The sequence below is a fragment of the Aythya ferina genome, assembly GCF_964211825.1.
Source record: "Aythya ferina genome assembly, chromosome: 2".
In the NCBI taxonomy this organism is placed as follows: Eukaryota; Metazoa; Chordata; class Aves; order Anseriformes; family Anatidae; genus Aythya; species Aythya ferina.
In genome coordinates this window covers 135,146,473-135,290,651 of record NC_140297.1, presented here as the reverse complement: position 1 = coordinate 135,290,651, position 144,179 = coordinate 135,146,473, and the positions used below count along the sequence as shown (strand labels likewise).

The 144,179-nt window shown below is 39.6% G+C and overlaps 3 protein-coding genes and 2 long non-coding RNA genes across 11 annotated transcripts; 3 read left to right on the top strand and 2 right to left on the bottom strand.

Moving 5' to 3' along the window:
• Positions 1-1,038: 1,038 nt before the first annotated feature.
• Positions 1,039-24,274, top strand: PIP4P2 (phosphatidylinositol-4,5-bisphosphate 4-phosphatase 2). Of its 2 annotated transcripts, none has more exons than XM_084507593.1 (7): positions 1,039-1,212; positions 6,839-6,987; positions 8,415-8,521; positions 10,007-10,130; positions 15,731-15,783; positions 21,485-21,575; positions 22,700-24,274. In XM_084507593.1, the coding sequence occupies exons 1-7, from the start codon at positions 1,107-1,109 to the stop codon at positions 22,841-22,843; spliced, it is 774 nt and encodes a 257-aa protein (XP_084363719.1). In that variant the 5' UTR covers positions 1,039-1,106; the 3' UTR covers positions 22,844-24,274. The 2 variants fall into 2 exon arrangements, with proteins under 2 accessions (XP_084363719.1, XP_084363720.1); XM_084507594.1 differs by having other exon boundaries at positions 1,045-1,212; positions 6,842-6,987.
• Positions 24,275-37,593: 13,319 nt separating this feature from the next.
• On the top strand, positions 37,594-51,897 carry LOC311430755 (uncharacterized protein C8orf88). Of its 3 annotated transcripts, none has more exons than XM_084507591.1 (7): positions 37,594-37,860; positions 39,162-39,247; positions 40,312-40,404; positions 41,197-41,273; positions 45,493-45,577; positions 48,307-48,413; positions 51,630-51,897. In XM_084507591.1, the coding sequence occupies exons 3-7, from the start codon at positions 40,326-40,328 to the stop codon at positions 51,666-51,668; spliced, it is 387 nt and encodes a 128-aa protein (XP_084363717.1). In that variant the 5' UTR covers positions 37,594-37,860; positions 39,162-39,247; positions 40,312-40,325; the 3' UTR covers positions 51,669-51,897. The 3 variants fall into 3 exon arrangements, with proteins under 3 accessions (XP_084363717.1, XP_084363716.1, XP_084363718.1); XM_084507590.1 differs by having other exon boundaries at positions 37,594-37,996; XM_084507592.1 differs by lacking the exon at positions 37,594-37,860 and adding an exon at positions 38,027-38,117.
• Positions 51,898-55,543: 3,646 nt separating this feature from the next.
• Positions 55,544-115,763, bottom strand: NECAB1 (N-terminal EF-hand calcium binding protein 1). 4 transcript variants are annotated; one of them, XM_084507589.1, is made up of 13 exons: positions 115,642-115,763; positions 111,995-112,019; positions 102,034-102,142; positions 87,372-87,397; positions 84,428-84,525; positions 68,485-68,651; positions 66,466-66,578; positions 65,071-65,147; positions 62,514-62,567; positions 61,225-61,337; positions 59,030-59,107; positions 57,905-57,996; positions 55,544-55,925 (listed from the first exon to the last, which is right to left on the bottom strand). In XM_084507589.1, exons 1-13 carry the CDS (start codon positions 115,681-115,683, stop codon positions 55,897-55,899), a joined length of 1,023 nt encoding a protein of 340 aa, XP_084363715.1. In that variant the 5' UTR covers positions 115,684-115,763; the 3' UTR covers positions 55,544-55,896. The 4 variants fall into 4 exon arrangements, with proteins under 4 accessions (XP_084363715.1, XP_084363713.1, XP_084363712.1 ...); XM_084507587.1 differs by having other exon boundaries at positions 68,515-68,651; positions 115,642-115,741; XM_084507586.1 differs by lacking the exon at positions 111,995-112,019 and having other exon boundaries at positions 115,638-115,739.
• LOC311430754 lies at positions 80,607-81,247 on the top strand. The gene is made up of 2 exons (XR_014689016.1): positions 80,607-80,752; positions 81,002-81,247. It is a non-coding gene; the product is annotated as an uncharacterized lncRNA (long non-coding RNA).
• Positions 115,764-122,143: 6,380 nt separating the features above from the next.
• Positions 122,144-124,796, bottom strand: LOC311431991. The gene is made up of 2 exons (XR_014689759.1): positions 124,592-124,796; positions 122,144-122,514 (listed from the first exon to the last, which is right to left on the bottom strand). It is a non-coding gene; the product is annotated as an uncharacterized lncRNA (long non-coding RNA).
• Between the last annotated feature and the right edge of the window lie 19,383 nt (positions 124,797-144,179).

The following is a 144,179-nucleotide window of genomic DNA, read 5'->3' as shown; positions in this document are numbered from 1 at the left end:
TAAAATATATTATTAAAAAATGAGCAGCTACCGAAATCTCAGGCCACAGTCTCATCTGATAAAGGTTTCCAGTTGTGACTCATTACCCAATTCTTACGAAAACATCTCAGTGCTTTCCGTATAACACATTTCAAGAAGTGCATTGGCTTTGGGTAACCGCACGGTTGGGATGTGGGGTGCCACTTGGCAGCCAGTCTGATTTTGTACAAAGTGGCCTCTTATCTCCTGGTGTTATCACAGCCTGGCAATCTCTGACCTCTGGACAATGGATTGACGTGACACACGGGTGAAAAATATCTGTCTTAGCTCAATACGGGCTGAAAAAATCATTGGGAAAGGCTATCCCCTGTTCGGTGCCCGAGACTTCCAGATGGTGCCTGAGCAGGCTTTCAGGCAGAAGGAAATGAAGTCCTTATGTCCTCAGAGAGCTCAGTGACACCAAGGAGCTCCTGCTCGGTTGAGCAGCCGGTTTTTTAACACGCAGATTTATCTCCTCGCGTTTCAAGAGGCTTTAGAGGTTGCCACAGTGGTCACCCCTCAGCGGGCAGCCCCTCAGCGAGGCCCCCTCAGGCTCCTGCTCATAGCCAAGCCACTGGTAGCATTTCCCCAGCCTTCTCTGATATTGGTACCCAAAAATAATCACAACGTTTAAAATAAAAACTCAAAAGCAGGTTTCGGTGTTTTTTTTTTTTTAATTTTTTTTTTTTTTAATTTTTTAAAGGTTGTTACGCTTCTCCTCCCGACGCCTAGGAAGCTCAAGCTGAGCAGGAGCTCAGCCCTCCCCCACCTTCCTTCTCGGGGATACCGGGCCGGGGGCAGCCCCCAGCCCCTCTGGGGACAACCGGGGTCGGGGTGGGGGTCCCCGGGGACCCTCCTGGGACCCTGCCGGTGCTGAGAAGAGCCGAGCGGCCCAGCCCGGCCGGCAGCGAGGGGGCCGGGCGGAGGCAGGGCCGCCTGCCCCAGCCCCCGCCTCTCTCCTCCCCGCGGCCCGTTCATCCCAGCCCCTTCCTCTGCGCTGCTTCTCCTCCTCCTCCTCCTCCTCCTCCTTCTTCCCCGGCCCGGCCGCCCGCACGCCGGCAGCGGGGAGGGCCGTGCCCGCCGCAGCCATGGCTGCCGAGGGGGTGGACGAGCGCTCCCCGCTGCTCTCGGCGCCCAGCTCCGGCAATGTCACCCCCACCGCGCCGCCCTACCTGCCGGACACCAGCCCCCGAGGTAAGGCGGGGACGGCCCCGGGGACACGGCCTGGGTGGGTTGGTGGCAGGGGTGGAGGGGGACCGGGGTCGGGTCCCCCCCATTTTGGCCCCGAGCCCCCCGCAGTGCCCTGGGGGAGGTGGGGGACCCCCGCTCAGTAACGCCGTGTGGGCCGGGTAGGCCGTGGGCTGAGCCGGATTGGGTTCCCTAAAAAAAAATAATTAAAAAAAAAAAAAAAAAAGCAATAATAAACGCTTACAGTCGCAGAGCAGGTCCGGACCAGTCTGCCTCATAACCACCTCGCAGGTCGGAGCTTGCGAGGTAATTGTGGGACTTTGGTTTTCCCTTTAATTAGGAGCTGGATTAAGTCAAAGATGCTTAGTGCGGAGTGCCTGGATTCAGCAGGGCGAGCTGCAGGGCGCTGACTGGGGGAGGCACGGCATTAAGGCGTCCAGGCAGGGCAAATACAGCACCCAAATCGCTGTTTCATCCCTGGCCATCGTCTGAGTGCTTCAGCAGATGGGTTTGTGCCCTGGCAGCCGGGTACGGTGGGAAGGTAGCCCACTGCAGCGTGGTGGTCCATGCCCACGATCACTGGGATGTCCTTGCAAACTCGTTTCAAGGCCATAGTTGGTTGGGGCTTTATTCTTAAACAGATCCAGCTATCATAGCTACGAATCTGCAACCTGGACTTAAAATGATGTGGTATTAACTTTCTTCTGCAGACTTACAGAAATCATCTTGTTGATCGATGTTGAATGTTTAGCAAACAGGTGAAAATTCTTACCTATGAAGCTTAATGTGACTTGTAAGCCTTCAGTTTTAATATATGTTTTTATCCACTTAAACGTTTCACAGCAGAAATCAAGGAAAACAAAGCTGACACTGAAGACTGAATAAGATTAGTGTAGCTTTACTGGCCTTTGAAATGTAAGATTACAGTCCTGCTGTCACTGGCTCCAGTGTGTTGGCTATTTCTCAAGGGTTTTTATATAATTGTATAGATCTATTGCATATGTATGTAACTAGAATGCTACAAGTGAGCACGTATGCTTTTTTGAATAATATTTAAACAAGTGGCCAGCTAGGCCTCTTTGGCTTGATATGAACATGTACTTCAGTTAGTGCTGTGACTGGTTAACTTACATTTGCACAAAGAAGTGCCAAACTGCAAAAATAATTAAAAAAAAAAACAAAACTCTCTTGTTTTTCAATGAAGTTGTGTAGGATTGCCATCATCCCTGAAGTTTTGTAGTTTAAAAATTCCAGACATCCACTGTAGTTTGAAGTCTCCTTACTCAATGTTTTTGTTCTTAGAATCCTTGTTACTTTTGTATACGTTTCAATCTATTAAAAAAAAAAAAGCCTTTATATACTTGAAAAGTGCTGAAAACGTATCAGATCAGTGACTCATGTTTAAACTTGGGTTTAAATGTGTGACCTAGGAATAAACTGGACCCCACGTGCACGTTTTGGTTAGTACCCCTGCCCTGCTGTGTCTGTAACTGCTGTTAACTAATTTGGCAGCAGTGGCTGGGTGTGGTACTTGAGATAAGCGGCTTGTTCTCAGCGAGGAGGGCCTGTAAAGCTTTCTTTAAATACCAAACTTGGAGTAAGTTTAGAATCTCTGGTTTAATCAGTTCACAAGCAACTGGACCTAGTACCACTTGATATATGTATGTACACAAATACGTACACACGTTCCACTTTATAAAACTTGAAGAAAAACATCTGCAAAGCAAAATTTTGCAAAGGGGTCACTTGGACCAAGTAGCCCTAGTTCCCTTGCTTTATACTTGCATGCACTAGTTACCCGTAGAGAAAGAAGGTCCATAGGTGAGCCAGCTAAAGAGCCTTCTTAGCTAACAGGCAGTCTTTATCTCTTTTCCTAGCACAAGCAGGGTGAAGAAGCATCCTCATGGGGAAATAGTTTGTTTTTAAAGCCTGTCTGCAGTGCTTCCTTTCTTGACACTACCAGAACATCATGGAGCTTGAGAGGTAGAGGAAGGAGGAAGAAGCCCTCAGTGCCCAAAACCACCACCTGAATGTACGCTAATAGATTTATCCCCATACTTGTAATTATCTGCTGTGCCCAATATGTAATCCTGAGCTTTAAATTAGAGAGCCTGTGGTTTCATAGTAGTCTCCTCTTCCCTCGTAGGGCTGAGCTGAGACCCAGCTGACCCTTTTCAGCGTAAGCTGGTGGGTGGTTGGGCGCTTGAGTCCTGGACATGGCCTGTTCCTGCCCATGGCAGCAAGAAAGAAAAAATCTTTTAGATGTGGGAACAGGGTTTAAGAAACTTTTCACGTGGACAAAGGCAGGGACCATCAGCTCTGCATCCTGTAGTAGAGTAATTATTATGTTACTCAGCTTTTTTTTTTTTTTTCCCCAGTTGTCTTGATTTTTTCAGGCTTTTTCAGTCCTTAACTACCAGTCCCTGACATAGGTCACTAACTTTTTACCTCCACCCCCTCCCAAGTCAGCATAAAGCATCTGTATTTAAAAAACAACCCCTCCAAAAACAACAAACTCACTTCTATTTGACCAAGGTAAGCTGCAAGCAGTTCCTAGTGGCTTCTGCCTTTTGGAATATCAAAAGAGGAAAGTGCCCAAGTACTGGAATCTTCTAAGGATGAATATGCGTTTTCTTCCATTGCATCTCTCTGTCCTGTGAGGGTGATGGGAGAATTGTAAGTTAGAGTAGGCTGTACTGCATGGCAGGGCGCTCTGCTACTCGTGCTGATCTAATTGCTGTTGGTTTATTATTTTTTTTAGAAGAAAAAAATGGTAACATAGCAATAAACTAGAATGTCAGTAGCAGAATACTGACATTCAGTATCTCATTAGATGCATTCTGAAACACCAGCATATATGTGAAATTTGTCTACCAACCATTCACATCCAGCATAGCGGACCTTCATGAACTGTTCCTTTAGATGTTAGCCTGTAATTTAAGCTGCCAAAGAGGAGAAAAAACAGAGACAAAAGTCATACCAAGTACATATGTTAATATGATTTGAAAGTGGCTAGCATTTTTATTAAGGGATAATGAGCAGAAAGCTGAGACAAGACAGTTCCTTTGTTTTCCTTTTTAGCTTCCTCCCCCCCCCACACACACACTGTATTTCTCTTTACACTAGCACTTTGCTATTTCTCTTTTATGAGCTTTTCCAAGTGCAAGTCTTTAAACACGAAGGTTGCAGTGCCAAGATACCTCCAGCTTTCTGCTCTGTAGCAAATGTTACTTGCTGCAGCACCACCCTGAAAAGCAGCCATTATTTGCTTGCTATTGTAAATCTGCTGAGACAGCAGGACAGGAGTGAAGAGGCTGCTTACCTGGAAGCCAAGCAGCTCCAGTATGAGGCTGGAAAAGTGGTTGTCTCGGTGCTTGCACGCGTTATCTGACCAACTTCCAAAATCCAAAGAGTTGTTGCTTACAAAGAGGGTATAGAATCTTGCAAATACCTGGAAGAGTATAGTTGCAGATTCTTAAAGTATTCCAGGATCACAGAAAGCTGGAAGGCTTGGGGATATTCCTTTTTTTTCCCTCCACTTTCTAGTACCCTTGTTTGCCTCTTACCTCTGCCCCGCTGCCAGGAGTTGAAAACTACCTCACTGTAAATGGAGAGAGCCAAGCAAAGAAGGTCTGCAACCTGTTTGTTGCTTTACAGGAGTGACCTGGCAGCTGGGACTGAACTGTAATTTCTTGACAGAGTTTGGAGAAGGTGCCTTTTCCTTGTTTTGTCTCCTTTTTTATTGTAGCCAGGGAGCATACCAGTTGCTGGCTGCAGAAGCAGTCAGGGAGCCTGCTTATGGCTAACAAGCCCCTTGCAGCAACCTTAACTTGAAGACTTACAGCTAAGATGCTGCTCTTCCGGTTGTCTAAATTTCAGAACTGTTTTCTGCATTTCTTATAATGTAAGGGGCTTGAGATTGTTTCTGGTTGGCAAAGTATGTTTGCTTTATTTTATAGGTTGATATTTTTTGTTGTTGTTATTTTGCTTTTGTGTTTTGTTTTCCTGTTTTTGTGTTTTGTGCCTTGCTATATCTTTTTCCCTGTATGTGGCAGTCTCGTACTGAAAATCCACTATCACGGTATTGCAAAATAAAGCTGCTCTTAAAATTTTTCAACTGTGTGCTGTAATTTCCCAGAAACAGAAAAGAAATCAGAAGAACATTCTGTTACCTGATATTTCTTTAAGGATGCTGGGTTCTGCAGCCACGATATCAAAGCTGAAGGTGTGAAGTTCCCTATCTCAAGTTGTGGAGCATCAGTCTGTGCGATTACATCAGGATTGCATTGCTGCATATAAGTGAATTTTGTGTCTCATCTGAAGTAATTCAAGCATGCTGGATGCTATTCTGAGATCCTCGAGATGTCCACCTGTCTCTGGCAAGAGTTAAAATGAAGTGCTGGGCTGGATTGTTTGTGGACCAAGTAGCAAAGAGAGCATGGAACAATGAAGATGCTGTAAAGCTTTGTGATGGTGTTTTGGATCTTAAGGACAGATGGAATCTCTTAAATCCATTCAGTTTGCAACAATGATGTTAAAATAGAGTCCAGGAGGGATGTGTGCCTCCTTACAGGCTTAAATTTAATGCTTGGGCTTGTCAGTTGTGATAGTAGCCTGTGATTTACCTCCACTTCAGCAGATACTGCTTTGTTTATAAGCTGAAAGACAGCTAATCTCTCATTACTTCTGTGAAGACTTCAATGGCTGGTTGGATGTAATCCTGAAATAATTTATTGATGTCCAAGGCTACAGGGAATTACAAATTAATATTCAAAAAAAGTTAACTATGAACTACTAAATATGCCTGTTCCATATTTGTTTACCTGAAGAACCCTGAACTTGATGAAATAAAACCTGTTACATGCCAAATAACCGTGGTAGTAGGCTTGTGAGAGTTTGTTATGTGGAATTGTTTTCATTCCAAGGATTCTTAAACCGAGAAGGATCCTGAGCTTTTTCTCCCTGGTTTGTTGTGGGCTCGGGAGCTGAAATTGGCTCTTCCACAGGAACACAAGGCTTCTGTGTTCTCTGTTGTGTTACTCTGTTTTAAGTGACTAAAAACCCCCTTGTGCATTCATACTTTGGCTTTTGGTCAACAAAACTATCTGGAGCCCTTGAAAGCAGAAGCTCTTAAGGTTCAGTTTATCTATTTTCAAGGTGTTCTTTTGTTGGACCTCAAAAAAAGGAGCATTTCCCATCCAGGAGATGGCCTGGTCTCTTGTAGGATATGCTATGTATGCCCTCACCTTTTCTTTTTTAAATGCTGGGAGTCCACTGTTAATTATGCCAAGTATACACCGAGTGTTAAGCTAGTTGGGGCTAAATACCTTGATCTTTTCGTTTCCATATTTTTTCCTCTTTAACAGGACTCTTATTTTTACCCATCTGTGATGATTTATGGTGGTTTTGTGTTACTGATACGCTTTATGTAGAGCTGTGAGTGATGTACTGTTACACAGAATTTGGGGAAAGTAAACATATTTGTCTGATGTTTATACTAATCGATGGCTTCCATGTTTTTTTTCCCTTTAATTCATTTTTTCCTTGAGGCTGTGGCTGTTAGAGACCGTATTTGCCATCTGTTTTAGGATCCCGTTTGATTTTTCACCTGAGATTTCGTGATCTCTTGCAGCAGAGCTTCCACCTCCATATACTGCCATTGCAAGTCCAGACGCCAGTGGTGTTCCTGTAATTAACTGCCGCGTGTGCCAGTCGCTAATCAATTTGGATGGCAAGCTACACCAACATGTGGTTAAGTGCACAGTGTGCAATGAAGCTACGGTAAAAAAAATGATTTTGAGCATTTTCTTTCTGTGGAGGGAAGCGGTGGGAAGCTGAACAGTGTCACTCGTAGAATTCACATCCTCACCTACAAAGGGTGAGCCTCAGGCTGACATCCCTGCTGATGCCCTGTCAGTGCAACCCACTGCTAGTGTAACTAGGGTGCAAGTTCAAGGGTTGCTGGTATAACTAGCAGCTAGAACAAACCTTCACATGCTGTCTGACCACCTCAGCAGGGTGTCATTCAGAGGCAGGGGACAAAAAGCAAAGGTTTTGTTTAAGTAATTACTCCTCCATAAGGAAGGGTAAAATGTTTTCTGAAATGGTTTTTAGTGGGATGAAGACTTCAATTATTTTTAGACTGGAAGAAACAAAGTAACTAACCCACACTTTTCCCTGGATTTGTGTTTTCTTCCTGAAGTTCTACTCGGTCAATTTGTTAGCATGCTAACAAACCACTATACAACAATTTTGAAACATAGAAATTAGAGGTTCTGCTCCACTTACTGTAGTGATCACAGGCCTTTTTGCTCCTCCTTCTCTTTTCTTAACGCTTTTGAGCTTCTGCCTCTATTTTTTTTTTTTTCCTATCTGGTTTTAGTTTGGGGATCTGATACTGAGGCACTCCGGAGCTACTGGGGGCATTTGCTTGCAAAATGCTGGATTATATTTATTTTAGAAAAAGCACTTTAAATTATACCCAGAAAAAAAAAAGACGCCTTAAATCTGTAGGAAAACTTTTTTTTTCCACTTTTAAAAGCAAGAGTAGAGAACCTGCCAGTAATACTCACTCTCCCTGCCAATATATAATGTTGCAGGCCACAGTATTGTCCATGTTTTGAGACTTGTGATTTTCAGTATGAAAGAGATCCAGAAACTCGACTGCCAGGTTTGAAGAAGATGAGTTCAATATACTTCAAAATAATATGACAGTTCAGCTAAGTCTGCATATTCTGTTAGCAACTGAGAGCCAGACTTTTGATCCTTTCACTTTTAAATAAAGCCATTAAACCAGGCAAAGAGGATTTCTGGATATGTTGATGTTACTTTTTAAAAAAAACACAACAACATACCACTACTTCAGTTCATTTCTCTTTTTTAAATATGAGCTTAAGACTTGTGTTCTTTATTGCTAAAATACGAATGCTTTTTTCCATTAGTTTGCGGAATTTCTTTTTACTGGAAATGTCCTTGTGTGGAATTTTCACTTCTTCCTCTTTTGGGGGGGAGGGAGGTAGAGGAAACTTTTGATTTTTTTTCTTGACTCACAAGTTTCCATCTATAAGAGGAACTGTATTCTGTTAAGAATAAACTGCTAAGAAGATCTTGTCAGTCTTAAGTTGTTCTGTTTTCTCGTACTTTTGAGAGGAAGAAAGTGAATTGCTGTGACTTCTCATGTGTGTTCTGTGCTTTTTTTTTTTGTTTAGCCAATCAAAAACCCTCCTTCAGGGAAGAAGTATGTTAGATGTCAGTGTAATTGTCTTCTTATCTGTAAGGATACCTCTCGGAAGATAGGCTGTCCAAGACCAAACTGGTAAGAGTAACATCCATAATTTCCTGAAAAATTAATTATTGCAAATGCACAGGTTGCTCACTTTGTCTAATTCAGAGTGGGGATTTCAGAATGAAACAGGAAAGGAAGTAGTAGGTTGGCTTCAGTCCTGCCCTCTTTTCTGTTACACTGAGCTTTCAATCTCTTCTTAGCCCTCAACTTTAATTTACATATTTTTTAGAACAGAAACGAGTGTGATTTCCATAGTGGGCATTCTTACTGTTGAGCTTACAGTGTTAAAGATCCCACTGAGGTAGGAGTGTTTCTTTTTCAAATGTTGCAGCCCAAATAGGAGAAACTGAAATGAAAGCTGGGTCTGCAGATACTTGAATAGAGACTACCACACTGAGTGCCCTAGTTACCAGTCTGTTGTCTCTTCTGGTTTTGAATCATAGTTTGAAACCTGGGGGGTGAGGGGGAGGATTTTTTTTTTATTATTATTTCTTTTGATTACTATGGTATTAGGGAAAACCAATAACATTGGGAATCTTTTTGTAGAGGGAGAAGTGTTCATGGGAAACTTCGGTCATAATACATCATACATGTGGTAAACAGGTTGAAGCAGAAGGTCTCCAATTTTATTAAAATACTTCTTGAAAGACTGCATCTCAGCAGTTTTCCTAAGATAGCCTATGTATTTGTCTTATTAAAAGACGAGTAAAATTGGAGTAGTTTGAAGCAAAGAGTTGGGGGGTATGCTGTAAATGGAAGGCTCTAGTCTGAAGGGAGGCCGTCCAGCCTATGATGTTGGTTGCATAAGAGTAGGTAAGATGTAGTACAAGTTAAATAATACTTTCATTTTTCCCCCCCTTTTTTTTTTTTTCACGGTAGGAAGTCTGATCCTTGTTTTGCTTTTTGTTTCTTAATGTGGGTACTGTCATTTTGGATGACAAATTGTGTAATTAAGTTGGAAATGCGCTGAACATAAAAGCAAATGCTTACGAACTAATTTTTTCCTTCAGGTGAAATAATTGTGTATAGTCAAAATAGGGTGTTTTTCCTCTAATTCACTCAATTTGAACAGTGTTTTTACCTGCTGATGTTGACTTGTTTATCAGTAGTGTGGGTAGAAGCAGAATCTGACTTGGGAAGAAGAGTTAGATTATGAAAGAGCAGGGACTCTTTCAACATGTTTCACATAGGCATGTACATTCCATTTCACAGGCTTGCTCAGCCTAGTTATTAAGACTTCTTTTTCCTGAGGAGTGTTTCTACCATCATATGACAAGTCTTTGATCTGTACAGGGTTCTGGCTTGTGTAGCTGATAGTGAAAGAATGTTTTTGAAATTGAATGAAGACACCTTAGAGAAAAAACAAAATGTGGTCCATAATCTCTTTAAAAAAACCAAAACACTATTGTAGCTTAAAAGTATAACATATTTGGTAGTGACTGTCTGAACTAATTGCTTCAGTGCATCATCCTTTTGCCTGCTTAATTACGTGTACATTTAATGTTCTTAACACAGTAGACGCATCATTACTCTTGGTCCAGTAATGCTGATCCCAGAAGAGCAGCCAGCTCAGCCTGCCTTGCCAGTTCAACCAGATGGAACTAGAGTGGTGTGTGGGCACTGTGGAAATACATTCCTTGTAAGTAAAGCACCAGATTATCCTCACCAAAACATGGTATTGCTCAGGCTATTGTAAGCACTTCTAAGAACGTATTGTCTCACTCTGTGGCATCTTTGAGGAACTAAAGCTTCTTCTGTGCTCATATTGCTGTGGATATCTAGTCTGTATTGGTTAATCTTTGCATTTCAAGAAAATGTGTATTGGTTTTCCTGTGCATGCATGGGTAAAGCCCAAAGTCACTGTTTCCACTCAGTGGTACAAGAGTTGACAGTGCTGGAAGAGGAAGTTACACTTATTGGGTTCTGTTTGGATTCTCAATGATGGCTATGTTCTGCTGTGGCTAAGATGGCATAGTTTCTGCCTTTTCTGCATGGGACCCTGAACTCTGTTGATTATAGATAGTACTAAACCATTAATCTGTCTGTCAGTTGTCAATGATGTGGAGATTATGGCTTATATCCAAGCCTGAAAGTTTCTCCTGCTCTTGTAGTGGAAGGATGCAGAATACTCTTTTGTTGCAAAGGCATTTTTTTCTTTTATATGAATAAGGGTCTGCTGTACTTGAATTTTGAGTTGGGAACAGTCTCTGCGATGCATTAAGTAAGGTTTAACTTTATTACCTAGCAGTGCTGAAATGTGTGTCAGTTTTCTTTGTTATGGGAAATGGCTAAGATCAGTGATACAGCTGAATGACCTGTATTTATCACTGGAGTGTTGTGCTCCTGAAACAAAGGACTGTAAGATATGTAAGGGCCAGAGAATACTCGAGTGCGTTTCATGAAAGGAAAAGGGAAGCTTAGAAGGTGGCACTGCATGTTGTACTGTATTAGCAGAGAGGGAAAGTGATAGGTTCTGTAATGGAATAGCCGTGTTCCTTCAAATCCTTGCATCAGGCTTATGGTTCAGTGGGGTGTGTAGTAACGGCTTAATTACTATGATAGGTGAAGAATGCAAGGAGCAAGAGATGGCTCTTAGTTTTTTTTTAAAGGGGAAATAAGAATTTGGTTGGGAATTTACAAGTAATGTAGTATGGGATAAACCATTAGATGCTTGAGAAATTCTTTCTAGAAACATATATATTTAATCCTATTATAAGCCCTACTGAAGAAGTCTATAGTTAGAGATAGCTGGAGTGGGTTTTCTGTTTGCTTTTATTTCTTTTAAATGCAAATCTGCATGTGAACTTATTTTTAATATTATATTATTACTAATTAACGTTACTAACAGAAAATTACTGGACCTGTGGAAGAGAGGCTTTTTTTTTTTTTTTGAAGGTATTTTTTTTAAGGTATTTTTTTTTGAAGGTATTTTTTTTATTACCACCTTAGGTACTTGCATAAACACTGTAGTCTGATACAAAGTCGTAATTTTATTTTGTAATGTAGTTATATTGTTTAGCAGTGTTTTAAAACTGCATAGGCAAAAGTAATGCTGTAAAAGAGTTATGGTATTAAATTTTATTTTGTTAACAGGAAAAAAAAAATCTCCATGGTTTAATCGTGTTTTTTTTTTTTGTTGTTTTTTTTTAATTAGTCAGAGTCACTGAAGTAAAAATCTCATTAGTAAGTTGCTGGCCTAACTTTGGATGCTCTCATAAGCATGGGGTTTTTATTTTAGCCCCATTTTCTTTCTCTGCAGAGAGACCAAGTAAACTTGGTAGTTTACACCTTGAACTACTTTAGGTGAAATTCTTCTGTGAACAGTTAGGATAGCATAAGGAAAAAAAAAAAAAAAAAAAACACAAGAGGCTAGTATTGTGCATAACTACCAGATTAGGCCTTAAAAAGCTAAGGTCTCTGATTGGGAATTTGTGCATGTGACTTCAGATCTGATGGTTGCTTTAATGAACTGCATAACTTTGAAATTCATAGTCCTACCTGCCAGTAAGACTGGTTTACACAGTGTTTTAAAAAGAAGCCCTCAAAATCATTAAAAATACGAGGCTTGTGTTCTCTTACGAGAAGCATGAAATAAACCTTTTTACTTTATACGGCTTTCCCACTTTTCTTTGCTTCAGTCTTTTTCTGTTACTAAGTTTAAGGTTCTACAAATGAACATTTTTCATTAGGAAAAATCAAATTAGTTGGGGTTGGGAGTGAGCGGGGAAGCAAAACATAGTAGCAGTGCTTTAGGAAACCTGGAAATTTGAGTTTTGTGAGGGTATATCTGTACGTTGGCATCTCTACACTGTAAAGCAAATACGTAACACTAGATGCACCTCTCAGCAACTCCATAAGGTACCTCCTTTGATTCACTTGGCAGTAAGATCATTAAAATTGTATTTATATATATTATAAAAACTTTCTGTATAAAGAGAGAAATGTTATATATGTATATAATTTTAATATAAACTTTCTATGTATATAAACTTTATATATAAATGTAGTAGACAGGCAAAGCTAGAATGCCTGGGATGAGAAAGGCAAATTGCCAGTTGCTTTTTCTGTGCTCTCTTGTAAGAGTATCAACTTACCACCTTTCAAAGAGGTTATTTTTGTTATTAAAAAAAAAGCATAATTATGGGCTGCTCCCTCATACCACGTGCATACTGTTCATTTTAGCTTATTAAAAGCACGCTATGCAGTTTCTCAACTGGGAAAATATATTAACACTGAAGTGATGGTGTAGCTGAACTATGATAGTTGCATTTTGTTCACCAGATTTTTTTTTTCTTGGATAACCTGATAGGAGCCTTATTTGTGTTAAAGTTTCCACTGTTTCTGGCAGATTTCAAAGTTGGACGTGTAGATAAAGTGGTAGAATAGAAATGGAGGGCAAGACAAGAGTTTAACCATTGTGCTAAATCTCAGTTTGATCTGGTTTGGGCGTTTCTGAGAGCTTGTGGACTTGTTCTGTGGCTGAGTTATTGCTCCTGCCAGCAGTAAGTCACTCCCTGCATCCCTCTGCCAGGGGCTCTGCTGCTGATTTATAGCCATCAGGGGGCTGAGCTGCATTTGGAAATGGTGGCAGGTGGGAGTGGGGGGCCTGTCCCCCCATCCGCCTGTGACCTTTCTGCTTCCAGAGACCCTTGAAGGTCGGAGCAGGCTGCATAAGGCACAGGCTGGGGGATAAGCACTGTGCTCTGTCAATTTGGTTTGGTAAAACTAATCAAATACAAAAATAGTCTGAAATAATTTAATTACCAAAAAAAAAAAATAGAAAAAAATTAAATGTTTTAATGTTTTAAAGAATTTAAATTTGCATAAGTATCTTGCTTTCCTAAGGGAATCTTGGGGTGGCACTGGAGTTGAGTGAGGTGCTTTTTTGACAGAAACACCTGTATGTGCTTATATAGCTGTGTAAGTCAATTAAAAAGCCACACTCACTCACTTTGTCATGTACTGAATGCATTGAGAACTAATCCAGGCTCAGAAGGTAAAAAGTTTTTTAATATTCTTGTAATTCTTCCACCTGATGTCTCTCATTTTTATCCCCAGTTGAAATGTGTAAGAGATCTCTATAATTGTCTCCTAATTGGCAATTTGGGTAATCATTTATTGTGTTTCAGTTGGAGGGGGAGCAGTTTATATTGCTAATTTTCATGTATCTAAACTCAAGTTTTATTAACACCATGAAACAGTGTTAGGTACTCCTAAGCACTCGGACATGTCCATTAAAATACCAGCTATAAGTGTAACTTAAGCTACTTGTAAACACACCAAAACTCCAAGAATTAAGACACGTTTAAATGACCTTTCCTTACTCTGATAATGTGATCTGAATTCTTGTAGTTTGAATGTTGACACGTTTTTTGTTCTTTCTATGAGTATGTCCTGTGTGTGCAGAAAGCATCATAAAAGTTAGTGCTTCTGGTACTTCCAGGTAAATTGAAAGGAAAACAGAATATAAATGCTTTTGAAGCTCAAATGCATTTGAGTCTATATCCATTAATGATTATGGTTAATAATTACTACGGAATCTTAAATAAAACCATAGAAAGATCATTAATGAATAACTTTGGAAATACAGTTGCCTACTCTGGAATAAAACAGTAAACAGAAGTGAAGTTGAATTACAGGTATGCAAAATGAAAGCCCTGGATTTAGACTGGCTTCTATTTCTGGAACTGCAGTTTAAGTAGCTGAAAAACCATCGCTGAAGAGGCCTGGTGCTATCTCTGGTGCTGACCACTGCACGTTACCCACTGTCACTGAGGACACCTAAGGGAAATGAGAGTAGTTTTTGCCATGGATGCATGTAAACAATCAACTTCTCCCACATTCCTGCCAGAGGAATTAGCTTTAATGCTCATAAGATGAGATGCTCAGGTGGGAGCAGAACTACAGAACCTTTCATTTTATCCTTTTAAGGGATCAAACCGAACTGTGTTAAATCAGTTTGGCTGAGTCCTTGCCTTGTCCAGAACCAGGGGGAAAATCAGTGGAGAATTTTCCCCATTAGAAGTAATTAAAACTGAGGGATAGAGGCAGGAAAATGTACAGTAAGCATTATGAACCAGATCCTTGCTCACAGAAAAACCTACTGGTACCAGTTAGGCATTATAGGCTACATCCTCTGTTTGCTTGCAGAGAAGATTGTAAATTTGTTCTCGGTGCTGTGCTGTAGCCAGGTCCCATGTTCTCTGGGGCCTGTGTGTATGGGCTCTGATTTTGATTTGTGTTTGTAGCAGTTAAAATAATACGATTTGCTTCAGTGGACTGACTCCTGATTTCTCACAGAGATAAGGAGGATCTGAATGGAGGCTTCAGTATCCTGGGCAATAGCTTCTAGGTGCTAGCAATTTGCAGTGTGACTCTTGCATGAATTATGAGGGGAGGGGAGAATTATGCTTAACAAGGGAACTGTGCTAACTACCTCCAGTTGGGAAAGGCAGCAGGGAAGAGCTGTAATTACACTATAAATATTTACAGAGTGAAGAGGGATGGTATCCTCTTGTTCGAGGCAAACATCTTTGAAATGGCTGCTTAATACTCAAACTACCACAAAGTACAGTGTAAGAAATATTGCTGGTTTTGAACAGGTACATGACTGCATCCTTTGGTGGGCGTAGTGCTAGGTGTTACTTCTGCTAAGGCTGTTCCCAGGGAGACTTTAGTTTGTGCATGGAAGGCTGTGACTGTACGATGCATGGATTTATGTATCACCTTTTAAAGATGTTATCTTAAGTAGTCAATAGCATTCTTAATTTCATTTGTGTAAAACTTATATTTTAGAAAATAAGTGTCCTTGTTCTTTAATCTTTCAATGTTTAACTCAGTCTTCCCAAGTGATGCAATGGTTGGGGAAAGATGGGAAAATGAATCTATCGGTAATTATGCCAAAGAAAACACATTTATTTTGATTCAGGGTATGATCGTAGACTTGGAAGAGAAAAAAAACTGTATTAATATTTTGTTGCCCATACTGTGCCTGTGGTTGAAACCACATTACGTCAAGTGAATCTTGTAATGCTAAGACGAGTCATGGGAAATTTTCACATGGAAATCGTAATCCTGCGTTGCCACTGACAAAAGGGCACCCCATTTACGGAGGAAAGCAAGAAACAAGTCAAAGAAAGCCTGAGAAGCAAAAATGTTTTCACAGTGACGTTTAGCATGAAGTAAAACAAACATTTTCTCAGGCCAGTTTTTCAACCTTTTTATTTTTTCTTTTTACAGTGGATGGAACTGAGGTTTAACACGCTAGCAAAATGCCCGCACTGCAAAAAAATGTAAGTTTTCCGAAAGCAAGGTTGCACAGTCTATCTTTAAAATAAGTTGCCAGTTTCTTCCATAGAAGTCGTTGGAGTAAAGTCTGTTTGTCATGCTGATTATTTTTGCCATGTTCATACGAATTTCAAGGCTCAACAGCATGTTACATTCACATGAATTTTCCACTGTATGTATGAGTCGGTAACTTCTGACAAATCCAACCTGCGTTTATTAAAGTGCTCTGGTTGACTTGTCAGAGGTAAAAAATAAGCTGCTAACAATAGACAGAAATGGGTTGCTAAAATTAACGGAGGCTAGGATTTCTTCGTCTTGTCTTTTTTTCTTTCATCCTTGAAATTTTCCTGCTTCATGCAGTTAATCAGGTAACGCGTTTAAAAGTAGAATTTGAATTGTCTTATTGTGAATGACTGAAAGGAAATAAGCTTGTCTTAATTTCAAAGAGGCTTTACTGATTTCATAAACTCAACGACTACCTTACGTTAAGCATCTTATTAAGTTTGTGAGTTTAATATTTATAAACTGGAATAACTCGTCTACTTTTTTTGCTATTACTTCAGTAAGAGGGAAGTATTCCTTGTGAGTGAAAAATTAGAAGATGAGAGCTATAAAATGGCCTGGTTTTATTTGGCTTTTGTTTTCTTCGTTTTTTTTTTTGTTTTTGTTTTTTTTTCTGAAGATTTGTTTTGCCATTTTTAGGAGAGGATGGCATTGGATTGGTATATATGGATTATTAGGTTGAAATAGTGTTGATCTTAAATGTTACAGTACCAATATTAAATTTGTATGGAATGTCAACCATAGTGTGTGGAATACAACTTAAAGATCTTACTTCAGAGGCTTCCTTATCCTGCCGATTTATTTACAAACTTGCCTTCCTTTGATAGGGAAGTCCAAGTTCCAGTTAAAGGAGCAAATATATTGGGAACAGAGAACTGCAGTTGTGTTAAAGGGAAACTAGCAGGTCCCTTAGGAAACAGGAGGCTTAGAATAAATGTACTTCAGCTGTTGGCATAGCTCGGACTTCAGAAGTGATAAAAATCTTTTAGCAGAGTATTTGATAGCGAAGTCTTCGTAGTGGTATGTGTGACCTCAGGGGTGTAAGTGATTGGGTATGGAACAGTGCATGTGTTTGAGTTTGCTGAGGTCAAATAAACTCAGGCTCTTGATGAGATATTACTTTGCAGGTTTTTTGTTTGTTTTTACTGGCTGCAGTCACATTCAGTTTTTTCCTTTTCAGGGCTGGGGGAAGGGCTGATACTTTGTAGGGTTTGTTTGTTTGTTTTTGAACTAGTTGCAGTTAATGTTTTATTTTTTTTATCACTTAACACTTGACAGTTAACCTCATGCCATCTTTCTTTCTAGACTGTCCTTAAGTACAGAATAATTAATTTGCTGTTTAACGTTTGGGGCTGTTGCTGTTGGGAAGTTTTTTTTTTTTTTCCTCTTCCCAAAAGTTACACCATGTGATCTCTTGGCCTGCCTGCTGTTGATTTATATTACTTGGATTTTAAAAGATAGCTGGAGTCAAAGATCCCTTAGCATTTTGTCTTCAAAGTGCAAAGCATGTTGTGTGTATGTAATAAAACTGGACTATCTCTGCAGTGCAGCCTGGGAAAGTGACAGCGTAAGCAGCAGCTGAGTTGCAGAATACAAAACAGATTTTAACAAATCACCTTTTCTATCCATGAACTGAGGATGCAAATCATTAAATACTGTAATTTAACTTTGAATGGATTGCTTGGTCTCTTCCCGCCTTTGCGATGTGATGGCCAGGAGCTCTGCACTTCCAGCAGCATAAACACTTCTAATGCATGGATTTAGGGCACAGCGTAGGTGAGGCAGAACTTTGAGCCATGGTGATGGAATAAACAACCGCAGTGACCTGCTGCTTTCTCTCAGCCCTTTGTCCAAGGTCACTGTATCTGTAGCCAGGTACACAGAAGGGAACCTGGGGTGTTGCCAACTAGTGCAAAACTTTCTTCATTAGTAGCTGACGGGTCAGGTGCAAAAGTGCTTGTTTCTTCTGTTGAACCAGTTGTGGATTGTCACTTAAAACAAGGATAGTATAGATTGAAACAAAAGGCACCTCAAATACTGCAACAGTAAGGCTTCCAAGAAGGTATCTGTTGAGAATGAAATTCTCAAATACTCTTTGTGACTTTTTCCACAAATTTACACTGCAGTGAATCTCTGCAAATGGCTTTTGAAAAAGGAAAAAAAATAAAGAGAAAAAAAATTGTTAGGAAATGTAGGAAATGAGCTGTAATGCAGGTTATAATCACTTTTTTGTTAACCGACCAAATCTTTTTGGAGATGGATTACAAAGCTGCTGATGCCAATGTGGGTGAGGTGTTTGTGGAAGTCATGGCAACATGCACATTACCTACTGCATCAGGACAAACAAAGGTAGTTCCTGAGGAAGTTGTTGCCATAGGTTTTTATTTTATCATATAGACGATGACCAGAGAGCAGGGTGCTAAAGTGTTTCTTTCACTGTTGTAGTGTTGTGTGTTTCAAAATACCCGTTGTTTTGTCAGCCTGTTCTCCCACCTCCCCACAGAAAATGAACCCATATTGATTTTGCTATCATTTTGCCTCCATAAAACCTGCAGGACCTTTAAGCAAGAGAGGGGTTGGGATTCTGGCATTATTGCAGCCTCTAGTTCCAGCAGTGCTTTTCACCTTCAAAATACTGGCATTTTGATTTTGCCTCTTAAAAACACTCCTAAAGGCACATCTGAAATCGTGGTAATAACTCCTATTACTTGGAACATAAAGAGGCCCTCTGTTCTTTTCTGGGCCACTCCTTTAATAGACTCGGTCCCTTGTGGTTTTCTGCTTGTTACCACCTGATGCTTAATTGGCTTTGGTGTCTCCTGTACCTGCTACTGCTGCCTGAAGATCTGCAGGTGCCTCTGCTTCCTGAGCAGTAGCTTTTGTAAGACAGGATTCTAGATTAACAGAATGGTTTGGGTTGGAAGGGACCTTAAAGCCCACCCAGTTCCAGCCCCCTGCCATGGGCAGGGACACTTCCCACCAGACCAAGTTGCCCAAAGCCCCATCCAGCCTGGCCTTGAGCACCTCCAGGGATGGGGCATCCACAGCTTCTCTGGACAGGTGGACTGCTGCCTTCTTGATGGTTTTGTGGTGTCTTCACCCTCTTTAGTCACACAATGAAAACAGCTTCTGCTATTGAAAAATGTTGTTTTGACCCTAGTTCTGTTATTTCTGAAGGTGACTGTCAAACTTAGTGCAGTTTGTAGGTTTTGGGATATGGTTCAGCTTTCTGTATTAAAATTAGATCGTATGATTGTGTGTCTAATTTGAGGTAGGTAGAATGAAACTTTAATACTTAGAGTGGCCCAGTGACTAGTATCACTGAAAACTAAATTCCTAATTTATCAGGATTGCTAAATATTCCCATGTTTATTATGTGATGTTAGAAATGTAATATTTGTACTTCAACTTTCGGTAGGAGGGAAAAAATGCAGTTAAAATTAAATGAAGACTTTTTACTTTTCTTCCATCATTTGAGGACATTTCTCCCTCACCTTTTTTTTTATGGGTAGTAGGGGGCAAAGCTTGAGAGAAATATGGATGGAGAATAAACATGGCGCCTTCACTACTATGATTACAAAAACAGGATCATAAGTCAGACAGCTCTGAAAGTGAAGGTTTCTCTCCTAGAATGAACTTTCCCTGTGAAATATGGAGTGCAGTAAATATCATGCATGTTTTAGGTGTGTTAACCATGATGTTTCTACCAGCTTGCTGGCTAGTTACTACAGATTTTAAATTATCCAGCTCCATAATGGAAATAACTTTGAGCATTGAGCTGGCAAGTTCTGCAGGAGGAAGGAACCTACAACCAATTTGGCAAGCTCAGTGCTCATCAACTCAATTTTTAGACACTTGACTCCCTTTTACACAGCTTCTGGTTGGTTTTATTTTCCTTCAGCAGCTTGGAATCAGACAACACATTCCTCCTCTAGAATGGCTGTGGAAGTATTTAAGGAGGTTTGGGGGAACTGTGTGTGTATGTCTGTGTTAAGATTTGTCTCTTGCTGATAGTGACCATTAACCAGTGATCAGGGTGAGGGAATTTCCACTTGGGGAAATAGCAATACCTATGTGCAACCCTTGCCTTACAAGATGAAGCTCAACCTGTGTGCACTAGTTCGAGTTTTTTCCCTATTTTTTTTTTCTTTTTTTTTTTTTTTTTCCCTGGGGCATTTTAGAAATTCCTTGTAGAGGAATAAAATTGGAGTAAAGCTGCTTAAGTCACTCTATTTGAAGGCTTTCTAAGGTGAATGCTTTAAAAAATGCTAGTCACATGCAAAGCATATGAGGCCTTACTATGTGGTTAAGTAATTGGAGCCAGAAATTTGGTCAGTCATATGATGGATGCGCTACTTTAGTCCAGCAGGGCTTTCTTCTGTTATATGTTTATCTCAAATATGTTGAACCATCATGAGATGAAAATGACTTTCTCTTGCATCTTTGAACACAGTACAAGAATCCCAGTATTTCCAAAGGCATGCCAATCTCCCAGAGTGGGAGCAAGTACTTTAATGATGATGATATACTTCAGGTTGCTTTGAAACTACCTCAAAGACAGATCATAAATGTTACATGAAAGCATCTCAATCTGTTTGGCTTCTTCAGTTCTCTGTATTTCAAGGGAATCAAGTAATATTCCTCATTACTGTAGCTATATGTGATTGGAAATGCTTGACCAATAATCCTTAAGTCAACCAATGCTGAGCTTCTAGCCAAAACTTTCTAACCTGTAGTGAAGAATCTAACATTTTATTAGCATTTTATATTCAATTTAGCTGAAGCACTATAATAGTTTGTTTAATGCAGTAGGCAGAGACTGCTGTCTCTCTTGGAGTTTGTAGCCTAGATGATGAGTGACAGAACTTCCCAAGGATTTATTTAACTTGGTTGCCAGCAGTGGTTTGCACAGCTAATTTAGCTTGCAGCAGAACTAAAAGAAAATTGGTAAGCAAAAATATCTTGTCAGATTTTTACAGTTACTACAACTGACTTAAATGTCTAAGGAATTCCTCGTGCTGAAAAGTTTTTGTCATGTTTCTGACTAAAACAGTTGGGGGGGAGGTTGTTTTGTCTGTGTGTTCATTTTTGCTCTTCAAGAAATGGGGTAGTGTTTAGCCAATTCACAATACTGAGTGAAATATTCCAGTAAATAAATTGTGCAGGTTGTTATTGTTCAGACGTTTAGGGGCAGCAGAACTGATTTCCTGGTGCTTAGATGCAGTGGATATTAGAGATGTGTATTGATGTATTAAAAGACTAAAAAGTGTCTTACAACCTACACTGAAGCTTCAAAGCAAATTTAAGGGTTTTGCAATCCAAAGACTACTCAAGATTCTTACCTGGGTGCACTGTGAATCCTGGATGTGGATGCATACAAACCATAGGTGTGTTACTACTCTTTGTTGCAAGTATCTAGATATTGAGATTTTTTTCTTTTGTGCATCTTCATTTATTGTGCTTCTTTAAACAAATGTAGACTGTCCTTCACTGTTTGATAAAATTGTAGAATTGCCCTTCAATTCCATAAACTCAAAATGGTGTATACGTATTGCCATTCTCTCCCCTCCTCCCCTCCTTTTAGACTGAAGATACTTTTGTGTGGTTCTCTTTGAATTTAATGTGCCATTTATTTTCTAACAGTTCTTCTGTTGGAAGTGCGCTGCCTCGGAGACGTTGCTGTGCATATATTACAATTGGCATGATATGCATCTTCATTGGAGTTGGATTAACTGTGAGTGATGTACTGCTTTATGCTTGCAATGGTGCAGAGGAGCTCCCTGGATTTGAGCAAGACCTCTTAAATTTGTGTATTTTTGTCATCTCTGTTAAAACCATGGACTTAATCATCTGAGTTAGCTAGAGAAATGAAATGTTCCTAAAAGATCTTCACTCACTTGGAGATTATTTTCCTCCTGGTGTTAAATTGGACTTTTCATCTTTCTATGAAAAATAATTTTACTTCTTTTTAGAAATACCAGAACATCTTGATCTCACTAGGGCTCTTAAAGCTTCTAGGTTTCCAGAAATACATATTGCTGCATAGCCAGGAATATAAGTCTCACTGCAGTGGAGGGGAGTGAGCCTCCAAAAGAGTTAGAACTTGTACAAATTATAAAGGAAAATACATGTTTCTAAGGAGTAAAACCAGATAATAAGCTATTTACAAGTAACTTACAAATAAAAGTAACAAATTGTATTTACAATATAAATATTTACAGAAGACTCATGCTGCTATTATTCTATTATTTAGAAAACTGTCTGGCTTGCTTCATGCTGAAGTATCTAGTAGTGATTATTAGAGCCACCTTTTTACCCCGTAGTCACAAAAATAAATATTGGGAAATGCCATTAGTTGGATTCATGTGTGATTCTCTCTATACCTCTAACTTGTGTTACAACCTGATAACTTATGTGTGTGAGCGTAAATGAGTTTTGAAGGATTTTTCCATTTTTTTTCCTACTAAAAACAGTTACAGCCAGAAATAAATATTTTTTTTTTTTTGACAACCTTACTGAATTTGGTCAAAATGTTTCCTCATGAGGTATGCCCAAGAGGCTTGGCTTATGCAGTCTCCATCCTTGGAAATTTCTGGGACCCAACCAAATTAGAACCCTGAGCAATTTGGCTGACCCTGCTTTGATCAAGAAGTTGGACTAGAGACCTCTTGATGTCCCTTCCAAGCTCATGATCACAATCCAATTTTATGACCATAAAATTGAGCTAATAAAATATTTGATTGATCCTTAACAAAGTGAAAAAGATGCTGAAATACTTTTTAATACTGTTTCTTCCCTGAAGAGCAGGTAGTGCTGTTTCACACTGTTTATTTTTCTTTTTTTTTTTTTTTTTTTCAGGTTGGTACGCAAGATTTCGCCAGGAGATATCATGCAACGTATGTTTCTTGGGCTATTGCTTATCTCTTAGGTTTAATCTGCCTCATCCGAGCCTGCTACTGGGGAGCCATAAAAGTCAGTTATCCAGAGCACAGTTTTGCATAGAGAAATTGTTAGGTTATAGCAGATGAGCATCTAGTAATTCTGGATATTACATCTTGGACACTTTTAAATCTTTCCTGTAAGGATTCCATTCTGTTCAAAGTAGTTCTAAGACTGGGGGTCTCTAAGAACAAATGTTCATTGCACTACATAATATGCAACTAGTTTGTTTTGCTGCTAGATTCCCTAGCTCTGAATACTAAAGCTGTGTTTACATGTTCATAACTCTGTCTTTATAGGTGTTGAATTTTATTTCAACAGACAGTATTAAGTTTTACATTTCCTTTGTTATGTTAAAATCAGTCTGCCATTTTTCTAGATGATCAGTAAGAATTCAAAAGCGAGAGTGTTTATAAGTGTTTCTACAGTAGCTTCACATTTGTACTTAACGTTTTAACTAAAATTACATTAAAGTGGCTTGCTTTAAAACCTAAGCAATAAGCATTTTGCTTGAACTGCTTACTGTATCTTTTGCCTAAGATCATAGTGACCTTATTCAGGAAATGAAAGTTACGAGTGTACTTCAAAAGACTGTGACACTGTTGCTAGAGTGACATTTGTAAACACTGTATGCTTTGAGATTTTCAGGTAAAGAGATGCTCTTTTGGTAGTCCAATTAAATTTCCACTTATCCAGGATTGGATTTCAGTTAGGATAAAAGCTTTCTTCTCAAGGATCCTGGGATTTTGGTGGGTTTTTGTTTTTATGTTTTAACTGGCAAATCCTAAAAGCCATGCTCGGATTATGGAACTCCAGTTACTTGTGCAAGTTCCTTTACAGGGTCTAAGGGAAGCATTTCATATGACTTGTTTAGAAATACTCCAGCGTCATGTAGGTGACTATAAGGCGGTGATGGGTTGCCTCTTACTTTCCTTTGATCATGTCAGATTTTCCCTCTTTGGGAGAGTTATGCACGGGTCACTGCAAAGGGAGACACTGTAAATTCACATCTACTGCTGTAGTAAGAAAATGAGCATTACTTGGATCATTCCAAAGTAATTCAAAGTACATCTAGTCAATTTAGCACTGACTTAATAAGAGAATACGGAAACAGAAAGCTTTTTCTAATGATGTATTCACAAAGGATTGAGGGACCAGTTCTTGCACTGCTCATCTTTACAGTTTTAAACAAGTTTTTGCTAAATTCAGAAGGAATGTCCTGAGTAATTTAGACTGTAGTAATTTAGATAATGGGGTTGGATGAGTAAATTAATGTGGATGTTTCAGGGATACATGTAATTTAAATTATCTGTGTTTCTCCAAGGACAAAATGCTATTCAGATATGGATTTTGGAGCACAATAAATGTAAATGATCAAACTGTAAATGATCTGTCTTTGTATGATGCTAAATGTATAAAAGCAGTAGCTCAGGATTACATTGTACCTTTTACAAATAAACTAATAAAGAAATAAAGATTATTATTCAAACTTAATATATCTTGTTATTTATAAACAAAAACACAGAAGTGGAAGAATTCATTAATGATGTGTAGAAACAACATAGATATTGTGCAACAGGAGTGAGCTTTGCCTTTTTTCCAAATGGCAGCTTCAGGAACATGAACAAGCTGCTGTTTTCCTCATGGTTTTGGTAGAATTTGGAGAAAATAAATAAGGGATGAGACCACTGTTGAGGTTAGTAAGGTTCTCCTTAGTCAATGGCGTATTGAGGGGAATATGGTAATGTACTCTGTGGATTACTGTGCTCCCTTGCATCTTAAATCTTTGAATACTTTTTTTCTGGTTGTATTTCAAAATACTGTACGCTACATCCTGAAAAAAAGTAGATCAGGGTTGTACAGAAAATCACACAGAAAATCATCCACTGTTCTTGTAACTTAAGAGGTTAAAAAAAAAAAAAAAGCTGGCTATAATGTTAGATCAATGAATCATTTTTTTTTTTTCCCCCTCTGTTAACCTGTGCTTTATTTCCTAGCTCATACTTCTCCTTTTTCTTCTCATTCACTTGAGTGGAAGGGAATATATATGGACAGCATAATTTATTTGTGCTATTGTCTTGATGCAGACAAAGTATCTACTACAGTTTCCTTTTGCAGAGTAAGCTGCTGTAGTTATTTCTATAAAAATATAAAATGTTGTCATTACATTTCAGCCACTTTCTGGTACAGAAAAGTCATGATTTTAAAACACAAAGTTAATATAGAAATCAAAGGCACTTGAATCTATTCCAGTTCCTGGTAACTTGTAAGCAGGCTTGTTTGCAGGCAGTCCTTGTCTTCTGTGCCAGATTACATCTCAGTCCATTAAACCTTCCTCTAAGCTTTAAACTTAAAGAATCCTGTCCTGTCCTTCCGGAAAAAGTTCAAGGTTTGTTTTTAATCACCAGTTTATTTTGTTGACTCTTATTGGTCTCTTCTGTGATGGTATTATTTTGTATTGGGTAGGGAAATTGGCTTTCTGAACACAATGAAGGGCTCCTGTGCTTTCAGGTTTTATCTTTCCCCTTTTTGTTACTCTCCTTCCCACCCAAGAATTTTTATACAAACTGATTAAAAACTTATAGACCTTAAAAAACGTATTTTCTAATTATGAACACACTATGACCATCTCAGTGGTTTTGTTTGAGTCCCTCATCAATGGTGAGATATCTTACTTTAAAAATAAAGACTAGAAGATAGCATTTCTGAAAGCATTTCAGGTTTTTTTTTTTTTTTGATTATCAGGAGATCTTTGACATCAGTAGCACGTTGAAAGGAGATAAAGGTTTCAAATCAGCCAGATAAGAAATTCATTCTGAAGTGCTTAGATAAGGTGCTGAAACAACCTTGGAGCCATTATTGTTGGAAACTGGGTGATGTGCAATATTTAATTTTTTTTTGGTCTTTCAAAGAGTGTATGTCTTCACACACAGAGGGCAAGACAAGGCAGCAGCTTACTATCAAATGTTAGAAAATCCCTGTAACTAACTATATGGACTTGAAAAAATAAATACTTGAGTAGCAGCAAAGATGAGTTGTCGTGTTAGATCAAGCTAACTGCCTTTCAAGGCAGGGCAAAAATATTGCACTGAATGCAGCATGCTCCCTAATCATCAGCAAGGCTTCTAAAAATATTTGTGAAATGTTCTTCTAAGCCAGCTTATGAAGCACAGCAGTAAAATTATTCAAAATTATGAAACTGGGGGGAGGTAGTTGGCATGTATTTGCCACTTAGAAATACTTAATGCTCTTGTATAGTTTGTGTGTTCCTCACATAATGGGTTTCGTTTTTAGCTGATGATAAAAAGCTGATGCAAACTGAAAGCAAGTTGACCAGTTGGATTCAAAGTCAAATTCTTAAATTGAGGGAAAAATGCAAATAAAATCCATTGCAAAATTCCGTAGCAAGGAAGGAATGCTTTCTAAAATGCTTTCACCAGCATGACAGTGGGCTGGGAGCACTGAGTAGGTGATGAAACTCATTTCTGCTTCTCTGCTGTATTACAAAAGCCCTGGCTGAATCGCTGTCTCCAGTTTGGGATGGTGCACTTCAAGTAAGATAACAACTGATTGCTTCTAATATGGAAAATTGAAAAGGATAACCAGTCTTCTCTGTCTTCTCATGCTTTTGGCAAGGGAACATTCAAATAAAGACAAGGCTGCAACACATAACCAGGAGATAAAAAGTGGACATGGCAAAGACATGACATAGATTGCAAAAGAGTCTTAAGTTAGACTAGAAACTTGGGCAAAACTGTAAGAAAAGTTAAAATGCTGTTGTGAGGCAGCCATGAAGCTATAACAGTGCCCATTATGAATGGGATATTAATGTGCATAGTTGTGCCAGGAGAGGAAAAGTCACACCTCTCATAGCTTTGTTCCCCATCATGGTGGTTCTAAGGTACTTCTGGTAGCTTCTGATGCCTAAAACACTGACTTAAAAGTTTTTAAGCAATCATTAGAATAATTTATAGATGCATTAAAGATTATTGGAGATTATTATTATTTTTTTTAAATTAGGCCATCATGAAAACAAGGCACTTTTGACCAAGACCTTCAGATCTGGAACCAAGTTCCAGAAGAGCGGATTGATGCAGTGCCATCCTTGCTATGTACCAACCTGGACAGTCTTTTCTTCTGTGAAGGTCTCTTTATTGTATTATTGCTCTAACACTGAAACAATATTTTCCCCTTAGATCATACCAGGAATTAAATAAAAAGCAGCAAAACAAAGCCCAAACACCTTTTTATTAATGCATGAAATCTTTCTTTCCCAGGGTTGTTGAAAGTCACTGAGGATTTCATTTTCTGATTTTTGCATGTGAAGAATGTGGAGATAAGAGAATGACAAATGATGACTGTTTGATTTGCATTAACCTTTTTTTTTTTTTTTTTTTTTTTTTTTTTTTTTTTTTTCCCCTCAAAAAAAAATGTGAAACATCAAATTTACTTCACTGGTTTGCATTTTTGGCCAAAAAATTAGAGATTGACTTTATTTGCTCATCAGTACTCTGTCATAACATCTAAAATCCTTTCTTATTTCAAGCTTAGAAGAATTACAGTATCCAAAACAAGAGCTTCACAGAAGAGAGCTGCAGCTCAGTGCCTGAGCTGGAGGGCAGGCCAGTGAAGGGCTGTTTGCCTTGTGGCCTGGGGAATCAACCTGCATCATCTAGGGGGACAGTGGTGGGGGTGTGACTGTGAACTACAAAGGGCAAGGCTATAGGAAAGAAAATGTGAGTTTGTATTGAAAGCAAACTCAATTGGTTCACTCACTTGTGGAGCAAACTGTTTGCTTTTCTGAGATTTTAAATATTTCAGTTAACCCAGCCTGTCTCTCTGCTTATTTTCTTTGTGTGATTTTGGTTCATGATGGCAGGGTCTGAGGTTTCTCTTTAAAAAAAATAAAAAATGAAGAAATAGATCAGCGTTGAAGAAATGAGAATTGTTCTTTTATTTGCAATAGAAAACTTCAATCATGGCATTTGGTATGCTGTGTAATTTTTCAAATCTGGATGCTCATTAAGCCATGTCAATACCAAGGATTCTTTTCTTTCTAATAAAGTTAAAATATGCATTTGTCTTAGCCAGGTCAGATTAAACTGTCCCCATTCCTTAGCCCTTCACTGGTGTCTGTCCCCGTACCGTGGCTCAGCAGCAGTGCTGTACTGTCAGAGGGCTGTCAGCAATTGCACTTTAAGAACATCACTGGAGGAAAAAGCTTAGTAGAAAATACCTTTAACACCACCTCGATTCAGATTGCTTTCAGTGATTTTGTTGGCGCGGTTGACGTGCAGCTGATTGCTTGAAGATGAAGGAACAAAAGGCTGGAGGTCACGAAGGAGAGGGGAGAGAGGAACTTAAGCCAATTGAAATTGCTTGCAAGATTTTGTTATGGTTATTTGAGCCACCACGAAAGAATATCTAGACTCAGTTCCTTACAGCTTTAATCACAAAGGGGCTTTTTTGGGGGGAACAATGAAGCTATTTGTTAGCCTGATTAGCTCGCAGCTTGTCGTGTTACACTTCACTGGAAGCTTGAAAGGTTTGCTAGGGAGGTATCCCTCTGTCACTGTCTGCTTTTTGTTCATCTGTAGGCATTCTCTGTTGGCTGCTTTTGGAAAATAAAACAAAAAAAAAGGACATTTGAGCTAAACAGTTCCTTGATCTGGGCCTGCACAGATGTTTTTAGGGTTCCTTTTTAACAGATTATTAGCAAGAAGTGCATTCAGCTAAATCTCGCGAACAAACGTAGCAGCTCTGACGGCGTACTGGGTAGGAAATTGCTGATCTGGATGATGCATCAGATGTCGTTGCAATGATTTAGTAAAATGTTTATCCAATGGCTTTATTAAGAACACTAGCTATAAACAATGGCTAAAGGACAAAACTGGATGAGAAGCATGGGTTCATAAGGACAGTTGGATATTATGGTTTTATTCAATAAAAGTGCATCTCTTTTTATGGAGAAACAACAATTTATTTCAGAATAAATATAATAATAGCTCTTTGTATGGCTTTCTATTAATTTGTAATGAAATGATTGACATTCCAGCTTGCTTAAAGTTGAGTATGTTTCTTAATGTTAAAAAAAAATAATGGGGGAGGGACGGAGGATTGGGGTTAGAAAAACACCTCAGAGGGCATGCTGTTTATTTGCCTTGGACTATTTACTAGGAAAAATGATGTGGCTGATGGATTTTCAAGACTGACTGGAGTAGAAGCTCTATGAGAAAGAAGTTGCTACTAGGCTCAGGGGTCCTGGCCTGAAGACATGCAGCACGTTACCTTCGTAGTAAGGCCAGGCTGAATTTGTAGTATTTCCAAAGCAACATCTTTAAACTTTCTCTGCTATTTAATGAAGTCTCTTACACATGTAATGTCCTTCTAGCTATGTTTTCAAACCTTTATTAAGGAAATTAATGTAGATACCTAAATAGAAAATTAGCAGAGAATTTGATTTTATGCTCTTTGCCCCCCCAAATTTTCCTATTTAATATTAATTTGAGTTCTTATTATTTTTGTAATGAGATTTTCATGGTTTTTTTTTTTTTTTTTTTTTTTGGTTTGTTTTTTTTTGGTATCATTTTCAATTTTATATCTGTAACTGATACTACTGTATGTAAAATCTGCCAGTCTCAAACTCTTGAAATACTTAGAATTTTTGTCTAATTAAGGAATTTCTTTATTCAAAGACGTAAAATATAAAGCACCTTGAAGGAATGAATCTCAAATAAAATTTCTATCGAATATCAATCAGAACAGTATCATGTACCTCCTGAGAAGCTCTGCAAGCTTGGAGCCTCTTACCCTGAGCAGGCTGCATGGCAAGGCACCCTAAACACCCCCCAGGTGAGCCAACAGAGAGTGTGCAGGTTTTCCAGAGGGGTCTGGGTCTGTGTTTCATTGGAAAGGCAATCACCGTAGGAGCCTTCCCTTCAGAAATCTGAGTTTGCTAAACTGGCATTCTCTGAATTTTTTCCCTGTCAAGAAATCACTCAGCCAGCCCTAATCTGTGCTGAAGAGGGCTGTAAGAGCCTGCAGTGCTGTTTGCAGTTTGTGTACCTTTGTTATTTAGGGAGGCAGAAGATGGTCCTGTACCCCTTAACACAAATGCACACTACTGTTATTTTGATGGGAAGGCCAATGAACTGGAAAGTGTGCTTTATAAAATTACATTTAGCTTTTTTTTTTTTTTTTTTTCTCTAAGATTTACCTGTCTTTTATTTCAGATTTGATGCTTGTAATGTCAAACATTAACCTTTTAGATGAAGAAAAATAAAATCCATCACAGGTGTCTGTCTCAGGCATATTTCCAGTGCAGTTTCAGTTTAAATAGTGCAGGTTTTTCCAGGAATGTGAGCAGGGGAAAAAAAACACTATTTGTTTATGCTTTATAACAACAGAGCCAGAAAATTCCAGCTATCCCTACCCGATATGTTGACACACTTTCACAAGATTAGTTGGCATTCTGTCCAGCATGTTTTCAACTCTCCTGAGAACGTGTGCTGAAATATGGCTGAGTTACAAGACTCTGAAAAATTTCCCTTGTGTGTTCTCAGTAGATACTTGTTAGAAGATGTCAGCTGAAATCTCAGGAAATGTGTTTTATACTGGACAACTCCTGCTTCCTCTGAATCGATCAAATCAGTACCTTCATTCCAGACATACAAGAAATACAAATGGCTTTCCCTAACTCCTCCTCCTCCCATACCTGAGAGAAGAAAAAGATTGCCTCCTCCAGTGCTGTGGACTATTTCATTGGCTACGAGAAGGAAGAAAAGTAAAAAGGAGAGTGAGAATGAAGAAGTAGCCTGGATGAGGATAGGGATACAAAAGCAGATGCAGGAAGCACAATTTGTGAGAGTCAGGCCAAGGAATAGGACTAGAGGAAATCACACTATGGAAAATGAAGAAGTAATACTTGATAATGTTGTTGATAACATTAATTTCTGCTTAAACCATGCCTTATGCAGGTTGCTCCTTTTCTGTGTGTTGGATGCCTTTTGGCATAGCATCTAGTCTGTGGAGGGTTGCAGCATCTCTGAGAAGTTTTAGTACTCCCAATCCCTATCCACCTGACTTCAAAGCCAAGGATGAGGATGGGGAGACCCTGGGCCACAAGCTGGGCTTTAATCTTTGCAACTGCTGCTGTCTGCATCTGTCTACCTGGCGTCAGCTATCAGGAGCTGGAACACCTGCAGAAGCAAGAGCCCTCTCTGAGATTCAAGTGTACTCATGATCCCCACACATTCCCTCCATCAGCACCATGTTATGTGACCGAGGGACTTTGGAACTCCAAGCAGAAGTGCCCTGAGCTTGACGGTGCCCGAGGACCTCCTATGTGTCCCAAGAGAGAGGGGAGCCAATATAAATTTTGGAGTTGAACCCATCACCCAAGGGCCAAAACAACTGAGGAACAAGAGCTACAAGAGCAATCTTAGTTTTGCATTTTTTTAATTATAATTGATTAAATGCCACTTCACAAAACCAATTCTATGCAATGCTATATTTAGATTGTCTAAATTGGACGCTTGGATAGAGCTAAGCACAATTGTTAAAAATGCATGTATGGTAAATGAAAAATCAAAGTGTGCTCTGAAATGGCTTAGATTTTGCCCAGAGATCTGGCGCACAGCAAAAAATAACCCACAACCCATAGGGTTCTCATCGCTGCAATGCATTAATCTCTTCCTAAGTTTGTGTGCTATCAGCCTTCTTCACTAGCCCCAGTAAGGTTAATGAAATGCACCCTGTAAGCATCACTATTTATGTACTGTTATAGAGGGCTAGCACAAGAACTGTCCCCAAATCCATTGATTTTATTCTGATTAGAAAAACACTAGAGTGATCTTATTAATGTATTGCAGATTACATCTTATTACATCTTATTAATGTAGTGCAGATGCTGCAGATTTCCAGAAAAAAAAAAAAAAATATATATATATATATATATATATAAATAAAATAAAATAACGAGAATCTGCGTTTCTATTCAAAATACTTGCAGTTTTGTTTAAAATGCCCTTTCACCAGTAAGGGAACTGGCATACAATAGGTTTCACTGACTGGTAGGCTTTCAGCAAATCAACATGGTTTGTGACTGTTAGCAAAAAGAAGACACAAACATTACATATGGGCTTTCCTTCCCAATTAGAAAGAATATAATGTAGCAGCTGCCATTTACAGTAAAGCCTCAGATGTACAAGCACACTGTGATTTATTTTGAAAAGGCAGAAATGGCCCAGTCATGAGACACGACATAGTTCTGGTATTGTGCTTATAGGAGGAAGCTTAACAAGAATGCTTTTACCACATTACCAAAGTAAAAAATGAAAATAAAAATAAAAATATTTTTTCTTCATCTTTGTTTTGAAGTAAAATGCAGAAAATATAATTGTTAAATATATAGTGATTTTTAAACCAACTTCATAAAACCAGAACAAAAAATACTGTGCAGCCCCTTCTCCTTCAAGTTACATTACAGATGGTCTGGAGCTAAAGCAAAAGTTCATGCAATTTAGTGCAATTGGCTTGAAGAAAAAAAAATATTTAAAGAGATCCAAACTGAAAGCTTGGCATATATCTCATTTTGGGAGGGAGCAAATGAAAGCTTTCTAATCCCTAGTTTTCTACCTGACGCATTACAGAAAGAATATTGCCACCTCTAATTCAGGCTTTGTCAAGTGAACTGCTGCATTTCCCTGGGCTTTCAGTGTTAAGAAGACAGAGCAGGTTAGGAGTGGAGGGTTTTTATGTCATGCTTCACTGGCTATGGATAAAGCAGTCTGCTGTCACGCACAGACCTAAGACTGGTGCTGTGGCGTGTGTGCCACTGCCCGTTCCTAAGCCAAAGATCCCGGCTGCCCCACACCCAGCCAGCAGTGCAGTGATAAGAGCAGGAACTTCAGCCCCGACAGCCAACACATTACCACAGAGCAGTTTGTAATCCTGTTATGCCCAAAATAGCTCACATTTTTTTTAATGCAGCATTAAGTGTATTGGACTGTTGCAAACGCTGATTTGATTTTTGAGAGCAGGCAAAGGAAGAAGATGATAAAATTTACAATTTAAATCTCTGAGTGTATGCTCAGAGAACAGCCTGGTTAACAAATGGTATTTCCTCCTTAGAGATGAGAACTTGATCTGACTTTTTATGTTTTCTTCTCATTTTTAGTGCAATGAGTCTAAAATCCTTCTGATTGTGCCAGTTAGGGGACCACAAAAATACCGTGCTCATTCTCAGTAATGTCAAAGACTTCCGCTGTTCGTTTTGCAGACAGAGAACTTTTTCCAATTTACACGCTAAACAGACTTGGGTATTCAAAAAAACAAATTATCTTTGATTCTTGTGGTGGTGGTAGGGCTTCAGTTCCAGAGTAAAGTTTCTAGGCACTATTTTTACTTTTTTTGTGTGTGTGTGATTTTGATTAAACCTGTTTTGTTGAGGGCATCAACAATGATTTTGTTTCGTGCCTGCTCCTGTTCCCTATTTGTATTTGCTGTTTGGTGACCTCTGCCTTTCCCTCACCTTTGTCAGCGTTTCAGAAGAGCACAGTAAGATACAGGATAAAACCCAGGCAAGGAAAACAACTTGGCCAGATCAACTTGCTGTCCGAAGTTATGTTACCAGCCAAAATTTGATGGGTCCACTGCTATGATGAAGTGGCAAGCTGAGGTGATTGAGTGTAAGTAAATGACAAATGTATAGGAGCATAAATATCACAGTTTCTGTCTTCTATTAGCTGGGTAATCTCCAGTAGGGAACGCCAAGCCCCACAAAGCATTCATTTTCCCTTGATGAACCCCAGTACTGTTTCAGTTTTAGGCAACACACAGTCTCACCCCTTTCTTTGTCCTTGCCCTGCTTCCAGAGGGAATTGGAGGCATGAATTGGGAAGAGGCTGCAGGGTGCTGCAGTAGTTCTCACTGTCCTTTTCCAAGATTAGCACGTATCTGCTGGATATTACACAATGCATGAGCCATTCTGGAGTACAAATACAGGTGCAAAGACAGAAGGACTGGAAAGCACTTCTGCTGTACAGTGCTTTTAAAAACCTAATACACGTGTACATAGAAGAACACAGAACCAGAGACGACATTACATAATGCAGAAGATCAGTAAGTGCTAAGTTACACTCTGGCTGCTGTCTGGTAGTTTGTCATTGCTGTCAGATACACGCTACCACCTAGAAAAACAGAAGGAACTGTCTTAGGACAGATACTAAACTAAAAGCTATAGAAATATTAATCTCTTATAAGTAGATTAAAACTTGAATGGCAATACAGGTAAGAAACTTTCTTCTATTTCATTATAAAACAGTCCTACCTTGCATTTAGGAAAAGCTAAAAGAGGTCAGAATTCTTCCATTCCAATATTTGGTAATTTCCATTTAGCCATTTTACAAAAAATATATTTCAGGATGACAAAGCAAATTTGATTTCCAGGGGTGTATGGCAATATATTAATTTTCATTAATGTTATTCTTACCCTCATAAATATATACACTTACTGAATGCATAACAGTTATGTTGGAATTGTACTGCCTATTTGGCATGTAAAGTAAAATTGTCAACAATTTTGATAACTACTTTTCCCATCTGTGACATAAACAGATTATCATTATCTCAGTCCTGAGAAACATGAATGAATAGTTTTAATGTGGATTAATTTTCATTCATGCATTCATTTATTCATTCTTAGTTGAATATTTTTAGGACCACAAATCTTTCCTACCTTTTCTTCTGCTTTTGTTAATGCAAAATATGAAATAGGCAAACAATAGATATCTTGATATTTTCTTCTTGTCTGTGGATGTCCTCCTTCATACACAAAGGTAGTTAAGCTGGCAAGAGCAGTATAGCAGTTTTCCATCTCTAGGATCAACAATCCCATGACATCTTCCACATTATCCAATGCAATTTTACCAAAATAAAGCTCTGCATCTTAGATGTACTCTCCACATGCTAGATCCTTCAAAAGAGGTAAAGGTTAGCATCCCAAATCCAAAAGAGCAACTCAGAGAAGTGCTCAGCACTTGTGCTGGTGTGGCAGCAGCCCCTTATGCTCATGTAAAACCCGTGACATAACAGATCCTACTGGTTCCATTGGCATTTCTGCCTTCTAATCCTCCTGCCAGTAGCTTCTGGGATCTCCTCTGTGAAGCTGGAAGTGCAGGTGATTCTCAGAGCCTACAAAATAAGGTCAGCTGAAATTACGATGTTCAGTGTCTACAGTCATTGAGAATACTCAGTTCATACAGCTCTGAGGGCACCGTTCAGTTTAGGTTCTGTAATTTAGGTTCTGTAACACTGAAAATAATGTTTTTTCCTTTGTGCTGAATTTACTTTGAAAGTGGCTTTAGAAATAAAAATCTCACCCGAACAAGTAATGCTAAATAAATCATAGTTACATATGCAAAAAAACTGATTGCACTTGGCTGCACAACTGATTGACAAATTACACTGAAAATGTCTTTTTAAACTTGCAGCTACAAGTCTGCCTCCAGGCTAGTCTTTTCACTTAAGCACACAGACATTACTTTGCTACTACCTGCCATCCATTTGGAAACTAAAATCACGTAAATTACAATTACATGCTCACTTAGACGTGCAATTGCTCATTTTTACATGTGCAATATGGATATTGTCTTTCATAAATATTTTATGTTTTCTTGAACTGTATCTACTAGAGCCAGTAAGTGCGACTGTGTGATCTGCAGACTTCACGAGCACAAATGTTAAAAAAATAAATAATAATCTATTAGTTCACCAAGTTGAAGCTATATTTTTCTTTATATGTGAATTATGCTCACACCAATGCAAGCTTTATTTTTTCTACTTTGCTATATATAATTAATTTCTCACGAATAAATCTGTCATTGTTTCTTCAAATTAATCACTGTGTATATCGGATATTTGAGAGCACAGTGGATAATCAACATGTAATATAAGAACATAACATCAAAGGAAGTAGAAATTTCTACTAGGGTGGAACCAGCACCAGGAAAACTGGGAGGGACAAAGTGGAAAAAGAAAACATTCACTTATGTTTTCAGTTGCCACAGTCAGGAGCAGGATGCTCTCTAAGCACAGGCAAAGTATGACAGCGGGTTGCTGGGCTCTACAAAATGGCTGTGGTCCAGTGCTCCCTCTCTGCCTATGGCAGAATGCAGGAAAGCTGGTCACACTGCTACTGCTGGTACTGCCAAGTCACGGGTGGCAGCATGTGAGGTGATAACTGTTCCTGCTGGGATGGTCAGTGCCTCAAAACAGCCATTACCAGCCCTAATATTCCCATCTTCCCAGCAGGACCAGGAGCAACAAGCTTTCAAAATAGCTGGCGCACACAACTTCTTTCCACTTCATGCCCTATTTCTGCTCCTGCCAGTTCTCCTTCCATTATACACTGACAGCAGCAGCACAGCCTACAGCCCCTGTGAAATATACACGTAAGGTCTTTACTGTTTAATTTGTCCTTAGTGTATTTAACCCTGCAAAAATACTAGAAGGCTATATGAGACTACATCACTCACTGTCTGTGTATCATTTTGATACATCAGCCACATGAAAAATTGTGCTGAATTGTGGAAACCTGTTTTGCAGTGCTTGACACACTTCTTACAAAAGCACAACAGCCCTATGAGAAACTGTACCTTCATCTTTGTTGCCTCATTGATTTTTTTGTCAGGAGCTGTTCTGGAGTAGCAGGAGATATTTAATATTTATTTGTACATACATATTAGTAATTAGTGCTGATTTAGGTAAGGGAGATGGTTGACATGAGTAAAGAAGTAACTGTTTTACATGATAATCTTGGGAGAATAGATGACATGAGTCAGAAGAAACATGTCTGAGTGTAATACACTTGGAAGAAATGACTTCAAGTCATATCAAAATGGCAGCAAGTGGGTTAGCATTAGTGTAAGAATGATGGTGCACTGTGCACCAGGAAACGAGCTGGAAGATGGTGTGTTATGAGACAAGGCTCCAAGAACACATCTTTATCTATCAGCCTCTACTTCAGGGACAGTATCCAATTCCGCATACCTGATTTCAGAAAAACAAAATTCAGAGGTTGCAGCAAAGAAAAACCAAGATGCTTGGTGAAACAAACAAGTCTTTATATATAAAAACTAAGATTTTAAGTATTAACAATGGATATTAGTAATTGAATGACTAATTTAATTTATTGAAATGCCTATATATACCTATATATACCTATATATCTGCCATATATGTAATGAAGTGTTACCTATTCTGAATCTCTGGAGTCAGTAAATGTTATGTTATATATATATATATATGTAATATATAATATACATATATAAATATAAATTTATATTTATATAAAATAATATATATATAATATATGTATTTTTTATATATAAATAATATATATATTTATATATATATAAATTTTTATATATATAATATATATATGTGTATATATATGCATTGAAAAAAAAAAGGATTTTTAATTAAGATCGTGTACTTAAGTAACAAATAAGGTGACTACCTGGAAAGGAAAAAATTAACAACAGTGAATTTTAGCTGCCTCCTTGGTAGTTAGGCCTTATTCACTGTTGCCGTTGACCACATACGGCAACAAAAATATATTTAAATTTCAAAACCCTGCAGGACAGCGTCACTTGTGTGCCTGAGAAGCTGGTGGCAGCTCCCTGGTGCCCTGTACCTGTGTGAGGGTCCGGTGCCTTTGGGCAGGTTGGCACGGGCAATTTCCAGGCTTACAAAACACCTGCCTGCTTTCTCCAGCCTCTGGATTTTGCTTTTCTGTCTGGATGGCTGTAGTTAGGGAGGATGAGTCACTCATTTCCTCCTTATTTCTACTGTTAACCTGTAATACCTGAAGAATGAGAACTTCATTTTGTAGGGGGGATGAGTGACTCGAGGAGCAAACAGACTGCGTTTCTGAACGAGTGGGAGACCCCATTAGCTGCCAGCACACCGAGGCAGCACCATATGAAGAAACCCTTTCTGTTCAGCCGCATCCAGACTCCAACTGACCCCAAACCTTGCTTTTTATGGTCACCACGGCAACCTGGCCAGAAGCCGGGGGGGTATACACACGCCCCACTCCCTGCCACCGGGGGCCGGAGCTCTGCCCTCCGACCGGCCTCGGGCCACCGTTCAACGGCTGGCGGCGACCCCACAGCCGGCTGTGGGAGCACCGTAGGGCCGGGGGCGCTGCCTGAGGCGAGGGGCGAGGGGAACTGCTCCGGGGGGCGGCCACAGCCCGGCTGGGCATCCCCAGGGGGCCCGCGGCCCGAAGGGGAGCCGGGGATTGGGGATGGCGGCTGGGCTGGGGCAGGCTGAGGTGGTGCTGGGGACAGCGTGGGTCCTGGGGGGCTGTGGGGTCAGGCTGAAACAGGGAGTCCCTCGGGGCAAGGTGGGGTGGTCTCTGTTCTGTACTTGTGTGCCCACCTCGGGGCTTGGGGATTTTTTTATAAGATTTTTATTAGTGCTCTTTTATGGAAGCATTGAGCCATGCTGGCCCTGTGGGGGACATGTTTGTGAGCTGGTTGCTGAGAATGCCCAGCTTCTTCCAATGCTCAAAAAGTAATCGTACAGAAATCCTCCTAGACCTTGCTGCTTTTGCAGAGGGCTTCCTTCATGATGGGCCTTCATCTCTGGAGATGAAAAAAAGGAAATAACTTGGGAGAAGCGATGTGGGCTTCTCTTGTCAAGGGGAAGGCCTGGGGCTGCAGCAGGCGCCCCAGTGGCAATAGCCTCTCCTGAAGGCAGTTTGTTTCTTAGCTATTAGAGCTGATTTCTCACCACTTTTCTTGATTTTACTAGGACGTTATATTGGGAGGATAATTACTAGGATATTGTATAAATCCAGATCACGCTAGATTATTTGTTGAGAGCTCATCTAGCCTCCTCCTACTGAAAGGTCTTAAAAAGGAGGATGTGGAACTATTTCAATATCTTAATGGATTTCACCCTTTCCCAAACATACTTCTCATATATGTTTTTTCTTCTTCTGCCTGTTTTGGGAGTATGTGGCTTCCTAGACATTGTTCCCTCCGAAATCTGGGAGCGGAGATGAGGGGGAGAAGGAGAATTGTGTTGTTTTGTCATCACTACAAGTCATCTTGTTTCTAACTACAGGAGAGAGCTGAAAAAAATACAGGTCTCCTTCACTGGAGAAGTTACCCAGTCTCTTACACATTTTTTGCTGTTCTGAAAAAGTGTGTGCATGTCATTTACAACCAGGATATGGAGGAAAGCTTGTATTTTTTTCATCTTGTGATGCAACAAACAGTACTGTATTGCTTTATGTGGAAATGTAGTCTCTAGTATAAATGTAGTTTAAATAAGCATTCCTAATCTGGATGAAATGAAATTTATCTTCCAGGTCAGTAGTCTCAGTTCATTCACCTGCAAGAATTTTCCTTGTTGCTTTGACTACAGCTTTCAAGCCCTTCTTTTTAAGTTGAGAAGGTAGGGAAAACAGGGAATCAGATCTGGTTTTTTTTTTTTTTTTTTTTTTTTTTTTTTTTTTTTTTTCCTCTTGTTTCAGTTTAATTGTTTTAATTCAGACAGTAACTGACAGTTGGTTTGCTAGATCTGGATGCGTTCAAATTGTGTATGTTGGAAAACTTACTTGAAAATAATAAAAGATCAATGTTCAAAAGATTGTAATGTACTAAATAAACAATTATTATTTTTTTTTTATAGTGCAGAGACCATATGAAATGAGAGGGAATACTGACTGATTCATATTTTAAATAACCTAACTTTTACTTTCTGTTCCATATCAGAATCCGATAATATCTTTATAGTTTCCCTTCTTGAACTTTATCATTTCCTTTGAATCTTTTTTTCTTGTTTTTGCAATTCTTTGTGTTATAAAGTCTTTTTGGAAGAAAATGTATTTCAGTACTGTTAATTAGTATATGTGCTATTATGTATATGTGCTGGTTGTTGTTTTAGTGGCAAGGAGAAGGACTAAACACTAGTTAAGAGTAGCCATTTATTTACAATGGCAAACCTCGGCGGCTTTTGGTGTTTCTATAGCAGCTAAATTGAGTAGGAAGATGCAAATCTGTATTAATTTAACTAAACCAGACAGTAAAAAACAATTATGGAAGTACACATATGTACATATAAGGAACATACAGCCAGCAGACTGTAAAGGGTAGACCAATATTAATTAATTTACCCCCGTTTTGATTAAGTTAACTGTTAGAAAATGCCTGTGTTTCCATTGTGTGTCCCCATCTTCTGACATACCTACAAAAAGTCTTATTGAGAAGCAGCTATGGCAGCTCAGTTGGAGGGAAAAATGAGGGAAATGTCTGATTATGTCTTTGCAAGTTTTATCCAGTGCATTTTGTTATCTAAGAAAGGTTCTGTTAGGGCTTGCTTTTCTTTCCTGCCTGATTACTTAATAAATAGTATATGCTCTTGTCACACGTGACTAACAAATGGTAGACTGCTCTTCTCTCTTAACATCCATATGTGAAGCTGAATGCTTTGTGTTGATTTCTGCTGCTTTTTTAAAGTGTGGCACTTCAAAATGCTAAAGGGAGCTAAAAAGTTTGTTGGTAAATCCCTTCAGCCAGCACGACCTGTGCGTCATTTGCCTTCAAAACAAGGTGAGTAACTCACAAAGCCAAAACTCTTATTTAAAGAAATAAGAATGGTGTGTAAGGTTTATTGTCTTTTTTATTATTATATTTATTTATTTATTTTACTGCTTTGTTCACAATACAGTGATGCATAACTGTTGTGCTCTGTGTTGGTCTCACTACATCACCTCTGTGATAAAATCTGATTTTAAACTACATCAGGTTTATGCAGAACTCTTCTTGGTGTTACTTCTATAGTTTGGCATCTGAATTTATAGCATACTTCAGGAAGCTCAATCAGTCTTACCTATTAGATTTAGATTTCTTGAGTTAGTTGACTCCTGTTGAAAACATTAAATATGCGTAAGTTAACAAATGGATTATTTAGTTCTATTGCAAATACAAAGTACTGCACCATACCATTGTTATCAGGCCTTCATAAAAGTTTTTTTTCTTATGTCTGACAAAGACCACACAGTATTTATATAAGATGTATGTATTATATATTTTTTAAAAATTATCTGTTTATGCCTCTTTGATATTACGTATTACAGCTGTTATTAAGTTAGAAATCTTTGGTAGCTAGAGAAACAATGCCAGCATCGCTGATGTGGACAGAAGCTAAGTGGCATCATAAACTTTTACTTCAATTTCATGGAAGAAATGGAAAGTTCTATGATGACATTCATGGAACTTTTAACATGTGAATAGATGCCTGTAAAATCTCCTTGCAGTTGGATTTCATCCTGCTTGCAGGTATCATAGAGTGGAGTCTAGTTACAATATTTTTATCTTAATGTTTTCTTTTGTCTTCACCAGCATCAACAATTACTTTCGAGTTTCAGACTGAGTTACCTAGCAACAGTCAAGTATGTTTGCAGAGTAAGGTTGACTGGGTGAGTACTGAGTAAATACTAAATGATGAAGTTAATGAAAGAGTGTGTTCTGGAGTGCCATAAATTGGAGGTCAGCTAATCCTTTATGTTAGCAAATGAAAGGTAGGGGGTATTTCCCCAACTAGCAATGTCCTTGAATCTGTATGTTATAAAACAGAAGCATTAGAAGTGTTTAAAAAGAACTGAAACTTTGAAGAGTTCCTCAATATTTGTGTAGTACCTAAAAAATACATCTTATGAATTACTTATTTTTGAAAGTCTGTGTGGCTTTTGTTTCATCTTCACTGAATTTAAGAGAGCTCTTTTAAAGTACACAGAGTCAGTCTTTCTTCAGTCTGTGTAAAGAATAATACCAGAAATGTATGTACATATGAGTTAGCACAGGCAGAAATTAATTTGAGGCAGCAAACTCAGAAAACTAGGTATTTAAATTGTGTGTGTGTGTTCTGAGTTCAGTTTCATTGGCTGTGCCGGACTGGGCTACAAATGGGGCTTAGCATTCAAAAAATGAAAGAGCTCTAGTGCTTTACTGCCCCCAGATACTTGGTTTTAGGTATGGTACAAAATGTCTTTCATACATGAAATTGGTTGTAGCTGTTTGCTGCAAACTGAAGTTTGTAGTATTACAACTGCAGTGCTTAATGCTCTGTAGTCTGAATTTGATTTTCTGTTGATACTGCTTTGACTGTCTCTCAGAGCATACTAGAAGTGTTGAATTATTTTGTTTTATTTATTTTATTTATTTTTTGTAGGGCCTGTTCCTTCATCTTTTGTTTGAGTAACAGTTTAATTATCCTATTGTCCTTTTATGTATTGTGTGAAGCTTCTGGAAGATGCCTTTGGCTTTCTTTTTTCTTTACTTTTTTTGGGGGTGTGTGTGTTAAACTCAAGGTGTTGGCAGACAATTTTACAAACTCTAGAATTACTACAGCTACATATTTATCTTTGATCACAGGGAGGAAGACGAACCGTTACACTTGTCTCTTGAGCAATGTGGCTGTAGGAGAACAAACATTTAGAATAGTCCTGGGGTCAGCAATGCTGTAGTACTGAATTTCAGTTGATCAGTGTTTGGCTTCATGTAGCTACATACTGCATTTCTTTGATGATGATAGAGGTTTTTTTGTTCTTTAATTTTAACTTTTTTCTCCAGCATAAGATTCTGAGAAGGCTTTTAAATAATGCTCACTGTCAGCTGTTTTGTAGGTACTTCCAAATACCAGCTGATAAATAAGTACCCAGTGAACTTGTTGATTTTAGTTGACAGGCTAAGCTTAGCTTAGAGGCTGGCATAGCAGCTTCACAGAATGGTTTTCTTAGAAAGGACTATGCAGTAGCCAGTTCTGAAGATACCAAGACTCTGATGACCGAAGACTCTTGATGACATCAAGAATCTGATGACCCATGAAAACATGATGGCATGCAAATTGGTGTCTTGCCAAATATTCTCCTGTGTTTTAAAAAACATCAGTGGACATTTGAGAAGGCTGTGTGCTGTTATGCATTTGCTTTTTGTCTGTTGATATGGTGAGATATGGTTCCCATTCCTAGAGCAAGATACATATTTCACTTCAAGAACCTGTTCTTCAAAATTATAATTCTATTAAAGGTGGTTTAAATCTTACTGCCTTTTTGGCAGGATAGTAATAGTGCTCTGTCTGTGCAATCATAAATCTTTAATTTTCCTTATCCCTTTTCATCCTTCCCCCAATGCGTTTCCTTTTACACAAGATAAAGGAGCACACTGCAAGGTACCAAACAGGAATATGTTGACGTAACACTTCATATTACTAAATGGTCTTAAGTAGTACTGACCTTTTAAATATCAGAGAATAAATATTCAAGTTGGAATAGATTAGGATACAGGAAAATTAGTTTAGCTTTGGAAGGCTTGGTGAAAGATGAAGTAAAAAATAAAGCAAATTGTATTTGCCACTAACATTGATAGATTTTAGAAAAATAAGCTGTAGAAATAAAAATAAGCCAGCTCTGACAAATGAGGTACCTAAAGCAGTGAAGGAACTAGGAAGAATATGGCAACAAGCTGCTTTACTCAGGGGTATTTAATGTGGACACTTAAATCTGTTTAGATACCTACCAGGAAAAAATAAAATAAAAAAACCCACAACACATCATTATTGCACATCAGAAGGTATAACATTAACTCTGAGTAATCTAAAGAACAGTGAATTACAGTCTTAAAGCTGCCATCCAAGGAACCTATTATTGTCTAAGTTCTAGAAATGTAGAGAATATGTACTGTTAATAATGAGTACAGTGACAGTGCTTGTGTAGAAGGTATTAGCCTTGATTCTAGGCAATTTCCAGTCAGTTTTCTAGTACAGGAGGCATTTTAGTAATAAGACTGCAGCGATTTTTCTGTTTCATGTGGATGAATGGAATCAAACTGTTCTGTAGTCAGTTTTTGAGTAGTCAGAACAGGTAACTGTGAACGAAACGATTTACATTTGTTAAATTTAACAAAAAAATTAGTTGAGAGATGTAGCCTGTGGAAAATTTCCAGGTATTCATGTGCCACAATGCAAGTAATGTAGAAGTTTGGGCCTTCTCTACAGGTGCTGCTTGCAACAAATACTAGCTGTGAAACTACTTTTTGCTTTTGTAGTTTTACCAGACAAACTGATACTCAGTGGGTGGAAGTGTCTGAGCATCCGGATGGGGCTTCTCCTGGGTCTTGTACAGTGAATAAAACAAAGAATTATTTTTATTCCTTTATGGCATGCAAAGAATTTTCAAAGAAAAGATCTGGAGAGTGTTGAGTCGGCTACCTCATATCTTTTGGAGGGAGAGAGAAAGGCTTGAAAAGCCTCCGACAGTCAATATCAGTTCTAACTTGCTACTCCTTAAATACCATTTTAAAATGATGCTGAGCTTCAGAAAGACATGCACTGCTCAAAGGGGATTCTTTATAGATAAGTTCCATTCTTCGTAGTTTTATTTCAGATGAGAATATGTTTGGGAGTGTTCTTGTGAGTGATAGTCAAATATTTAAGTTTTGGGTTGAAAACCAAAAATACTATAAATTATATATATTTTATACATACATATATATATGTATATATATATATAATATATATATTTATATAAATATATATAAACTATAAACCCAAAAATACCATATAATTATATATAGATATATATATAATATTATATATAATCTTGATATTATAAAGCAGTTGGCAGAGTTAGGAGTGTGGTGCAGGAAGAAATACAAATCTGTTGTGGTGACATCTCACACATTGATGTTAATTATGCATGCCTGTTTCTTGTATTAACGCGTTCTTTGAGAATGTATTAATACTCTTTCCTTTATTGTACTTGGGAAGGTTTCCCTTTTTAATATCTAAGACTCACCAAGACTGGTTGAACATTACAAAGCAGTTAGAATTAGCAGTATGTCTCTCTATTAACTGAATCATCTGAAATTCTTCAATGTTTCAGATATGTTTTTTTTTTCTTCCCCAGAATATTTAGACAAATCAGTGTGTCAACCACAGAAGTGGAAGTATGAGCAGAGTGGTGATAAGCTGATATTCTAGAAATATTTTGCCATTTCACAATTCCTACTCTCTGACTGCACTGTGGTCAGCTCACCACAAAAGCTAGGTAGAGCAGTTAAGATACAAATGTTGACTGCTGTCTCTGCCCAGAAAATGAGCTTTGCTTTTGACAAATGTAGGTGTTGGAGAGAACGTGAAAGAATGCGTGTCCTTATTTGTGTGTAACCAATAGTAACAAATGTCCTACAGGTTCACAGGAAACCTCTCAGACATTTTGCATTAACTCTATTCCTATTTACAGTTCTTTTCTGTGTATGGACAAGACCGTCATCTTTCATCCATCAGCTGTTATTAATAACTACAGTTCTGACTGTGGTTTAATTTGTGCAAGCCTGTTTCCATAAAGAGGATTGTTATGAAATTATGAAAAGTAAAACAAAAACAACAAAAAACCCAACCTTGAATCCTCTTTCTTTTTTTTTTTTTTTTCATGTTCACAGAAAGTGTAAAAGGTCTAAGATCTTGGCAGCTGGTAAAAGAAAAAAATTAGAATGCTAAAACTCTGCTATAACTTCTTTCAACTAAGAAACCCAGAAACATATATCCTCATTTTAATAACTTCAACAACAAGTTTCATAACATGTTTGTCAAATATATTAAAAAAAAAAGTTTACATAACTTTTTCTTTCCCGTTTTAGTTATCTGAAATGACTGAAATGAAGATCTTAACTCAAAACACGATGCCTTGTCAACCAAACCAGCATGAATTAGAGACAAAAAAAGGTAAAATATTGCAAGCAGATTTGTATTTTCTGGGTGGAAGACAAAGGAAATTTGCTGCATATTATTTTTTTCTGATTTGAGAGTTTGTCTTCCTTCTATACCACAATATGCGAATGTTATGAAACTTGACTGTTTTTCATGCGACATTCCAAAGTGTAAAAGTTGGCCATAACTGAGGTGGGAAACCTCCATTGGTAGACTTGGCTTGTATATAAAGATGTGTCTGGGCAATGTTTTGGGAGTTCCTGTCTTGTAAAAATTGAGCATAAACATTTTTTCATGCAAGTCCTGGTTTTGTATAAGTTGCTTCTGTGTGTGGAAGTACAGGCTTGATTTGCATCCTCTGATCTGTTGCAGGGGGTCAGTCCTCTGCTGTCCTCAACAATCTTTAAGATTAAGATGGCATGCAAGTAATTTAAGAATTTAAGACTTTGGCTTCTTCCTGCTCTTACTACAGTGCTTCTGAAGTACTAATATTCTGATGGCTAGAAACCACTTACTTTCTTCCATGATTTAGTCCCATCGAGTTTGTTCTTTTGTCAACACTGTCCTTAAGGTTTGTTCCTCTTGCTTTCAGTGAGACTCTTTTCTTTCTGTACTGCTTGTCACTCAGTAGTCATAAAACATACTTTTTTTTTTCTTTTTTTTTTCTTGGTCATGGTTTGGTAGGATAAAGCCAAATGTTTACTTTTTTGTTCTTTAAGGTATGTTCTCAGATTCCAAAATTATTTTCACAGCTGTCCTCTGCACCATTTTGCTGTTTAATTCTTCATTCTTAAACATACCACAGGAACTGAGATCGTGATCCATATCAGGTCATCAATTCACTGAGATAATTTTTTCTCTGAATGTATGCACATAAACAGGCATCTAAATTCTTCATTTGTAATCTACAGTCCTTCAACCTGAAGACGTCACTTGTTCTGTTGTTCTTAATACTCAAGAATTGAAAGAATTATGTTCAATTTCACCAAGTCTTTCCTGTTTTTCCTCAGTCTGAGTTTATTGTCATCCAGGTTCTTGAACCGTAATTCTCCGCTGATGTGTGTTACTGACTTTAAGGTAAGGTTATTTATTTCGATCCTGGTAAATAAAATTACCTGCTCTTTTGGTCTAACTTGAATCGTAGAATCATAAAATCATAGGTTATCCCAAGTTGGAAGCAATCCACCAGGATCATTGAGCCCAACTCCTAGCTCCACACAGCACCACCCAAAAATCAGACCATGTGTCTGAGAGTGTTGTCCAAATGTTTCTTGAGCTTGGAGCTGTGACCACGTCCCTGGGGAGCCTGTCGCAGTGCCCGACCCCCCTCTGGGTGCAGACCCTTTCCCTAACCCCCAGCCTGACCCTCCCCTGTCCCAGCCCCATGCCGTTCCCTCGGGTCCTGTCGCTGTCCCCAGAGAGCAGAGCTCAGCGCCTGCCCCTCCGCCCTCCTTGTGAGGAAGCTGTGGGCCACCATGAGGCCTCCCCTCAGCCTGCTCTGCTCTGGGCTGAGCAAACCAAGGGACCTCAGCTACTCCTTGCAAATCTTCCCCTCCTGACCTTTCACCATATTTGTAGTCCTCCTTTGGATGCTCTTTAATAGCTTTATATTCTTCTTATAATGTGGTACCCAAGACTGTACAGTTCTGTGCTGGACTTGGCGATCTCTGTCTGATGGTGTGAGCTTTCTGATCTCATTGATTTTCCTTGCGTGTAGAGACCATTCTGTTTTACAAGATTTTAATTTGTTTCTCCTCAGATCCTGGTCTTTGTAAGTCATCACTTTTTCAATCTTTTGTTAATTGTTGTCATCCATTACTTCAGAGTAACACAATTTTAGAGGTCCACTTTTTCAGCTACTGCCTATAAATGTCTCCTTATTTCTTTTTTCTTTTTTTTTCCCCCTCTCCTGCATCACAGTGTGTAATTTCCACTGCAACTCATTTTTTATGGAGTTTTACATTTTTAGCTGTACCTATAGCTGTCACCTAGGATAAGAAGTAAAGTTTGTCCCTTCCTTGCCTCATTCCTTTCTCCTTCCTTCTGCTCTTTTTAAAGAGTATCTGCTTAAAGTATGAACCATGGGTAGATATATCTGAGGCTGTGCTAGAGATAGTGGTACAAACTTGAGTTCTAACATGCTCATTCTAAGCAAATCCCTTAACTGTTGTTGAGTCTGTAAAACTCTCAGAACTATTTCACTGGTACAAATTTGTTTGCCAGTTTATGTATGGCAGATTTCATATTTTTTTTTTAATTGTTGAAAGACAACCAAGTAAAAGCTCCAAGAAGAGAGTGACTTGGGTCTTGTTACCTGTCTCACAGAAACGTGGCACTTTGGCGTAGGTTACAAAGAGACATACATGTCTCTTTGAGAGACATGTCTTCTAGGGCTTAAAAACCAACTTGCGGTTATAATGAGAACAAGCTATAGGGAGTCTGTCTGTAGCATAAAATTGGATTCACTTTTTTGTGTTCCTTTGTATTAAAGCAACAAACCTTTATTAGCTTGGAATAGTTCTCCTGATTAACTAAGTCAGTTTAATAGAATTAAGAGCAAGATGCTCCGTAATTTACTACAAACATCCAATGTAAGACTTAAATTAATATTGCTTTTAATACTGATTTTTACATACATACATACAGCATTTCCATCCTTTTAATGAGAAGCCAGATCAGTTCTCTGAATTCCAAACTCGAGTGCATTAAATGTCAACATTGAACTTAATTGTGTGTATTCACAGAAAGGATCAAATACAGCAGAGATTTCCTTCTGGAGTTGTCAAGTGTTTCACTCTCTCAGAAGAAGCCAGAGTTTCTGCCTGATCATCCAATTGTACTTGAAAAACCGGTAAGTGTGTTTTTCCTGTTAAGTTATGAAAAAACAGTCATGGAGGTTTTCACTAGCCATTTCTTATCTTGTTAAGTCTTACTGTTTGCAAGGTCTGCTTTTAAACTTCTTACTCTGCTTTGTGTTGTATATGCGTAAGCCTCACCTGCATATGCCAGTTTATCATACAGATGGAAATAACTGAGTTCTCTGATTCTACTCTGCTGCAAATTGGGATGTAAATTATAAACCATTATTAGCCAGGATTTTGTTATGTAACAGCATGAAGTGTATCACTTAGCTATCGTTCCTGGTGTCTTCAGCACAAACTATGGGTAGATGAACAGGACACCAAAGTGACGTGGTAATAAGCATTTATGACCTTCTGTAAAAATGTTTTTTATTATCCTGTTTTTTATTATTTTGATGTGCTGTTTTAATAGAAAACTCTTTTCAACTTGTAGCTATGCAGAAATATTAATACTGCCTTTCTTTAGTTGGTCCTTTTATTCTCTGTCTTCTGAAACAGACAAGTCATTTCTTCAGATCATGGTTTCTGGTGGTCTCCATGTACAACTACGTTAAGACTTTCAGGTGTCAAGTCAGTTGCTATTGCAGCTATGTTTTGTCTTTTTTTTTCCTTCTTTTGCCTGACATAGCACATACCAGTAATTGTTCTCCTTGTAAAGTATTTTATTTTTTGTGGGTGTTTGATGTTGTTGTACAGTTTTCCTAGGTACATTGTATACAGTGTCGCTAGTCCGGGTCAGAATTTTCTTTTTCCCTTCAATTTCAATTTCATTTAAGGAAGTGGTCTTGGCATTAAATCTTGTGAGAATTCCTGTTGTCATATACTGAAATAAAAATTTTGTGGTATGCATGTGCCCTGCACAGCTAGTCACTTTCTATTAAAAACTTTGACGTACTTGGGGATGTGAAGTTTTTCTATATGGGAATCCAGGTATAAGAACCTGAATAGAACAGAAGCTGAATCCTATCCAAGGAATGCCTTTACTCTGCCTGTTGTGAGTTAAACATCAGTTGGCAGCAAAACATCACAGCTGCTTGCTCACTGCTCCCCAGTGAAATGGGAAGGGCAAAAGAATTGGAAGGGAAAAAGTGAGAAAATTCGTGGGTTGAGATAAAGGCAGTTTGTTATGTAAAGCCAAAGCTGTGAGCACAAACAAAACAAAATATTTATTCACTACTTCCCATCAGTAGGCAGATGTTTAGCTATTTCTAGAAAGGGTTTCTTCACGCATAATGGCTATTTAGGAAGACAGATGCCATCGCTCTGAATGTGTCTGTTCATGTACCTGTCCCCACCTCCCACCAGCTTTGCTGAATGTGACATCATGTGGTAGGGAATATCCCTTGGGCCAGGTTGGGGCTGTTATCCAGGATGAGGCAGGCCTCTGCCAACTTCTTGTGCACCCTCAGCATACTTGTGGGGTGGCAGGTTGAGAAACAGAGGGCTGTGATGGTGTGTAAGCATTGCTCAGCAATAGCTTTAACAACCACAAATCCAAACCAGCACTGTACCAGCTACTGTGAAGAAAATTGACTCTCTCCCAGCCAAAACCAGTACATCTGTCAACTAATAGATCCTACTTTCAGGCCTCAGAGGTTACTGTGAAAAGGTGCATGTTTAACTTTAAAAATAAGGAGTAATAAAGTACATTTCAAAATCAGAAGAAAAAAATAAGCATTTTATGTGACAGGCAAAGACCTGCATTATTTCCTCTTCTGCGTTGACTGCTTCTATTGGAAAACAGTGATAAGACTTAAATGAAATATAAAATTGATTTTTCAGCATGGAAATAGAAGAGACTTTGGTCTGATTAGTGTGTGGGAATCATTGGTGTGTAGGTCCCCTTAAAATAGTGACACTGAGTAAGCAATTTTTCTATCCAAGTGGGGATTTATCTCAAATAAGAATGTTCAGAGCCCAATATCCCATAAACGGATTGCGCCTGTTAAAGATTTTTCGTAGTGCTTCTTAAAATGTATGAATGGGAGAAAAGCATTTCATACTTCCCGATCATGTAATCTGAGAAAGTACCTGGAATTGAAGAAGTAAAGATAAATTCAAAACTATTTTAGCCAGTAAAGTGAAGGAATTTAGTCAGTGATTTCAGGCTCCTTCTCATGCAAAGGTGTGAAAGCTGTGTCTCCCTTTAGATCTTACAGAATGTCTAAGTCTAAATATATGTGTTTTTAAGTTCCCATTAGTTTAAAAAAAATAATTCTTACTCATAGCATTTGTGATTTCTAGAAGAATGGGAGAGACACAGACTGATTTTAATGACATCCTGTAAAGGAGTGCACTGCAAGACAATTTACTTGAACTGAACAGTAAATGGTGTTCAATTATTTCATTATCCATCCTCGGCCCTCTTCACTTGAGTTTCCTTCATGCAGCAGACCCTGTAATTACATGCGAAAATTCCCTAGTGTTAAATGATCCCATAGCACTCATTTTTCTACTTAGAAACCAGAGAGATTGATGAGATGCATGTATAAATTAAATAAATGATGTTTAAAAGGGGCAGAAGGAGCCCTCCAAATACCTGATGAGAAACATGCAATACTGCAGCACATCAGTAGCTTGTATTTCAGGAGCAGGCGGCTATCAAGAGTTTGCTGAATTGAATAGTTAAATAGCTTTTACCCATTTTAAAACTTTTGGTTGTGAGGTCATGACTGAAGTATATACCCATATATAAGTGAAAGCCATAATTTCCGATGGAGGAAGCTTCCTAGAATGACTTTTACAAGGGAGATGTGTTGTTACAATTAGTTACCTGTGGGTTACGTTTGTCCCTAAAGGCACTGTCTTTTTTTGAGAGAGGGGATCAGCCCTACATGTACATAACTCAGCATCAGCTGTACTGACGTAACTGTGTTGACAAATTATGCCAGGAAGATTTCAGATCAAGTCTCCACTGCTAATGGAAGTAGAACAGTTTGAATACCCCACCCCTGGAAGTGTTCATGGCCAGGCTGGATGGGGCCTTGGGCAACCTCATCAAGGTGTTTCTGCCCATGGCAGGGGAGTTGGAATTAGGTGATCTTTAAGATCATTTCCAATCTAAGCCATTCTATGAATTAATCTGAAAAATATCAAGTTGTTAAATGTATATGGAGTAGAAAAGGCTTATAAAAGTAGACTTGTGGAAACTTGGTTGAAATGATCTCTTATTGCTGAACTAACTTGAGGGTTTGTTTGTCTTGCAGGAATACAGCAACCCTTTTGTTGACATATGCAAGAAGTGACAGGTAGTTTGGAAGATGAGAAATCCGTCAGTGAAGGAGCTACATATAATGTAGAAATTCAGGATTCTTAAAGGTGCCTAGAGATGAAAACAGGACCTTACAAAATCTGTGGAAATGCCTGTTTCTATCTATAATTTCCAGAATGCTCTAAAAGGCAAACTACTTTGTAGTACCTGAAATGGTCATACAGTTGCAGTGAAAATAAATTATTTTACACTTTGGTGTGACAGATTTTTTTCTTCTGCATTTGTGTTATATAGTTATATGGTTTGTCTGACTATAAACTTTAAACCAATACTTGACTGAGGCTTCTTGCTTGCTCCTGACTTCCTTTCTTATCAGTAATAATGGAACAACAAATACTGCATCAAATCTCAAATGTGTTAGGATATGCAGTCTTCTTTTTTTCTTTTTTCTTTTATCTTTTTTCCTTTTTGTCAGAACTTCAGTTGCTTTCTCTCTTCACTTGAAATCTCTCTGTTGACAGAGGAGATTCCTTAATATTCTGTGGATGCACACAGTCTTTCAAGGTATGGAGTACCTTGTTGCTAACAGTTTCCCTAAAATGAGAACTGTTCTTACCACAGGTCAGAACACAGGAACTAGCTAAGCACTGTGTTTCTTGAAGCTCATTGTAAATAATTGCCCAGTGTTCTTGACTTTTCAAAGAGGAAGCAATGGGCAGCATTGAGGAACAAGACAGGTTTTCATCACTTGTGTCAGTAAAGTGTATACCAGAACATAGCAGATGCTGTAATTTATTTTTGTTCAATTAGAACAGTATTTAAAAGTGATAGCACTAGTTTATTTCTTTACAGTACCCTTCAGTTAACAAGCACCAATAATTGTTCTTTTGTGCAAATGTAGTCATCTTCGAAACCTGCATTCAGACCTGCAGTAACATACTTTGGGTGGTGAAAGCAATTTTTAAACCTCTGTGGCAAATAGAAGCTAAATCAGGTTATGTTGAATAGTGACTGCAACAGTGCAGAAGACTTTCAAGTTGACTTTGATAGACCCTTGATTTTTTCCTAGAAGTATGGAATTATGGTAATAAACTAGTCATCTTTTTTTTTTTTTTTTAATATATATAATATATATTTAGCAGTAACTGTTCAATTAAAATAAGCTTGCAAGTATGTTCTGTTTGTATACTGTTTGCAAGTGTGCTGGTTTAATACCAGCAGGTAGCTGAGCTCCACCACACTGCTCTCACTCCACCTCTGCAAAAGGACAAGGGTAGGAAATAGGATGAAAAAAAGCGCGTGCGTTGAGATAAGGGCAGGGAGATGACTCACCAGTTATTGTCACAGGCAAAACAGCATAGGAAGATTAATGTAATTTACTATGTATTGATAACAGACTAGAACAGTGAGAAGTAAAAGCAAATTCAAAACAACTTCCCCCCATTCACCCCCTTCTACGACCACCCCACAAGTGAGCGGCGCAGGGGAATGGGGGAATGGGGCTGTGGTCAGTCCCTGATGCTTCATCTCTGCTGCTCCTTCACGGTCCCTCTCTGCCCCTGCTCCATGTGGGGTCCCTCCCACAGGATGCCGTCCTTCCCAAACTGAGCCTGCAAGGGCTGCCCACAGGCAGCAGCTCTTCAAGCACTGCTCCCACACGGCTCCGTCCCACGGGGTCCATCCATCCCCCCAGAGCAAACTGCTCCAGCACGGGTCCCCCACAGGCAGCAGCTCCCTGTCCCCCACAGACCCCTGCTCCTGCGTGGGCTCCTCTCCATGGGCTGCAGCTCCAGCCAGGGGCCTCCTCCTGCGGGGGCTCTCCATGGGCCGCAGCCTCCTCCAGGCCACATCCACCTGCTCCACCGTGGTTTTGGAGCCGTCTGGAGCTGGCTCTGATCTGACATGGGGCAGCTGCTGGGCTCTGCTCACAGAGGCCACCCCTGCAGCCCCCCCGCTACCAAAACCTATCAGGTAAACCTGATAGGGTAAGTAATGTTACAAAGAATGTTTGTTTGTTTATTTTTAATCACTGGTAGTCTCTTATAGTCCTGTGGGTCTTTTCCCCCAGTATGCATCGAAGGTAGTTTCTGTCTGTTGCTCTCTCAAAACTCTCAAATGACATAACTTTTCAAACTTGTTCTTGTGAATGATTCATTTAAGGGTTTGTTTGCTAGCAAGCAAATGAAGACTTTCTATTAGGAGGACTTGTGGCCCACTCAAGTGTCTTTCTCTCCTCCAGCACCTGTTTGACACGAAGTTCTAAGGAGATAATTTCTTACAACTGAAAAGTAAAAACATGACAAGCCTGAGTGTACCATGTCAGTTTTCACTTAACAAATGAGCCTGCATCACTGTATTTCCTTTCTTGCTAGATCAGTAGTGACAAGAAACCATGCAGTACACTAGGCTGACATCATGGCATGGTAAATAAATCAGCCAGACCTTCAGGAAAATGAGTAGTTTTAATTTTACTTTGCTACAGAGGAGAAAGATTTAAACTCATCAGTGATCTGTCATCAGAGTGATCTGTCATTTTGGAGAGTAATATGGCTATCGGAGTGCCTTTTCAGGATAAGCAAATTTGCTGGATCACGCAGTATCTCTGTACATAACATTGTCTGTGTCATTAAAGGAACAAGTGATGGAAAAGAAAGCTGCAGCTGATACTAATTCAGTATGGGAAAGTTTTGGACTCAGAAACATTTACTTTTGCTGAGATGCTGTAAGAAGATTTAAAGCTGAAATTTGGATCAAATGCACGCACTTAAATTTAGGTGTGTAGCCATCACTCTCTGACACCCATGTTTGCTCAGAGAACTGGTCTGCATTGACTTTGTTGCTCAAGGGTTTGATTCAGTTGCCTAAAGGCAACTATGCCTTGTGAGCCATGTAGGATAGCTGAAGGAGCACCATGGGGCTGGTGTATATGACACACAGCCTATAGGAAACTTGAGTCCTTCTCAGCTAGGAGCTGGAGGCAAGGCGGGATGCCCAACCTCACCTGCACTACATGCTTTTGTTTAGGCAATTATTTTTAACTTAGAACACCACTGATAAGATGCCTTGGTTACATGCAAGTACCTAAATGTGACACCTTTCTGAATTTTGGGCTCAGTCCAGTCCACAGCTTCTGGATTACAGAACCATAGTGCAATGAAGATTGCCTCTTTTTAGTCTAAATTTCTGAGTTTTAATTACGTGTGTCAGCGTGATATCTGAGGTGAAATAAAAATGGAGAAACACTACAGGGAAGAAGATATTTTATTGAATGTGACTTTCGAGTTATTTTTGGGTACTGTTTGTAACCAGGGACTGCTAGGTGAGTGGAGAGTGGTATTTTAGTGTGTAGAGCTTGCCAACCTGTCACAGAGGTGTGAGATTGGCACCTGAGCAGTACACACACCACCCAGCCCAGGAACAAAAACCAAGAAGTGACAGGTACAAAGAGACAACAGCAAGTCTTGTTAGGGAAGAAAACATTTCTGCTTCCAGGATTGTGGTTGTGTGTGCTGTAGTAGAAGTTTCTCTAATGACTTCTCAGTGCAGTGCCAGTGTTAGGAGCTGATCTAACAGAAGGATTTGCAGAATGCTCAAGACATTGGGTCAAAGCACATCAGCTGTGAAACATTAGATCTGCAGATTCAAAGCAGCTAGGCAGACAGGCACACATTTCCTCTTGTGAGGAAGGGGAGAGGGCAGGGGCAATAGGGGCTGTGAAAAGAAAATGACATTGCCTTGTTTTTTGTCTTGGGCAGAAAATTTCCTGAATGAATGTATTAACAAAAAAAAGTTGTCCCAACATTTATTCTCTTAATTAATGACTTACAGATTCCCTGAAGCATCAGGCATTTGTGAAAATATGTGTTCATGTTTATGCCTGTTTCTTCTGTAAAAGGAAAAAACAACAGCTTTAAGTAACCATTGTTTATTAATACAAGACTAAAAGTATTCACAAATACTTGGTCACGCCAATCAAGATGCACTTTTCTGTGATAGCTTGTCTGGACTAAATGTACACCATAAACAATTTAGCATAGTTGTCTTATTTAAGTTTTTACAATGCATTATTTCACTGAACTAGCCACAGCAATAGAAGGCAATAAACATGTTATTTTCCACATTTTAAAATGGAAAAGATCGCATCCATAATATTGAGCAGTATCACATGAAGTATCTCTAACCTAGCACACCTGTATACTGCTGAATTGGTGTTATTGTAATGAAAAACACAACACGACTGACGTTACTTGGAGCCACAGCTTCTAGTTGTTGTTGAGGACCCACCACGATGCTGAAAAGAGAGAAGAATTCATTTATTTATTTCCATAAGCAGTGTTTCTTTTTCTACCTCAAGTAAAAATCCTAAATAAAGTAGCTGTAATGTATATGTCACTGCTGGTTAAAGAAATGTTCATTATATATGCAACTCTATGATAGCTGTATACTTAAGAACAAAACTTCTCCATACAGAGGAAGAGTAGATTGGCCTGAAGCAACTTCATCAATTAACAGGTGTGCAGATGATTATAATAGGTCATGGTTCCTATTAACTGACAGTAAATAAATTTGCTTTAGGATCTAACAGTCCTGAAAGCACACGTCTTCCTGAGTCATTCTTAGCCAGGTAAGCATTCATTAGGATTAATCAGAGGAGTACAGACTTGGGTTGTAGCTTTTGTTGAGTCAGATTTGGATTGTCATGTAGAACTGAGTCAGTTCTTACTTACCAAGATGCATGAAAAGGTGTGTTGCATCTGAGCTACAGTAAATCTGTTTGGAGAATAGAGCCTATCTATGTACTCATTGAACAGGTTGTTTTGTTTTTTCTTCCTGATTTTACAATGATACCAGTTTACTGTGTCTAAAACTCTTCCATAAAACCCACCTGTAGCATTGCAGCCAGTATTTGTTGCTTCACAAGCACATGCTGACTGTCACATACAAATATGATTTGTATATCTTATGTATGGAAAATACTTCCCCCCCAGAAAAAACCCACACCACCACCACCACCAAACAAACAAGCAAAAATATCCTATAGATATCCACAGAGACATCTACATTATCTATAATCTACAAAGCTGTGAAAACAGCTGTGAGCACATCACTCTGCGCTGCGCCACCCCGTAAGGAGCCAAGGTTGGGAGATGGAGTTTCTATGGCAACTGGCAGGATGCAGAGCTGGGGACCGAAATCCTTCTTAGCAGGCAGGGGGGATGCTCTTTTGAATCCAGTTTCAGACACCTCTGTATTTAGTCATTTATAAATGATGCATACATTTTATTTTGTATTAATTGGATTTTCCCTTTTGCTAAGCAAACCACTCCTGGTCATACCCAGTCTGGCTCTTGGACACAAAGATGTGGTAAAGTGCTGCATTTTTTCCTATAGCCAAGTTTCTCTTAAATCCAGTAATTTCCCACTAAGACATAAGATTTGAAGGGATTCTTGGTTCATTAAGTGCAATCCCTTGCTACTGCAGGAACCCCTGACATATAATTGCAGGCTCATGAATTCTGAAAATTTCTTGGCATTTTTAAATTGTATATATATAAAGGTAACCTTAGGTATTGGACTAGATACTTATTTTTATTTTTAATTATGTGGATTTTTATTATTTTTAATTTAGGCTGTAGTCAGACATATTGGAAATCAGGGCCCTGCAGTGTGTCTCTTAGCTATCATCTCTCTGAAAAGGAAGATGCTGTATGCTCACTCGTTTGCATTGGAAATAATAATCTCAAATCTTTAACACCCTGCTTTTCCAAATTAGTTTTTTTCTTTGTTTGTTTTGTTCTGTTTTTCTCACCACTTTATGATAGCAGGAAAGATGTACAGTAAATTGGTTAGTAAGTATCAATTATTAACAACTAAGGCTCCCTTCTATCATTGTAAATACGATTAAACTGAGTCTTTATCAAGAGACATTTTTTTGCCTGAAAATCTTGAATGGGGTCTATTTACTATTCACCAATAGTATTGCATATTCTAGATATTTTCTTAAATAGAATGTGCAATTGTAATACCTTGCACTGTATGAAATAAAACATTGTGGGTTTCGTTCATGCTGATGCATTTTATGTCTCTCTGCTTAAAATAAATAATAATAATAAAAAAAAAACATTTGAGTCCCTTTCTCTTGCATATTTTACAAAATAGAGCCAACTAAGGGTGGTATTATGCAGTAGACATGCACAAGGAACACACTAGTATAACAGAACTCTTCATATACAATAAATAAAATATTGTGGGAAAAAAAAAGATATTTACCAGGGACTAGCATTGTTGTAATGAGCTCTGGAGTTTCCAAGAAGTCCACGTTACTTCTCTGGAATGTCTTGCTGTAATTTGTTTGAAGGTGGCTAAATCATTGTAAAAATGAGAATATACCAAATTTGAATGGACTAAATATATTTATGTGCATCAGATTTGTTACAATTCATGCCCTAAGATAGATTTTGTGTTCCAAAAGTTAGACAGTGATGACAGTGGGAGAGGAGATCACGTTATATGCAATGAAAGAACATGTCATTCTTGCATGTTCTGTTAAAAACGCATTTTTTTTCTGCACTGTTAACTGTTACTCTGATGTTCACCTCTTGGTTTTGACCCAGTATAGCAGTCCTTATTCCAAATGTGTTGACCTGTATTACTTCAGTCTTTCTGACAGTAACCTTACCTGTCTTGAACTGGGGCTGTGCTCAGAAGGGAAGATACTAAAGCTTCTCCATCTGGTTTCAGAACAGGGCAGATTTAGGACCTTAGGGTTGGTTTTTATTTTGATTTTTTTAATATTAGTTATGGAAAATCTTTTTGTCTCCACTCATTTTCTTAGCTATCTGCCTGCTGCAGGCTAGAAATCAGCTGGTAAGATTTTAGATTACCACAACTTAATCCTTCAGTCCCTAAGACACATTTTGAGAATCTGTCTGATTAGATTTTGTGCTGTGGGTTTGGGAGACCTGGGCAGAGGTCCTAATGATTGCTCATATGCTCACATGTGTTGCAGGGTGGTGATGCACCTCCTCACTCCTTCGTTGGCCCCTATTGCATCCCATGTTATCACGACTGAACTATGCTGAAGTTGTTTCCCCACTCATCTCTGATCAGCTACTACCCATCTGATGCTGTACCTTTCTCTATTCACTTTCAGACTTTTTCTGTCTGGAACTGGCTGTGTCTCTGCTGATTTTATCTATGACCTTCAGTATAATAGAAATTGAAGTGGTTTCTCTCTTTTTTTTTTTTTTTTTTTCTCCTGAAGTGTTGTATATTCAGCAAGAGATTGATTGGCAGTAGTTAATTCATATTCAGTTCTTTTACGCAATTGCTCTCTAACCTTCAAAACCTTCCCTCTCCCTCTAAACCAAACAAAACAAAACCCACACAACTTACCTATTCCAGGCATTGCTGTTCTCCCAGAACTCATAAACAATGAAGCGGGAATCATTTGGAAGTTTCTGTATGGAAACACTAGGAAATGGAGGGCAGAACGAATTGAGTCAAGTGTAACAGAGCTACTGCATGTATGCATCTTTTCCCACATGCCCCAAGAGTATGAATCAAATACAGGAATTTTTGAAAGAAAACTACAACAAAACAACAATTGAACACTTCATGAATTTTGAGAAGAAAGCTGCAAATTATCTGAGCTTTTTTTTTTTTAAAAAAAAACACAAACAAAAAAACAAACAAAACAACCAACATGAGATTTTAAAGGGTAGTTTCATGGCTTTTTATTTATTAACTTTAAAACTAGTAACTTTAATGATGGACTCATTTATGAAGCTCATTTTTCATATTGCTCCATTAGTGTCATTTATCCAAAGCAATGCCAATCAGTAATACAGAAAATTAATCAGACAACTGTGGTTCAAAGCAAATCAACTAATATAGCCCATTGCATGTAGAGAACAGCTCAAGGAGGTTTAGAGAGTGACTTGTGCACCTTCACTGAGGATTTACTTTGTGAAGTTTGCCCTGTTCTGTGAGGGGTACCCTAGGTGCCATGGAAGCAAATAGCAGCAGAGAATAAAGACAGGTAGATGTCTATGGAAGATAAACTATGAAAATAATAACTTTTGCTATTATTTACTTGTTTTTATGTTATTCAGGTTATTTATCATGAGTAAAAGGTGACCCATGAAATACTTCTCATCCTCTACACAGAATCATCCTGCTTATTATCCTGAACATATCAGCTTTATTACATGTAGGGTAGTTATGCATTTGGGTACTCAACGTGGTGTTTAGATGTATAGCACAAAAAACATATATATGTATTTCTCCGAGTACCCGAGATTTCTCTGATCTTGCTACTGATGTGCTTGAAAACTGGTCTCTGATTATGTTTAACACCATAATATGTAATGAATTTATAGGAATGACTAGATTTTTCCTGCTATATGCAAAAGTACATTGTAAAATATCAAAAATTATCAAGAACTGTTGGGAAAAAAAAAAAATCATGTCAAAAGCATAAACTCAAAACCAACCAGTAGGTGGCATTGCAGACTTACCAAATGCGTGTAAACTTCGGAAGGAAACTAAGTTTTTGCCATCGTTTATTAAGTTGTATTCTGAAGTGGTGTAAGCTCTCTCCCTGACAGGTCTGCATCACTGCAGCGTTTTGTTGGATGTTCATTTTCAGAAGGATGGGGAGTGTCGATCATTGTTCTTTCAGCTAACTTTTCTTTTTCTGGTTTGTGTGAACACTACTGATACGATCATCGTAAGTGTGATGATCTCGTAGCAGTAAGACGCACAAATTAGGGATCTGGCATGCAGCCACTGAAGCCTTTGAATATATAGGAACCATATTGTGTACACACTATAAAAATATCTATTTCATCGTGGTCTACATAGTCATAGTGGTACACATAGTGGAAATGCGTATGTTAGTAGCTTTCTCAAGTCTGTTAAATTTAGAAATTCAGTACAGTGGTGAGTCACTGAAACTTATTCTTAACTCAGTTCTAATGTTTTCGTTCATTCTAAAAGGAACAAAGCAAAAATGCATTTTGTTTTAATGAAAATTTTGCTTTTTAATTTTTTTTTTTCATTCTTTATTATGAATGATATTTTATTTTTAATGACACCTTAAGGGAAAGATATTCAAAGCTTCCAAGCAAAGAAGTGGCAAACAAGTTGCTACATTGCTCGCTTACCAGGTGAGCAGAAATGCTGGATGGCAAATACAGTTTTCTATACAGTAAAGCTGAAACCCTAGGAGCTTCCAGAAGCTGTGAACTGGCAACCTGCAGAGCCTTTAAAAATTTTGTAGTATCTTTGGGATATCCTGTATGGCTTTGGCGGGGGGCTTGTACACAGAAGCGGAATTTTTTTCACAGCAAGATTCAATGTTTTTGAACATTGATTTTGTGCTTCTGATGAAAGTTCACACATCTGCTTCAACATCCCTTTCTGATTTTTGGTGTCTTTGAAAAGTTCTGTCTTAATACACATGCATAACCAGCCAGGAAAGAAGATACTACAGGTTCTTCATTAATAATCCATCTCTGCTTAGAGGTTATTCAAGAAAATAGATTATATTCCTGTGTTTGGCCCCAGGAGAGTAGAATTGTACTTACTGCAAGCAGCCGCCCTGAGCAGAAGCAGACTCCACGTACTGCTTCAGAGCAAGACGAAATTCCTCGATTTCCTCTTCTACCACTGACATTTGACGTTGAACAATCATTATGTGCTGGTGCAAAAATAAAGTAATAAATAACATAGATAAATAACATATGTATATCTATGTATATTGCCATATCATTCTATGAACTCCTTATACTTTAAACTGAGAAAAGTCTACTACAAAACAACAGAAAATGAAATTATCGAAGAAAACCCTCAGAAGTTCCTTTTAAGTTTGCAGTCCCTGTTTTAGACCTAAAATAGAGAAGCAGAATTGCTTGTGGGATTGGCAGTACAGAAGACCTATTTATTCTGAATAATTGTGATTATTATTTAGCTGTCGTAAGTAGTTTACACACCGATTCAACCACTGAAGCTTGTCAACTTTACTAATGAAGTATATAAAGAAAGTCCATGTGCTTCCTAATTAGCACATCTTGACCTTTTGCACACATTTTGACTCATTTCTGCTTTGATTTTCAATACTGTTGTCTCACGGATTTTACAAGCAATCTGTCTAGCAATATTGTATAATCTCTTTTGGGTCTGAAATTTCAAAAATATTCAAATACATTAGCGCTCCTATATTCAGGGCGTTGAACCTAACAAAATGCAAATCAAATGCATTTGAAAAAATATCCAAAATAGATGATCCATAAAATTCCTTATTTTATCACAGAGTTACAAAGTTGTGGGGTCTCCTCCTTGGAGACCTTTAGAAGCCGCGTGGACATGATGCTGGGCACCCTGCTCTGGGTGTCCCTGCTTGGGCCCAGGTGGCACCAGGTGGCTCCAGAGGGCCCTGCCAGACTCCGCCATCCTGGGATTTTATGTTTATTGCTTTATGCTTGATGCTCTCCCATCTTTCTTGATAAGGTTTCCTATGGCAGATTTGGCAGGAAGGGAGACTGTACTATATTTGAAGTATCTATGTAGTATTAGATGATCAGGAGCAGAGAAGCTTAAATCTCATAGACTCTTTTGCCAAATCTGGTAAATCTTGCTAATGATGCCTTTTTCCTTTTTACAGAAGCTGAGTTTTTGTCTGATTGTATCCTCTGAAAATAATATAAAAAATAGTATAAGATTTTTGCATGGGTATTTTAAATTTTATTCTGTTGCCTCTTACACAATGTATTCTGCTAACTAAAATGAATTCTTTTTTTAACAGAGATAAGGTGAGATTGTCATGTCAATACCTAGCATTGAAAATCAAACATTTATTATCTTGAAGAACACTTACAGATCTTGCATTTTCTTCCAAAACTTCTTCTTCAAATGGCTCAAGCTTTAAGTCCTTACAGGCAAATAAAAAGAAAGAAAAAAAAAGTGTAAGTTCAATGCTGCAATACTACAGATGTATTCTAGTCCTAGCTTTTAACAAACTATTCCAATACTTAGCTTCTGTTATATATCCAGAAATTATAATTAAATTTCTTCTCTATCAGCTGTAAGCCAAACACAAGCGTTGCTGAATCTTGTCTGTTTCAGTGGTTAAGTTCAACCCAGGCTGTTTGTAAAGTTATTTTTATTTTTATTATTATTATTTTTTATAATGCTGAGCAGGTACCTTTTCATTTGTAGCTAATCCCCTTGTTCATAAGCGTACGTTGGACTTCAGAGAAGAGAGATGTGACATGGAGAGGAGCAAGGATGGTAATTCGAAATAAACTCTCAGCTCCTATTATATCATCAGAAAACTTTATACAGATGAAACTTCTTTAGGTATGTTGTTTATAAGTAACTACTTTCTAGCATGGAAAACACATTCACAATGCTTCAGGTGAGATTTCTGATCTGATACCCTAGCCTCTGAGGACAGACGGAGCAGCAGCAAACAGATGCCTTAGTGAGGAAGCAGCGTGCTGGCTGAACACACAACTGGGTGCGTGCTCCATGAGTCAGTGATTCATGCAAACACCATCCAGCACTGCACACAAAATTAACATTTTTGTACTAGGAACTCACAGTACTTGCTAACCCAGCGACATATGGATGTTCTAGTGCCTGAACCCCACACACAACTATTTGCAATAGCAGCTGGAGCAAAAATCAGTGCTAGTGATGCTTCGCTTCTTCTTGCAAACATTTCTTGTGTCACAAAGATTAAAAAAAATGAGCCTACAGCCGAGTGAGGATTGATTTATCTCAGGTAGCAGGCATTTTGCCAGCACAAATCCCCTGCTGGCTGCAAAGCCACCGAGAGGTGGGTGGGTGGAATTAAGATGGACACAGGGACTCCAGCAGCGGCAGCCACACATGAGCTGCTGTGCAGCTGTACCCTTCCTGCAGGCCTTGCATAGAACATCAAGGAGTGATGGGGAATTTTGATAGCTCATTTGTCAGCGCAGGCACCTCAGATAGTCCCTGAGGGAAAATGCATATTCCTGTGGTTCTCCTATATTTTCAATGCAAACTTTTTCTAGGGAAAGTTATAGAAAAAAGAAGCAAGGAATGACTCAAGTTGTACTGCAAACTGTCTCTTAAGATAGCGAGATTATATTTTTTTGGTGTAACTTTAGAATTTGATGAAAAGAAATGACTTATGAGACTTATTCGTAGTTGAGTTCACCTTTGACAGAAGACAGATTGAGTTAGACAGCACTTTTAAGAGGCAGTTTTCCTTGCTTCTTCTCCTGCTCTTCTTTATCCCCCCCCAAACAAACAACAAAAAAACCTCACCACACAAAGACATAAACTGAATTTTAAAACCTAAGGTAGCAACAAATATGAGTGGAAAAAAGATATTAAATAGACATTTTCTGTACAGACTAATGCTACTCGTCCTTTTACAAGCCATTGGAAGCCTTGGTATCATTGGATTAGAGGCGGGTCATTGCCAGACTTTCCAGCATAAGTAAAGGCGACAATATGCTCCAGTCATACAGAAATGTGATATCAGATGTTTATAAATAGTTGTGTCCGCAGTGATGCAAAAGGGAAGTGTATGAAAAGCTGCCAGTGGTAAGACTGTGGTGTATTCCTTGTGGTGAACTCAGTTTCTCATGGTGGGGCTTGTGGATGGGGAATAAGTAGTTATGAAAATGTCCAGTAATTTTTTTTCAGATTTTTTTAGAATTTTGATTGAATTCATCCAAAAAACTTTGTCTATGGAGTTGGGTTGAGTTTGAGGAAGGGAAAGCATGCAGAAAACCCAAACTTTTGGATCAAAATTTATGTTTTTATTTTTTTTTTCATTTGAAGCTATGCTTCCATTTTCAAGTTGTTATGTGTTTTGTAGGAAGGGTTAAAATCCCTCAAAGCAAAATAAAATGCTTATTTTTTAATTTGCCATATTGTTTTGTCAAAATGAGTTATTTTTGTTTTTATCTAGAAAATAAAAAAAATAGTTAATCTTGTAGCTTTACATGAAGCCTGAGTTTTATCTATTATTTTAGTCATTTTCTTCCAAACTGTGTTACACAGGCAATGACCTTAACTGTCCCAGGATGCTGTTTTTGTGTATTATTAGTGTTATTACTGTTATATGCATGGAGTGTGCTTTATGTACGTACTGTATGTGCACATACAATATTAAATACACTTGACAATTTGTCAGCTCCAAAAATGAGTTCTGTATATGTTTAGTAGATTGTGCTTTCATGAAAGAGAAATGAAAAAAGTAAAAGGAAAATGTAGGCACATAATGAGTGTTAGCTCACTTAGGTGGTGTTGAAGTTTCAGGCACTATTGATTGGGAAGACTGTCACTGGGACATCGATGAGCATTTGTAGTTTCAGGATTGCATCATAAATCTTTACTGAGAGTGAGCGAACAACCAGAAGAACAGAAATGCACACCTTCTTTTCCAGCCTGTCAATCAGCTTCTGGAGTCTGTTTATCTGGGTCATCCACTGGCTGTCTTCCTCAGTCCAGCCTTTGAAAAACATAAATAATAAAGAATAAAGTGTTACTAAATGCTGGAACATAGTACTTCATTTATTTTGTAGAAATGTTTAACTTAGCTTGCAAATGATTTTGTTTCTCAAAAGAATGTGCTGCAATTATTTCAATGTTCATTTTGGTGTAACTAAGGCAAAGCATGATTTTGTCTGTATGAACGATTTTCTTTTTTCTTAAGATACAGTAGAAATCCAACACAGAAAGAAAACTACATGCTGATGTTTCCCTGGGCTGCATTAGGCAAAGTATCACAAGCAAGTCAAGGGAGGTGATCCTGCCCCTCTGCTCAGCACTGGTAAGGCCACACCTGCAGCAGTGTGTCCAGTTCTGGGGGCCTCCAGTACAAGAGAGACCTGGACATACTGGAGAGAGTCCAGCAAAGGGCCATGAAGATGATGAAAGGCCTGGAGCAGCTCTCCTAGAAGGAAAGGAGCTGGGACTGCTCAGCATGGAGAAGAGGAGGCCCAGGGGATCTCATCACTGTCTGCAAATCCCTGAGGGGGGGCGTGCAGGGAGGATGGAGCCAGGCTGTGTGCAGTGGTGCCCAGTGCCAGGACAGGAGGCCCTGGGCACAACCTGGCCCCCAGGAGGCTCCCCCTGAGCACCAGGAGCCCTTCTGTGCTGTGCGGGTGACGGAGCCCTGGCGCAGGCTGCCCAGAGGCTGTGGGGTCTCCTCCTTGGAGCCCTTCAGCAGCCGCCTGGACGTGGTGCTGGGCACCCTGCTCTGGGTGTCCCTGCTTCAGCATAGGTGGCACCGGGTGGCCAGCCTCAGCCACCCTGGGAGTCTGTGATTATTTTCAAGTATATCCCACAGATGCTGTATCAGATTTTTTTTTGTATAACCTTTAACAATTTAATAAATGAAATACTTCTTTTCCTTCAGATTTTGTATTTTCCTTTTCTGTTTCTCATTTGTTCCCCTCAGCTGGGATGTAAGTCATCCCATGAGAATTTGCTTCCATATAAGTTATGTCCTCACTGTTTCACTCTTATCTACAGGCTATAAATATTACCTAAGAAATGCTGGCTCAACCACCAGCCCCAAAACAATATCCCAATTTGGCCCCTATTTACATATATATATATATTTTTCGCTTCATATCTTTGGCTACATTTATTTTCCCTACAGTTTGAGCTAATATCTCCTGTATTAAATTGAAGGTTTCTGCCAGTAAACCACCTGAATGAGTTCGCACATCTATATTAAAGCTTTGAGAGGAAGATAAACATATATTTTTCTCTGTGTGTTTATGCATATGTTTTGTATATATTTAAAATGTGATATGCCTTACCTGTGTTAAAATGAGGGCTGTTTGGCGATAGGCTGTTGTTCCTTTGCAGCCTTCGAGCTGAGCGTTTTCCTGGCCACTGAACTGAGAGCACCTCTGGTTTTGTTGGGCCTTGTCTACACAGAAACACAGGACAGTTCATAAGGTAATGTGTGTGGGAGAGCATGTCTCCTCTTTTTGTTTTCAGAAGTATGTTTTGTATCTGCTTGTATCTTGTATCCTTGTATCTGCTCCTTTAAATTAAAAAAGAACACAGAGCTACCGAGGCTACTGAATTCTTTTCCAGATTTTCACTACAAATAATCACTTCTGTTTTTAATGATTTTAATGACTAGACTAGATCACTAGGCATTAAAGATGGGAAAAAAAGGGAAGGTTATGTTGTCCTAAATCTATCTTTTAGGGAAGGAAAACTTGAGGTCTGACAGTGATGTGGTTCTTCCCCAGCCTGAGGAGCCAGTCCCCCAGTGTCTTCTTGTGGTTCATGAGTTTTATCTCACCTCTGCAGAGGAACTGGGATCACAAGAGGAGCTGAACATGAGAGATGAACTTTAAATTGAGAAGATTTAACTATGTTAAGGAGATATTTTAGGATGGTACTTGCTGCAGCACACGAACAGGATAAAATCTCTTAACTGTAAGCCAAATTATGGCAGTTCCCCAGTGTGAAGACTCTTAAATTAGCTTAGGAGTGCCTTAGTGGGTTAGACAGTTTGCCCCTCAGTTAAGTTAAGCATAATTAAAGATGATTTTACAAAAGGTCTCAGGCATCTGCAGTAGAAAATAACCCCATTTTCTCCAAAATAGCTGTAGTTAAAGTTCTGACTCTGTCTGGCTTTTCTATTGCTACCTCAGAAAATGGGGATTATATTTGGCTCAAAAGTATCACAGCTCCTTATCCCAAGTTAGTGGGTTGCACAGCTCCTTATACACCCAAGTTAGTGGGTTGAGTTACAAAGATACTTCCCACACTTTTTTCTAGATACTTTTTCTACAGGGCCTATCCTAAAAGGCAAGTCAGAGAAGAAGCCTGTGATTACTGCACAGGATGGTTTAGAGTTAAGCTCTAGCTCTGAACTGGCTATTAGAGACTTCTTTCTCTCCTACCAAGTGTGTGGGGAGCCTAGAAAGAAGTACACATGAATAGATGGGTACTTATACTGTGCATACCCTGTACACCCCCATCCTCCAAAACCTGCTTGATCCTGTGGTCAAGCTGCCAGCACAAAACCCCACCCAGCATGTCATCCATGTACTTCAGAAACCTCATATCCAACAGCAAAGCAATCAAGAAAATGTCATTTCCAAGAAAAAGCTATGTGTTTTGAAACATACGAAGCACTGAGTTCTTCTTTGCCCATGAAAAAACAGTTTGTATTTTGCTTTCCCTATCATCTTAAACAATAACATACCAAGGAAAACAAATCCATGAAGCCAAGTTCCTTTTCAAAAATGTTGTGGTCCTTGATCTTACAAATTCTCATCTATGAGGTGATGCTATTAAATTCAGCTAAACCTGTATATAGATTGCGCAGGTGATGGAGAATTTATAGACTTAGGTGTAAACCAATAGTGTAGGCCCCATGTTACAGCAAGACCCTGGCTGTTTCTCAATGTTGGGACTGTTGTGCAAACAGGATTGAAAAAAACACAAAACAACATAAAGCTGGAAGAAGCAAACAAGGAGGCAGTCAATGATGTTGGTAATTTCAGAGCTCTTCACCTTGCATTGCTCTGGTTTCTGCATTTGATATGAAATAGTCAATGGATTTTACAAGAAGTCAAAGGAGCAGAGGCTAGGGTGCAACCAAATGATCTCACTCAGTAGTTTCTCAGTCCTACATGCAGCCCACTATAGGATCAGAGTGGAAACCGTCTATTCAACTTGAGGAAAACTCCTATTACTATCAATGAGTTCCATTGTGGAATAAAAAAATATCCTCATTTCTCTGGTGATTCCCTACATCAGGGTGCTGGATGAAACATTAAATGGTCTCAGAGGTTGGTGGTGACCCCACTCACCCCTCATGCCCATCACTGCAGTTTGCTGACCTTTCCTGCCGAGTCTGCTCCTCCGTGGTCTCCATGGCACACTCCAGAGAGGTCTGGAGGGACTGAAGCTGGTTCAGTGTCTCCTTTAGAAGAAAGCGAGTCACAAACTGCTCCAAATTAGAAGCTTCCTGATAGTCCTAAAAATTGAATTAAAAAAAGAAAAAAAGAAAAAAAGAGAAAAGAAAAAAGGAAAAAAAGAAAAAAGGAAAAAAAAAACCGAAAAGGTAAGGATCTGCCTACTGTTAGAAATATGAGAGGAAAGATTCAGGTTTAGTTCAGAAAGGAGGCAGATGGATGTTTTGGTGCTTATACATGCAAACTGCACAGGCAACCTGTATGCTTATGGATGAAAGGACCTCTGAATTTTCAGGTACGGATGCTGAATCCACCCAAGCTCAGAGAGGCCCAGGTACACACTTCCACAACATTGTTTCTACTAAAAAAAAATCTACCTTTTCTGCACATTTCCTAACTCCAGTTGATTGCAATACCACATTACTTCTTAAGTATGGAAAAAACAAGATACGATTGACAGCTATAGAAGTGAATTTAAAATTTTTATTCACATCGACTCTTGTAAAAAGCCATTTCTCTAGTCAAGTGGCCTGTCTCTCTCCCATTGATTACGGGAAGAGGCTTTGAGCAGGACACGTGTTGAGGGATGCTGCCTTGAAAAGCACCAGCAGTTTGGCTCAAGGACTGCCAGTGCCAGAAATAGTGCCTTTTGAATGTTGCAGTCCTTGACAGACTTTTGTTCCTGTAATTTGCTTAATTATTTTTGAAACTGTATATCTACTTATTTCATAATTATATGAAATGTGTCTAAGTGTTCTTTCAGTTGAAACTTGCTTATTATTGTACCTATATTTATCAGTCTGTAATGTTTCTTTGTACAACTACATTTTCAGTATATTTAATGTGTTCAAAAATATTTGTGCCTATTTTGCTTATATAATTAGATAGAGGTTTTGCCCTTGTAATTATTCTTTGATAGAGATATTTTATTTCTGGCGGAACTAAGAAGTTCAGACCAGTCTGTGACTTAAAGCCCTTGCACATCTTTCCCCAGGTTCCTTGTATCCATGATTTCATTCACAATTTCCTTTCTTTTTTTTTTTTTTTTATTTCCTTTTTTTTTTCTTTTTTTTTTTCCCCCCCCATTCTTCCAGGTTTTCCTCCCTCAGCGCTTACAGGCAGTAGAACATTCAGCACAATGATGCCCATCTGGGCTTTTCTTTAAACTTATTAATGAATCTAGCATTTGTCTTGCTCTGGGCCAGTGTAAGACATGCCCTGAAAGTTCCACTTGATCCCATCAAGATCTGCAACAAAATCAGCTCCATGTTTGAACACAGGCTTAAAACAGAAAAATGTCTTTGAAAAATTCATAGAGCTGCTCTCTCCATCACACAAGGAATCAGATTTTAAGCTCTCCCCTTGTCTTCCCAATGTGAATTACAGCTGAAATGTTTTTCTGACTTTTAGACTTCTCTTTGAATTTGTTTGATTTTTGCATGTACATGTTTGTAATCAGAACACAAATATGGGATGTTTTGAAATTTAAATGTAAAGCAAAAGATTGTATGATAATTGCTTCAAAAGCACCTTCTCTCTATTCACAATATAGGCTATTAAGCTGGTTCTTGCTGCAAGACTGCTACAGAAAACTTACATGTTGAGCCACCCATGAATCATCAGTTACTTATGTGACCAGGACCTTCATACTCATCTATATTTATTTTTTCTGCCTTCAAATGAATCAGGTGTGAGGCACTCACTCTACAACCAAAAGAACACCTTGTAAGAACAAGGTGTGTGAATCTGTGTAGTATGAATAGCTAAGGAAAACCCTTTAGCTGAGATCCCTGTTAAGTTTATTTTCTCAGTTTTCACCAGTGCTTGGAAATGAACAAAACATGATAGAACTGACCGTTTCTTATAAGTTTTTAAATATCAAAGCAATATCACAAGGAGAGGAGGATAACCAGTGTGTCTTAAAATTTTGTGTATCCAAAAAGTAATCCCTAAAGATACTTCTTTATAGCTTCCTGCTTGTAGTCATGGGAAGTAAGACACCAGCATGCTGAATTACAGCTTAAATGCACATCATTTTGGAAACTGCTCAGGCAGGCCCTTGCTGATGGGGGATGATATAAACATTAGCTATGTAATACTTGCCAACACTTGTCTAAAGTTGGCTGCTTCCTAACTACTTCAGAAATGCTTTCCTGCATGTGAAAGCTCTTAATGGATTTTTAATAAGACTGACTTCAGGTTTATGCATACACCAAGATTTAGCCCTTTTTGTTCTGGTTCTGTTGTCCTTTAATTGTATCTTTACAGGCTTCCCTGTGGAAAAGGTCCTTGTGATTTCTGAAAATGATTTAGGGCTACCTTTTCAGGTACATAGAGTCTTTATGAAAAGAAAGGTTAGGCAGGATGCTAACATCAACTGTGGGAGTCTAGAATTATCAAAGACTTTTTCCTTATATTTATATTTTATGAAAATATTGGTGTTTCCAACACATCTTGCCAGTTGGGCAAATGGCTATTCAATATTTTTCTTTAATTACTAAGAGAATTAAAAAAAAATAAAAATAATTTCTACAGATATCATTTAAATTTCCATTTAACTTTCCATCATATTTACAAACATGGTTAATTCATAGACTGAAACCAGTGGGAATATTTCCATTGCTTTAAATGGGGTGTCTCTGTATACCCCAATCAAAGGGTTCAACAGGCAACATCCCTTCTACGTGGATTTGATGTGGCTCCCATGTAAGTGGGATTTTAAGGTTTAACCAGCTTGCTGGTGTCCAAACTCCTACCCACTGACAGCTAACTACTCCTAATGGTCCTTGTAAAATTCTTTTGTAAAAAAAGATCATGCAAGGAAGTACTTTGCATATATAAATCATTAACATTATCATAATTCAAGCCATGGAGGGAAAAAGACTTTCAGTTACAATTCCAATTACATCTCAACTGCAATTCTTAGCAATGAGGAATTACCAACCATGCTTTGTCATTTCACCATTCTCTTTCCTATAGAAAAAGGCCTTAATTTCCATTTTGCTAAATGGGCACTCTTACAACATTTCACCAGATGAAAGAAAATGTTAATTTTGAATTAAGAAAAGTGTGTACCAATTTATTAAGTGTATATTATGTTAGAATCAGCTTAGCTGGCAAGCAGAGCATTTGTATTGTTAGCCTACTGCACTGCCAATTAATAATGGGACACACTGATGGCCTCTGTACATAAACTAGAAAAATGGCCCGTTTCCTGAATGTCATTAACTGTAAATTACAGTTCATTAGCATACACATTATACTGCACAACAGTTTGGGCAGTCCAAATGAAATAAGTCTGTGTTAACATATCGCTCTGGTTGTTGGTTTTACTGATTGTGAATGAATGAGGGCAATTTTCCATATCGCCTTCATCAAGAGACAACTGTGACCTTTGTGAGCAGCTAAGATATGAGTTTCTATTAATGCTAGTGAAAATACATATAATGAATGATTTCCCTGCGGAAAAGGTCACTGTGTTCTTTAAAATTGGCTTACAGCTACCTTAAAAGGTGCAGAAAAGGTTCTCCTTGTACAAAGGCGGAGTAGGAGTCTCCTGAGGGAGTTTACATCTCAGAGATGCTACAGATTAAGTGACTCTCTGGATCCTCTTGAGCCCTGGTTCCAGCCCCCAACCTCTTGATAGACCTGGTGCAGCACTGACCCATTTATCAGAAAAGCAGAAAGCTGAGATGGGGAAGGAGAGGGATGCCTGTCTTCATTTACTTGGGGCAAGCCAACTAAACATGTCTAGAAGAAAGAGAAAACTTAACTCATTTAGAATGGGTGGGATCAGAGGCAAAATCCCCACAAGCTTACTTGTAAAGGCCATCTGGCAGTCATGTAGCCCAGCCTCTGTTCAGAGCAGGGCCAACTTCTAAGCTAGGCTGCTCTGGGCTGTCCAGCTGAGCTCTGAACATTTCTGTGGATGGAGATTTTGCTGTCTCTCTGGGCAGCCTGGTCCGGTGTTGTGCCAGCCTCACTGTGAAAATTATTTTCCGTACATCTAGACAGACTTTTCCTTTTTGCAAGCTGTAGCTGTTGCCTCTTGTTCTTTTGCTATGCACCCCCAAACAATTGTGCTGCCTTTTCCACAGCACTCCTTCAGGTAGAAGAATTATGTCTTCCCTCAGCCTCTTGTCCAGTCTGAACAAATTTAGTTCCCTTGGCCTCTCCTTCCTATATTTCTGTTTTACTATATATTAGTTTATGTCATATAACACTATTTTACATTTTTGTACCTTATTTGTAGCACTAGTTATAGCATTTATTACCGTCATATGGCTGCAATTTTCTATTTCCTATTTTATGTGTCATATCAAAATAATTTAATAAAAAATTGCTTACATGTCTTTACAGAAAACACCCTCAAGCAACTGAAAAGTTCTTATCATTGAGTCAAAATCAGTAAAGAATAATCTATTTAAATTGTCATTGGTCATAGAAGGGCAGCAGACCTGCCCTGTATGTTTAAAGCCTACATTAATGGGATAGTGCCCCAGGTTATGATTTTAAAATGAGGATATAAAAGTAATCAGAGTAGCTGTGCTGAAATGAAGAACAATTCATGCCCTTTTCATTTCATTGTGTTGTCTTATGACTGCACACAAATGCAACTTTCACAGTATCCTCTTTATAAGAGTGAGTGAATGCATAATATCTCAAACTATTAGGTAGATTCAAATTCAATTTTAAAATGTGGCACAAATGTTACAAGTTTATTAAGGTATTATATTTCAAATAAATTGCATGTTCAAATTCTGTCTAGAGACATAACAACTTACAATGCTGATGTAAGACCAATGACATATGAACGGCCTTAAGTTGCACCAGGGGAGGTTTAGGTTGGAAATGAGGAGACATTTCTTCTCAGAAAGAGCAGTCAGGCACTGGGACAGGTTGCCCAGTGGAGTCACCGTCCCTGGGGGTGTTCAAGGAAAGGTTGGACATGGTGCTTAGGGACATGGTCTGGTGACATTGGTAGTGGGGTGGTGGTCGGACCGGATCGTAAGTCTTTGCCAACCCTAATGATTCTATGGTTTTATAAAAAGTATCCACCAGCACTGTCTAACACTCTCCTTTACTGGGATTATTGAAAGGGTAATACAATAGTATCTTGTTACATCTTACAACAATAATATGTACAAAATTCACGGATGAATAAGAAGTAACTCTTATTTAAATCCTACTAAGACCACCAGGTAGCTTAAAGAAACGTAGCTGTGCTTTTGCTGTGTTTCATATCATCAGGTAGCAGAAATATCTGTAATACTGCTACTGGGAGAAAGTCGTAAGAATAAAAGTGTCAAAGCTGTTGGGGGTTTTGATAGATATTGACAGGAAAATGGCTAGATTTTTTTTCCTCCTGTTATGAAGTTATTTCTATGCACTTTCACACTTTCACGCTTAAAGACATGGTTATTAATTTACTTAATATATATATTTTTAAGACTATTAGCATATCTCTACTATCAGGAAAATCTGAACATTGTCTCCTTCTGACCCAGTAACTATCAAAGATCAAAAAAAGATCAAAGGAGTTCCCAAGAGTTTTCATTACACTGATAAGGACCTAGAAAGAGAGGAAAGGGGTGAATCTCTGGAATATGCCTGCACAAGTTCTTAGAATTCATTGCTTGAAGCTTTTTGAGTTAATCTGCGTTTGACTTGACTCACAATAGCAATCATTATATTAAATTTTATAGATAGAAAATAGCGTGCAATGAAATTCTAAAATTTCATTTAATAATGTCCCTAGATAAAAATAGCTGTTCAGTCATAGGATCCTCTCTGCCTCCTAGCAGATATATCACTATTCGGATGATATATTTAGCATACATATATATTTAGTACTGTCACCAGCATCCCTCTCAGGTAAGTTTACAACAAACAGCTGATAAACAGTCGAGCATATATATTTATGCAAAAAGGATCCAGACTCCAATTCTAACCCCTGGCAAGACTGTATCACAAAAAATTAGGGAATGCAAAGAAATCAACCCATAGAATTTAGGTCATGACATCCATGGTCAAAAGAAAAGATTTGTGGATGGTTCTTTGTAGACTGCATTTAATCAGTTTTATAGCTATATTAGCTGGAAGGAGAATATGAGAACCAACTGTGCCTGCAAAGGGGAACAATTCCTAAAAGATAGATGCAGCAGGAGCTTAGTGACAAGATAATTTATTACTCTGATATATTGTTGTTACCATTTTCTATCTTTGTTCAGTTTAAAAGGATTGTTGAAAAATTCCCATCAAAATTTTAACTTGCATCAAAGGCATCAGCTTTACTCCACTCTTTTCAATTTTCTTTTGTTCAAAACTTTTGACAATTCTTCAGGGTTCAGACAAAAAAGTCTAGTCTTTAGAACTTAATGTTTATTCAATATAACAAAGTTTTCTTTAGAATCCTCTCTCCTTATGTAGATGTAACTATGAACACTGTTAATATTTTAAAGGGGATATGCTTGGTCTGATACTACAGCTGAATGATGCGCCTGTGAGAAATAGAGAAATTTCTTTGCATGGGCAGTATGTAAGGGTTTCAGATCCTTTTTTTTTTTTTTTTTTCCCTAGAATGAAAAAGGAACTGTTTTTTATTTTATTTATTTATTTTTACTAAAATTATCTTCTTTTGTTCTTCTTTTGGCCAAAGAATTAACACCCCCCCTTTTTTTTTCCCTGTAACGAGGCCAACTTCTGTCCAGAAGGGTAGGATGTTCCTCCTCAATTCAACTTTGTATTCTTGAGGTTGGCCACTGGCAGTGTAGGTCACATAAAGGCTAATGAGTAGGCAGCCACATCTTTCACTTGCTTCCTGTCTGACTTTCCCTTTGTCTTCTCTGTGAAAACCATGAATTTACAGAAAATCTTTCAACATTCATTCCTTGACGTAGTATTAGATAATAAATATTTTGTGAGGTTTTCTAATGTGATATTCAGAAAGGGTTAATTCTTCCTGAAACTCTCTCCTTTGTCTATGATCTTTTAATTGATGTCTTACCCCTGCTAGATAATTATGAGATTCAAAACACCTTCTAAATAATTACAAGAATCAAAACCCCTTGTCACTGTAGCGGAAGGACCTACAATATATGGCCAGTTAAACTAGTGTAATAGGGTTAACTGTAATTAAAATATAGCCTGAAGCAATCAAATATACAAGAAGAATTAACTGTGAGCAGTTAAGAAACGCATTAGGTTGCGGTAATGTATTTTTATCAGTTGCCTTACACTATTAAAAATAGTCATTGCATACTGCCTTATTTCCACAGCTGCTCCCTCTGTCTTGAACTTCACTTGTCTACCTTCAGTCTCTTATGTAATCTTCATCACGAAAAGATTTATCTTTCTTTATAAGGAATACTACAGGGTGCTCCTTTTTGCTCTGCTTTTCACTTCCAATGGAATCTGGTTGTTTTGTCCACTTTAAAACATCAAAATACTAGATGGCTATGGTATTTTAGACTGAAACTGACCTGAAAAAATATATTGATGAATGTAAGGGACAAATGAACTGGATTCAAAGCAGAATAAGCATGAATAAGCAGGATAAACTAATACCTACCTGATATTATTCTCAGGTAGCAGGGATGTAATACAGTTTACATTGATTCTGAAGAAATTGCGTTTGCAAAAAGTGCAATTTCAATGAGACCAAGACTATGATTCTATAAAATCTGATAATAAATTCTAGTCATGGGCAAAAACTGGTGCCAGCTGATTTAACACAGATTTTGACAAAACAAAACAACAAAAAAAAACCAACAATTTGAAACTTTATTTTCACTCAAACAGAATGTTAGACATGGAGTTCTATTGTTGACATTTGCTTATCTATTTTTTTTCTTCACAGTTATTTTGTTTGGGATTATAATTTACATAATAGCTACTGTTACTATTACTCAAATATGCAATTAAAAAAATCAAGGTATTCTGGTTTATAATAGGTATCAACCTACAAAAGAGCAGTGATTTACATAATTACTATAAATGCACCATTGGTAACTAAATTGCATGTCCCTGTATTACTGTTTCAGCTCCTATAATCTTCTCTCTTACTTTGACTGGTTCTTATTTTTAGACTATTCAAGAAGTTTTGCAATAATAACAAGGCCGCATTGATTTCCTTAGACTTTTTTTTGAGCAAAGCAGAAAAATAAATGATTTCATAGAAGCAAAGAATTAGACTTGCTATGTCAGTCAATGAATGCAGCATCTTATTCTTGCATAAAACACACTTCCTTTCCTATGTTATTATAAGCAACATGTAAAAAGCAGTGTGTTTTGGTTTTCTTTTAATGGTGGTGGTTTTGGTTTTGTTGGTTGTTTTGTTTTGTTTTGTTTTTCTTTTTGTCCCAAGTGATTGACAGACTATTTCAGAACTTGATTGCTCTAGAAAATAGAAATCATCTTTCATTTCCATCTTTTTTAAGAAATGTTTTACACATTTAAATGCTCGGTATGAAGCAGTCATTTTTATTGCTGCTTAAGAGCTGCTTGCTAGCTCACTGAGGCTGGTCCCCAGCTATCAGAGACAGATCATTTGGTCTCCCTCACAGAATAGTTTCAAAGGAGGAAGAAAAGTTCCTCCAAAGAAAAGACTGCAGTTTGAAAAGGAGAAATTTTGCAGCATCCCATCCCTCATTTTGTATGTTTGGCTGCCCTTCCTTTCAATGTAAGTTTGCAGTGCTTTTGTCTCCAGAAGAAAACCTGCAGAACTGTATTTAAAAGAGAACTGTGCACCCAGAGGTCATTTCTTTCTTGATTCAGTTTTGAAAAAGTACTTAGTATTTATTCTGTACTTATAAGTACTTAGTACTTATTCTGGCCAAAGGACTTTCTGGCTTTCATCTGTGGAGGAAACTTCTTGCTGTACTTTTGAAGAAGAAAAGAGGTATAAGACATGGAATGAAAACAATGAAATAAGGATGATGAAAAGAAGACAAAGAGGTAAAGATTAAGGGGGATTTCTCCAATATTTGTTTTAAAAAAGTCCTATTGTGCTGACAAGTCTGTCCAGGAGGTTGCTATTGTGTTACAGTTCATATAGACGGCAAGTGCCATCTACAATGTGTGTGGGGGGGTGTTCCACATTATTTAAATACTTTTTACCCCGCATTAAAACTATTTTAGAATCTGACTGAATATGTGTTATGTTGATGAGGCAGCAGTGCCTAAAGTAATATTCTCTTCTTATCTCACTTTTTATGGACTGCATGGAAATGATCAGCCTTGGGCCTAGAACAGAATAGGCTCCAATTAAAACATGCCGGCTTTATTGGATTTGCATTTCAGAAAGTTATACAGGGTCAAGCTCCACTCTTACCCACTGGATGAAAGTTTCATTTTATAAGCACTGTTAACTACGTAAGCCAGTTGTAGTTTACATTTTTTAAAAATATAGGAGCTATTCCATAATTTGCTCTTGGGATTAAAATATCTGATCTAATATGTATACTCAATATAATATAAGAAACAGCTTAGGTATGAAGCTTTTTATTGCTGAAGGTCAGATCACTCTTACAACAGGTCTAGTGGTCTTAAGTCACTTTGGAGACAGCTCCATGAGTGGTACAGACTGCATTTGTGGGGAAAAAGGAAAAAGCACATGGCCACTTAGGGCTGTTCTCCCAAGGAAGCATCTCTGCCGGGGTCAGTTGCTCTCACAATTCCCAATTTCTACTGTTTCACCAACAGGCTGATGCAAAAAGTCTGAATTTTAATTGTTACTCCAGTATGATAAGAGTTGGTACCCTGTATGTCAGGGCCATTGTCATGTCCATGGTAGAGTAATAGGTTAGGAGAGGCTCAAGCCAACAGCCATGGAAATCACGGAGAAAGAAGCATGTCCCATCCTGAAATCCCCCAGCACAGTCACTTGGCCACCTGACACCTGTGGTTAGACTTCCAGCAGCACAGATGTATGAAATTGTCTGAAATGGCCCCTGCTTCTCTCTCAAGACCTCACTGCATGGGTGTTAGTGATGGTGATGGGGACACATGGGAACACGTGGGGACCAGGCCTGGCTGGAGAATGATTTCTTGTCAAAAAGGAAGGATGGAGGCAGGAGGACAGGGAAGTGTGCTAAAGCTAGTAATAAAAAAGAAAAAAAAAAAAAAAGAAAAAAAAAAAGAACCTAGGATGGGTGTTTTGACTTCTTGTTACAGGAACTGTTGGACCAGGGTAAGCTGTCACCATGTCTTCCTCTGTGTGACATCTCCCCTGGGAAAAATGCTTCAGTAACCTCAGAGCTATTCAGGTACATAAAATGGAGTCTCGTGCCCAGAGAGGGCTTCATGCTTCACCTGGGTCTCCTGGAAGTTCTCCTGGAGGTCCTGTGTCCTATTTGCCAGGCTCGTGGAGACATCTTGGACATACTGAAGAACCCAGGTTTTCTAAATATCACTAGATGCCTCTGTTTAACCCCCAAATACCTCTACATTGTCAACTTCATTTCATATGAAAATGATATTTTTTGTGATTAAATGAGCTTTTGCATGTTCACTGAGCCTAGATTAGTTCACTACCATCAGCAGGATGCATTTGCCATAAACTATAGACTACAGGGAATACAAATGATAGAACAGAACAAAACTTGTTCTTACTGAGTAGCTGACAAATAGCAGCACTTTTATGGTATGATAACTTACAGAAGAAAGATGCTTTCATCTGTTAGTTTCTGATTTTCAGTATTCACAAGTTTCCCATTGAAGTCAATTGAAACAACATGTCAAGCACCTAGAAATACCTGCTCTATTTTCATCTACGTACCTCTTTACTCAGTGACTGATTGTATGCTGTCAGTTACAGTGTTTCTCTTCATAATATTTTTATGTGACTGGAATAAAAATGCAGCTTGCCAAAAGTGTTATGTTTATTTGGTTAATGGAAATGTTAAGATCAAATATTTTAATTGACTATACTTCCGTGTCTTGTTATAAAAGATGTCAGAAGAAAAAAAAAAAAAGAAAAAGAAAGAAGCCTTCCAGTGCCTCTGTAAATGTTTGTCGAGTCTTTAAATTTTAATATTTCCTGTATATAAGATGAAGAACAAACAGGAAACACAGAACTATCCCAGCTTGTACTTTGATCAGGAAAATATCAACCTGGCAGGTACAAGAAAAATAAGTGATGAGAAAAATGTCCTCACCACTCCTGGAAAAGCAACTTGCACACACTCTCCATCCTGAGGAGAGAAATAATGAAATATTAAATAGCACAAGTTCCTCTAAAAATCCACAGGCGCATTACCCTTCCTCAAATAAAGATAAAACACAAGGGATCAGCACCAAAACAGAAGGGCTATAGCTATCAGGCATACTCTCGTAAGATGTCTTTTGTATTTAAAGTATGTTGTATACTAATGTAAAGTTTGCAATTACAAAAAAAAAAAAAAGTATTTTCCCTGCTAGAAGGTGTTCCTTTCTACATCTGCATTTTCTGCCTGCATTTTTAGCTTAGCACCTTCCCTTCAAGCGGCAGAGCACTAGCCATTCATATACCAATGAGGGTTTCCTGTTCTCCCACCTGATATACTGGCCTGTAAGTCTTTATCTCAGCAAAAAAGTCTGAAATTTGGATTTTTCTCCCCTCCTACTCATTGTACCACATCAAGATCTGGGAACATTCACACTTGCTTGAATAAGACTACCAAAACAGTCAGCTGCTGCTTAGTTTGGTTAGGCTGGAAGGATCTGACCCCAGAATAGCAAAGAAAGCCTGGTTTCAAAGCGTTTTGAAATTGCTGGAAGACTGGAATGTTTTGTCCTGCAGATGACTCCATATTTTCATTTATCAGATAGTACAGGACTGGAAGACTAGAAAAAAGTTCATTTTAGGAAAGCTGTACTTGCTGTACTGACAATCTTTTCAAACCACAGAGGTCAATGTAGTACACAGCAATTACACTCTAATTGCCTTGTAGGAGTCTGTTATCTGCTAATCTGTTGGTTCAAAAATATCTACACCTGGAAATAATTTGAAGAAACAGGGACAATTTGGTTGATCATGATTTAAAACTAAGGGTCTATAGTTAAGCTGAACTTGAATTGCTCTCTGTGGGAGATTTTTCTGACTTAAGGCTGAACAGGTTGGGAATGTTTGTGAACAACACCTGAAGTGTTTATTCATCACTGTATATGATTTCCAAGACTCATGGTGAGTTAAAAACAAACAAAACTCCACAAGACAATGTGAAGAGTCGAATCTATTTCATGTACAAAGCTCTTTTGGTGTATGCTTTTGTACTAGATTTAAGGATGTGAGTCAAGTAATTTCACACAATTTGGTTTTATCAAATTTAGTTATGTGTATGCCAAAAAAGTATAGAGACTTTTTTTTGTTTTAATTTGGGGTTTTATGTCTGGAATAAGGAACGCTTATGTATTACATTTTAATATTTTTCAGACATTCTGATCTGCTGTTTAGCTTTTCCTTGAAGACTGACATGTCATCTTTGTCAGGAGTTTCCTTGGAAACGAGCTGAGCAGTTTATTTCAGGCTCCAGATCTGCAGCTGCTTCTAATGCAAAGTATCTACTGAGAACCAGCAATAAAAATTGATTGGAAAGCAGAGATTTCCTATAGGAAGGACTGAGTGGTGATTGTTCATCTGACCATGAACTGGATAAATAAAATGAATAAGATAACGAAATTGCTCCTTTTCCTTCTAGATATATAAGACTGCCTATGTGAAATGGTACTTTCTCTGGGAAAGTTTAGCAGAGCCTGACACAGGCACCAAGATTTCCCAAATCCATGAAAAGTCAAACAGGACAGAAAGCATGCGGCAACCTTGAAGACTGATTTGTAGTCAGCCTCATGTTCTGTGGAGTGGAGTTCAGGTTCAGTCTGAGCTTTTACTGTCAACCAAAGGACACAGACATGTATAAATGAAAATGTTTTCTAAATATAGCCAGTATTCTGGTAAAATATTCATCTTTTGCTGTGTCTGACAGTATGCATTACCTTTGCATTTTATTGCTGATAATGAGATGTAGTACTGAAACCTCTATGTGCCATTTATTGATTTTGGAAGAACAGGGGCCTGGACTTAGCTTTTGGTTTCTAATAGGAGATAATTTGGTCCTAGGAAATTTCATCCTGGTCATTAAAAATGGAGTCTGCCACTCTAGATTCACCATGTCTTTGTAGCTGTCAAAGGGTGTAGGTCTTCAGTTTTGGGCTTCTCTTCTATATAGGATTTTTCTAGTTAGATTTTTGCTTAGAAGATGGTAGTAAATACTCTAGTGACTTTATTAAGGACTAATAGTGCCTATTTAAGGAACTAGATTGGTACAATGTCAGGGTTTTTTTTTTTTTTTTTTTTTTTTTTTTTTTTTTTTTGCATTAGGAGTGGAAGCCCAGCCCTTGCTTTGGGTACTAATCACTTCAGAGTTCTTGTTCATTTGGGCTGGTGAGTCAACTTGAGCTAGGAGATGCATAACATCTTGTGTCTTATGGGCAAGGAACATCATCTCTTCATTCTATCTAAATATGCTAACTAGGTTTGGCTGAACCTCCAGATCTGATTTTAGGTGGATATATCTTTCATATTTTTGATCAGTAACTTCAATAAAAGCTTGGAATATTAAAGATGGGAATTTTAATAGTTGCACTGCAATGGTTTGATTAGGTAGTCAGGTGTCCTGCTTTCATCTGTGATAGAGTTAATTTTCTTCCTAGCAGCTGGCATCATGCTGTGCTTGTGATTTAAGATGAGGATAATACCGATAACATACTGATGTTTTAGTTGTTGCAGAGCAGTGCTTGCACTAAGCCGAGGACTTCTCAGCCTTTCACAGTTCCCTGCCAGTGAGGAGGCTGGGGGTGCACAAGGAGCTGGGAGGAGATGGAGCTAGGACAGCTGGCCCAGACTGGCCAAAGGGATGTCCCATAATATGTGGCACCATGCTGAACAATAAAACTAGGGGAGTTGTCTGGGGTGGGTGGGTGTTGTTCAGGGATGAGTTGGGCATCAGTATGTGGGTGGTGAGCAACTGCATTGTACATCACTTGCTTTGTGTATTCTTCTATTATTTTCCCTTCCTTTTCTGTTCTATTAAACTGTCTTTATCTCAGCCCATGAGTTTTACCTTTGTTCTGGTTCTCTCCCCCATCCCATTGTGAGACTGTGTGGTGCTGAGCTGCCTGCCAGGTGAAGCTACAACAGCAGGTTACACAGTATATCTGTTTCAGACATCTCACTTGAGAACTGAGATCCTGTTATGACTGCTCCTAGGACTGAATTGGGAATTTAATTTCTGTACAAAAACGTAGTCGATGGGTATATCCTTGGCAGAAAGCTCTCCTTTAGAATATTCAAGGACATGCTTCATATTTGGTGTTCACATACTGTGTCTACTAAATGGAATTAAAAGGTTTTTTTTTTTTTTTTTTTTTTTTTTTCAGTGTTAGCTTTGCTTTAGTTTTACTGCCCTTAAAGTATAATCAATTGGGATATTCCTGCAAGACAGAAAACTCGTTAAGCTTAAATCTTTAGTCAGGAAGATAAAACTTAAAGTTCTTTTCTTCTTTTTTTTTTTTTTTTTTTTTTTTTTTCTGAGGGGTGGGAGGTGGGGAGGAGGTTCCTCAAACAAGTATAACATTTATTAATATTCCAGATTTTCTTGCCCACTTTCTAGTCAGGCCAATGCTTACTTCTTACAACTGATCACTGGGACTTCTCCTCTGTAATTAATTTCTGAAGTAATTCTTAAATGCTGTGCTCTATTTACTTCCAGTAGTTATCATATGATGAGTCCTGCCCTTTAGCAGCATTTTATACATGTGGCTAATCAAGCAATTTTGATTTTTATTCTTGTTGTTGCTGTTTTTTGAATTCTGTGTAGCTTGCATGAACTAATCTGTTCCTCTTTAGCATCCAGCCCAACGAGGCGGTGAGTCAGTGCGCGTTCACTTCATTAGGAATGGAAGATGCACAGTGTGAACTGAGAGACATTCAGCTTACTGGCTAAAGCTCTAAATAAACAAGCTACACTTCCAGGGTTTTATTTCGGCAGTTCATGTAAAATGTATGAGTGCTGTACTCTTGCAAATGCCTGAATGCCAAAGATAACAGCTTCGCTAGAGAAGCACAGCTTTCTCCCCATTGATTGCTGATTGACTGAAGGATACAGACTTTTTCCCCCATGAGATCTCAGCAAATACATAGGCTAAAATTTTTAGACTGTTGATGGCTTGCCTTCCAGTCAGTAGCCTTGTGGTGAGGGTAGCCAAGGAAAAAGAGCGTATTACCAGATCTCTTTATGTACTTATGATCAGACACCTGCCTGGGATAAGGGCATGAGCAGGTGTGACTGCGGTGAATTGAGCCACTACAGTCCTTTTAAATCTTTTTAAAACTATACTGGAGTCTACATTTAACAATAGCACTAATACAATGCCCCAGTATGTCTCCAGGAGTCACTTGCCTACCTAATTTAATGTCAGTTAGTAGCGTAGTTTGGTATTTAATTTTTTTACTGACATTTTCTATTTCAAAAAACTTGGATTATTTTTTCAAATTCAGACTATTTCCAAAAGTTGATAGTACTTTCCCAAATTTGGCCTGGGACATGGAACCCTCTCTGGGTACTACAATATGAAGAACATCCTTCTGATCATTCACAAAGACAATTTTGATTATATCCAAATTGTACTTTAGAGCTGATACTTACCATTTTCACAAGCCTTCTCCTCCTGGACTTTGCTACAAAACCAAGTATATTTGGAAGAACTTAAATATGAATTATCAACTTTGTCTAGATAAAAAAAAAAAAAAGGATACATATTCAACTAAACAAAATGAAAAGACCTCACAATTGTTACTTACCTTCTTTGTTTTGTCCATTGCCTTCAGTATGGTAATGTTTAAGTCTTCCAAGACAGATAGAACATTTTCATACTCTCCTAAGTGCTGGGAAAAATATTCTGAAAGAAGAAGAAACCCAAGTCACCTACTCATGACCTGAAAAATTGGTATTTCCTTAAATATCAATTTAATCAATTCTGAAATCAGTTATAATTTTACTGTTACCTATCTAAAAGTATAAATTGTGCAAGACTTACAATGAAAGAGATGATTTTACTTTGAAATTTTGTTAATATTTCCCTCAAAACCATTTCTGGAGTACTTAAAAAAACAAACAAACAAAAAAACAACACCAAAATCAGTCTTTCAAATCTTTTCAAATCAATAGATGAATTGCCATATTGACAAAGATTAAAGTATCAGTTTGAGAGCTGAAATAGACCTATTTTCAAAATGCCTACAGTTTATTTCTAAAATGGATTTTTAGTTTAGAAATCTACTTCATAGTTACTAGAAGGAAATTAAGTTTCCATGTATATGTACTAAATCTCATTATATTTACATTATTACAAAAATGAATAACTCTTTTAAAGCCCTTAGATGAGGTGAGATGAAGCCAGGGTTGTTGTGAGTTGGGGTCAGCTAAGACCAGTTGTTTTTCTCTGAGAAGTGAGGAGACTGAGTTGGTCAGTTAAGCTTTTGGACTCAGGTACTGAGAGTATATTTTCAATAAATATAATGCATACAAAATATTTTTAGCAAAAATAATGTAAATAAATAACACATTGTAGAATGTCCTTGTATACCTGTTCCATTTAAAGGATATCTCATCAGCAAGAGACAATATCAAATCATAGGACATAATTCAAATAGATCAAGAATAGAATACATGCAAAACCGTGTAAAAGTTGTATTTACTAATGTCCTACTTATATTTGTATCTGACTAAAATATCATAAAATAAAATACAACTACTTTTTTACAAATAGGGTTTAGCGATTCCATTATGTAAACTAATAAGCTTTTAAAAAGGCACACAAACACAAAGTAGGTCTGACTGCTATTTATGGAATAAATCAGGGCCAAGGAGACATACTATCAGACAGTTAATAGTGTGTGGAAAAAGGGATCTATGTTAATACAAGGAATCTACTAGTCAAGAGAGAAGACCAATGTTGCCTGTAAACACAGGTGATACTAAATCAGAGCATGAGGGAGGAGGAAGGTTGGTGTGACACCTGTGAGGCATCTCAGGAGGATACAAACCAGGAAGGTAGCTCAGAGTCAGAGGGTTACATCAAGAGGAAACGAACCTCACTTGGTCAGTGTCAAGTGAAATACAGCAGAGGGAGGCACAGGAGGGAAGATGTAAGAAAAAAAAAAAGAAAACCATGCTAAAGATAGTGATTGTGTTAGATGAGACATTTAGACATAGATTGTCTAGACGAAGATGAAAAATAATATCTAAATGACAGATAGGAAGAGCAAGCTTAGATGGGAGCTTTTTGAAATAATAAATAGCATACTTTGAGGCTTTTAAGAGGTCAGAGCGTTTCTCTGGGGAGTCATGAACGCATGAGGTTTCAGGAGCACTGGTGACAAAAGCTGGTATTGCTGAGTGGTTGAATTAAATGATTTAGGGAGAAAATGTGTCATGCATTAGTATCCTGGAAATGAATCTTCGTTTTGGAGGAGCTATGGAGATGAGTCAGAGAAAGATGGAGACTAAATATGTGTTGGGTAAACTCAGTACCAGATTCACAAATGAGAAACACTCTAGTGGCAACCTGGGAAAAGATTTACAAGGAAGCTGAAGAGCTCAGATATCAAGAGGACTGCTAAAGCTGCATATCTTTAATCAAAACAGTCAGAAAACAAAGTCAACGCTGGGCTGAGACCCTGCCAAGCCCTCTGGTGAACTGGTGGTGGGGTGGCGGTACTGAGCAAGCCTCCAGTGCAAAAAACAAACAAACAAACAAACAAAAACTAAAGCTGTAAATCATTTGTGGAAAAAGGCCATGTTATTCCTTGGCCAGGATGGCCTAATTTTGGTCAGATAGATTCTCAGCTAGCAGAAGTCATCACAGCCCAATTGACTTTATCAAAACGATTCTATATTTATAAGCCACACAATGAGATGCCTCTCAGTGGATTCTTGAGCATGAGCAGAGTCACCTTGTGGGCAAGTAAATGAGCTAGCACTCAAATCTACAGCATTTTCAGCTTTTGAAAGTCTTCAGCATTATTGACCTTGGGAAAATTCAGCAGGCCACTATTTGCCACTTTTCCCAGAAATAGGCTGTTTTTGACAAGTATGACTTTTTTTGACATTTTGTGGGAGGACTTGCAGAAATTTTCTGTGAATTCTTTCCTGCTGCAAGCAGCGCCCCTAAATCAGGTGCCGTAAAACCAGGGGGAGAGAAATCAGGGTCTCAGGGGAAAAGCTTAATTACTCACAGCCTGGAACAGGGCACAGAGGTAGGTCAGTGGGCCAAACATGAGGACAATCAAACTGCTGTTCTTACTGGACCGAGTTGGAGGAAAGTTCATTGCTTTCCTCCAGTTGGATATTAATATGGAAATCTTTTTCTTTCAAAATTACCAAAACACTATTACCTTTGAAAACAATGAACTAACTAGAAAAAATATCTTGTATGACAGGGAAACAAGGTAAAGGTACCTGTCCTTTCATCAGAACAGAGAGAGACATTTTTTAAAGCTCAGCAAATGTGAAGCATGAATTAAGAAAAAATATTTTCAAGGTGCTATCTGCATCTAATGGATGACAGTCTGAAAAATAATAAGCCATCTGCATTCTTCCAGTGTAGTTCTTTCAGTGTAATTTAAATATTTTCTGTCTGAGCTACAAAGGTTAAACAGAAAAAAGTATCATAACACATGGTATGTTCACTTGCACAGGGCTGCTGCTGGCATAGATTATGTTCTTGCTCATCAAGGAACTTACCACAGAGCTCTTCTGTGTCAAGATTGCTGGAAAGATAAAAAGATAGAGGGTTAATGAGCAAAGTAATGGTTTTTGTTTGCATCACCAGAATTTTTTATTTTTTTTTCCCCCACCTGCACTCCTCTTTTGTGTCTGTCATGCTGGACAGCACAGCTCATTGCTCAGCCCTCCATGCTAAACGAGGGAAAACCCAATGTCTTTCTCCCATTTGTACTCATCACCAGGCAATAGTCCTCCACAAGACAGAGTACAACAAGAGGTCAAAAACAGACACAGCCTGTCACCACAAAATCTTACTAAGTCTTTCTGGCCATACAAAACAGTTTCACCAGTAGTAACTGCAACAAAATGTAGCAGCAAAATTAATCACGTGAAAATAATAATTGTATTGCCATATTGCTAGGAAATACATATAAACATATGATATAAATACATAAATGTATGTAATTATTCTATAAAATTCAAAACTGTTTATTTTACATAGAATTCATCCTGATCAACTTTTAAGCAGTCTTTCTCTCTCAGGTTTTAATAGTCAAAAGATAAACCCTCTGACCTACAGCTCAATTCTGAAAGTTATCATATTGACTTTTTTCCCAGGGAGGAAAAGAAGCTGATTATTAAAGAAACTTAAAAGCATGAATGTCCTTTCTGAATCTTGCTGATGGGTGAATATTGAACGGCTGATTGCACTTAGGATTTTTTCACTTATCTTTTTAATGGGATTTTTTATTGACCTTTAATAAAATGATGACACAGTATTATCTTAAAGTCAATTTCTCCAATGTTAACTTTCATGTATTTGGCTTTTACTCACAAGGAAGACAGAAACAGACAAAAATTGCAGGATCCTGGGTTCTTACAAACTTGCATAGTCAGGGCTATAAAAACTTCTGAGCATTTTTAATTGATGAAGTAAATGAACCTTTCCAAAAACTTTTATTAGCTAAAGGTCATCATCTGAACTGAATTTGTATGGGCCAAGTGGAATGGCTACAAATGGGTCTTCCATCTGTTTTTTCCAACAACCTTCGTGGTAGGTATAGTGAAATTCATAGTCTTTAATAATCAGTGCTGAAGCTGGGGAACTTAACCTAGGTCAGCAAACTATCTGATGGAAGAAGGGTCTACGAATCCTTAAAGCTGTTCACCACGGGTCACTGTGGCATCAATGATCAACCAAATTGCAATCACTGCCAGAACTCAGCAGTCATTTTTGAAACACCCCAGATGTTCACTCCTCAAATGCAGACTGAGATTGTGAAGGCTGGAAAAACATCTGAGTCAAAAAACAGAAGCAAAATGCTACTATTACATGACAGGTTGTTATGTTGCCCACATTTTATTCACTGTCCCTATATTTTCTGCCTCTTCACATCTTCACGACTTCTCTTTGTACACAACACTTCTGAATTTTCTAATTTGCATCCTGATAGCTGAGTTTAAATCAACTTCTAACATTGTTAGCCAGTCAAATTTGCTCTCTGTTTTTAAATTTCCTATTAAAATCCATTCTGGTCCTTCTTATTCTGCACTATCCTCAGCAGTGTGGTAGTGGTATAGCACCATGATATGGCTCAGAGGCTTTCAGCATTACTGTCATCAGAACATCTCTGTTAGTTCCACTGACAAAAGCGATACAGCTGCAAAATGGACTGAAAATGGAAATGTATTTAGATGCTGGATTGGTTTTCATTTGGAATTGGGCACCTGAATAATTAGAAAATTACCATCCAAAGTGATTTGTGCAACAGCCTTCAGGAAGTCTGTGACAGAACATAGAAATGACAAAAAGAGCATGGATTTCACTCTAGCAAACTCTCTGTCTTTCCTTTTATATTATAAATATCCTTTGAAGCTCCATTGTTCTTGGCATCCTGTTTGAAGGGGATGCTGTTCTAGGCAGGGACACTATAATTTTGTGTGCCACTGATTATTTCATTCTTTCAGAAATAATAACATGTTTCTTCAAGCAACACAGTTGTGAACAAACTCAGGCATTCTTTTTCTGCACACAAACAACTTTGAGCACCCTGCAGGATGCTACAGAAGCAATTAAATAAGTTTGGAATATATTTAATAGTACAGGAGTGAGGTACACACCAAGGGGCTGTTTCTGCAGCTCAGTACTTACAGTGGGCACCTGTTTGTCACTTCAGTGAGTATATATGCCAAGGATGCTTCTGCTTAGACCTATAATCTGGCAGTGCTGAACATGTAATTTGCAATATTTGCTGGATGACTCACATCCAGGCTCCAGCACTCCACTCTTGATAAGCACCCAAAGCACAGAGTGTAGCCAAATTCATTCATGTCACGTCAGCACAATCATCTTTTTGTAAACCTCTGCTCTCAATTTGCTTTCTAACTACTAAATGCAGTCCTTTTACATGCCTGCCTTTTGTCTACAGTGCTCTCTACCTAACAACATGAACATATGCCAGGGACATATGCCACTGACACAAGGTTGATATTACCTGTAGCTCTGTGGCAGACAGGTAAGCAAATTCACCTGAATGAACTTTGGCCAAAATGCCTGTTTGTGATACCTCTGGAAGAGGCCTCACATGTAGGCATGCAAACCAGCTGTGAGCACTCCTGGGTTCTGCCCACATTGGTCAGCTGTGGGGTGGGACCAGCCAAAGCGGGAAGGTCAAAGCCACTTGACCCATCCACCGATGTGAACCCAGTGATCCACAGCTCCAGCAGCTGACCCAACACATACTGACCCTGGCATGAAAGGCACCTCTAGGCAGAGGTGCCAGCACATCTGTGTGTTTTCCCCAGGCCATGAGAGGAGTCACTGCCATGTCTTCAGCACAGGAATGATATGCAGTGTGCACTCTGTCTAGAGCTGTGATACTATTGAAGAATCCAATACTATAAGAAAGATTTTATAAACTAATTTCATTTAGGAAATTCATTGCTACTCCTGTCATAGTTGGAGGAGAATAAAACTTTCTTCTTCAAGTCTACTCTCAAGACTGAGAATGATTGATTTCAGAGGCTTGAACCAACTCTTTTTTTGGTCCCATTTGCATGTCTCTGATAAATTTGGTTTCAGGGAGGAAAGTTGGAGGCTGGCATCTACTATTGTTAAGTAGAAGCATATAATTTGTGAATGAAAGGAATGAAGTGTTACTTAGACTGCGCAAGGGCAGCTGAACAATCATCTGTGGACACTCTCAGCCAAAAAGCTGTATGCTCTTTGCAGGTCTTGCATCCCATTCTGCTTCAAGTCAGCCAAATGAGATAAGTGCTCCAACACTGCAGAGAGTATTGTGCAAAGACTTAGAATATGTGCCCTTCCGTTTTAAGAATATGCTGCTTCACAGCTCCTTTGCAATATCAAGGACATTTTTTGCTCAGGTTTGCTCAAGGTCTCTTATTATTGGAGGCAAAACTGTCTTCTGCCATTAGGAGGACAAGGCATTGGCATCTTGCCACAGAAAAGGGAGGGGAGGAAGAAGGGGCAAAATGGGGCAGAGCTCCTGGGGCTGATCCCTGGGAAGCCAAATTTCTTGCTTCTGCAAGGACACTGCTGCTCTTCACCCCAGGGCTAAATGGACCATACACCCTCTGGCCTCTCAAACATGGCAGCCAGCTTGGCTTTCACAGCTCTGACATGGGCAGTGGGGCTGATGGCTGTTTTACTGTCCCATGTTTTTCTGTACTAAATAATTATCTAGTTTGCTTATACTTAGCTCCAGACCAAGCAATAACTTCAGAGTTGTCACTTAATGCTCTACGTGTGGCAGGACTACAGGAGAGAATTTATTTTTTTTCCCTGACAAAGCTCACCTAAAAATTCCTTAGTCCTTTACATTAGGCCAGGATGCAATGAACTTGTCTAGCCACCTTAATGATCCTAGCCGTATCTCTGTTTTTAAAAGAGTCTTAATAATACTATTACAAGTTGTGGATACTAAAATCTGTAGAGAACTGTGCAAGGGTGATTTTTTAACAGATTCTCAGTCACACAGTCCAAAACAGGGAGATTTGAGGCACCATCATGGTGGCTTTTTTGCCACAAACTAGGCAAATTTCAGAGTTGTCACCCTCCAGTAGATGATAATGATGTTTCAACTTCTGATTTTGTTCCAAAATGATGGTTTTACTTTTTTTTTTTTTTTTTAAACTAAGATTCAACCATTCATTGTTACCCAAAACATAATGTTCCATATCGGTTTATTAAAGTGTTTATAAATGCATGTGTTGATAGAGATACTGAACTGCTGTGGTTCTCTGGGAAACTTGGATTTATGGAAGAGACCAGGCCCTCAAACTACACCAACAATTAAGTAATGAGCACAATACTAAGACGCTAATGCTGTCTCCTGAAGAACTGATCTGAAATGAAGCATTCTAGGTCAGCTCCATTTAGGTCAGTGCAATTGAAGCTATTCACTACATTTTGATTTTCCCACTGTGAGCGAGTCTCTTATTTTCTGCAGAAAACTGATTTTTACGTTATAAATAACCATTCATATGAAAAATTTCCAAGCAACTCTATTTCCAGCTTTTTTTTGTCTGAGCAGAGGATATGTGTTAATATCAGAACTGTGTAAGCAATTCTCATTAAACTTATTTTGTTCAGTCATGAAATACTAAACTGTATCAGCTCCTTCTGAACAGTATCTGTACTTAATTTTCAACTTTAAATTCTTATCTGTACTTAATTTTCAAACTGATTTCTGTAGCTAATGTCTTGAAAAGTCTGAGAATTAAAGCCAACACATTGAATTCTCTCTTTTAAATAGTAGAAAACATACCTTCCTCATGTCAGTGCTGCACCATGTAAAGATCTAGCTTTAGAAGATGGTCAAAACTCGATGTATTGTTTCCCTCCTGCATTTTTTTCCCCATGGAATAATTGTTTTTTTGAAAAAATACTTTTCACTCTCTTGCAGTTCATGTAATTATAGAGTTTGTCTGTATCTCATGCTGTTTTTTAATAAATCTTTTTTGTTTCCTGATTGTATTTCCAAATTCATTATTTTTTCTGTGTACTTGCATTGGACAGTGATAAATCGTCAACAGCATGAGACCAAAATATGCCTCTCAACTGAAACAAAAGCACATTATCCAAGGGACAGATAATTACTATTCTTAGACTACTGTCAAATTACTGAGGACTCATCATTATTATCTTTACAACCAGAGTCCTGAGGGAAGTTCTGTGGTCCCATATAGCATGCATTTCATTGTAGTTACACTGCTCAGTACTGGGTTGAAGGCTAGTGCAGGTGGATGGGTTTCCATGGTTGCAAGGATAATGCTGACCAACACCTCCATCTCAAGCATCAAGTTGGGATCCTTTTGGAATGTATTGTTAGAGCATATAGTCTCAGCACTTCTCTTTTGCCCCAGTGGAGGAAGTAGAGCTCTGCTTATGAAGACCTGGACAGGAGGAGGGAGGAAGATTCACTTTGGGGCTCAGAGTCCTAAATGTCCTAAATCCACATATGCAGTGTGTGTCACAGAACCATAGAGTAATTAAGGTTGGAAAAGACCTCCAACATCATCTGGTCCAACCATCCCCCTACCACCAATGTCACCCACCAAACTGTGTCCCTAAGCATCATGTCCAACCTTTCCTTGAACCCCCCCAGGGACGGTGACTCCACCACCTCCCTGGGCAACCCATTCCAACGCCTAACTTTGGAGAAGAAATGCCCGCTCATTTCCAACCTGAACCTCCTCTGGTGCAACTTGAGGCCATTCCCTCTAGTCCTATCACTGGTTATCTGTGAGAAGCCAACCCCCAGCTCCACACACTTTCCTTTCAGGTAGCTGTAGAGAACAATAAGGTTTCCCCTAAGCCTCCTCTGCTCCAGACCAAACACCCTCAGTTCCTTCAGCTGCTTCTCACAGGACTTGTGCTCCAGGCCCTGCACCAGCTTCACAGCCCTTCTCTGGACATGCTCCAGGGCCTCGATGTCCTTCTTGTAGTGAGGGGCCCAAAGCTGAACACAGTACTCGAGGTGCGGCCTCACCAGAGCTGAGTAAAGGGGGATGATCATCTCCCTGGTCCTGCTGGCTACACTATTCCTGATACAAGTGTCCAGCCTACCCTACCATACAAAGGAGCCCTGGTGCATTCAATGGAGTGAGTGACTTTTCAGCACACCAGCCAGAAGGAGCTTAATTGGACATAGGCACCTAGTGTTGTTTCAGATGCTCCAGCATCTTTCCCTCACCATTTATGTCCAATTGCACCTTCTGTGTCATCCTGTCTGCCTTGGGCAGGTGTCTCAGGCTGACAATGAGGTAGACTTAGGCACTCTGCTGACACATACACATGCAAGTGTAGATGTGTCTTTATAGTACCAAGTCCCACCCTACATGTGCAGTGTGATGGACTCTCTCAAATGCCCAGCACCTGCTGGGAGCTGTTGGTGGCCAAAGCTCTCAGTCCCTCACCAAACTTGTCTCTGGTTTGTGAGTATTTTATCTGCTTTAACTTGTGCCACACACAAAGGCTTAATGTGATACCTGCCTTCAGGAAGTTGTGTGCGCCCCAGGTCTGCCTCAATAGTCCTAGCACACCTTGTAACAGAGATCCTGATGGAGGGCTTCATTTTGCCAATGAGAAAAGTGAGAAAAACAAGTTTGATTCCCCACTGATTCATATGAGTCAGTAATCAGCGAAGCATTTATCGCACTATCTCTCCGGCAGTGCTGCAGACTGAATCCCCTCGAGATCTTCTGCATATCTCTTAGTTTGTAACTTTGCCAAATATTCTCATTATCTTCTGACACCTTTTCCCTGAGGATGCCATTATGCAAAAAACAATTTCTATGAAAGTTATGAGTGGGGGGAGGGAAAGCAGAAGGGTAAGAGCAAAAGGAAGATGAACATTTGCAAAGACTGCTAAAACCTATTCACTGAGCCATTAACCATTTCAAGGATTCTTGCTCTGCTGAAACACGGACTTGCCACAGCTGAGAGAATTTGTCAGGGGCAGATTTACCAGAGAAATGAGCTGTAAAAGCATTCACCCCACTAACCCCAAATTTCAAAATTCTCCTGCTTAATTCTAACCACGTATAAAAAGATCTGTGCTAATACTTTCCTCTGCTTTAAGGACAATAATACAGGTAAACAAAATAGATGTACTTCTGCAGAACTACCTCCTCTGAAGCTGAACTCTGCTCCAATACTCTTGCATAATCAAGCTGCTTAGTGTTCAGTAAAGGTAGATATGAATGACAGTTAATGGAATTTATTAGTTGTTGAGAACATGCTAAGCCCACAAGTAAGGTTTTTCTGAGTTAGGATGATTGTGTTTAAACAGTTTCTTCAGCAGTATTACAACCCCCAGGTAGTAGCACTGAACATATGCACAATTAGATTTAGAAAACATATGGGTGCTCATAGAAGTACTAAAATATAAACTAGGTAGTAGAAACAATGCACACATTATTGAAATACTTCAAATATCAAGTTAATAATAAAAATACCACTTATTTTCCTGATGCAGAAGTAAGAAGATCTTCAGATCTGGGTTTGATATTTAATATTATATATTTATTATTTAGTATTGGCATTTAGTAATATTTATTTACTATTATTTGGTGATATAGTGATTCAAAAGGGCCAAGAAACAAAAGAACAACTGAAATGTCACAAAAAATATTATTTAATATTTTAAAGTTGAAAGTCAGCAAAAGCCAGTCACATTCAAAGATTCCTCATCCTAATTAATCTGTAAAATATTCTTGTGCTCCACTTTGCTCCTAAGTATAGTACTTAGGAGAATATGTAAGAACCACAATACTTAAGGTGGCAAGACAACTCTACTCTTTTCAGCTTTATACTTCCCAAATATTGCCTTTGTAATTTTTATAAAGATAAAATGTCTCTTACAGTTAACATAACCAGCTTGCTTTCCCCATCTTCAGATAGTTTTTAGTATTAGTCTCTGATAGCCTTTGGCTTGAGATGTATCTAGTCATTTATGCATCTGCCATGACAGTACAAACTGAAACACAGTCAAAATGAACATTTCATGGTCATTTGACAGAGGAGTTAAAAAAACAGAATGCTCAAAGACAGCAGAACATGTGGTTATTCAGCTTCAAAATTTCTCAAGCTATGGCCTTCAGACTACGTCCTCCATGAGCTGCCTGGTGTCACCCTCCTTGTCAGCCCTGAAAAAACCTCTGATGCCTTTCCAGCACCTCTATTTGCTTCCAACACCCTCTCCAAATATGTGCCCAATTGGGAGGCAAAGATAAGCTCTTTCTCTTGCTCCTTCCCTTCACACATCTGTGCCCTCATGTTGGTCTACATCATGCCATGGTGAGCTGGCTTCTACCCTGCATGCTGCAGGTTCTAGTTTGGCCTCCTAACAGCCCTCAAGAGACCTTAAGATGTAGCCCAGATGCTCACAGTGTGCTTGGTACTGGGGTATCTGTAAAATGTTTAAAATGTTATGAATAAGGGGGAAAGGATCATTGTACAAGCCTAGGTTGAAACTGAACTCTTGAACAACCACTGCTGTTGATTTCTTGCTTATATTACTTTTTTAAAGGGTCTTTTCATACAAGAAGGACCCAATTTAGCAGTAGATGCAAATGCTAAGTGCTGCACACTACGAAACAACAGGCAACAAGCCAAGGCATTCAGTGTCACCTCTGGTGAGATGCCGACTCTGTCATTCAGGGGCAGCAGGAGACCCGGCTGTGACTGCCCAGACCTAATCCCTGCTGCAACCATGCAAAGCCTTGTCTCACCAGGGTGGAGTGCAGGTGTCTGAGCCAGGACTCGCCTAACAACTGCTTTACACAATTTAATGGTGTGTGATAGAGTAGGCATTGACCAAAGGTTTTGTGAGATCATAGAAAGCAGAAATACAGGAGACTTTCAGTTGAAAGTCACTTTTTCAGTGTGTAAGTGGTCCAGTCTCCTCTTGTTTCTGTGTGGTCTTTTAGGACGCTTAAAACAAAACAAAAAACTAAACTAAACAAAAAACCATCAACAACAACGACCATGCAAACCAACAACAAAAACAACTATGTGAAGCCCTTGTGAACAAGTATGAGCTACTCCGAGCATGGGGGGAAATATGGTGTAACTGTGCATCTAGGGGCACAGTTTAGGGATGTGTTTTAGTTGGTAATATTGGTTGTAGGGGGACAGTTGAACCAGATGAACTTGGAGCTCTTTTCCAACCTTAAAGATTCTATGATCCTATGATCTAGTAGTTGGCCTATGAACTAGTTATTATATTGCTTTAAGGTTCAGTAGACAGAAGAGTCCTCCACAAATGTAATTGTTTACTGTTTATATTTTTGATTGCTAGCTCTTACAAATACAGTTCTTGTATTAAAACAACCACAAGAAAGGTAAAAAACATAGAAGTACTAAAATATGGGGAAAAAAGACCTTCATTTTTTCATGAACACACTATTTCACCCATTCTGGCTCTCTAAATAGTGATGGCATCATTATTAATATCTTTTATTCCTTATTTATTTCTTACATTTGTTTCCGTCTGTAAAAAGAAAAAGGTAATGGAAGTTAAAACAGTCAAGGTATCAATTTGTATGGTATGTCTTTCCTCATATTTACTCAATGATTAAGATTTTATAAAAAACATACATAGATTTTAGGAAATAAATGGTCAGCCTATGTATAGCACACTCATAGATCCCAAGATAAATATTCCAAATTACGTACTGAGGAAAAATCCACATAAAATGTAAACTTTCAGTAAAAGTAATGATCTCCCCTGGATGAATGACCTGTACTGCAGGTCCTAGACAAATTGTAAATATAAATTCATCCCAGCATAGTGACCTTCAGTTCTACCTATCTTTTGGAAATTTTATACAGCGATACCTAATTCCAACTTAATCTTTTTTTCCTGGTTATTACGGTCAATTTAGCCTCAATTGACTCTTTCTAAAAAGATAAGACCTCTCTACACCAAATAGCAAGGTGCAGCAATCATAGTCAGTTAGGCAGACACAACCTTAATTACTGGAAAATTAATTCCCCCTATTTTTGTCCTACTGTTACTTTGAAAATGATAACCACTCATTTTAGAGGTACGCCATAGCCTATCTTCTTTGTACCAGGTGTGTTGCATTAGCTTGGTTTGTTAATAATAGCCGGTTAATTTAGGTCTCTTAGGGGTGTTAAACCCGTGGAAGTCCCTTATACTTGTGCATCTTTTCTTTTTGAAAGAGTGTTGTAGCAGAGTTGAGAAGGGAATTCAGGTTTCCCAAGGTCCACAGAAATCACTCCAAGGCCACCTTCCATTTTCTGTCTTCAGGCTTTGAAGCACAAAGATTCATGCACACAGAAAGTGAGGTTTTGAATGCAGGCAGAATTAAAAGATTTAGTGCAGGTAGAAACAACCTGAAGTCTGCTCTTGTGGCAAACTGGCTATGAGGTCTTGAGGTACTCCAGAAATTATCTATCAATCATGACATACTTCCTTAGCTCTCTGTCCTAGGCACTTACATGCAGTGTAAATCACTGCGGTATATGAACACTGCATAACCTCTATCCTTACCAAACATTCCTGGGATAAAGGAGCTAGAGTCTGCATTTTGTTAATAAGGGCATGAAGTACAGAGAAGATACATGATTTGGTAGAGTTTGAAAGAGTCTGTATTTAACTGGTAAGAAAGACTAAATAATCTGTACAAATCTACTAGAGACATAACTGAGTAGATTTTCTCATCTTCCCTGACTGAAAAAAAGCCATGAACTACTTGGAGATTACAGGCACATACAAAGATTATCATTTCATTCCCTTGGGCAATTTTCAAATGAAAACATCACATAATAGATAGTTTTAGGATTATTTAATATGTACATGATTCTTCTAATGCTTGCATTACAAAATTTTCCAAGGTTCAATGAACATTTTGCTGCTTTTCTTAGCCAGCTGGTTAATTTAAGACATTTTACATAATCTGCCCTTTTCAGCAAATGCCAGTGAGTAAACTTTCAGCCTCCTTATTATATTTGCTTCGTGATTTTTGTTGGAAAGCTATCCTAATAAGGAATTCCTATTATACTGCCCAAGCTGTCTCTCTTTGCTGTATCCATCTGATATTTGGCATGCTTTATCTTGCTGCCTGCCTGATGACAGGGTTTTCAAAAGCAAAAAGGTGCTAAGGAAAGCCTTTACAAGCTCTTTTTAAAGCCTTCCCTCTCTTAAAGAGAGATCAAGTGGCATAGAATGCTCTTCAGCTCCAAAGTCAGGAAGTCAGGCATTAAGCATTTTAACAGTTAAAGATTTCAGGGAAAAAAAAAAAAAAAAAAAAAAAGAAAAAAAGAAAAAAAACAACTCAGCTTCTTATTACTGTTTAAATTTAAGCACGTTTTCTTATCATCTATAGCTAGACTCTACTCTCTAATAAATGATAACCAGGCAAAAGAAACCACCCTTTCTTCTGGTTGGAAAAGGTAATTTAGTAGGTTTTCCTAGTCTTCCACCTCTTCAACCCTCTGAAATACATGAAAATCTGATCTTTCACAGCACATACTCTCTGTGACTTTTGTGCCATGCTTTTTGCGAGACTTTTCCCAGTCAGTGAGACTTCTCTTTCTCTGATGGCTGCTGTGCCCCTTGCATTAACTACTCTCAGCTAACAACTCCAGCCTTTGCAAAGCCTCACCACTTTCCCAGGAGGAAAACCATGTTATTCTCACTTTTCTACATATTCTTCATATCCAGATATTCTCCAGTACAGAGAAAAAGCTTTACAAATAGTAATAACACAAATGTTACAAGTAATTTTTAAAGGCATTACAAATAAAAATAAAATAAAAATAGGTATAAAGCATCTATCTTTTTCTCAGAGTTCTTACATTGAGGATATTTAGCCCATTCTGGATGTTCCCTGGCAAATGCAGATGTGCAATCATGGTAATGTAAACCCACTCTCATGCACATATGTGGTAACATGAGGAAGTCCTGCCCTGTATGAATGAGTCTTTGAATAACAGGGATAAAAAAATATGAGAAGTATAATAGACTAAGTAAATTCCCATGGTGTTCCAAGAAGCATGTGATTTATTTTGCCAGGATTAGGTAGACTGCATACGTTGTATTTGTTCCTCAGCCCTGGTCACTGGTTTTAAGAATCCTGAAGAAATTAAAATGTTGTACTTATTTCTCCTGTACACAGTACATAATTACTCAGCAGTAATTTCTGCAGCCTTTGGCTTTAAATTTATAGTACTTAAGTACTTTAGGGTAATATGGTAAATTAGGTAAATAATGATTGACTTCTCTTATTTTCTTATGCTAAAACATAACCTGTTTATATTGTTCCTTCTCCTGTCCTGTCTACAAAGGTGAATGATATATCAGGGAAACCTGTTTCTATGTAGCATCACAATACTGAGGGTCTTCAATAATGGATACTTTAGGATGGTCTTGTGATAAATACTCCAATGTTTCCATGTTGTGTGGGCTGAAACATAATGATTCTGGGAAGGCTTTTCCTGATTTACAGAAGCATACATAACTGAGCTAAGAAACAGATCCACAGAGTTGTATAGACCTTAACTCCTAGGGGATATATCCCTACATTTATATCAATTAGGTACCTATGTGAGTGCTACTAGGAATGCACAGAACAGATCCCAAGAAGGAATCCTAACTATAGGCATTTCATGTCTTTGTATAATCACACTGAAATTACTGCAAATGAAAAGCACTTCATACACCTTTATAAAAAAACAACTAAGCCCTTTAGACACCAAAGACCTGTGCTTCCCTGTGTAGACTGCATATTTAAATAGCTTGAAGTAAGCAGCACTTTGAATAGTTAACGTGAATTCATTTAATCGTTTTTCTGTTTTGGTTTGGTTTTGTTCCTCCCACCCCTAATAAACATTTTTATAATGGCTAATGAGAAACTAAAAACTTATTTAGAATTTTGATGTTTATTTGCCTGGAAGATGTCCATAAAAGATCAGAAACTAAGATACATATTTTCTAGCATATACTTGTGAAATATTGATCAGATCTCGGACTTCAATGGATTTCCTTGTTTTCTTTACACTTTCTGGAAAAGAAGAGTAATTCCACCTAGACCAACAGGAGGCAAAATTTGTAGGAGGATACATTTTATTAGACTAATAAGGGTGGAAAAAAATAGACAAGATTTTAAGCACACAAGGGCTTGAGTGAGGCTGCTTTGGAAGAATGAACTTTGAAATGTTTCCCACAAAACTTCAGGCATTATGCTGCAAGGGCAATTGGAAAGTCAATGGCCAGCATCACATCTGGTCATTTATAGGTCTCCAGGGCAATGGGCCCAAGCTGATATTTAGGGCTAATGATTCATAACAGCCATGGGAACTGGATGTTTGCAGGGGAAGAGCAGCAGAAACTGAGGACAAGGGGAAAAAGGAAGGTTGCAGTGATGTAATACAGATATCCAGGGGAGAAAAAGTCACAGGAGAGTGCTGTCAGGATCTAGCCAAGGGGAAAGGCCTGTCTGGAACTACCTGGATTAATGTGCAAGTCCTAAATATTAAAGTGATTGCTGAGTTAATGAGTGTGAGGAAGAAAGGTAGTAAAACCTCACTCTGTGTTAGTGTCTGGATTTTTATGAAGTACATGAATTACAAAATACCAGCCTGTTGGTTTTGTTTGCCTGTGGAAAGTAAGATAAACCCCAGGGACACAGCAGAGTTTGATACTGGATGAGATAAGGTCCTATTACACTGTCCTGGGTTTTCTTATAGCAAACATAGAAGGTTGGGCTGTGATAGCATCTTCATACACGTTACTCCACTGTACACAGATGGGAAAAGCAATACTGACTTACTATGTAATCACTGCTTGTAAAGAGAAACACAACCCATGCTGTGATTGCTAACTAATGTCTCCATAACCTCCAAGAGAAAGAAATAAACAACCTTCTTTACCACAAAAACAGTCCAGTTTAAAAACCACTAGCTTAATAACACCCTCCTAATTAAGAAGAGCTGTGAGGCCTGCTGTGAATAACTGTTGATGGCCAGAAAGGGGATAAAAGGAAATTAATTCTCTTCTTCAATCACTGTACATAAGAAAAAAATAGCACAAGAGATAATACAATGGCACAATTTGAATCTACTGAAAGTAATGAGCAAGGTTCTTTGTACCCTTAGCCTGTTGCCTTGTTTAGCCCAACTGTAATGGGGACATCCAAATCTCCTAAGTGTTGACACCAACACTCGGTATCCCATATATCACTTGGTATCTTTGCATGAGTTTCTCAATTCTTGACCGTGGTTCACAGAAATGAGTACTTGGACCAAATGTTGAGCAAGGAAAAAAATAACCAAAGCAATCGTTGTCCAAGTACTTATTTCTGTGAAGGTGGGTCAAGAGCTGAGAAACTCATATTTAAGCCTGTAGGAAGCCACAGACCCACTTCCTTACTGACATGATAGGAGAACAGTGAAGGAATCAAGTTTCCACCCCATGTTCTTAGTGCACAAATCGTATTTATTGGAACATACGTGTATTTCTGAAATGTTTAGAAATAGTGAAGTTGTAAGGTTTAGAGCAGTATGACACAGTCTAGCTTCCCAGAAGCAGCTTTCTTCTTAGGCTTGTTTTCTAAAATCAACCTGATGTCTTTTTTCCATTCTCAGGTGCAGACAGTAGCACTTTGATTGTAAGAAGTGGACACTTACTCAGTATTGTGTGTATCGATTGTGTGAAAAAGTTCATGCAGTTCTTCTCCACTCAGAATTCCATCAGCAAAGTAAGCTTTGAATTCATCAAAGGACAGTTTTCCATCATCTGGAAAAGAAAAAGAAAAAAAAAAGAAGAAATGGAATGTGCCATTGTTTCATTTGTGGTTTTGTTTTTTTACTTCAAGCAATAGAAGAGGGAGCTATTAAAAAAAACAAACACTAGCTCTTCAGATTAAACGTATAAACTTTATATATTTAATCAAGTCTTGTAAAGAACACGTTAAATGCATCAGCTGTTGTAGTTTCAGTTCTCATTTTGCCTGGTAATTCTGTCATTCTTCCTTTTTCTCATCTTTCGAACAAAGATAGTTTGGATTTAGTAAGTCTTTACTGACAAACACATAAAGACAATCCTCCTGTCTTTGCTCTTAACCCATTCATTGTGGCTTCTCCCCATGCTGTCCCACACTTGCTTGCTCCCTGTCCTTGCTTGCTCCAATGCTGTCCTGCTTGTTCCCTGTCCATGTCTCTGTCCACCTCTGCATGGAAGATAAACGGCTTCTAGAGAGAGAGAAACCCCAGGAAACTGCAAAACCAGATTTCTTGAAGGAACATAGTATATCAATGAAGCTGTCACTGAAATAAATAGAGCTATCTATTTATTTCCCTTTCCTTTTTATTTTTTTTATTGTTTTTTATTTTATTTTTATTTTATTTCTTTCTGCTCACTGCCTCCTGCATGGGAGACTGCAACTCAAATGCACAATTCAATAGCAGCATGGACCTACATGTAACCCTGGCTCTTCTGTCTGTATAAGAATGTTAATAAATACACAGTGCTGGTTTGCAGCATTTTGATTCTCTCTTTCTTCATAAAATATGTTTTTTCAAAAAGCTCCATGCTTGGAGTGAAACTAACAAAACAAATTTAAAAAGCTTGACTGGAATAGGAATGGAATAAGAAGCCAGCTTTGTGTCCTCTTCCACTACAAAGAATTTCAATTAATTTCCTTGGTCAGCACAGAAAATACATTTTATTTGCCAGCATGTAACTTGTCTGGTGATTACATAAAACTTCAGGAATGAGAAAACTATTTTGGACATATATCAGAAGTTAGTCAAGATCTGCAGATGGATTTTCACACAGAATTCAAATTGACCATGTAATATATAGTGAAACCCAACTATGAAGAAGTTGACTTTTTATTGTCTGGTGATAATGTTTGTTTGGGACAAAAACAATCTCCACATGGATCCTGATCATCATCAATGACATGTTCATGTTGTTTGGAAGTGCCTACAGGACTAATGGAATTCAGAGGGAGGGGAAGTACCATATGATAACATTTAGAAGAACAGTAAGCAGATGTACACTGAATCAAGAGGAAAGAGTCCTTATTACAATCTCTACTACATTATTTAGCAGAGTCTGTTTCATCTTTGTCTTAATTTAGCTTTAATTATAGCAAGCCCTCGACTACATGAGACAAAATCCTTGAGCTGAGATGTGTTAAGACAAGATTAATTATCTGGTATTTCCAGGCTGTTACCACTTTATGTTGAGGTTCTACCCTGCTTTTGTCAGACCAGTCTGTGCACAACCGTGAATACTTTCTAAAGTATCTATTATATTTTCTACTATGCTATCTATTATACTAATACACTTTCTAAATTAATCTAATGAATACTGCAGTGTTTCATTGAAGTAAGGATCATATATGTACTTCACTTCCCTTAGGCATGTCTGAAATTCCAGAGAAGATACTCTACTGAAGATACCCTTTAATAAACACAGATTTTTCATGGTTTGTTTGTTTGGTTAGTTTTGTTTATTCATTTTGTTGTTGTTGTTTGATTAATGACACGAGAAATGGATAAAATGTACCACAATTTGGACAGCCCATCCCACCCATAGGCTGGCCATAGCTGCAGTGACAGAAGAAGCAGACTCAGGCTATTGTTTGCTCTGGGATGCAGGGAACATTAGACTCTATCAACTCATGTCTCTGATCGTATCAAAGTGAGTATTTAAACAAAAAACGGCAGGCAACACAACTATTTTTTTTTTTATTTTGTTTTTGAATATATAATTCCAGGCTAAGGCTAAGGAACCATTTAAAGGAAAAAATGTATGATAATTCTGGTTGCTGAAATGAACTAGAGTCTAGATGGGTCTTTGAATAACATTGTATAGAAGATAATGTCAGAAACCAACCAATGCTTGTCAGAAGGGAGAGGATATTTAAAAACAAACAAACAAACAAACAAAAAAGTAAAAGAAAAGTTATAAATTAAAAGCTGATCCCTCTGAGGCCCATGAGATTTCATCAGGGATCCCTCAGCAGCAGCAGCAATTTGCTTCTGCCCTGAAGAGGCAGTGTCCTCTTTTCTTCTCTGGTCAGGGGAGACTTTGGAAGAAGTCCCTAGGTCAGGCTGAGACAAATCCATGACCCCATGTAAAGAGTTATGGCGATTTGATCCTTGTTGACTAGTGTATCTGACTGAGGTTTAAATGTAAGATTGATAATGAATAAACAAAAGCCACAGAAAGAAGATCCACCTTTTGCTATACTTAGAAGTTGGAATGGTTAAACAGTAACTTAAAAGTTAAATATTAACTTATCTAAATTTATTGAGCCTTTGCATGAAGCACAGACAATAATTTCAGAGACTAATAGTTTGTAAGTCTGTTTGGGTAGCACTAAATTTAAGTTCACTTGGCTCTTTTTCTTCATTCAGTAACTTAATGAATCACTCATAGGCCACAAAACAACTGTAGAGGATAAGGCTAAGATGCCGTAAGCACCAAACGAGTTCACAATATTGCAGCTTAATTTTATAGCAGTGAAGATTCCATTATAAAGGCGGCATCTGAACCCTGTAACTACATGATGCATGGCAGCATGAACATTTGAAGAGCAGAGATGAGGAGTTTCTTCACTTTTTTACTTGTTCTTATTTCATAATTTCTTTGATCTGAATATATGGCTTCAAGTACGTAATATTCAAGAGGATTCAAATTGGACTAATCGAATGTCTGCTTCAACAAAAACATTTTGAAATGTTTCATATGAAAAGACAGATTGTAGCTGGAGATAATCATCATTATGATCAAAATATAATGGCAAGATCTAGAAGAGCTATAAACCAAGATGGCACAATACTGTGCTCAAGGTAGGCAATTTTCTTTGACAGAACTGCTATGATTACCTAATTGGCAATCTAAATACATCTGCCATTTGGCACTGGTTACAGAGAACGAATATTAAATACTGAGTGTACTGAAACAAGCTTATTTTCACAGCTATGCTTCCCTTGGCTTATTACAGACATAATCAATTGCTTAATCAAACTGCCTCTGTACCTTTAGCCTCTGCTGGGCAAGGTGTTTTGCACACACCCAAGAAACCGGTGATTGTTGGCAACTTTTCTGAGGTAAACATATGAGTTTACTCATAGAACAGACTGGGTATGACAAAAAATAAAATAAAAAAACCCTGAAACATCTGTCTATTTATCTCTTTTCTTCAGGATCATTGGCTTTACATAAATCCACAAAATCATTGATCTGCCAATAGCCAGATTGGGCACGTCAGCTATCTTCTCCGTATTTTATCATCCAAAAACAGAGATTCCCTTTTGCTTTGTTGCTATTTATTCTCAATAGGACTTCGAAAGGCCTATCTCTGACACATCACTAAGGTTATTGCTGGCAAAAACTAAAGAGCTTTGAACCTATTTGCTTACTTACAGACTTCATGCAGTTGTGTTTACCGAAAAGAAAAAAAAATAAGAACTGATTTTTCAGGTTATTTCTCTAATTTTGTATAACTGTATAGCTACAGTAAGTAGGGTCTGAGCTGCTGGCGGTCCAGGCCACCCCAGCATCTCTTTGCTGCTCAGATGAAGCTCAGACCCAATCTGCTAGCAAGTGTTCCTTGTACTGTTTAATTGAAGACATGCTTTCCTAGATGAGGTGCTTTTCTAGTTTCCAACATGACTTTTATTTTAAAGGCTGCATTACATCCCCTCAGCACTCTCTCCCCATGCGCACGCTTTGCTGCTCAAAGCAAAGTCCCAGATAAATCCTGTCCGGTTTAAGCGCTTCAGAGCAGCTGAGCTGGAACGTCTCTTACAGATGCTTCAATCTTTGTCCCTGGCAAAATGAAAGGGGATGGATGATTTGTGAAAGAGAAACTTTCCTGAAGCTAAACATCCCTTGGACAAATCAGCCTTCAGCAATGTTTGCGCTGGCAACATTATCTCCAAGAAGCTGTTTTGCAAGCCTTGCTTGCTCTTGCGTGTCTTTGATGGTTTTCAAAAGCATAATTTCTTCAAAAACAAGCACAGTTCCCTGACTTCCTTGGAGCTCAAAGGCTCACAACTGGCAGACAGAAATATAAACAATAAAATGTTATCTCTCCATGTAGCACTTGGAAGTTTTATATTTACATGGTATTTCGGAGGAGGCTTCCTTCAGGATTCAATTGTGTTCTTATATTTATTCCCTTAAAACTCATCTTTCTGTTGAAAGGAGTCTGTGCTATGAAGGCTTTGCCTTACAATACCCATTTTATCAGTACCAATAGAACAATTTGGGAGCTCAAATCTGCAATGAAGCTATTTGGAGAATTTCTGTGTTCTGACTCCAGTTCAGGATATATTTTCTTTGAAATGATCCGTTAGACATACAGCTCATACAGGGCCACTGTGATAATAAGACCTGGCCATTCTGGGTATCACGTCACTTAAAGTTTCACCAAGGGATTCCTGCATGTAGGTGTTTTTCTCAAGGAAGAGCCCACTGGACGTGGGTCACCCTGTCACGCTGTGATATCTGGTCAGCCCATGCATACAGAGGGGAGAACCCATGCACTGCTGCAGCTAACACTGAGCAGAGCTGCTGGGGCAGTCTGTGGGCAAGCTGGAAATCTCATAAGATGCCAGGACATTGGGGCTTCAGATTAGAAGATGCTGGACTACTGAAAAATACTGAAGTCAGGGACATGGTATACATTGTCTTGGTGTAATTCTAAAATTTTCCTTAAAAATAAAATTTATTTATCTAAGTGGAAATCTTCATAAAGCCTCCAGACTGACTCTGATGGTCCACATTAGAGTGATTCAAGGGATCACCTCCCTGGGGTGCTTCCCCAGCATATTCACTCTGTCCTCAGGGATGGCTTAAGTTAGCACTCTGGGTTACAAACTAGACCTGCTAAATCAGTACCTGAGGACTGCTGTCAGGAGGCAGCCAGACAGGCAGGGAGCTGTGCCAGAGCCCACCTGCAGTCACCAGCTGGCAGAGCTGCCAGAGGACTCATCTGCAGAGCCAGTGTTTGTTCTGCAACGACACTGTCAGTGAATAATGAATATGAAAACATCTACTTTGACCTTTGCCAAATTGAGTCTAGACTGAGAATTGTGAGATTTCCTCTTGATCACAGAGCAGGTGCAGCGCTGTGGCTTTTTGGTTATTCTGTGGAAATCTTGGCAGGTGACTCACATGTGCACTCCGTGAATCAGCCCTGTTGGTCGCTGAAGATAGCAGAAGCCATAGGATGTCACCACTGCACTCTGTTACCTTATTCTACAGAATCCTTTACTGATGACTCCCAGTCTCTTGTCAGGCTATCGTTTCAGGCATGGTTTCAGAGCTGTACTGAAATCCCCAGGCCATTGCAATCCACAACAGTTTTGCTCAAGGTTTTTTGCAGTGGGCACTGGAGGACTTTTCATCTATTTCTTACGTTAAAGGCAGAAGAGAAGGTGCTGTTGATATTATTGTTGATATTATTTTTTACAATTTGAATTCTACATGTAAAAAGAAATGCTACGTCCCTGCTATGTACCATGGACATTACTGGGTGCTGAATGAAGACATATAACAGAAAAAGACAAGCTTCATCTGGCTGCAGTTTATATTTTACAGGTTCTATTTCGATTAAATAATTAAAATTTATATATTTTAGAGGGGAAAAAAAGCTTTGAGTGAGTGCTTGTTTGAAATGCCAGAGGAAAAAAATAAACCAAACATAAATGCTTTGATTTTGGTATTATAACATTTTGTTGTTCTGTACTGGGTGTTTGATATTTAGGTTCAGCCTTCTCTGGAGACTTAGTCTTGCTCTGTCTAGTCATTTTTTAAATTTTCCCTCATCAGTTGGTTGCAGTTATTCTTGACTGCCTGCAGCATAATGTTTGCTGTGCTCCTTCCAGTTAAGGCTTTTTTTTTTTTTTTTTTTTTTTTAAGTCTCCGCTTCTGTAGAAATTATTAACTTTGGTGTTTTCAAATATTTTCCTCTTAGGAGCTTTAAGGATATTTGAGATACTGCTTATACTCAGTGTCTCGGTGTTTGTTCATAACAGTTGAGCTGTATTTGCAGATCAATGACAGTGACTGCATACAAACCATCTTCTCTGAGCCCGTTGTATTAGAGCTGCCCCTTTGAGTTCACTCCTGCTTGGGGCTGATCCAAGGGATTAGGGGTGGGAGCTATACACTTGGAAGGAGACCATAAATATCAACTCATAACTTGTAGAGCACAATATGCTGGTGGGCTTGTGGTCATTTTTTTCCCACCTCCATAGGAGTTTAGATCTGAGGCAGCCAGGCTGCCATAAGGAACAAGCTGGAGATGATAAAAGTAGAAACACTGCCAAAAGGCAAGAGCAACCTCCTTCTCCCACAGGAGGATGGGAACAGAAATGACCCCCCATGACACAGGCAAAGGGAGACATGGGCATTTTGACATCCAGACTGTTCACAATAGGATTTTTGCAAGAGTCTGTACCTAAATTTCTCTTCCTTTGCTAACAGGAAGGAATTATTGTATGAGGCCATGCTAACAGGGTGCACATCAAAGCTACGAGGGCAGAATGGGCCCCACAGTGACCTTTACCAACAACTGACATTGTCTCATTCATTGGCAAATCACTGCAAAGCTCATGGGGTGCCTCAGGTCCCTTTTAGCATATCAGAATGTCACACACATGTGGCAACCATTGCTGACTGTGAGATGAGGGTTTGGTTAGGAAAGACTGAATTTAGCAATTCCAGTTTTGCATATTTCTGTACTTCACCCCTGCTAGGTGGGGACAGGATTTTACTTTTTGAAAGGAATTCAGTGAGTTTAATTTTGCTTTAAATAGAAAAAGTAATTAAATTAAGATCTTTCGTTCAGCTGATTTTCTTCCAAATTAATTCTGTTCGAATCCACATTGTTTCCTTTGAACACACAGAGTTTTGTAAAGCAAACCAGACCAAAACTTCATTTTGACACACAAAACCGAAACTTCTCCTTTTATAAAAATGTTGATGTGCAACATCTTACCTTTACAAAATTGCTTTTTTCCTCAGGGTTTTCTGTGGCTTTTGTTAATATCTCAAACCATATATTTCTTAGAAATGTGATATTCCTTCTGTGTGCCATGATCTCCCTCTAAGAAACTCAAGTGAACTTTTCAGCTGCTGGAAAAGTGTTGATCTGATCCATACCAAGTGGAGCTGCTCAACCATGAACTACAAATAGAGTTTATGAAGCTGATCGTCTTGAGAAAGCTGTGGATATTTCCAGAAATGGACTGGTAACAGAATGATACACATACCTGGGCTGGCAGAGAAAGAAGCCACCACGACGAAATAAATAGATTTTGTATGGCTTCTTTTAAATGGCTTCTTTTAAATGGGGAAATGACTATTTAAGTTACTTGTTTAAACCCAGTTGTCATAAATCATTGTGATATTTTGAGTAACAGCAAATCAGTAGGACTCCTTGGCTCTGGAGCTCTCATTTTATTTTCTTCCTTGCTGTGGAAGGCAAACCTGAAATCTCACAGTCCACGCATTCATGGTAAGAACACTCATAATGCTCCCATCTTTCAGTTCGATCCAACTTTCTGAACGCATTTTTTTCTTGTTGTCAAACAAATACCTAGTAAGGTTTTTGAAGATTGGCTGCTTTGGGGGAATTATAATCTCACAGAAGAATGAATATGGCAGCTCTGAGAGAGTCCTATTAAAATTGTATGGGAGAACTTAACAGATCATGTCAGGGACAGGAACTTAGTATTTGTTACTGTAAGCCAATACTTGTTTTTCCATAGCACAGAAAGGTAACACTGAAATTGTAAATAATCCATTAATTAACAAGAGCTAATTATCTGTGTTGACAGCAGCACAAACATGTTAGATATGTGTTCAAATTTCCAATAACCTTTCTGAGAAGCTACTTAGCATCCCAGCCTTGAAGCCAATCTGCTCCCTAATAATGTGGCAGGAGCTTGTGCAGTGCTAGATTAGCAAAGTGGAAGTCCCACAGGCAACTGATGGTTGAGCAAACACAATTAAGCACATAAGAGCTGAAACCATTTCAAGTTTATGGACTCGAATTAATTGAACTAAAGCGGCTGATCTCAGCCACATTTCCCCCAATAAGATGTTGTACAGCATCCGTATGTAGCTGTGAACTCCAGTGACTCAAGTCTCTAGGGTTGATGTGGCATCTGGAGCAAGCAAATTTGTCACTGATTGTGCGAACTGTTTCCCCTATCTTTGTAGTAAAGTATAAGTAATAAACGGGGGTAAACTGAAATAGGGCTGGAAGTCCTCACCACTGAAGTGCTGTGGATCCACCAGGGCTGGGACAGAGCACTGAGCTCTCAGGATGGGCCTGCTATGGTTTATTGGGAAATGGTGGGTACTGCACACAAGCTGGGGCAGGAACACTCCGTCAGAGGTGGGCTGTGGGGTGGGACTGCCCTCTTGTTTGACAGGCTTGGCTATACCACCAAGCTGCTTGGTAGCCCCTTACTGCCCTGTGCGGCCTCCTGGAAAGCTAGCCTCTCTATGTTCTCAATGGCATTCATTGTGCCTTCAAATAATGGGGTGAACTTTATCAAAACTGCCCAATACCTGATTTCTGAGGACTGACTGGGAGTTACTCACCTTGGTTAAACCTGTCTGCACTGTGGGTTCAGTGCTTCAGGAGAAGACCAAAGTCTGGCACGTGCTTTTGCAAGAAGTCACATCTACCTTCTTCTTGTGCTTTGGTATTGCAGGGATATCAGGGAGCTTATATTTCCTTCCTATCCTGTAAGATCTGTCTCTGGTTATCTGTGTGATAGGGTAAGGTCTTCTGTGGTAGTAGCAAAGTTCGTAACACTCCATCTCACACTCTCTGTGGCAGTGGTGTCATTTCTCTGGTATGGACGTGGCACAAAATGACAATGTAATTTGTCCAACATTGGGTGGTAATTCTGAGATGGGATAAGGAGTTAAAGTCGGGTTCAAGCCCATGACTATGCTTACCAGCCAGAATTCCAGTGGTTCCCTGTGTGGCCCTTACAGCAAAGCCCTTCCCCTACTACAGCCATCATGGGAGAATTTGTGCATGCGAAGACTTGTATGATCCAACTCTCTGCATGTGAATAGGGGAGCAATACATGTGGAAAGGAAATCAGTCTGTAGCACTAGGGTAAAACTTAAAATTAACATCATAGTAAGAAAGCTCTGTCTTGTAAATATACAAGTTGAATTCAAGGCTTTACTCTGCCTGCTGACGTGCAGAACAAATATATAAATGCAAAATGTAGGAAACACAAATGTGACTACCAGATACAGCCTCTGGTGTTTTTAAAAAGTAGTAAGATGGAGCTACTACCAAATATTTCAAAACTTCTTAGGAACATAATATCGCTAAGAAAACACCCACATGCAGCCAAAGTGCAAATCAAACACACATGCCGAATTGTGAAAGCAAGAGATCTGTCCTTAAGGAACACACCAGGAGGATCAGTGCACGACAATATACATGGCACTGAACCTACAGAAAGCATCAAATGACATGAGAGATGGCTGTTTTTCTGGTGAGGATGTTTTAAAGCATGATTTCAAAGGCTGTATCAATGATGGGTATTTTTTCCAAAGGAAGGGGAGAAGACAAGTGAGTAGTCTTACCATTCTTGTCTGCTCTTCTCAGTATCTAAATAAAAAGAGAGAGAAAGGAATCACTTTTTTAGCATGGGTTAGTAGCACACAATGCTGTGTTTAATGGGCATTAACGGTTTGAGTGCTGCACCATGTTTCATGAGGCTGCATAAAACTGAAAAGCCCTTAGCATGCCTCCATCCTTCTCTCACAGTATCATTTTCTTTAACTCCTCCTGTGCTGTGTGTAGAGAAAAACAAAACTATAAGAAACAGCTTTATTTTCTATTTTGTATATAGCTTGTGAGGGTGATGTCCAGGCACAAAACATGATACCATATGGCCATGGTGATTCTGGACTTGGGGCTGAGAGAAGCAGTGTAAGGAAGCATAGTGAGGGCGATAACTGTGAGGATGCTCTGTGCATCCGAGATGGTGAGAAAGACACAGGGCCTGGGTGGGTGGAGGAGGCAAGGGGAGAAGGCAGGAGAGGAGCTGGGTGGCACGAAGGGATCAGACTGGGGGTGGGAGGCAGCGATGTCAGCTGTGTGGGAGCAAATCTCGGGTTGCTCTGATAGTAGAAAAAAAGATTTAGAAGAAAGGGGAGAGGGAAAGAAGGAGGAAATAGCAAAACTGTGACCCACTTCCATAATTTCATTTATGGCCCCTGTGCTGAATTTTTCACTAGGCCCAGTTTATGACATGTGCAGTGTGACATAAGTTAGCAAGATGACACCTACCCACCCTGTATTTTCAGATAAACCAGTTCTCAGTATGAGGATTGGACTGTTGAAAGTTTTTAAATATTTACTGTAGGCTGGAAATTTCCTCCTAATGCTAACTAAAACCATTTGGCCAAAAAACTAAATGCAGAGCAAAAGAAAGACCATTCAAAGCATTTTTATTAGAATACAATAAAATCTTTCTAGAGTCTTTAATGCATAAAACTCCATCTTAGATTCATGGTTTGGCTGGATTTTGAAGGGGGTGAGTTGTTAGTCATTCTCCCCTACTATGGGCAAGCAACCTTCTTTCCTTTCCTGTCACCCAAAGGAAAAGTCAGAGTGCTTGGTGGTGTGCCCACCAGCCAGGACTGCTCCAGAGGAGAGAATGTATGTGAGCAAGGATGGCAAAGAAAGCTACAGCACTGAAAAGTTTGAAGGTTTGGCATGTTTTGCGTATGTGCAAGCATCTCTGATAGGAAAGGAAAAGATATGCTTCTGAGAGGTAACAAATATGCCCAACATGGAACCAAGCATTCTTAATGGATTAAAAGTGGGTGTGCCACAAGAAGCAATGGCCTAGGCAGAGCCAAACTGTGCATTACAGCCAAACCAGGTGATGCATCTCACACCTTGGGCTAGCCACCTATGTGAGCAAGAGCACTGGCTGCTCCATCTTATGGATGTGTAGGGTTGGGAGCTTCAATTGACTAGAGGTGCCCTACAACTATGGGTCAAAGGTGGCAAAAAAATCTGGATAAGTACATTTTTGGTGAAAAAATAGCACTGCCATCCTATGGAAATGTTAAAATTGTTTGGACACTTGGTAGGAATTTTGACGCAAAAGCAGGAAGGAGGTTGCATTACAATCAGGACTTGTTCCCATTAGGTCTCTGCTTAACTCCCAGTGGGACCAGGACCTCAGCATTTGCCCTTTCTGTGCAGCCCTACCAGCAATCTCTTGCTGCTGGCCTAAGTGCTTCTGCAGGTGGAGATAATTCAATGAGGGATCATCAGAGAGCTGTAGACCCCAGCATATCTGTAATACAAATGTGCTCCCACAGGAGGAAGGGCCTCCAGCATCCAGTCCCTGCTCTCAAGCAGGCAGAGCTGGGATTTCAATTCAAGTATTCAAGCTTTTCTGTTGCATTTAGGAGCAGAAGTGCAGATGCAGCCCCCCCATCCCTTTTCTAGTTTTGTGAATGGCACAAATCCATAAATCAAAACCTGACAATGGTTTTAAAATTGCTAAAATTACACAAGTGATTTTAATTTGAATGAAATGTTTTACTTTGGGTGAAATAAGTTTTCAGTTTGTCAGATATTCTGCCCATCTGCAGCTTCCCAACCCCGTGTACTGAATTAAACTGGGCACAAGCTCCACTTCCAGATTTTGTAACTCTTTCATGGCACCCTGTGTTTCTCTTCTGTCTTTGCAATCTATGCTTATAATTTTCCTGCTTCTCTTTAAAGAAATAATTATGAGACTAAAAAGCTGCATTTTCATTATACACTTGAATGGAAATAGTAAATCAACAAAGAGTCTATTTTAAATTATTTCTTACAGAGGCTAGAGAAATCAGTAGGTGAGCAGACATGGCTTAAGTAAGATGCTGTTAGAAATAATTTGGGGAAAATCCTTGAGAAGTGAATGTGGTTGCATTAGATAAAAAATCTAGACAGAAGGCCCTTAAGACAAGCTTTAACACAGAACATGCCCTTTCCAGCTCAAGTTCTGGACTAACCCTGGTATAAGAGTTGGTCTGAAGTAGATCAGAGCTATTGGTAGGCTGTGAATGGTATGAAGGGACGTAGGTACACACATATAAGATTTTTAAGACTCCTGAAGGACAGAGGATACTTTAGAGATTGTTGGGCTGGAGTTTGCCTTTTATGCTCGACTTGCGTTGGACCAAAAAAATGCTCCGTACAGGGCAAAAACCATCGTGCCTGCACCCTGTGAGATGCTGAGCCCTTAGCGATGGTCCAGCACAGCACCCCTGAGGGGCAGGATGGACAAGTGCTGCGGCTGCTGCCTCACTCAGCTCCTTTTTAGAGGGCTGAGGGCTCAGTGCTACTTTTCACATTGACCCTGGGCACCTCAAATCCACCAGGGTCTAACGGGACACTTTGGGAAAAGCTCCATACTTCTGCAGGGTGAGAAACTCTTTAGTGAAAAGCTCGGGGAAAAAAAAAAAAGTATAAATCCAAGCAATACATTTTGAAAAATGACAGTGTTTTCACCCAGTGCTTCTCCCAACCAGCCCGAAGTTGCTAACCTGCTCTCCTGAGGCATGCACACTGTTGGAAAGAAACTCATTCCCCAACATAGATATTGGACAAAAAAAAAAAAACAACAGAGAAAAGAAGGAAAAGGGGGAAAAGGAAAGAAGGGGAAGGGAAAGGAAAACGGAAAGGGAAAGGGAAAGGGGAAGGGGAAGGGGAAGGGAAAGGGAAAGGGAAAGGGAAAGGGAAAGGGAAAGGGAAAGGGAAAGGGAAAGGGAAAGGGAAAGGGAAAGGGAAAGGGAGAGGGTGAGGGTGAGGGTGAGGGAGAGGAAGAAGGGAAAGAAAAAGGAAGAAAAAGAAGAGGAAAGAGAAGTGAAAAGAGAAAGAAGGTAAAGGAAACAGGAAAAGAGAAAAAAAAGGAAAAAAAAAAAAAACAGGAAAAAAAAAAGGAAAAAAAGAAAAAAAAAGGAAAAAAAGGAAAGGGAAAAGGAAAAGGAAAAGGAAAAGGAAAAGGAAAAGGAAAAGGAAAAGGAAAAGGAAAAGGAAAAGGAAAAGGAAAAGACACACAGCCTTGCCTGGCTTCACCCCCTTCCACCCTGATGAGGAAATCAAATCCCACAAAAGGAAAAAAAAAAAAAGAGAGAGAGAGAGAGAAAAGAGACCCTCATCCGTCAAACGCCTGCAGTCGCTGCCTTTGGGGGTCATGACGGCAAGGGTGCCCCGTACTCACATCGCGGAAGATGCGCAGCCCCGCGCCCAGCTCCGCCGCCATCCGCCCGCCGCAGCCGCCGCCACCGCCCGGAGCGGCGGGGCCGGGAGGCGAAGGGGGGCGGCAGCCCCGGCACCCCCTGCCCCCTCCCGGCCCCGCCGCCGCTCCCCCGGCCCCGGGGATGGCTGCTTTGCCGGGGGGCCGGGCCGCAAGCTCCGCCCGTCGGTGCCTGGGTCCTCGTGTGCGTCCTCCGTGCTGTGGGGCAAGTCACTGGGAGAAAGGGAAGAAAGAAGGAAGGAAAGAGAAGAAAGAAAGAAGGAAAGAAAAGAAAGAAAGAGAAGAAAGAGAAGAAAGAGAGAAAGAGAGAAAGGAAGAAGGAAAGAAGGAAAGAAGGAAAGAAGGAAAGAAAGAGAAGAAAGAGAAGAAAGAGAAGAAAGAAGAAAGAAGAAAGAGAGAAAGGAAGAAGGAAGGAAGGAAGGAAGGAAGGAAGGAAGGAAGGAAGGAAGGAAGGAAGGAAGGAAGGAAGGAAGGAAGGAAGGAAGGAAGGAAGGAAGGAAGGAAGGAAGGAAAAGAAAGAGAAAAAGAAAGAAAGAAAGAAAGAAAGAAAGAAAGAAAGAAAGAAAGAAAGAAAGAAAGAAAGAAAGAAAGAAAGAAAGAAAAAGAAAGAAAGAAAGAAAGAAAGAAAGAAAGAAAGAAAGAAAGAAAGAAAGAAAGAAAGAAAGAAAGAAAGAAAGAAAGAAAGAAAGAAAGAAAGAAAGAAAGAAAGAAAGAAAGAAAGAAAGAAACTGCCCCCAAAGACCTCAAGGGATCAGATGGCCTCTTTTTGGAAGCCTGCCCTGGTACATCTCTCCCCAGGTGGTGTGCTCCAGTTTGGGAGGTTTTCCCTCAGTTTTCCTAGCTGCACTCAAAGGATGCCACTTGCTTCTTCTCACCCTTGTGGGTGCAGGGAAGAGCTTGTCCTGTTTTGTTCCACAGCTGCCTTTTAGCTTATTGAATGTGCTTTCATGGCTAAACCTGCCTTTTCTTGAAGAAAGAAACGTGGTTCTTGCAGATTTCCTTTATCAGGGCATGTTTTCTGTTTTCCCCAACATTTTGGTTGATTTCCCGTCTGATCTGGTCATTTGAGGGAGGTCTCACTTCAGCTACGAGACCCCAGACTGAACATCCCTTGGGGTCTTGGCAGCACAGACAGGCAAGTGGGACTGTGTTCCTACTTCTCCAACATAGGCATCATGATGAGTTGAGTTCAGCAAAAGCACATGGTCTTTAAAATAAGGTTCTTGACTGTAATATGCCCCACAAGGTGACTTGGCCAAAATCAGGGGCAGAGACCTGGAAGCACTGAGGTCTCTTGGGTGGAGCAAGTGGGGAGCTGTGAGACAGAACAGGGTGTGGGTAGGTGAGGAGGATGCCAGGGTGATGGGGAGTGCATCTTTGGGGGAAACTCCCCCTGTGTAATTTCAGACACATGCTGAGACATTATTCGTGTAAAGGGGGAATTCACCATGTGCTGCAAGCTTTAACTTCAATTTTCACCATTCCTGTCAATTAAAGACAGGGTCTCAATGCTATTTTATCATGGCTTGCTCTGTGCAGATGATCCTGCTTCTTCCACTCCTATTTTCAGGTTTCAAAAGAAAATCTGACAGAGCAGAGAGATTCGTCCAAGAGGAAAGACAAGGCATTTCACAGGGTGAGAAATTTGTATCCCACTTGCTACAGATGGCTTGAAAGAGATGGAAAATCATCTCAGGTTATTTTTGCCTTTTTAATAATACTGAAGGGCTTTTATTTAATCTGCTTCTTCTGACAGAAGTATGGATTGCCATTTCTTTCCAGACAGAGAAAAGAAAAAAAGGCTGAAGGCTGTCTCTAGAGCCAGGATGGTGAATGGAGATAGGGAAAAGCTTCTCTAGACTGTAGATGGGCTTTTTTTTTGTTAAGTGTTATTAGAAGAAGAGGAATAGTGATGCATATTTAATTTCTATCTTGGAATTAAAAGACATTTATTGAAGAAATAATATATTTCCCCTTTATATTTCCCCTTTGATTAGTATTAACATTCACTGTGAATATTTTATATCTGTCTAGAGAAACTATTCTTAAAAGCAGTGCAAAAAAATACAGATTTATCATTTTTTAAAGTATTGTCTCAATTTTAATAGTGTAAGCAGGGCAAAAGCTCTGAATTTCACTGGCTTCCCCAATGCATTCAGTGATTCCTCTCCATCTCTGAGCAAGAGGCTACAGGGAGGAGGGCAGGGGGAATGCAGCCTGTGCAGCTGTGGTTTGTGCTGTGTGGCATGGTGGGCTGCTGAAATATCCTCGTGGGGTTAGCAGAAGTCAGCACGCAATGATCTGGTCACTTGGGCAGCCACAAGCAGCCACAAAGCTGTGCTGTTGGTAATCTATTAAAAGAAATGGAGTTGTTTTGTGTGTGTATGAGGATAAAGCATAAAGCTGTTCCCTCTTTTTCTTGCTGTGTGCCACATCATTAAACTTTCATTTAGAAACCAGCCTACTGTATCAGCATCTTCACTCATGTGAAAGGAAAAGAAGTGGCCAGCCAGTACCTAATGATTTTGCCCTTTTATCTGGAAAAACAAACACACGAAAACCCGCAGCAATATCTACCTTACACTTAGTGTGCAGCGGGCTATGCAGCAGGAGCCATCAGCACTGAGATAAATATAAAAGCTTCTTTTATACCGAGGAAATGTAAGCTGTCTAACTCTCTAACACAGTTTCTAAATCACTCTCTGATGGGTAGCTATGTGTGTTGCTTTTAAATGTCAGGAAGAACACTATATAATCCTCATGCCAAAGTATAACCTTTCCGACAGAAGAGCAGCTCGCACGCTACAGTAGCCCATGGGTCTGTAATGAAAAGCACTCTTTGTCCCTAGCAAAGGAGACGTATCCTCTCAATGGTCCTTTTTTGACTACAGGAGTGGGATGGTACTTACCAAAAGAGCTCAGTTAGCACAATACGATGTCCCTCTACCTTTCAAAACATGTTGTTTCATCTTGGATTGAATGCCTGGTCTGGTGCCCTGTAGACCAACCCCCAGACAGCTCTGGTTTGATTGTGCTCCCTCATGGCTTTTCTTGACTATAACAAGCTATAACCACAGAGAAATTTCATGTTGTATGTGTGGCCATGGCTTGTTATGTGAGTGGTAGCAGGGGATGTTAGAGGCCACCTTCCTTTTCCATCACCTTGTGTCCTGAATATGGACTAACTCGACCTTACTGAGGAACCAGTATCTTCACAGCTCCATGTTTCCATGGGTGGGAGTGTGAGGATGGAAAAGTGAGTCCCCTTCCACAGGGATGTGACAGTAAGGATAAATGAATTAAATCACATAAGCAGTGATGATGTGCCTGGCAAAATGTTGTGTCCATTGCCTGTACAGGGGTATGTGGCTATGTCTAGCTCATCAGATGAAAACTGCCCCAAAGTTCCCAGCCCCAGGAGCTCACTTTGCCCTGATCTCCCCTGGAGCATGACCTGAGCCTGGCCCCACAGTCCACTCCTTTCCCTCTGGTCCCATGCCCACTGTTTGCTGAAAAGGAAACCCAAACATGAGCTGGACCACTGCCACAGTGCTCTGCAACAGGAATCTAGCATAGACAAGTAGGATGCGGGGTGTATATCAGCAGGTGAATCTAGATGCTGTCTGTATTGGAGCTCTTTTCTAGTTTACCAGGGAAAGAAACTCAGCATAAAGCCATAATTAAACATGGGGAATTCAGGGAGATGCTGGTTTCCATGTTGATAAGTGCTTTTGCAAGAGGAAACCATACAGCTTGCACTGTAACATTATTTTGCTTTTCTTATTTATGTTCTCTTGTTTATTTGCTGCTCTTCCTATACCTGTTTGGGAAAATCACTGACAGCCTACTCATTCAATCCAGTTTTCACATAGGTTCCCAACATTGTTTTTTCTTAACAGTTCAGTGCCTTTGACTGACTTACCACCGAGAGGAAATGCAAGGCTTGGGATCTTGGGCAGACTTTGGAACAGCAGCTATGGATCTTGCTCTGTGCCCCCTCCTTTTCATCTGTAGGAGACACAAAATACTCCTGGGATGGAAAAGGATCAGTATAAATATAAATGTAGTAAAGGTTGTAATTACTGAGTCCTGCATTACTGAGTCAGTAATGCATAGCAGTGCACTAAAAGTGCCTGGGTAAACTACATGGGCATCATTGTACATGGAATATTGGTTATGCATTACAAGATGTAAAACACATGTTTTCATTTATTTATTTATAACTAACTAACTAAATACAAATATCTTATTTATTTATTTATTATTTTCACACACTTTCACATACAGCCAGACAATTTGGTAGCTTTCAGGACAACTTCTTAGGGACATGTGAAATGCACAAGATGTGTGTGTTAATTAATATACCACATTGACTGCTCTATGCACATCATTCTGTTTATGACCAGCCCTGCAGGAGCATTTTGGAAGCAAACAGTGCAATAAAAATGACTGTAATGGGGCACCCAACAGAGACTATAGCTCATGTTGAGAAGAAGCCTGCTGTGTGGCTGGATGCCTAAGCCAGATATTTACTTAAAAGATCTAAGAAAAGGAACAAAGGAAAAGATCAAAACATGACAGAGTCAGAAGCATAACAGCACAACAGCACAGTGAAAGAGAAACACTTTCATTCCTTGCATTTGCAACATTCCCAGGAAATAAATAAAAAATAAAGTAGGAGGAAATGGCTATTGACAGTCTGCAACTATAGATAATTTCATTTTTGATCCAAACACAAAGGAATCCAGTTCCCAGTGCTTGTCAGACTCAGATATAAGCAATGGTCCTGAGCAGACCATAAACCTCATCTCCTTTCTCCTTCAGAAGGGGGATCAACTAGCAAAAAAGGAGTAGTTCTTCTGGAGACCACTGCAGATACATCTATGTCGATGATCTCAGGCAGCAGCCCCCAAGGACAGGGCAGCTCTCCTGGGAATGGCATATCTTTCTCACCTGTGTGTGTTCAGCAAGCCCAAGCCATGCTGTACCAGGTCAAGGGGTGAGGTGGTCTCACCCCGCCATGCACAGCCTTCTGGCCAGGCAGTTGCGCTCCTGGGCTTCTGGAAGCTGGGAGGAAAGGAAAAGAGGTCAGGCAGTAGGTAACAGAGGAGAACAAAACAACAGAAAACCATGCCTCGTTGGCTTCTGAATTTCAGCAAGCACTTGTGAAGATTGGACTGGAGCAACTGGACCACTCCTGGTACCACTTGTAATGGCAAATTCCCACTCCTACAGAAGATGTTTAATGTGCAATACAGCAATCTGGATCGGTGTGTAAGAACTATGACACAAAGTTCATTTAGTTGGCTGAATATGAGCCAGCAGTGTGCTCAGGTGGCCAAGAAGGCCAGCAGCATCTTGGCTTGTATCAGGAACAGTGTGACCAGCAGGGCTAGGGAGGTGATCGTCCCCCTGTACTCGGCTCTGGTGAGGCCACACCTCGAGTACTGTGTTCAGTTTTGGGCCCCTCGCTACAAGAAGGACATCAAGGTGCTTGAGCGGGTCCAGAGAAGGGCAACAAAGCTGGTGAGGGGCCTGGAGAACAAGTCCTATGAGGAGCGGCTGAGGGAGCTGGGCTTGTTCAGCCTGGAGAAAAGGAGGCTCAGGGGTGACCTTATTGCTCTTTACAGATACCTTAAAGGAGGCTGTAGCGAGGTGGGGGTTGGTCTATTCTCCCATGTGCCTGGTGACAGGACGAGGGAGAATGGGCTAAAGTTGCGCCAGGGGAGTTTTAGATTGGATGTTAGGAAGAACTTCTTTACCGAAAGGGTTGTTAGACATTGGAACGGGCTGCCCAGGGAAGTGGTGGAGTCACCATCCATGGAGGTCTTTAGAAGACATTTAGATGTAGAGCTTAGGGATATGGTTTAGTGGAGGACTGTTAGTGTTAGGTCAGAGCTTGGACTTGATGATCTTGGAGGTCTCTTGCAACCTAGATAATTCTGTGTTTCTGTTGCAGTCTCCCAGCTCAGAGCCAACCACCTGTTAGTCTGGCGCAATGGATTTGTGTGTTCCTTGCGCTAGCTGTTCCTTAACCTCCTCTTCACATACAAGGACACGCATCTCTTTCACGCTCCTTCAGGAGTAAACAAGCCAGGAGAGATTTCATTTCCCTTTTGAAGACTTACAGGGATGTAGTAACAAAAGCAAAGGCATAAAACGGTACCTGAGGCACAGGCTACTTTTCAGCCTGCAGCAGGCTATAGGTATGATATCATCCTTTGATATCCTACCTATATCATATATTATGTTATCATATCAGGAAACATAGAAAACTGCCTGTTGCTTCTCAGGTTTAAACTTTTCCCTTAAAAGGTGTATGCAAAGGTGTAATCAGCTGTTTGAGTACAATTCTCACGTATACATGAACATTTTCCTCTCCCCTTCCCAACTTGGAGTGCAACAGTTTTCATCATACTGTTATAAATTCCGAGCCAACTTAGCTTTATGAGATTTATTTATGTGGTTAATAAAAGGCAAGTAAAGAGCGCTGGGTGCGCGGGGAGTCTGGGCTCCTCCAACATGCACACACGTTACATCAGGCGGCAGCTTTTTCTGCTCCTAGGCTAATACATGTTCATTACTACTTCTGGAAAAGGCAGGGGGCAGGGTTATTATAATTAGTTCCCAGATTCCGAACCCTCCCACTGGCTCATGTGTATCAGTCCCCGGTGGTCCCTCTGGGGTCTCTCGTGCTGAAGGCTCATAGTCTTCCTCCCAGGCTTTGTCCTTGTCCTTCTCCTTTGTCCATCTTGGCTGGATATCAGGCATTGCCTCTAACTCTATACAAGAAAGAGAGAGAAGCACACCTTCCTACTCTGTCAGCTACTGGCAGACCTAGAGAGAAAAAAAAAATAAGTTGTTAATTAAAAAGTAACGTTGGTTTAAGGCATTTCACCAAATATGTAATATTTGGTAGAAACCAGACGACAAACGAAAGGGAAGAAGAAACAGTAGAAGGTACTTGCATGGCCTTAATTTACGTGGCAATGGACAACAACGACAACCTGCAATGATTTCCTGCAATGATTTACAAGTGCTTTCCACCATTCACCCTTGAGACAGAAAACTGGGATTCCCATATGATGTAAGGGGAGTGCGATCCCTCTCAAAATACAGGAGCCTGGCGGACGCTACTGAGTACTGAAAATGTTAAGGCTAGGCAGCACCGAACTCGGAGAAGGGAGGCTGAGTCTTCCTGGCTGTTCACGTAACAGACAAGAGCCTCAGCTTTTAGCCCTAAGCAACGATTCGTAGTGCCAGGTGGGGAACTAGTTCTTAAGCCAGGGACCATTTCAGCATCTTTAAAGCTACAGAAAGGCTTGAAGGCTCTGTGGAATCATGTTCCTGCCGCAAAAGTCTGGGGACCAGGACTGGGCAAGCGGGGCGCAAGTGTGTTGGGGAGCAAGCTCTCTGGGCTGATTACCAGGGCTTTAAACTAGGTTTGATGGGGGAAAGGAGGGGAGCTAAAGGGGACAGAGAAGGGCTGGGGGAAGTCCTCACTACTGTTATAAATGGCTCAGTCTTCAAAATAGGACTATAATCAAAGTTTAGAATTTATTAAAGGAATAGAGGTAAGCAAACAGCACTGGGTGCGCCGGGAGTCTCTGCTCCACCTAGACGCACACCGGTTACATCAAGCAGCTGATTTTTATGCTCCTAGGCTAATACATATTCAATACTGCTTCTAAAACAACCAGGGTTATTATAATTAGTTTCTGGAATCCAAACCCTCCTACTGGAGGGTTTGCGTAACAGTTTCCAGTGGACCCTCTGGGGGTCTCTCATGCTGAAGGCTCATAGTCTTCCTCCCTCCCTCTTGTCCTTCTCCTTTGTCCAGCTTGGCTGTATGGCAGAGACTTGTGCAGCGTCCCCTGCAAGCTTTGTCTTTTAGTCATTCTTCAGCTTTCCCTGTCTCCTTAGTCTCCTGGCCAGATATCAGAGACTTGCATGGCGTCCCATGCAAGAGTCATAATAGTTAGCAGCTATTCTGACCCCCCGCCCCCCCCCAGGTATCAGAGACTTCAAGGACAAGGCTACAAATACATTTCCCTTCAAGCTCTCTATTGACACAAATTGCTAAAACATTCCTTTGCAAGGTACAAGAACTACATACATTAACCACTCTGTTTTTCTTAGACTTGTGGTTATACAAGGGTCTGTAGGACAGAAGGTCACATTCATCATACCATGCGGCCCTAGCATTGTTCCATAATGACATGAATCAGATGAACACTTTTCACACTACTGCCACTGTTGAAGACAAGGAAAAACTTCAGAGCTCTCCCATAGGATTGTCTGAGGGCTCCTCAGAGAAGGTAGCGTTCCCAATCCCCCATCCAGTACCTTCTTCTTGCATGCCCCCAAGGTAACTGTACCTGCTGCTTCCCTAAAGTGCCTGTACACCAGTACACGGAGCACAGGAAATAAACAGGATGAGCTCAAGATCTGAGTTCGGTCATGGGGCCACAATCTCGTTGCGATCACTGAGACGTGGTGGGACAGCTCACGTGAGTGGAACGCAGCCATGGAGGGCCACGTCCTCTTTAGGAGAGACAGGCTGGGGAAGCGAGGGGGTGGGGTTGCCCTTTATGTGAGGGAGCAATTAGAGTGTAGCCAGCTCCAGCTGGGGGAGGGTGATGGAGAGCTTCTGAATAAGAATTAAGGGGTGGGCTGATATGGGAGACACACCGGAGGGGTTCTACTACAAAGCTACTAGATCCACATGTGCTAAGGGAGCTGTCAGATGCGATCGGTGAAACTTTCTCAATAATCTTGGAAAGGTCCTGGACTGGGGACCTGGACTGGGGACCTGGACTGGGGACCTGGACTGGGGACCAGGACGACAAGGTGAAAGAATTCCTCCAGCTTCCCAACCCAACCCAATTCTCATTTTTAACCTCAAAGCTCTTACCTGCCACCTTCTGAATTTGACTCACTGACAAAGAACTTCACAGGGAAGTCGCACCACCAGGGTTTTCCTGTTCTGAGTAGTCACCGCCGATGTTACTAGCTCATAGATTCTCCAAAACTATTTCTCAGAGATATCCGAAAACACGAAGAAAAATCCGTCTATCTTGGAACACTGAGTCCATTTCACCAGGACAGTAGAAAAGCGCCCTAAGTAACCTGAACCTCAAACTCCTCTGGAGTGGCAAGTCTTCCCATGACTCCTCATGCTTCCTATATAGCAAAGGTCAAATGATCCCCACCTGGCAGATTTCACTTCACATGTGGAGTCATGAGACCTTGTGGAATAGGCTCAACAAGCTCGTTTCAATGTTTAAGGTTCAATTGCTCCTTATTGCTAACAGAAAGAACCTGACAAGGGGCTCAGTGGTTAGAGTTGACCTAATTAATTAACTACAAAAGGCATGTAAGGGTCATATTTCTGCTAGTCATTCTGTGAGGAAAATTAGTACAGAGCCTGTTAAAATAAGATAAATCAACATAAAGAGAAGAAATAAATAAAAGAAAAAAAGAAAATGACCTAAAAGGCAAAATTGCCGTCCTGGATTTTCATCTGTCTAGTCACGACAGATAAGGAATATAGCAATCAGAAAGACTTTACTTGACATTAATGTTGCTTAAATTTGCTTTTCTGAGATCACTCCTTTATGCCGGTCTTGTCAAAATCTAGTGCCATGACCTCCGACTGCAGTATTTACTTTGGCTGCATATAAACTATCACGTATCAATGCCAGGATCCGGATCCTCACTCCCTATTCAGGTCAAGGACCGGGCTGAAAGTTTTGGCTTTAATTTGGTTACATGACTACATTGCTGTCCTCGTGGTTTCCCCCAGCCGGCAGCTAAGCACCACACAGCCGTTCGCACAGCCGTTCATTCGCTCAAGGCATGTTGGAGCTGTGCCAGGGGGAACAATGGCAAGGCTGGGGGATAAGGCAATGGCCCAGCTGAAGTGCATCTACACCAATGCACGCAGCATGGGTAACAAACAGGAGGAGCTGGAAGCCATCGTGCAGCAGGCAGGCTACGACTTGGTTGCCATCACGGAGACGTGGTGGGACGACTCTCATGACTGGAGTGCTGCAATGTCTGGCTATAAGCTCTTCAGAAGGGACAGGCAGCACAGAAGGGGTGGTGGTGTGGCTCTCTATATTAGAGAATCTTTTGATGTTGTGGAACTCGAGGCTGGGAATGACAAGGTTGAGTCCCTTTGGGTTAGGATCGGCGGGAAGGCCAACAAGGCTAGCGTCCTGGTCGGGGTCTGTTATAGACCGCCGAACCAGGGTGAGGAGGCGGATGAGGAGTTCTACAGGTAGCTGACAGAAGTTGCAAAATCGTCGGAGCTTGTTCTCGTGGGGGACTTCAACTTCCCTGACATATCCTGGAAGCACAACACAGCTCAGAGAAAGCAGTCTAGGAGGTTTCTGGAGAGCGTGGAAGATAGCTTCCTGACGCAGCTGGTTAGTGAGCCCACCAGGGGTGGCGCCCCGCTAGACCTTCTCTTCACAAACAGAGAAGGACTGGTGGGAGATGTGGTGGTCGGAAGCTGTCTTGGGCAGAATCACCACGAAATGGTGGAGTTCTCTATTCTTGGCGAGGCCAGGAAGGGGACCAGTAAAACCGCTGTATTGGACTACCATAAGGCTGACTTTGAGCTGCTCAGGACACTGGTTGGTAGAGTCCCTTGGGAGGTGGTTCTGAAGGGCAGAGGAGTCCAGGAAGGCTGGGCTGGGCGCTCTTCAAGAAGGAAATCTTAATGGTGCAGGAGCCCAAAGACGAGCCGGCGTGGAAGAAGACTGGCCTGGCTCAACAGAGGGTTGCAGCTTGAGCTTAGGAGAAAAAAGAGGGTTTACAATCTTTGAAAAAAAAGGGGGGGCCACTGAGGAGGACTATAAGGATGTTACGAGGCTGTGCAGGGACATAATTAGGAAGGCCAAAGCTCATCTGGAGCTCAATCTGGCTACTGCCATTAAAGACAACAAAAAATCTTTTTACAAATAATTCAACGCAAAACGGAGGACTAAGGAGAATCTCCATCCTTTACTGGGTGCGGGGGGAAACCTTGTTACAAAAGATGAGGAAAAGGCGGAGGTGCTTAATGCCTTCTTTGCCTCAGTCTTTAGCGGCAATACCAGTTGTTCTCTGGATACCCAGTACCCTGAGCCGGCGGAAGGGGATGGGGAGCAGAATGTGGCCCTCACTATCCACGAAGAAATGGTTGGCAACCTGCTACGGCACTTGGATGTGCGCAAGTCGACGGGGCCGAATGGGATCCACCCGAGGGTACTGAGAGAACTGGCAGAGGAGCTGGCCAAGCCGCTTTCCATCATTTATCAGCAGTCCTGGCTATCGGGGGAGGTCCCAGTTGACTGGCGGCTAGCATCTACAAGAAGGGCTGGAGGGCAGACCCGGGAAACTACAGGCCTGTCAGTTTGACCTCAGTACCAGGGAAGGTCATGGAGCAGATTGTCTTGAGAGTCATCACGTGGCACTTGCAGGGCAAGCAGGCGATCAGACCCAGTCTGCATGGGTTTATGAAAGGTGGATGAGGGAAAGGCTGTGGATGTGGTCTACCTTGACTTCAGCAAGGCTTTTGACACCGTCTCCCACAGCATTCTCCTCAAGAAACTGGCTGCTCTTGGCTTGGACTGGCGCACGCTTCGTTGGGTTAGAAACTGGCTGGATAGCCGGGCCCAAAGAGTCGTGGTGAATGGAGTCAAATCCAGTTGGAGGCCGGTCACTAGTGGCGTTCCCCAGGGCTCAGTGCTGGGGCCAGTCCTCTTTAATATCTTCATCGATGATCTGGATGAGGGCATTGAGTGCACCCTCAGTAAGTTCGCAGATGACACCAAGTTAGATGCGTGTGTCGATCTGCTCAAGGGTAGGAAGGCTCTGCAGGAGGATCTGGATAGGCTGGAGCGATGGGCTGAGGTCAACTGCATGAAGTTCAACAAGGCCAAGTGCGGGGTCTTCCACCTGGGGCGCAATAACCCCAAGCAGAGCTAGAGACTGGGAGGGGAATGGTTGGAAAGCTGCCTGGCGGAGAAGGACCTGGGAGTATTGGTTGATAGTTGGCTGAATATGAGCCAGCAGTGTGCTCAGGTGGCCGAGAAGGCCAACGGCATCCTGGCTTGTATAAGAAGCAGCGTGGCCAGCAGGGCTAGGGAAGTGATCGTCCCCCTGTACTCGGCTCTAGTGAGGCCACACCTCAAGTACTGTGTTCAGTTTTGGACCCCTCACTACGAGAAGGACATCGAGGTGCTCGATCAAGTCCAGAGAAGGGCGACCAAGCTGGTGAGGGGCCTGGAGAACAAGTCCTACGAGGAGCGGCTGAGGGAATTGGGCATGTTTGGCCTGGAGAAAAGGAGGCTCAGGGGCGACCTTATTGCTCTCTACAGGTACCTTAAAGGAGGCTGTAGCGAGGTGGGGGTTGGTCTGTTCTCCCACGTGCCTGGTGACAGGACGAGGGAGAATGGGCTAAAATTGCGCCAGGGGAGTTTTAGATTGGATGTTAGGAAGAACTTCTTTACCGAAAGGGTTGTTAGACATTGGAACGGGCTGCCCAGGGAAGTGGTGGAGTCACCATCCCTGGAAGTCTTTAAAAGATGTTTAGATGTAAAGCTTAGGGATATGGTTTAGTGGGGACTGTTAGCGTTAGGTCAGAGGTTAGACTCGATGATCTTGAGGTCTCTTCCAACCTAGAAATTCTGTGATTCTGTGAAAGTCATGCCCTGCTTGTCCTCTGAACCTGTGTCAATTTTGGATTCATTTATTTATGACTACTTATGCTAGAAACTTTCAAAGGCAGGTTACCCTCAGCAAAAGCTATTTTTCAGGAGGTGAGAGCAAGGTGAGTCTCCTTGGGGTGAGCAAGAACTGAGACAGGGTTTTTTAGGAGTGTTTGAACCATCACTTTGTTGGCGCGCAGTTGGTGTGCTCTGATATTTCCATGCTGTTGTATGAGACAAGCAAAAGGTTGTCTTGCTTCTGGGTTTATATGTGAGCTTGTTTTTGGACTTTGGCAAAGCATAGGTGCGTAACTTCTGCCTTTGGTGCCCAAATATTTTATTAGGTGCAAGCCATCATCCTTCATATGCAACAGTGCTTTAAATACATTAAGCTAATAGCAATGTCATGCATCTGGGTTTCTCAAATATAATTCTCTAGCTGGATTTCAGAAAATTGGGATTTTTTTTTAGCAATATAGTATTATTACAGTGGTTTTGTAAAGGTAGAGAGAATTTTCTCTCTACCTTTGCTAGGCTGCCTCTGCTCATGAGGTACATATCTCCCATGAAACAGTACCTGATGCAAGCATGCCAGCTCTATTCCTTGCTTTTCAGCTTGATCTCCCCCAGCAGTTGTTGATATTCTGCAGCCAGGAACAGCCACCTGGCTTCTTCCAGCTCAGTGATTTCATCCCTTACAATTACACGTAGAGCTCAGTGCCTGCTGGCAGGCCCCTCTCTTTCCCTCCCAGAGGACAATGCTCACAGCCTGGTGGCATGTCCTCTGGTACTTGTTACCTGAAGGAAAGCCAAGAGCTCTTCAATATCTTAAGACTGATGTTTGTGATCCTACTATTACAGTGGTAGCTGACACTCTGTTTTGCTTTCAAAGGATTTTTATTTTTTATTTTTTTCCAGGGACTGATTTTTTTTTTTTTTTCCAGTAAAAGCAGATAAGGAGCCATCTTATTTCAAAACAATCTCTAGCAACTTTATACTGCCAGAGTATTTGGTGACAAGTGCTCTGCTTGCTCCCCAGCTGTTATCATGTTCAATTCTAGGCTAAGGAGAATAATGCAACAAAAGACACAAAAAGAAGGGGGTGGAATTAGGGTGTGATGTTCTCTGCTGCTGATTTGAACAATAATGAGTGCAATTAATAGGTGTCTACTTGAAGAAATATATGTTTCAGTTCAGCTAAATGACAGAAACACAATCATTAATCCAAACAGAGTGCAGCTTTGGAGGAATTAGTGTCCTGGGTAAATTTCTACTCAACTGCAACTCTGGGTTAGAATTCAAGATAATTTCTAGCAATGAAAGTCAAAGTTTTGGCCTGCTTCTGCATATCATGCTTCTTTGGAGAAATTATACACAAATTATTCCCAGAGAGATTCTTCTTACAGATGGAATTTGAGACTGAGAATAACTGTAAATGATTTGCAGAAACACATCCCAGTAATGCTGTATTTATCCCAGAGCCAGGCCAGTGAAGGGTGGTTCTATGCCACCAGGCTAGCCCAACACCAAAATAACCAGGTTACAGTCCTGGCCATATGACAGACTTTCTGTAAGGTCTTAGACCACTAGCTTAGTGGCACTGGTATGCCTATGAGCCCTCAGGAGCAGGAATTACCCTGTCCCATCATCCAGGTCATTAATGAAAACATTAAACAGTACCGACCCTGGTACCTGGGTACACCACTAGTGACTGGCCTCCAACTGGCCTGGAGAGGCTGAGAGAGCTGGGACTGGTCCACCTGGGGAGAGAAGGCTCAAGGGGGAGTCTCATCAGTGCTTATAGATACACAGAAGGGTAGGGGCAGGAAAACAGATTTCTACAGATGTATGATCTCAAAGCGTGCTCCCTCTCTGCAGTGCTAGCAGGGAGCCATAAACAAGACTCTCAAGTGTGTGTTCTCTACAGAGGCCAAAATAGACAAACCTAATCATCAGAGGATGCAACAAAACAACAGAGACAGTACATGTTTTTCATTGTGAGAGACATTTTTAGCATTCAGGGGCTGATTGTACAAATGACATTAAAATTAATGGGAATTGCAAGACTGAGTTTTCTACATGAGATACTTATCCTCTCTGAAATTTTAAAGACTCTCTTATCCTCAGTTAAAAACTAAATAGGTTATACTTCTTCAGTCTGTTTCAGTCTGGGTTACATTCATAGAAGAAAATAATAATTATATCCTTTGGTGTCAGTTTGTTGATCTCTGGAGAGTGCCCTGAAGCAATGCTGCTGGTGTGATTGCAGGATCTAGTGGTACGAGATAAGAAGTTGGCTCCTTGCATTTCGGTTAGCATGAGACTTTTAGGAATCAATCAGTATTCCCTTCCCTTCCCTTCCCTTCCCTTCCCTTCCCTTCCCTTCCCTTCCCTTCCCTTCCCTTCCCTTCCCTTCCCTTCCCTTCCCTTCCCTTCCCTTCCCTTCCCTTCCCTTCCCTTCCCTTCCCTTCCCTTCCCTTCCCTTCCCTTCCCTTCCCTTCCCTTCCCTTCCCTTCCCTTCCCTTCCCTTCCCTTCCCTTCCCTTCCCTTCCCTTCCCTTCCCTTCCCTTCCCTTCCCTTTTTCTATCCTTCCCCTTTCCTATCCTTCCCACTCTTACCTTTTCCCTTCCCCTTCCCTTTCTCCCCTTACCCTTCTCCCCTTACCCTTACCCTTATCCTTACACTTACCCTTGTTCAGAGCTTTAAGTATGCATTGCTTCCCTGGGAAAGATTTTAATCTGAAGACTCACCCCCCCACATTATTATGGGATTCCTGGAACTGCATTATCTGTTTGGAGGATTAAGCCCTAAAGTAGATATAATGCTGCCATGCATGGAAATGACACAAATATGGGAAGACCCAGAAGGGGAAGAGCATTATGTGTTCAGATCCCTCAGGTTGTTCTGAAAATTTTATCCATGATTACCAATGAATGTCAATGACTCATATTCTTATACTAGGATAATACTTACAAATATCATGCCAAGCACAGCAATAACAGTCACAGGCATTTTACAGTTAAAATAAGGGAGGCTGTCAACCCAGATGAAAAACTTCCTAATTAAAGTTTCAGATCTCATTAAAAAAAAAAAAAAAAAAAAAGTAGCCTTTTGAGAATCATCTCACTTTCCAAGGCAGAGAATGGTTTGCCTAGATGAAATGCAGCAACTTTGGAAAGGAGAGTTTTTCATTTGGATGCTAGACAGAATTCTGATTTTCTACAGGAGGACCTGACTAATAAAGTTACTATATTCCTCCCCTTTGGATAAAGATTAGATGACTAGATACAGATATTTCTGATGAGCATATATTGATATTTAATGAGTTTATACTTAGAATTAAATTATTTTGCCATAATGAGACCTCTCCAAATCTCTGGCATTTGTGACAATTAGCAATGAATATGACAGTATACAAATGGATAAAAAGAATATTTTTATTGCAGACACTCCTAGAAATCTTAATCAGGGATCATCACCCTATTATGCTAAATACTGAACGAGTACAGGACAAATGACAAAAATAGCTGGTGAATGGTACAAACCACCCCAATAATATTAAAAAGAACAATACAAGTATAATGAAATTCCACCTCCTTGCATAGTCCTCAACATATGTCTGCTTCTCTTTACCTCCAATCATATCTTCATTTGTAAGGGAGATAATAAAAGACATATGCTAGAGATAATAAACTACACTATCCAGTTCCCTGAGATACATTGCTGGAGTAATGGCTGGGTTAAATTTCCATAATATTTTCTGGGTCATTCAGAGCAGTGCATTTATATCCCATAAACCCATGTTAGTAATACTATTGTCTCACAGAGAGTATTCATTGCCTCGTGGATTGTTTTATAAAAAGACTGTTTTCAAAAGTTCATTGGTATCTGAGATTGAATTAGGGATTTCTCTCAATTTCTTTTGCTATTCAGAAGAGGAAAGTAGTTGCGAATGGAGTTGTCTATGGGATAGGAAGAGCTGTTGGTATTAAACAATTTTGCAGTTTTAAAAAAATGTATCACTAAAAAGCTATGTTTTAATCATTGTAAAATTCCACTAAAAAGTATCTAAAGTTGTAGGAGTCTATCACATTTTAAATGAGACTGGTTTCCTTGTTCAAAAATCCTTTCTGCTTTGAAATGTTATTTTTTGGTAAATATATAAGTAGAGGGTTATTGAAAATAAAAGATTTCAGATTTATCTGTAGCTTATGGGCTCAAAGATCATTGCTCTTCAATTAGAAATAAGAGCTTTTTCATCAAAATAAGATATATTTTTGTTTCACTCCCCTCATTTATCTCTAATTGGTATCAAATACTGTGTTAATATTTAATTGTAATCTGTTCATGTTGGCCTGACTTATGCAGTTACATATAGCTACTACAGCTGTGCCATCTTGTGGTCTGCACAAAACTTGGAAGGTTTTGTGGACTGGGAATTTATCAAAAGTGAAACAACTTGTCATCACTTTGGGGCCCTTTACTACAAGAAAGATATTGAGTTACTGGAACTCATTCAGAGAAGTGCAACAAAGCTGGTGAAGAGAATGGAAAACGAGTTATGAGGATTGACTGAGGGAATTGAGGTTGTTTAGTCTGAAGAAGAGGAGGGGAGACCTCATTGCTCTTTTTTAATGCGTGAGAGGAGATTGCAGTGAGGAGGGAATTGGTTTCTTTTCTCAGGTGACAACTGATAGGACATGAGGAAACAGCCTCAAGCTGCACCAGGGGAGGTTTGGATTGGACATTAGGAAGAATTTCTTCATGGAAAGGATGATTATGCATTGGAGTGAGCTGCCCAGGGAAATGGTGGAGTCCCCTTCTCCAGAGGTATTTAAGAGATATGTGGATGTGGTGCTTAGGGACATGGTTTAGTGGTGGACTTTGTAGTGTTAGGTTGTTGCTTGGACTTGAAGATCTTAAGGTTTTTACAGCCTAAATAAGTCTATAATCAACCACAGGCAAGAAAGCACAAATTAAATGATACACCCCCGAGCAATATTCCAAATGCTTTGTTAAACAGAGAATCCTTCACAGACAGATATATATGTCCAAAGTTTCAGGTCAGCACGATCCTTGCTTGGCGTGCAGGGAGATCAAGGATTGTCATTGTGACAACCTGGTCCATCATGACCCCAATGGTCTTTCCATCTTCAAAACGCATACATGTCCTACTTAGACTCTCATGACAAAAGTATATGTAGACTTACTTACAATGTCCTGTCTTTTTTTTTTTCTTCCCCTGAAACAGTTTTATTAACACATCCTTTGCTATTGTGGTTCAGCTTAGGTTGGATCTGAAGGTTGGTTGAAGTTACTTATCATGGTCTCCTTGCTCTTCAGCCCATTCCTTGTTTTTAGGAGAAGCAGCAGGTGGGTCTGCAGGGGCTAAACAGAAGACTTGATTCCAGTTTCGCTTATAACTCCAGAGCAAAGAAATTGCCTGTTTGGGTGTAGGAATAGCTTTTTAATTTCAGTGTAGTAGCCTGTGCTTAGAGAGGAGCTTTTCCCCTTAAGAGGAGAAGAGGTGGTTTAACTTATCATCAGAAAGTTTGGTCTTCCTTGGGTTTCTATGCAGCCACCTACAAAATAGAAATACCTTATGGCTTCTTTTTCCTCCTCTAGCATGGCAGTGTTCAAGGTGGGACTTTTATATGCTAACGACATGCTGTCCTGAAATTGCATAAGCTTTTATTTGCCTCTACTTGGGGACAACCTGGCTCACTGATGGTTGGGAATCTTTCTCTGCTTTCTAGCTTAAACATATTCATGGCCAGTTTATACCCATGTCAGCTAAAAAGTCCTTTTCCTTGCTGAGGTTTGGTCTTGATAGATTTACAGAGAATGATTGATTCTTATTCCAACCTTGATTTTGCTGGACTAACCAAGCTAAATGCTTGAGTGTTCCTCTCATTAAGAGAAGTTGTCAGCTCTCTCATTCTGTCTGTATTCTCTGCACTGGTTCAGGTTTGCTCCTCTTTTTTAAAGCAAGGGACAAGGATTTTATGCCATCTTCCTGAAAGAGCTTACAAGGAACCATTTCATGCTTCCTCCTCTTTGCTAGAAGTAGCTCAGACAATAGTATCTACGTACATTTGCCTCTTGAAAAAAGCATTTCCAATGATGAACTCCCGATCTGTAACACAAATCCTAGTGTACGTCCAAAGGACATGATTTTACAATATATTTGACAGAAAGTCATTGCTCTGCTGTGACTCCATGCCCTAAGGTCCTCCATTACTCCTGAATGATACTGCAGTCTGCTGTTTTGTCACATCTGTAATCTTAATTAGAAATAAAGTTTTAAGGGTAAGAATGAAAGCCATATCTCTGTGTTCATTATTAGCCTCCATCCAACACAGGAACCAATTTTCTTTATCAATTCAAAGCTGACCTAGCAGTGCTATCAGCTGGATTTAGGACAACAGGTTTTGCTGTGTTTGTGCAGTCCTTTGGAGCTCTTCTGAAAGTGTCTATGCTTGAGGACAGTGGGAAGCATTGCCACTCCTGCACTTGCTGGGTACTGAAGCACTCCCTGGAGCACCTGCAGCCCAGGTGAGGATTCCCCAGTGAGGAAGGGAAGGGGATTGCTATTCCAGCTCCCACTGGCTGGGTGACATAGCCCAGGGTCCAAGGCAGCATTGCATTTGTTTGCTGAGCAGCCCTAGAGCATCTGCTAAATAATAACCCAGGCACCTCTACACAGGAAAAGTATAAATACTGTTACAGATGACTGAACCCACTACAAATCCTTGGGGATCTCTACCAATAACCTCCTTCCATTATACATGTAGTTATTTTCCTTTCAGCAGAATCTGATTGTCATTTTTCCTCGTCCGAACCACATTCACTTTTATAGTTCCTTTATGAGTTCCTTTCCCATTCTTCTAGCAGGCATGGTCCCATGCGGCATTGTATTAAATGTTTTCCTAAAGTTCAGATAGATGAGATCTGCATTCCCTATGCAGATCTGTTTGCACATCAAAGAAGCTTAGTCTGGCATGATCTACCATTGGTAAACACATGCTGCCTTTGATCTCATTTTCTATTAACCTCCGTGAGCTAAAATGATAATAAAATGATGTGCAGTGTTTCTAACTAGAAATCAGAGTTCCCACGAGTCTCATTTTTATTTCTACTTTAATGGTTTCCTTTTGTTCCCTTCACTCTTGCTTTTATATTCATGAGTATCAGTGTGAGGATAAACAAATATACATATAGTGTTCCTGAAAAGCAGGGGATTAACAGCTGGGCTGCTGAATACCATTAAACTACAGATCAGGTACAGCACAGTCTACAGCCTTAGGAATTGTGCTCACATCTACCGCAGACTGCACTAGAGAATCTTGGACAAAAATATTGGGTGCAAAGGGTCCAGATGACAGCATCTGCAACAGCAAGAGTCTGGGTAGCTTGCAGGCTGAGCTCAACAGCCGTATACCAACTTGGTCGTAAATAATCAATGGAATTTGGGGTAGGTCTGTCTTGCCTGTGGGGTGCCACTGCAGTGTATGGGCTTGTACTGAACTTTGTCCCTTGGGCAGAGCCACCAGCTGTCCCCCAGCCACAGAAATATACACTGTCTCTTATGGGCCACACTATCAAGTCTCTGAAGAGCATGTAGTTCTCAGATTTTCCTTTTAGTCTACTCATATCTTGGATATCTTTTTTTTTTTTTTTTTTTTTTTTTTTTAATCTCTGTTGTAGTTTTGCTGTAAAAAGCATATGAACTCAAGCTGTTTTCAGCTTAAGAGCAGAATGACCCAGGCTGCAGAAATGCTCTGGTCTTCCATCTACCCTCTAATCTGCCACGGAAGGATTGCTCTTCTTTTAATTTAGATTTTATTTGTTACACTGCAGCTTAATACTGTCTAAGTGAAAGCTTTAGGGAATTTCCTCCAGTCTGTCCTAATTAAAGTGCTAGAACAGCGTATTTTCAGCAAATGTGCCTTATTCTGGCTCTTAACCAGAGCTGTTGAATGGAATATTTGAGTAATCTTTCCAACTTTCCACATTAGAGTGTTTGCTCAGATCTAAACAAGTAAATCATCAAACATGCTTGTGAATAATACATTTGATGATATCTGTAGTACATTAAAATTACATTGACAAATACTCAGATCATTCTCCCTTAAAATGTAGAAGGAACAAGATACTTATTTCACCTTATTTGAAAATAGTTTACAAAACTCCAATTTATATTTAAAAGTATAAGTATGGTGCCTATATTAATTTTAATTAATTAATTAAAAATAAAAATCAGAATTGTGATCATTTAGCAGCACAAAAGTGGTTTGAACAACATAACTTATTTATTGGCTTTGTCATTCCCAGTGAGTGTCTGAAACTGAACACTTCAGAAGAAATTCTGAATCTTCTCTACCAAGTCATTAAAATAAGATTTAAAGCTGTGCAAAGCTAGCCTCATGCTCTCATCTGCATGACATTCAGTGGGGTCTTTTAGTCTTTAGCAAGCCATGGTGCACAGAAAGAGATTTACCAGTCACATCTGGTTCCCATCTGATATTCTTTTCTTTCTCTCCGTTTTGCATTTATATTTCTACCACTGGAAGGACATGAAAAGGTTAGATCAGAGCAGTGGAAATTAAATGTATACATATACAAGCTCCATTTGCACAATGAACATTGTCCACACTTACCTTTCTCACAGATAAGAACTTGGGATTCAAAGTAGTTGAGGTGTATTTGACTAAACCATGAAAGCAGTGAACAAGTTTATGACTTAATATACCTGCTAATGAATGATCAAACAATGTATACAAACAACAAATTAAAGCAGGGAAAGCACTCTCTCTGTTGTCCATATGAAGACAAGGATGTAAACTGTTTGCAGAAGCTGGCATGGTCTGATGGACGCACCTCTCTTCTCAGCGACACAGTGCGTTCAGTTTGGTTATCTTTAATAACTCAAAGCTGTTGGCTCCTGATTCTTTTTCTCAATGTAGAAAGTGAGTAAATTATCAGGAGTTATTACAAGGAGGGAGCTTTTATTCTGGTGAATGTAATAAGAAAGCCTGTGAAGGATGCAATGCACAAGAAAAACTAAGGAAGTGCAAGATTTAATCCTTTACCAATCTGTCTTTACTCAGCACTTGATTTGCCAATGTGAATATTCTTGGACTATTCCAGTTTCTTGGCTGAGAGGGGATTTAGTGTCTGACACCCCCGTATAGATGAGAAAGTTTGTGGAGGTGTATGGCATATATATATATGGATCATTTTCAGGATCCCAGCTGGTGCCACTTTTATCTATAACAGGCAAGATCCTCACAGAGCAGGACTTTGGTCCAGAGAACTCTCCTCATTCATCTAGGTCTGCAGGTCTGCAGGACCATGCCAGCTTGCTTCCTACAGATCTTTGTTCTCCATGCTTTTCAAAGTATTGCAGTATCATAGAATCGTAGAATGGTTTGGATTAGATGGTCCTTTTTAAGTTCACCTTCAGGACCACCTAATTCCAACCCCCTGCCATGGTCAGGGACATCTCCCACCAGACCAGGTTGCCCAAAGCCCCATCCAGCCTGGCCTTGAACGCCTCCAGAGATGGGGCACCCACAGCTTCTCTGGGCAGCCTGTACCACTGCCTCACCCCCCTCAGAGTGAAGAATTTCTTCCAAATATCTAATCTAAATCTACCCTCTTTTAGTTTAAAGCCATTCCCCCTTGTCTTATCCCTGCACCCCCTGACAAAGAGTCCCTCTCCAGCTTTTCTGTAGGCACTGGAAGGCCACTGTAAGGTCTCCATGGAGCCTTCTCTTCTCCAGGCTGAACAACCCAACTCCCTTAGCCTGCCTTCTGAGGAGAGATGCTACAACTCCTTGGTGGTCCTTGTGGCCTCCTTGGGAATCATTGTAAGTGCCCCACATCCTTCTTGTGCTGGGGGCCCCAGAGCTGAATGCAGGGCTCCAGGTGGGGTCTCACTAGAGCAGAGCAGAGGGGGACAATCACCTCCCTCACCCTGCTGGCCACGCTGCTTTTGGTGCAGCCCAGGAAAGAATAGTACTGACAAGCCTGGTCCTGACCATCCTGCCTACTTACTAAGCAAATGTGTGTGGAAAATAGGAGTCTGCCTGGGGGTTGGCACAGACCAGAGGAACATCGACTCTGAATTTAGTGTTAGCTGGTGTATGAGTTATATAAATGTCCTTTCACATCTTGTACAATAAAATTGCTTTTTGGGGCAGAGTCCTTAACTCCCAGCATAGCCTTAAGAGACAGCGTAGAGTTACTGTCCCATTTTGCTTTTTGTGACATCCTGGGAATAACTCCTCTGCCAACTCTGGACTGTCTCAAGTAAGGTCTGGTGTGCCTGCTGAAGATGAAGATCCTGGACTCCAGCCAGATCTTACTCACCTCACTGAATTGGTGACATGCCAGTGCTGCAAAGGGAGTGTACATCCTCTCCTCCACCCTAGGACAACATGTACTATTTACTAAGTAAGTGCCACGTGCATGGACAGAGGGTGTCAGTTCCCCTATTACAAACAGTGATTCAGCCACTTCTTGTACTAGTGTCCTCTTCCAGTGGGTAAGCCGCAATGTTTGCAGAGTGTGTACTCTGATCGTATCTTCACAGCAAAGGTCAGATGTCCATGTGTGTGTTCAGTAATAAATGCCTGTGATTTCTAGCAATTCAGCCTTGATTCTTGTGTTGGTATTTTTTTTCCACTTGACTCATTCCTGTCCTTCAGAACAGATGTTGGGTCTGAATCTACCCCAAACAGCCCAGCAAATATTTGTCAGTTTTTGACTTTTCTTTGACTTTCCTGCTCACAAATCTTTTGCTTTGACTCTCTGGTTCTGCTGCACCCAGCCTGCACCTATGGCTGAACAATATTTCTTACATTTTTTCTCTATCTTCAGGACTAAAGGAAACTTCATCAACTTCGTTTTCAAGAGCAGACAGTGAAATTACACAACTGGTCCCTAGTGCTACTTCATTCTCTCTCTAATTCCACATTACCCAAAAGAGAACCAATTAATTTTTTTCACCCTGTTCTAAGCACACCCACTCTCTAGAAAGCTTTCCATGTTAATTGAGAGACAGTCTGTGTATTTTGCAACTTCAAGCCTTATTCTTCCCTCCTAATTTTTCAGTTAAGCTTCTTTTCCTAATCTACCAATTTTCTGTGATCGTCTCTCACAAAGAAAGAGGGCCTCATTTAGTAAAAAATTGCTTCCAACATACAAAGCTAGATTTATACTTTGAAGATTGTCTAAGGTTTAATGTCTAAGGGTTAAATATTGATGCCAAACTATAACAGTAAATTCTGTAAATCTACAGCTCACCTCAGCTTTGAATCTAGCTTTGCCATAAACATAGAGCTGTAGTGCCTGTGTTGTAATACACTTTTGTACTGGCAGATGGAGTAAGAGACTCACACCCAGAAAAAGTAGTGGTGGTGGTAGAAATGTCTGTGCTCAGCACATTGTACAATTGAATTTCAGATGAACAGAGTTTAGAAAACAAAGAGTGAAACTGAAAAAGTGAAAAATTAAACACAGGAAAATTTCTCCCCTGGGAAAGGAAAATTTGTTAAAAACCAAACTTTCTGAAAAAATCTTTGGTTTTCATTAAATTATACAATGAAAAGAAATGACAAGTGCTTTAATAATGTCTGTGTGCTTAATTTGGATCTTTTCTAAAACAAATTTTCAGTGTTTGAAACTCAAAGCTATTAATTAGCTTTGCATTATCTTATGCATTATCTTAGGGAAATGCATTTGAATTTTCCTAAAACAGCATCTCCTCCAGAAACCTGATTTTAAGAAACTATAAAAAGTTCCCATTCTGAATGAGCATATCATTCAGAGTCAGAATTTTCCTACAAATTCCAATTGTTGAACCACAGAAAATAATTGGGATGATGAAGTATTCTGAGAGTTTCAGTGGAGACAATAAGAATGTTTAGAAATCAACTCCAAGCTAGTAAATAGGTAGTCACATTCTTCCATCAATTCTGCCAAAGTATATTTCCCATTTATTATTATTTTCTTTCTTTGGGTCTTATCACTAAATTGTATGATCCTGATGTGAACTGTTACAGATGCCCACGTTTCAAAGAGATACTCAGTTGAAATGTAATTTCAGGGTTAATTTGTTCTTTACTCAACAAGCATGATGATACAACATAGGAAGTTATAAAATAATGAAAATCAATAATTAATTAACTACGTGAAAAGATATAACTATATTCTGAAAACCCTAGAGGACCTTGTAGGAAAAAACAAAAACAACAAAAACAAAACAAAACAAAAAACAAAACAAAACAAAACAAAACAAACAAACAAAAAAAACAAACAAACAAACAAAAACAAACAAACAAACAAAAAAACGACAAAAAAAAACACGTTGTGGAAATTTTTTTTATAACAAATGCTCACTTTGTAAGGAAAATGTTGCTCATAAGAGTACTGACTTCCTAGGAAATGACAAGTCATTCTCTTGTTGATCTAAACTTAATACCGATGTTAATCTAGATCTGTACTGTTGCAAGTGATGACTGAATCCAAGTATTTGGTCTTCATTTTAACTCTGGGGACCTATGTCTCACAGGAATGTGCTGGTGTTAAACACTGCATATCATAGAATCATAGAATCGCAGAATCGTAGAATGGCTTGGGGTGGAAGGCACATTAAAGATCATCTGGTTTTAACCCCACTGCCATGGGCAGGGACACCACCCACTAGATCAGGTTGCCCAGAGCCTCATCTAAACTGGTCTTGAACACCTCCAGGTATGGGGCATCCACAACCTCTCTGGGCAACCTGTTTCAGTGCCTCACCGCCCTCTGAGTGAAGAATTTCCTCTGCACCTCTAATCTAAGTCTCCCCTCTCTTAGTTTAAAACCATTCCCCTTGACCTGTCATTATCTGATTGAGCAAAGAGTTGCCCTCCATCTATTTTATAAGTCCCCTTTAAGTACTGAAAAGCCACAATAAGGTCCCCCTGGAACCTTCTCTTCTTCAGGCTGAACAGCCCCAACTCTCTCAGCCTTTCTTTGTAGGTGAGGTGCTCCAGCCTTCTGATCATCTTTGTAGCCCTCCTCTGGACTCACTCTAATAGGTCCACATCCTTCTCGTGCTGGGGGCCCCAGACCTGGACTCAGGACTCCAAATGGGGCCTCAAAAGGGCAGAGCAGAGGGGGACAATCACCTCCTTCTACTGGCTGGCTATGCCTCTGTTGATGCAGCCCAGGATGCAGTTGGCCTTCTGGGCTGCAAGCACGCACTGCTGGCTCATGTTAAGCTTTTTGTCCACCAGAACCCCCAAGTCCTTCTCTGCAGGACTGCTCTCAGTGAGTTCTTCTCCCAGTCTGTACTCATGTCCAGGATTGCCCCAGCCCAGGTGCAGCACCTTGCATTTGGCCTTGTTGAACCACATTAGGTTCATGTGGGCCCACTTCTCAACCTTTTCCAGGTTCCTTTGGATGGCATCCCTCCTTTCTGGTGTATCAGCTGTACCACTCAGCTCAGTGTCATCTGCAAACTTGCTGAGGGTGCACTCAGTCCCACTGTCTATGTCATTAAAGAAGTTAGCAAATAGTAGTGGTCCCAGCAATATTCATTAATGGTTTCACCAGTGGAATACATCACTGGGGCACACATCATTGGGGCACACATCAGGGATAGGTATTTCATTGTATATCTTACAGCCCACAGGTCACTTCTGTCCCCTGCATCATCATTGCTTAAAACCTCTGCACTTGGAAATCTGCTGATTTTGGGAATGTTACTGATAGTTCATGAGGCAGAGGAAAATGCTGCCTAGTTCTGCTGCTTATACAGTTTTAATAAATGAGGGTAAATCTTTGCTTTGTTTCCAAAACAAGCCAATTCAAACAAAGCTATAAAGAGGAAGGGTATGGTTAGTCTCTGATGAGAGTTGCACAAATTCTATTTGGGTTAGCACATCACCAGTTATATTACAATCAGGTGATAAAAACAATTTCTTTTTCATTATCAAAGTGGTGACTGATTATTCATTATTACACATTGTACATATTACATATACTATACTGTATATATATATGACATATATACTATATATATATATACTGTAATATGTATACAAGTACATATACATATTATACATAATACATATTACGTAGCATTTAATTTTGTTAGTGGGAATTGGTGAAGTTTTTTGGTTGGGTGAAGTTTTTCTATTGCTCTGATCACCTCACCTCACCATTCTTTGAGATGTCATGCCAACACAGGTCCTACCTCCTCTCTGCATAAGTTTCAACCTGTTTCTGTCTCTGTCCATGGCTCTGTTTCACTTAATTCCTTCCAAAAACTTTGCTATTGTTATTCTTTTTCATAGCCACTTAGAACAGCAAGGAGAGTACTGCTTACTAAAAGCTTTTCTCTGAATGGCCTATTTTTTGGGCAGCACTTCTAGTTTTAGCCAGAATTCTGGATCCAAGTACAAGTCTTTGTTTTGATTTTATACTTCAGAAATAGCAGCCAGAGGTGTCCTTGGTGCTTATGAAGTGCTTTCCGCAAACAAACTCTTCCCTTTCCTCCTTCTCCTCCTGCCCTCTTCCTTTCCCAGGTCCCACTGGCAAGTCCTTTGAGTAACTGCAATGTAATTAGTACCAATTAATATCTCCATCTTTGGTTTGAAGGATAAAAATGGTTCTTGATGACAGAAGGAAGAGAATATGAGGAAGGATCATTTCATCTAGAAGATGGGATCTGAGATCAGGGATGGGAAAACCTCAACCCCCATCCCCATGTTGGACTGCATGAGGTTGTTTGGGAAAGCCAGTTCAGAGCTGAAGACAACATTCTGATTCATTGGCAAGATCTCTTGTAGACAAGTTGTCTCACTTTTGAAATACTGGAGTTTAGCAGAGTATGAATTTGGTAGCTGTTGACAATTAAAAGAATAGAAAACAAGAATTCAGACTTCCTTGTTGTACAGATATTTTTTGCCATCAAAGCAGGCAAGAGATTTCTATTTCTCTCTTTTCCTTTGTGTTTATATTTAAGGAATTAGAGTTTGTAAACTCTCAAACTGTCCATAAACACTGAAAAATGCTCCCTTGTATGGTTTGGCAGAGGTTCTGAGAAAAAAAAAAAAAGCAGTGGTGGAAAGGCATTTGATGCATATTTGTTGCCACAGCAGTAAATATGAAAAAAAAAAAACTGTACCTGGAAATATCTTTTGTGAGCAGGGAAATAGCTTCACAACTGTCCACTTCACTGAGAATTTCATACTTAATCAGTGACAAAATTACAGATTTATTCATTTTCTGCTGTGCTAAAGAAACCATAAGGGCTTGAGCTTCCCCTCATTTGGCTGTCCTGTGAGATTTGCTCTGCTCGTCCTTCTCAGCTGAGCAGTTACCAAAGCCCCACACATTCATGGGCCAGAAACACTGGTCTCTTGTGGGCTTCAGCTGCACTTGGAAGTGCTCACAAACCCATTGCTGAGTATTTTGAGTATTTCTCAAAGCCTACTCCCCTGTCATTTTACTTTCCCTTTCCAGTGTCCGTTATCACAAGGAGTCAAGCTTAATAATTTATTTTTGGTAAACAGTAAAGAGAATATTCCAGGTGTTGAATAACCTGAACTAAACAGATTATTTTAAATATAAATAGCAACAAAATCTAAATCAAACATCAGCATATCTTTTATTGCATGTGCTGTATTTGTACTGCTTTTTCTCTTAGGCTTTCCAGCTCTGACTATTCCTATTTTCTTTTTCTTTAGCTCTAAAGCTGGTTATTGAAAATTTACTATTCTATAAAAAAACTATAGTTGTGCTGAATTG

Coding starts and splice junctions, on each gene's coding strand:
- NECAB1 (XM_084507589.1), bottom strand. CDS start 115,683: ATGGCGGCGGAGCTGGGCGCGGGGCTGCGCATCTTCCGCGAT. Junction 68,652..84,427: donor CAATGGACAAAACAAAGAAG/GTAAGTAACAAT, acceptor TTCAATTTTTAG/GACTATCAGGAAGCTTCTAA. Junction 55,926..57,904: donor TACAACAATGCTAGTCCCTG/GTAAATATCTTT, acceptor CTCTCTTTTCAG/CATCGTGGTGGGTCCTCAAC.
- LOC311430755 (XM_084507591.1), top strand. CDS start 40,326: ATGCTAAAGGGAGCTAAAAAGTTTGTTGGTAAATCCCTTCAGCCAGCA. Junction 40,405..41,196: donor TCATTTGCCTTCAAAACAAG/GTGAGTAACTCA, acceptor TGTCTTCACCAG/CATCAACAATTACTTTCGAG. Junction 45,578..48,306: donor TGAATTAGAGACAAAAAAAG/GTAAAATATTGC, acceptor GTGTATTCACAG/AAAGGATCAAATACAGCAGA.
- PIP4P2 (XM_084507593.1), top strand. CDS start 1,107: ATGGCTGCCGAGGGGGTGGACGAGCGCTCCCCGCTGCTCTCGGCGCCC. Junction 10,131..15,730: donor ACTGTGGAAATACATTCCTT/GTAAGTAAAGCA, acceptor TTCTTTTTACAG/TGGATGGAACTGAGGTTTAA. Junction 21,576..22,699: donor TCATTGGAGTTGGATTAACT/GTGAGTGATGTA, acceptor TTTTTTTTTCAG/GTTGGTACGCAAGATTTCGC.